The sequence below is a fragment of the Pholis gunnellus genome (genome assembly GCF_910591455.1).
Source record: "Pholis gunnellus genome assembly, chromosome: 17".
Taxonomy (NCBI): Eukaryota; Metazoa; Chordata; class Actinopteri; order Perciformes; family Pholidae; genus Pholis; species Pholis gunnellus.
The window spans coordinates 5,782,697-5,925,243 of NC_136544.1; the positions used below are offsets into that span (position 1 = coordinate 5,782,697).

At 42.2% G+C, this 142,547-nt stretch overlaps 10 protein-coding genes across 14 annotated transcripts in view; 4 read left to right on the top strand and 6 right to left on the bottom strand.

The window, feature by feature from the left end:
• Positions 1-2,974: 2,974 nt before the first annotated feature.
• LOC306709353 (envoplakin-like) lies at positions 2,975-17,644 on the top strand. Its single transcript, XM_079177441.1, has 22 exons — positions 2,975-3,134; positions 5,902-6,001; positions 6,394-6,548; positions 6,709-6,832; positions 6,942-7,073; positions 7,167-7,208; positions 7,332-7,493; positions 7,767-7,874; positions 7,993-8,088; positions 8,178-8,288; positions 10,008-10,154; positions 10,238-10,392; positions 10,494-10,591; positions 10,727-10,899; positions 11,377-11,555; positions 11,680-11,818; positions 12,621-12,814; positions 12,908-13,058; positions 13,146-13,229; positions 13,326-13,466; positions 13,574-13,666; positions 13,780-17,644. Exons 1-22 carry the CDS (start codon positions 3,094-3,096, stop codon positions 17,335-17,337), a joined length of 6,183 nt encoding a protein of 2,060 aa, XP_079033567.1. The 5' UTR covers positions 2,975-3,093; the 3' UTR covers positions 17,338-17,644.
• Positions 17,645-20,438: 2,794 nt separating this feature from the next.
• Positions 20,439-21,572, bottom strand: LOC306709078 (serotonin N-acetyltransferase-like; the record flags this gene model as incomplete). The annotated part of the gene is made up of 3 exons (XM_079177105.1): positions 20,439-20,807; positions 20,906-21,060; positions 21,416-21,572. 3 exons carry the CDS (start codon positions 21,570-21,572, stop codon positions 20,439-20,441), a joined length of 681 nt encoding a protein of 226 aa, XP_079033231.1.
• Positions 21,573-41,807: 20,235 nt separating this feature from the next.
• On the bottom strand, positions 41,808-90,429 carry LOC306709695 (myosin-10-like). 2 transcript variants are annotated; one of them, XM_079177946.1, is made up of 42 exons: positions 90,234-90,429; positions 88,778-89,155; positions 82,671-82,827; positions 66,519-66,546; positions 64,108-64,210; positions 63,230-63,259; positions 60,213-60,305; positions 59,597-59,660; positions 59,018-59,116; positions 58,383-58,526; positions 58,157-58,252; positions 57,525-57,643; positions 57,178-57,330; positions 56,763-56,936; positions 56,500-56,673; positions 54,165-54,279; positions 52,351-52,544; positions 51,910-52,031; positions 51,654-51,723; positions 51,289-51,449; positions 51,049-51,157; positions 50,818-50,949; positions 50,493-50,699; positions 50,235-50,372; positions 49,876-49,999; positions 49,591-49,762; positions 48,575-48,787; positions 48,312-48,456; positions 47,990-48,196; positions 47,278-47,382; positions 47,021-47,173; positions 46,676-46,924; positions 46,298-46,510; positions 45,993-46,205; positions 45,740-45,901; positions 45,527-45,655; positions 45,237-45,325; positions 44,604-44,727; positions 44,252-44,460; positions 43,991-44,099; positions 43,608-43,780; positions 41,808-43,157 (listed from the first exon to the last, which is right to left on the bottom strand). In XM_079177946.1, exons 2-42 carry the CDS (start codon positions 89,120-89,122, stop codon positions 43,004-43,006), a joined length of 5,970 nt encoding a protein of 1,989 aa, XP_079034072.1. In that variant the 5' UTR covers positions 89,123-89,155; positions 90,234-90,429; the 3' UTR covers positions 41,808-43,003. The 2 variants fall into 2 exon arrangements, with proteins under 2 accessions (XP_079034072.1, XP_079034073.1); XM_079177947.1 differs by lacking the exon at positions 63,230-63,259.
• Positions 90,430-91,133: 704 nt separating this feature from the next.
• Positions 91,134-95,243, bottom strand: ddx47 (DEAD (Asp-Glu-Ala-Asp) box polypeptide 47; the record flags this gene model as incomplete). The annotated part of the gene is given in 13 exon segments (XM_079177267.1): positions 91,134-91,160; positions 91,166-91,402; positions 91,601-91,730; positions 91,810-91,880; positions 91,980-92,117; positions 92,851-92,997; positions 93,327-93,443; positions 93,580-93,651; positions 93,923-94,041; positions 94,145-94,216; positions 94,306-94,494; positions 94,814-94,907; positions 95,097-95,243. Coding segments are annotated over 13 exon segments (1,545 nt in total). The 5' UTR covers positions 95,229-95,243.
• A 255-nt stretch (positions 95,244-95,498) lies between these two features.
• On the bottom strand, positions 95,499-102,353 carry wbp11 (WW domain binding protein 11). Its single transcript, XM_079178292.1, has 12 exons — positions 102,204-102,353; positions 101,484-101,570; positions 101,317-101,348; positions 101,122-101,215; positions 100,739-100,935; positions 100,256-100,389; positions 99,515-99,681; positions 99,132-99,368; positions 98,924-99,049; positions 98,536-98,817; positions 97,065-97,250; positions 95,499-96,739 (listed from the first exon to the last, which is right to left on the bottom strand). Exons 2-12 carry the CDS (start codon positions 101,545-101,547, stop codon positions 96,057-96,059), a joined length of 2,202 nt encoding a protein of 733 aa, XP_079034418.1. The 5' UTR covers positions 101,548-101,570; positions 102,204-102,353; the 3' UTR covers positions 95,499-96,056.
• A 1,340-nt stretch (positions 102,354-103,693) lies between these two features.
• Positions 103,694-109,529, top strand: LOC306709907 (uncharacterized protein). 2 transcript variants are annotated; one of them, XR_013767491.1, is made up of 5 exons: positions 103,694-103,883; positions 104,293-104,425; positions 105,403-106,031; positions 106,454-106,555; positions 109,400-109,510. XR_013767491.1 is itself a non-coding variant. In XM_079178223.1 (4 exons), exons 1-3 carry the CDS (start codon positions 103,819-103,821, stop codon positions 106,024-106,026), a joined length of 822 nt encoding a protein of 273 aa, XP_079034349.1. In that variant the 5' UTR covers positions 103,694-103,818; the 3' UTR covers positions 106,027-106,031; positions 109,400-109,529. The 2 variants fall into 2 exon arrangements, 1 of the variants encoding a protein (XP_079034349.1); XM_079178223.1 differs by lacking the exon at positions 106,454-106,555 and having other exon boundaries at positions 109,400-109,529.
• Positions 108,976-110,747, bottom strand: LOC306709906 (pleckstrin homology domain-containing family F member 2-like). The gene is made up of 2 exons (XM_079178222.1): positions 110,470-110,747; positions 108,976-109,940 (listed from the first exon to the last, which is right to left on the bottom strand). Exons 1-2 carry the CDS (start codon positions 110,711-110,713, stop codon positions 109,339-109,341), a joined length of 846 nt encoding a protein of 281 aa, XP_079034348.1. The 5' UTR covers positions 110,714-110,747; the 3' UTR covers positions 108,976-109,338.
• A 5,344-nt stretch (positions 110,748-116,091) lies between these two features.
• On the bottom strand, positions 116,092-119,005 carry mgp (matrix Gla protein). Of its 2 annotated transcripts, XM_079177039.1 has the most exons (5): positions 118,919-119,005; positions 117,507-117,604; positions 117,303-117,332; positions 116,984-117,089; positions 116,092-116,700 (listed from the first exon to the last, which is right to left on the bottom strand). In XM_079177039.1, the coding sequence occupies exons 1-5, from the start codon at positions 119,002-119,004 to the stop codon at positions 116,541-116,543; spliced, it is 480 nt and encodes a 159-aa protein (XP_079033165.1). In that variant the 5' UTR covers position 119,005; the 3' UTR covers positions 116,092-116,540. The 2 variants fall into 2 exon arrangements, with proteins under 2 accessions (XP_079033165.1, XP_079033166.1); XM_079177040.1 differs by lacking the exon at positions 117,303-117,332.
• A 17,868-nt stretch (positions 119,006-136,873) lies between these two features.
• Positions 136,874-138,472, top strand: pde6hb (phosphodiesterase 6H, cGMP-specific, cone, gamma, paralog b; the record flags this gene model as incomplete). The annotated part of the gene is made up of 3 exons (XM_079177099.1): positions 136,874-136,934; positions 138,092-138,249; positions 138,355-138,472. Exons 2-3 carry the CDS (start codon positions 138,107-138,109, stop codon positions 138,470-138,472), a joined length of 261 nt encoding a protein of 86 aa, XP_079033225.1. The 5' UTR covers positions 136,874-136,934; positions 138,092-138,106.
• A 3,119-nt stretch (positions 138,473-141,591) lies between these two features.
• The window catches only part of LOC306709665 (G-protein coupled receptor family C group 5 member D), a 4,382-nt gene continuing 3,426 nt past the window's right edge, over positions 141,592-142,547 (top strand). The window contains exon 1 of one of the 2 annotated variants that reach the window (XR_013767483.1): positions 141,592-141,855. The gene's annotated coding sequence lies outside the window, so the exon portion shown is untranslated. The remainder of the gene's footprint in view (positions 141,856-142,547) is intronic. The other variant, XM_079177902.1, reaches the window with a different exon arrangement.

A 142,547-nucleotide genomic window follows, 5' to 3' on the forward strand; every position in this document is an offset into this window, starting at 1 on the left:
GGATACATGTTTAATGTGTCTAGTATTGATATATACATTTGCAATTTCTCAACTTTAAGAGTTGTCTTGGAATGAGTAAACATGTTGACGGCAACAATAGTGACCGGCGGGGTAACGCAGTGCATCTATTAACATCGTACAAAGCTCTTGTTCTACCCTTCTCTCTACTCTAGTCTGTATTTTAGTTTCACTTTGAGTCAAACTGTGGAAGAGTGCCAGACCGGCTAGTTTGAGTAATTCAGAACCTGCTTATCTACTGGGATTTTAATGTAAAACATCCCTGTGGTTTACAAGCGTGTGTGTGTGTCCGCGTCCGCGCGCGCCAGTGACACTTAAGTTTCAAATGTACTACTGGGCTGGGGTATAGATAAGAATTTTGATGACTGCATACTAGGAAATATGTGACCGAACATAAAACACACTATTTACCCACTTTGATTACTTTATTTGAAAGGGTAACTAATGAGACGTGATTCGCATATTTTCATGTCTGGGGAAAAAATCGGGATTTAATGGGTTAATAAAAAAAATTAAAATTCTTAAAAACAGTTTTACATACATACATTGGAGCAGTGTTAATCCTAACCTCCTCCACCCCTGGTTCTGACCCTCAGGTTGTGTACAAAGTATAGGACACCACCTTTATGAAACTTCATAAGGAAACCAGTGATACAGGTTCTATTTTCAAAGCACAGATAAATGCTGCTGTCCGTCATAAGTAATGACAGATACTCAAAATGAAAGGACTCTTATCAGGATCGGCATCAAAATAATCTGATGTACATAACTTGGCCATGTGTTGAGGTGACCTGGGCCCCTGGTAGTCATGTATTTGATGTCACAGCAGAGCTGCTGCTCCACCTTAAACACTCATATTATCAAGGACTGAAACCTGTTCACAGGTCAGCGCCTGCTGATAAGATCTGTCGGTGAACAGTACCTGCTACTCAGGAGTGCTGTGGGTGCGGCTCATCTAAATTGCTCTCTGCATATTTACAGAACCGAGGCCTGGAAGTATGTGTGGAACGCTCGCTGTGTAAATACTGTTCTTTCTTTCATGTGTCAATTGTTTTTATTGTTTTTCCGCATCCAGATATGTGACAGCCACACCCTGCTGTTGACATAACCATTTACATTTAAAAAAAACAAAAACACGTTGAGCTTGGACTTATTTAAGTTATGAAGCTTATAAAGTAACACAAGCGTTGAATCAACTATTGTCGTTTTATTTATTAGCGAGAGAGAGAGAGAGAGGGATTACATTGCACAGGTGTTCATGTTATTGTGTCCAACCCTTCCACACCTCAACATACGAGGCCTGGCCTGGACTTTTGAAATATGAACTAGCCCTTATTTCCTATTTCTGAACTTCTAGATTTGTGGTTTTGTGTCTCGTCGTATCTCTTTCCTTTGCTCTGTCTCAGAGGTAGAGCAGGTCGTCCATTAATTGGAGCCGGGGTTAGTTGGGAGCCCGGATCCTCCCGTCCTCATGTTGATTGAACTTGGATAAGATACTGAGACCCTAAGGCTGCGCTTTTGAAAGAGCATTAGAATTAGATCCTGATGAGCAGTGAATGGGTGGGTGTTGACGAAACACAACAACAATGACAATGAAATGGAGGTGATAGTGCGGTAAAATGAATATCGATTAGCCGTTCTGCTAGAGGTCGAGGTAAAGTGAGACTACCCTGCGTCTTCTTTTGCTTCATCAATCATCACCACCTGCTTGTCCCGTCACTCACTCGCTCTCGCTGTCATCTTCTATTGTTTTTCTTCCTTGTCCTGAATCCCTCCCTCTCCCCGCAGGTATGTGTGTGTGTGTGTTGGTTCTAGTAGTAACTGCTCTAGGTGTGCGTCGGACGCACCCACTGCAAGCATGAGACGAAGCAGCATGCAGAATCATTTTTACTCCCAACCCGAGGCGTAAAGAATTTGCATTGTTCGATTCCACCAGCGGCGGTGCCTCCAACTCCCACCCACCCACATTTCTGAGCATGTCTGTGGTTTTTGCCAACAATAACGCACACTCCCTCACATGAAATGCTATGCATGCGCTTGTTATCAGTCTTTCTTTCTTTTTTTTTTGGACTGCAGGTGAAGTTTGCATTCTTCCCTCTCTAGACCTTGACTTGTACACCACTGAGGTAATTCCACAGGGAGTGTGTCCGATAACCGCTGATACTAAATATGTCACTCTGGGGCCGTCGGGTGTAGCAATCCTCAAGGGTTCCAGGATAACTATTATAACTCCGCCAATTATTTAATCAAGAGTTCCGCTGCATTTGCCAAAACTGTGACGCGAACGGGTTGAAAAACAAGTTAAGCCTTTTCCTGCAGTGCTATTGTAGTTAACACTGTTAAACTATGTCACCTGTCCAGTGAACTTTCAACATGAACCTCTACTGCAACTAACTATTCTGATGCTTTGCACATCTCATCATTCAGAAATGTGCCTGTTGTAAGAGCATGGAGCTGCTGATGATGTTGATATCCTGCCATCGAGTAACTAGTTCCGCCGCATTCCGCCGCAATCATACATGTCGAAACAGTGAGTGCTCCATAATGTCCTGCCACGCCTTGTGTTGCGTGGAGCTGATAACACTGATAACAGAGCAGCGGCTCTATCAAGTACGGAGACCACTTCTGGAAGAAAAACACAAACAAAAACACTAAAGTGTACAGAAAATGCAGATAAACTCGTCAAAAGATTATTTAAAGTGAGGTGTCACGAAAATGATTCTGCTCTTTCAGGGTTCATCAGCTGTTTCCTCATCATGCATCTAAACATTTTCATTTTTTTTTAAAGCACATTTCTGAGCAGGCAGACCCATGAAAAACAGCTTTAAGAACTCAACAGGGCAGAGCGAGGAGCGTGGAACAGGTCCGCCCGGTCTGCTCCTCCGCTGCCTTTACTAGAGGACACACCTGCTGGCCTGGGTGGAGCTGAGACAGGTGGACGCTCCTTTAACTTGGAAGGGAGACGCACACAAGAGACGAGAGGGCGTGAGAGGAAAGAGGAGAGGAGAGCGTGAGGTTGGAAGACACAACACTCGTAGTCCGATTACAACAAACCGACCCGAGCAGTCTCCCAAGATGTCGAACAAAAAGGAATACAGTCCTGTGAAGATCAGCAAGTGAGTTCGCTCTGTGTGTGTGTGTGTGTGTGTGTGTGTGTGTGTGTGTCGGGTTACCCTAGTCTCATAACACTGTCCCTTGTCTTGTCCCCTCTCGTTCGCTGTGTTTTCTTCCTAAAGCAGGCTGTTCTTTTGTATCCTGATGATTTACGTTTGCTCAGTGTTTTTATTTCCCGGGACAACACAGTCCACCTCAGGAGTCAGGTGCCAAATGACAAAAAAACAACGATCTGAGTCTCAAAATTCAATTCTGTGTGTTGAATACAAATATTTGCCTTTCATTCATTCCTAAGTGTGGGAGCATGAGCTTTGGAAAATGAATGAATGAGCCCTCCTTTAACACAACGCCTCAGTCTCCTCCTGTTTACTCTGATGTTACCACTGTGTTAGTAACTTTTACATGTTCATCATTGATTGTCCTCTCGTGGCCTTATCCGACTCCTTTACTCATCCGCACTTGTATTGGTTTCTTTGCCCAGGGGGTGTTTCATCAAAGTCTACTTGACTCACTAAATCCATTTTCTGGTGGCACTCAAAAGCTGGTGTTCGGACTCATTAAGCTGAAAGATCAACAGTGTGCCTTCAGTGCTCTAATCCAACCATGACAGTACAATAATAGAGTGTGTACCTTGTTGTCATTGCTATGCGGTGGAACCGGTGGCTGTTTGAGTTAAGGGGAGGGAGTTGGCTCTCGCCGTTATCAATCATGTTTTATGAAGTGCAATAAATGTGTGGACTTCTTGAGAGATTGATATTGAGCAACCTGCACCTGGCTCCTCTCAAAGTGACTTGTCACCCAGGGGAGGGAGGCACACACACACACACACACACACACACACACACACACACACACACACACACACATAGTGTTGAACATTAGCGCTCCTTCACAGAGGGGCGTGTCGTGCAAGCCGAAGGCTCGAGATTGTTACCGACATAAGAGAGAGAGGAAGGGCTGAGGGTGTGGCAGGGCAGCGTCCCTCTGCTGCCGGGTCTGTTTGTCCTCCCCGTCGCAGTGAAACCTGGGCTTTAATGGATGTGAGTGAGTCAGTGAGTGAGTAATGCAGTGAACATGGTTTGGTTATTCCTGATTATGGCGAAAGAAAACAACAGCTGTGTGTTTGTTATGTGGCTCCCAGCAATTCAATGAACTCACCCACATGTTGGACCTTGTGGGACATGTTGGAAGCAGAGATAAGAGCAGAGTTTGAGTGAAGGAGCAGTCAGTGGAGGAGGAGGTATTCAGATCCTGTACTTAAGTACTCATACCACAAGTAAAAGTCCTGCATTGGAAATGTTACTAAAGTAAAAGCATGTAGAAATAATCAGGAAGATGTATCAAATGTAGAAGTTCTCAAAAACGTCCCCTGTGAGTCTATTATACAGGCCTTCTGTATCATTAATGTGTTCATGTTTGTGCAGCATTTTACTGTTGAAGTTGAGCAAATATTGAACTAGTGATGAATTTCATTATGGGTTTGTCTCCTGATTGACTGATTCATTGAAAGGGGATGGCAGCAACATTTAAGAAGCTGGAACCATGATATGTTTGGCATTCTTTCCATAAAAACGCAGAAAATTACTTTCTGTCAATTTACTTATTGTTTCAGCTCTACTCCTGTTTACTGTTGGGTAGTTTAGCATCATCATTTATACGACTGTCACGTGCTTTGCATACAAAAGAGCCCATAACTCGTAACTAATAGAAGTGGGAAGTGACATAAGAAGAAAATACTCAAGAAATAGTATCTGGCTAAAAGTCACATTCCGTCATTGGGAGTGATGAAAGAGAGAGCACTAGAGGAAGTAATCCACCCCGCCTACTACGAGCCATAATGTCTGACTACAACTGTCAAAGCCCCGCAATGAATGACACCGATAAGAGCTGAACGCCACAGTGTGACACATTCACCTGTCACACACAGACAACATTCCTGAGTGTTAATTGTAACACCACCCCCCCATTGTCCTCTACAATGTGTCCCCTGGGTCCTGATCCGGGTGTGTCACAATAAATAGTTGGCCTTCGTATCACAGCCGAGGAGGAATGACAGAACAAACACACAAAGAGCACAAACAGGTCTGCAGAGAGCTGCCCATGAGTGACATGCCGGTGAGGAATTGTGTTGAGCAGGTGAAGGAATCTTCTTTGTTGGTGCCCTCAGTGGGTTTTATGTCCACACCTGAACCATTAAGTCCAGCAAACCTTTTCTGACATGGAGAGCGAAAGTAACACGGTCAAGTTGAAGTGCAACAGCAGCTTTTTAATATGACCGTACGTGGTGGGAAATAACTAACTGCATTTATATTATTATACTTAAATACAACTATGAGGTACTTTACATCTTTTTCAAATACTTTTGTCATCAATACAACATAGTTTTATGTATATATTCTCTATAATATTGTACAATTCTGACATTATTTAGGTGGAGGCTTCAAATAAGCCCGTTTGTGTGTTTTTAAATAGTGCAACTAAACTAAACTTTTATGCTACTCCATTAGTTTTCAGATGGAAACGTCGTGCTCCACTACACTTATTTGACAGCAGTGTTTGCTTTGAAGATCAACATTATACACGCAAAACAGCCGATTCACTGAACAACCGAACAAACTACATATTCGCTTAAAAGTAGATTTTTTTTCCCGATGTATTGAAGTACAAAAACAAGCCATTTAATCACAGTCACAAGATTATATCTTACCTACTTTCTACTAGTGCTAGTTTGAAGGATTTTGACCGTCATCTTTCTGTGCTTTTACCCAGGAGCCAGGCCGCTGACCTGGCTATGGTGGTTTCTCGCATGCAGAAGAATGCAGACCAAGTAGAGAAGAATATCCTGAGCGCAGAGGGGCTGCTGACTGTGGTAAGAAGTCCATGTTGGACTTATGACTTGATATCTATTGCTATTTTGATACCTGAAAGTAATAAGATCAACATACACTGCAGGGAGTTGGTCCTTTAAATGTAAATAAAGTGGTATCAAAACAAGCCTTGGAAGGAAAACCGCCAGTACTAATGTCATGTCATGAATCAGCGTGTTCAGCACTTAGAGATCTGGGAGATGATCACGTGATATGATTTCCAGTTTTTGATGCTGTAAATCAATTTCCAAAAACACAAAACCAGCTTAAATAGGACAAACAGAACTTTAAAGCTTTTTCAAAATCAGATAAACTAAGAAAAACGATTGTCGACGCCGGGGCATTTGTTCTTCTAAACATTGTTTTGAATGTGACAAACACAACGTTCCTGTAGGACACAGAGCGTGATGGGAGGAAGCAGCCCCTGATCCACCAGAAGGAGAACGCAGCCAACCTGGAGCAGGCCGAGGGGCTGCTGAAGGACCTCTTCATGGACGTGGACAAGTCCAAGAGGCTGCAGCACCCGCAGGCCCTCGAGATAGAGAAGGAGTGAGTTTATTAGGGCCCGTCGCACATGCAAACAGACACACCTAAAACTGGCTGTGTCGCATACCTTCAAGATATGCCTGCCAGTGTCATTTCCACATTCCCCTTTTATGCTCCCCACCCATCTACGTACCAATCGCTGAAACGATTTCCTCCTTTTCAGTGTGAAAAACCTCCACGACCGCTGGGTGAAGGACTGTGCCATCTACAGGGACCTGTACGCCCAGGCGCCGGTTTTGCAACCGAAACCGAAGATCGGCTGGGGTCCTCTGCTGGATGGAAAAATGGTCGGTTGGAGTTTAGTCCATCTTTTGTTTCAGTAGCTCATCATCCCAACAAGTCATAAATGTCACAGGTTGAACAATGTTCTGCTTCGCGATTGCCCGTGATTTACAGAAAGAGTTAAAGGGAGACAAATATGGCCCCAACCTGACCGATGTCGAGAAGCAGATAGCGGAGCACAACATCCTGCACCAGGAGATCGAGGCCTACAGCGCCCAGCTGCAGCCCAGCACCACCGACTCACAGGTATAGCGGCACAAAACCACGCATGAACACACTCTGCAGGACTTCACGCAGGATGAATCATTGACCTGTTTCTTTCTCGTTTTTTGTTCGCAGGCGCAGTACGCCGCCCTCAAAGAGAAATATGCTGAGCTTTATGTGAGTTGGGGTTTTTTTTTTCCACTTCTTGACTCTTAAGGCTCTGACGTGTGACTTTGTGCCGCTCGAAGTCCCTTAAAGGATGTGTATGTTTAATGCGCATGCGCGTTGTGCGTTCTGCAGAAGAGCTCCCAGCTGAGACGCAACAACCTGGCCTCTCTGTATGAGTACGTGCAGAGCTGCAGTAAGGAGCTGGGCTACCTGTCGGGCCAACAGGAAAGGATCCTCCAGAGAGACTGGAGTGATCGCATGGGCGACCCTCGAGGCGTCCGCATGGAGTACGAGGTGAGGGTGTCCTGATGGCGACGCCATTATTGATTGATTTTAAAAATGAAAACAAAAGATATTTTGGAGGGATGAATACTACAACGTTGTTTGTCAGGTTACCTTCAAGCATTAATCGTGGAGGGGCCAGTTACACCTGCTTGGGAGCCAAGCAGGTGTAACCTGTAGGGAGCGTAGTAACTGCGTAGCTGCTGGGAGAATTTGATTTGAGTACTTGAAACACTATGTCACGTCTTCTACGTCGCACTTTGTGTTGTTGCTGTTCATAAACAGAAATTCAAAACCACCGGACTGCTGGCACATGAGAGTGAGATCAACAAGCTGCAGGAGGAAGGAGATCGCATCATTGAAAAGAAACACCCTGGCAGCTCAACGATAAAGGTATATCTGCTAGCTGCTTACAACACATATCTACCCTACATAGAGGGATCGCATAGGACTCCTTATGGTCGAATACATTGCATTGAATGACTTTAATCGAGGTGGTTGCTTTTATCAGGCACACAGAGATGCTGTGCAGGCTGAGTGGCAATCCTTCCTCAACTTGTGCCTGGCACAGGAAACACACTTGGACAACGTTGAAGACTACAGGAAGGTAGGTAGCCTCTGACCCCGACCACGCGGTGACAGAATGTCTTCTACTAAATCAACCAGTTCATTAAAGTGACTATTTGTCCAACGCAGTTCCAGCTGGAGGCAGAGACGTTGACCGAGTCCCTGGAGAGGCTCAACTCCGCCATGGACCCAAGGTCTCTGGGCAACAAGAGCAACCCTCAGGTCCTGATGGCGCTGGAGGTACGGCTGTGTTTTCCAAAGTCACGGTTTCTGTGCAGCTCTAGGAAAGTCTTGGAAGAGTATGGAAACGTTGAAATTTGCAGCAAAGCTCTTATCTGCGTGGGAAGAATCGGACGGGTTTGTGTCACATGGTTGATTACAGGGATGCTCAGAGGAGGAGGAGCTGATATGTTATTCAGCTTTCTTTCTTTTTTATAATTCTCAAGTACGAATTAACATACAAGATAAGATTCAAAGTAATCGTATATAAATAGCAAAATATTGATAGAATAATAGAATCATTTAGTTCCATGTCGGCAGTGCAGACAGTGAAAAGGGATGGCAAACAAGATCAATGCCAGCTTTATTTATGCTGTCAGCAGTCCTGACAAATAGATCACAAATAATAAAGTAGTAACAATAGAGTAGCATCCAATCAAATGCTCAAATCAAAGATGTAAATAGAGCTAAAACTACCCTGTTACGCATTATACATATTGCATTTTACATTGAATTAAACATACAGTATAACAGTTTATCATCATTGTCTGTTACAATCCTTTTCTCTAGAGCATTTTTAATCTGTAAGAAATTTGATAGATAGCTTATATATACATAAATCTACAAGTAGGAGGAAACTTAAAGGACCTTCACGTTCATATTTCACTTAAATCCTAAATTGAATGATAAGTATGACCTCAGAGTTTGCTCTGTGATGAAGATGTCTGCATATGAAAAGCTCCCTGTTCAGTTCTTCAACTTTTAGTCACAGTGTTTAGGTTGTTTGCCTCCTGTGTTGACTCACAGTATTTGTTTAGACTATGACGTTTGTTGGGGTCGGTTCCAAGAAGCAGGTTTACTGAGTTATCTCATGTTTTTGAGTCCAAAATGCAGAGCCGGGCCAGTCTGTATAGAACTTCAAATGAATGGTCTTAAAAATCGTCCCAGATTTGGACTAATGTAAACAGAATAAAACAATTCTTAGTCAAAATGTTAGGACTTAGAAGCTTTTTATAAAGAAGCTCAGTGTAACCTTTAGCAAAGGGATTCTTTCGTGCAGTTAATTGTTAGAAAATAAAGACTACAGTTATGTCTGTAATGCCCTTTCTCACTGAAACAGACAATAATAACCTTTTCAAATGTAACTTCTCGGATGTGGGTCACATTTATTTAATGTATCTATCTTTTTAGTTTAGCCTATTTTGGTCATTTTCGACTTGTACAACTCAAATGAAAAATATAAAAACAATAAGTCATCACTTTTCAAATAGTGTCAAACCAAAGGAAGTTTTTAGTGGCCGGAGAGGTGTAGGCTGAACCCTTTTTAAATTGATGATTTTGAACAATTTTATTAAAATTTATGATTCGTATTTCTTTTTTTACATGTGTTATATATAACCAAAAACTCTCAACCAAAAATATAAATACACAGTAGTGTTCATACCTCAGTTTTTCATTCGTTCTAACCTTTGAATGCAAATGACCTTATTTTTTACTTTATATATTAATTATGCTGTTTTGAAGTCCACCGTATTTCTCAAGTTGAGAGCACATCACAGCTTCATGCTCAGCTTGTCACAATCAAGACTTTACCCACAATTCCCTGTGACATTATATCCTGCTTTCACCTGCTCAGCAATAGCCTGATTAGATAATGAAGAAATGCTAAAGTTGGGGATATTGCACGTTATATCCTTGTTTGTTTGCGTTGCTTCTGTTGTAACTCAATAACCCCCCCAGGGAGATGAACCAGCAGTAAAGAGGAATGAGCAGCGCCTGGCTGACCTCAAGCAGCTCAGCGGCACCATCTTGCCTCTGAAGTTACGCCGAATGAAGCCCACCAAAGCCACCACTGCAGTGTCCCTGTGTGACTGGGCAGATAAAGAGGTAGGTTGTGACCAGTCATTTACAGGCGTTTGACATAAAAACAAAAATACTCTTTATTTCATCATCTTCCCTGTGTGGTTCAGGACACAGTGAGGCGTGGCGAGGCGCTAAGCCTGAAGTCAAACTCTGACAATAGGAACTGGGAGCTTCAGACCAGCAGTGGGAAGACCAGAACCCTACCTGGGGCATGTTTCATGGTCCCTCCACCTGATGCCGAGGCGCTGGAGAAAGTCAACAGGTACAGAGTGCAAACACACCCCCTACATTCATATCTTTTCCTTCCATTGTTTTGTTATGTGATGGATTTTAATGAAACATTGGATGTCTATGTGTGTCCAGTCTGGACAGAGCACTGACGGATCTAAAGAGCCATAGATCTGTACTAATGGAATCCCTGAAGAACCCCATTATGGAGGTGGTCCGCCCTCAGAAGGCAGGTGAGAAGAAAGACATCTTAACAGGACAGCATTATTTTGTCTTCCCTGTCTGCAAGACCGCGACAGAATCTTTGCTCGGAGATTTAAGCTCATCTGACATTTCATTGTACAGTTATTGTCTTTGCTCGTCCTCAGTCGCTGTTCAAAGTGCACCAGACGATCCCAGAGCTGCCGAGCTAGCCAGTGAAATAGACAAGATCAACAAAGCCCTGGATCGGAGCGAAAAAGAAGTCCTGAGTCGACTCAGAGCCCCGCTGGACAACCGCAACCCCACAGAAGACCTGGCGAACAGACTGCAAGAGCACGAGGTGAACATGAGAAACACTATGCTTTGACAAGAAAGGTTACAGTTTCGTCATCTTCGTCATCATCAATGCGGCTTCCTCCACCGTTGGAGAGCTCAGTTCAGTTCCGCCCTGAGCAAAGATTCCTCAAAGGGGAGATTTTAAGGCCCCTAAACGAGGCTCTTCCTTTGCACAATCTGCATTTTCTTTTAATGCCGTTAAAGAATGGAATCTGAAAACCTGCACAGAGTTTTTTTGTCAGTATTAATTCAGTAATTTTAGTAAGTTTATATTTATTCCTATGAAGTGTGTATGCGTACTTCTGCGTGGGCATCACTAGTTTGTTGGTCCATTTGTAGTGGAGATGCTAGGTTTTGCTCTATGTTGTATTGTTTCCTTTACCTGTCAAGGGGCATGGTCCCTTGTATGAATACAAATAATAAACTAAAACTAAACACCGCTGTCTTGTAGTGATCAGTAACACCTTGTGATTTCCTCCAGAAATGTGCTCAGACTGTGAGAAAGCTGGAGTCTGAGAAGTCTGCGATCCAGAGACAGATGGAGCCTCTTCTGGCCAAGAAGCCCCTGGGACCCATCTCCTCTACACTGGCCCTCAAACTCACCGCTGCCGACAACAAGATTGATAACATCAACACCCTCCTCGACCTTTATAACAAAAAGTAAGACGAGTTTCCCTTTCATCTGATTTTTGAATTAAGGCAAGAAGCACATTTTTATTTTTTAAACATTATCTTCCGATATCTTTTTCGGTATTACCTTCTGTGTTTCTCTCCTCTTAACCAGAGCTACAGCCTCCATGTTCCTTGAGAAGCAGAAGCAGAATGTTGAAGGCATCGTCTCTGGGTTTGAGAACAAGCTAGCTAAAGATGGCGCCATTCTTGATCAACCGAACGTCCTCCCGAGTCGCCTCCAGAAGCTGCAGGTGTTGTACTATATAATGCAACCAAAAACAGTCAAAGATTTAACAATTTCACGATAGGCTTATATGAGGGGACAGAGCATGGGATGCCCCAAAAGTAGTGATGTAACGGACCACTGCCGATCCGCGATCCGTACAGATCGCCCCTTTATTTCACACTGTGCTGGTTAACCTAAACTGTGTAATTAATCTGTGGTTCACATGCATGCTGAACGACGGGTTAATTACACAGTTCAAGTTAACCAGCACAGTGTGAAATAAACTTTTCCAGACGATCGTTATTCGCCAATATTCAGTACAATATGCGATCAGGACATCAGCATTCATGCTTTTCTAGTCGCCAATCTTTGATAATGTTACATTGTAAACAACCAAACCATGTATTAATCAACATGAGGAGAGCTAGTAAGGTTAGCAGCACCGCTAACAGCCAACGAACGAAGGTTACATTATGATGCGTTCAATCAAAATTGTGTTAGTACAATATAGATGACTATAACAAAGTAAAATGATAACATTTAGAATGTTTGATGGTTTACACTAACTTCAGAGCCGTTGAAATATTTTTATGGACAGTAAAAATAAAATATTCTGGAGCATTGTACACCAATAATCAAACAGCAAAGGGATCTGTATGTGCCAATATGGCTTATCAATAATCAGGGATCTCTAAAAGTTATGTTTGCTCCCTTTTTTCTTTTGGATCTCCGATCCGGGAGTTTTATGATCCGTTGCACCACTAACCCAAAAGGGATCCAAACCTGTAGATTTCTTTATCTCAGTTCTTTCTCCTTATTCCAAACAGCTTACGCGTCAGGATGTGGCCTCAAAAAAGGATGAGTTGACTAAATTAGGCAGAGACTTGGACCTGACAGAGAAAGCGAGCCAATCCTTGCAGAGGAGTTTCAATGAATACTGTCCAGACATCCGCCGCCAGGAGAATGAGGTGAAACAGCTGAGGGGCCGTTACACAAATGTCAACAATCAGCTCCAGGACAGGTGAGTAAAACAAGATTCGGGAATTGTTTCAACTGTATTTGTGTTTTTTTTAAACTTTTATTTAAAATGGATGTTTTTGACATTTGGCTTTAGGTCTGGTCTCATAAAGGAAGCAACCAATAAAAACCAAGATTTCCAGACTGCTGCGCAGTCGCTGGATTTCTTCTTGGTAAATTTGCCCAATAATGCGATCAAACCTACAGATGATGTGGCTCAGATAACAGCCAAGCAGAACTCTCAGAAGGTTGGTAGGATCATTTCTTGACATACATTAACCTGTCTCCAACTGTACATACAAACTAACTCTGTGTGGATGTCATGTCTTGTTTAGAAAGTGATTGAGGACATCAAGAGGAAATCTGGCGATTTAGACCAAGTCCAGAATCTTTCCCGGGATCTGCAGGGCGTCTTGAATGTGAGTTCAGAGAATACGATTATGCTCATTTACAGTTGATTAGGTATGCCCTTCCAGGTACATAATCCCTCAATCTTTAAATACATTTCCTTTCAGGAGTATGCTGTTAAGTCAAACACTTACCGTAGCACTCTGAATGATGATGATGATGATGATGAAGATGAAGATGACGACGATGATAAACCTGTCCTAAAGAAACGTCAAACTTCAACTCTGGCTCGGGCTGTACAGAGAAAGGTACTCTTATGGACAAACACCGAAAGTACATTTAGAACTCAAGACAAATCTCTAACTTTTCTCTAAAATGTTTACTAAACTAATTTTGCCTTCTGCTTCTATCACAGGAGCAAGATCTACTGAACCATTTCTCCGAGGTGTCTGCAGAAAACGACCAGCTACTCAGACAGTTGGGGACGGCGAAGAACATCAAAGCCATGGTACGATATTATGGAATCAAAATAACATCAACAACTCTCAAGTAATAGAAGAATAATTCCCAGTGTTTCCTGCCCCAAATAACCCTCTTCTTTGTCCTTTTATTCATGTACAGAATCAAGAGAAAGTTAGTCAGGTGGTGGTCAGTCAGCAGATACAGCTACAGAGCCAGAGGAAGGACCTGGAGGAGAGTGGTAGTCTGAAAAGGGAATTAATTGAGGAGGTTGACAGGCGTGTACACGCTGAAAGAGACCTGGAAACATACCGTAAGAGGTTTGTGTCTCTGAAGAATAGGAGAGGAGTGGAGAGGTTGGAGGAGAAGGAGGTGGTGCAATACTACCGTGAACCCAAACTGGAGGTGGAAATAAAGTCCTTGAAAAATCGGATCCAGGATGAATCATTGAAAAGGTCAAGAACCAATTCAGAGATAGACATTATAAATGATAGGATTATCAAAGTAGAAAGACAGCTGATTAAAGTCGAACCAAAACTGCTGACCAGGCTACTGACTGAATACGAGAGAGACCCACAGCTTGACAAAGATGCCGTCAAGATGAGAGATGAAATCCGCAGGCTACAACTGGAGCTCCAAACGAGAGATACTGAGGCAGTTCAAGTGAAAACTGAGATCACGGTTCTGTCTCAGCAGAAACAAAAAACCAGGGAAAGAGTTGTTAAGAAAGAAGTGGTCAGGCTTGAAAAGGATCCGGAGATGCTGAAAGCTGTTCTCACTTTCCAAAGTGATATCTCGGAGGAGGAACTCCGGTGTCAGTCGCTGAACGATAGCATCTTTAGCACAAGGAGTCAGATAAACACACTAGAGAGGGTCATTCCCACCATCCAACCCAAGATAGTCACCAAGGTGGTGAAGCAAGTAAAACAAGATGCAGAAATGCTGGAAGAGTCGAAGAAACTACGAATAGCCTTGGAGGAGGAGAATCATGAGAATGTGATCTTGATGAAGGACCTGTCCACCTTGCAGCTACGCTACAGTGAGGTGGACAAGGTCAGGGCTAAAGTCGAGGTCAAGGAGATCATCAATGAGATCTACAGAGTTGATCCTGAGACGGAAATTGAGCTGGTGCGTCTGAAGAAAGAGCTGCAGGATTGCAGTCGTAACCGGGCAGACCTGGAGAAAGACATCAAGATACTGATAACTACTCTGACCACCCTGCGCGCTCAGAAACCCAAAGTAGAGTACAAAGAGGTGACCCAGGAGCTGATCAAGGAAGAGAAGAGCCCAGAGGTCACCAGAGAATTGCAAAGGCTGAACAACCAAGTCTCCCGTCTGCTAGTCAACTACGAAACCACCCTGGAGCTGCTGACCCACCTACGTAAAGAAAGAGACGAGCTGAAAGTGGAAAAATCCAAGGTGGAGACCAAGCTAGTCAATAAAGAGCTCATCAAATATGAAAACGATCCACTTCTTGAGAAAGAGGCTGACAGACTTCGGAGGAATGTAAGAGAAGAGACTCAACAACGTCGCATTGTGGAGGAGTGTGTCTTTGACCTCCAGAACCAATACATTGTCCTTGAAAGGCAGAAGCCAGAGGAAAAGATTGTCATGCAGGAAATGGTGCGTCTGCAGAAGGACCCCAAGCAGATAGTGGAGCATGATAAGTTGAACAAGAATCTGGACGACGAAATGAAAAGCCGCAGAAAGTTTGAAATAGAGGTCAGACAGCTCAGAGCCCTAATTCAAGACAAAGAGAATACCCTGGCTCAGATGGACGATCGTCAGAAGAAGATTCAAGTAGAGTCAGAGCTAAGGCAGATCAAATCTCGCATTTTTGAACTGGAAAACTCTCCGTCGCCCGTTGAGGAAAGGATTGTCATCGAGGAGGTCCTGAAAGTGGAGAGGGACCCTAAGCTGGAAAAACTTACTGATGGTATACGTACCGACATGGAGAATGAGGGCACCAATATCAGCCGTCTAGAGAGAGAAATCCGCAACCTGAAGCTCAGGTTGGAAATTCTACAAAAGGAGAAGTCAATTGAGAAGGTTGTTTACAGAGAAGTTGTTCGTGTAGAGAAAGACCCGACAGTGGAGGCTGAAAGGGAACGTCTTAGAGATCTCGTAACACAGGAGAGAAATCTCAGGCGTGATCAGGAGGATAACACTCAGAACATCCGGATCCGAATGACTCACATGCAGTCATCGCAGTCTGTAACTTCTCACGAGGAGACCACTCTCATCACCAACAGAGAGGCTCTGCAGAGAGAGAAGGAGGATATGCTCAGACAGCTCAAAATGCTAGAGTCTCAAAGACAGAGCATCAGCATAACGTTCCAGCAACAGTCAAAGCTGATGAGTGAGAGAAACCAGAATGTACGGCAAAGGGGTCTTAAAACGTCCACTGAGATACAGCGGATGGAGAAAGAAATCCTCAAGGAAAAAGACAAAGTACACCAGAGAGACACAATCATCATCGATTTGCAGAACAAGATCCAGACTGAGGACCACTCTGAAACGCAGACAAGGGAGACAAATCTTTCCACGAAGATCACCATCATGGATCCAGAAACTGGGAGAGACATGTCTCCCTATGATGCCTATTTGCAGGGGCTAATTGATCGCAACCAATACATTCACCTGGCAGAGTTAGAGTGCGACTGGGAGGAAATCACCTCAACTGGTCCAGATGGGGATACAACAATTCTACAGGATCGTTCAAGTGGGAAGCAGTACTCTATCAAGGATGCTCTGAGGGATGGTCGCTTGACCCAGTATGACGTTGCGCGCTACAAGGACGGGAAAATATCCATTTCTGAGTTTGCCCTCCTTGTTGCAGGGGAAAGCAGAAAGCCCATCGTTCCTCCAATAATCCCCAAATCCCCCACCAGCCGCACCCCAACCAGTCCCTTGAACGCAATGCCAAACTCCCTGAGGTCCTCCTATTCCGGCCTCAACACTCAATATCACAGTGGCAGTTTGAACAACCTCAGTCAACATCACAGTGGCAGTTTGAACAACCTCAGTCAACATCACAGTGGCAGTTTGAACAACCTCATTGCTTCGCCAGGTGATGAGCAGTTTCCCATCTCTGGTATTTTAGACATCACCACGGAAAGCCGCATGTCTGTGCGAAGTGCCCTGACCCGCAAACTCATTGATGCCGACACAGCTCTGAAGCTGCTCGAGGCACAAGCAGCCTCCGGGGGAATTGTCGATCTCACCATTAAGGACAAACTTTCTGTCCACAAGGCAGCTGAACGAGGTCTCATTGACTCAAGTGACATGTACAAGCTTCTGAATGCCCAGAAGGCCTTCACTGGAGTTGAGGATCCCACGACCAAAGACCGTCTCGCAGTGGGACAGGCTGCACAGAAAGGGTATATTCCCCAAGAAAATGCCAGGAGGTACATGGAGGCGCAGTACCTGACCGGTGGGTTTGTGAATCCCGCTAAAGCAGGACGCCTAACTGTCGAAGAAGCTCTTGCCAGTAATATTATTGACAGCACAACAGCTAAGGAGCTGCAAAATGAAGCTTCCCACACAAAAGAGCTGATAGACCCCATTACTAAAGAGAAGATATCATACAAGCAGGCAATGCAGAGGTGTAAGAGAGACACCAGCACGGGCCTCTTGCTGCTTCCTGCAGCCTCCACTGATTCTACAACTGCCCCATCATACTCAAGCTATCGTTTCAGTTCCTCCAACAACAGATACTAGATGTGAAGTTAAAGATATTTTATTTGCTGCAGCCACTGGTGCTAGAGGGTTTGTGACAACGCTAAGTGACCTACATAAAGATAAAAATGACCATTATTATGTTCACACACTTTTTAAAAACACTGAAAAAACTAACTACATTTTTGGTAAAGCTGTACATGTGGATCTGCTTTTTTTGAGTACTATTTTGGGATCTGCTGTAAAAATGAGGGTAATATTTGTTTTATATGGTAAATATGGTATATGTATTTTTCAGCACTCTCAAGCTAAATCTTTCATTGGTGCTTATTAAACTACTAAAGCCTCGCATACATTTTTCTGTCTTGTTATTTGAAATGTCAACAGTTGAATCGTCAAACCATATATGGGTAAACAGAGTCAATTTGGGGTGTCCACAACACAATAATGTGGACGATCAAATGATGGTCTTCATTCTGAATCATCTACTGTATCTTAATACTTTAGCTGTACCTAATGTACAATGCTCGTAAACCCCGATGAGTCATGTTCTTGGAAATAATGGATTAAGGATACAGATTATATATGACTCAAGCATGTAATGTGTGAAAGTAAACAAGGTCAAACTCGGGTCTACATGGATGAAACGTGTCTAATAAAATCGAAAACATTAGGACCGGGACCCACAGAGTGAGCTACCTTTTCAGCAGGCATAAGTTTCAGTAACTGACGTCCGTAAAGGATTTTCCTTTGTGGTCTCACAAAAAAAGGTAGACAAAGGTCCAAAATCCCTTTTTCCTGGCAAGGGGGGGATTTGTCTGAAAGACCCGATCTGACCCCACAGTGGAGTTTACAGTAAACGCTGTTGATGTGGGAATATGTTTGAAGCCTCTCTGCTGGGAAGTCTGAATGCCAGATTACCCGGTGACTGAAAGGACTTTGTGGGATTACTGAACATGAGCCTGTCTGGAGGCTGAAGTGGCCCCACTCTGTGTCTAGAGGTGGTGGGGGGTGGGGGTGGGGGTGGGGGGTTATTGGGCAAAGTGTACTTACTACCTGTAGGCTGGAATAAAATTCTGGATTCTTTTTTCCCAGTCAATCAATGGCACAGTGATCTAAACGCATGTGTGATAACGTCCTTCCTATAAAAGCCTGCTAAATAGCCAAGAGTGCCACAGCATCACATACAGTATGTGGAAACACAAAGGGCACATGTGCACTGACTGGACCATTGCCTGAGTGATGGTAATTGCCAGCTCCTTCTTGTTATAATGGATTATTGTTGCCATAATACTAGACCGCAGTGCTGATGGTTTAAGCCCTGACAATGAGCATTTGCACATTTGTCTCTGATTCATTCTGTCTATAAATGATGATGGCGAAGCCTCCTCTACGCCTGCCCTGCAATCATGCCAACGCCATATCAATTAGCATTTAAAGCTCTCTTCCTGACTCTATTTTACCTCTTCATACAGCACTATCAGGAGCAGTGACAATATTCAGAGATGGAAAAAATATGTTGCTGGGTCAGGGAGGTGCTTTATTATTGTTCAAAACTAAACATCAATACAGACATACACAACATTAGAACAGAAAATATGAGTCATAGGCATCAATCTGACAATCATACACTAAAATGCATTCACTAAAAGTGTCTTGCTCATCATCGGTTGAATACCTCTGCCTGAGGAAATAAACTCCAGCAAAGCACAGACTTCCCCGACAGCCAACTGTGCAAAGATGCCAGCTGGCAGCATCAGCTTGAAACCAATGATGCTTCAAGCCATCTTCATTCTGCAAATTTCTGTCCATGACTTCATTTATATATCGCCAAAAATAAACCTCCACAAAGTCCAATTGACCAGTGAGATTTACAAAATGAGTCTCAACCTGAGAGAGTTTAGGTTCCTGAGAGTGTCATGATGACCTCATACTTCAGATTACCACCCTGGTGTACAACGTGTGAAAAGGTGGTGAATCAGTAGCATTGATCTGATGCTACTATTGTATCAACGTGTCAATCTTAGATTTAAAAGATACATTTGTCAGTTTGTCTCTGACTTCAGCATTTGTCATTTTCAACTTGATTTTGAAGTTAAATTGTTTACTTGGCGGGGAAACAATTTGTATTTTGTGTATCGGCCACCATATTTTAGTTGCTGGTAATATGAACAGTATTTACATCAGACTTCAAACATCTTCATCCGGCTCACTGTGTGCTGGTACTGACTGAAGTTCTGGGTCATTTTTCCAAGTGGACACTGAGCTTGCCCTTCAGAGGAGCGGGAGCTGCTCACCCTTGCATGTTAGTGGATTAGACAGAGACCGTGTCATGGATTAAAGCGCCATTCAAGAGCGTGAGGCTTCCCACTGGCTGACCTCCACAGGTCGGAGCTAGCTGAAGATACTTGCATAAAGACAGGGTCATTATACTACAGAAAATACTTTAACTATAAGTAATAGTTAATGAGGTATGCAAGGTAATGTTTGATGTGATAAACTCGTCAATCAGTGTATGTACAAGACTTATATTTTGGATCAGACAAAATCAAAATCATAAATTTTTCATTGTAAAAAATGTGTATAAAACATTTTATTGAAATTGTGATAATGTGACAGACACACACAAAAAGACAAACATCACCATACAAAGTCTTGATGTGCAGATGAGTGCAGTTCTCCTATGTTTACAACAGCTAAAGCCCTCTAATAGAGCTGGAGAACAGGAGCTGCGGTTGAGCAGCTAAAGCCTGGTCGCTGACGTCAGTCCATAGTTGTGTGGAGAGCCCAGAAAGGTGCTAAGCAGCAGAGCTTAGTCTAAATGTCGACACAACACAGCATCACTGTAACGCCAGTGACAGAGCCAACACACTACTCTACTCACAGGTGAGGGAAAAAAACACAAAGTGGACTAATACATCACATTTTAGTACATTCTTGTTTTTATTGGACACAATAAGAGAATTTCTCACAAGATAGATTCAGAATAATCAGTATTAGAGAGGGAAAAAAAGGGTCCAACAAAACAATCAGCAGCCGCTCAAACTGAGAAAAACCTGACACACCCTCCAAAAGAGTGCAACACTATAGTGCTCAATGAAAGACAGCCTGCGCCGATAACTCATATATCTCAATGTAATACATCATACACCAACGTGTTCATCAGTCTTCGCCAGTGGCAGAGTCAAGGGATGCTGAGGGAAACGGATTGCCTCACTGTTGCGCCGCATGTACGCGTGGCCGCTGATCGGGTACCACATCTCCGTGAAGGTCAGGTTGGCCACGGTGATGGCGCAGCGCCCCAGCACCTTGAAGCCCGACTTGAGGTAGAAGGGAATGAGGATGTCTTCGCACATGAGCACTGCCCGGCGCACGTTGGGCTGGCAGCGGAGATACTGCAGGTAACGCCACATCAGGATGGGCCCTTTGCCCTGCTGCCTGAAGGTGCGGTGGACCGCGAGGATGTGGATGTGGACGGTGGAGCCGCGGGGCTTGTGGAGAGTCAGTGCGTCCTGGAGGAAAAAGTGGTTAGACGTCATAATTACTTATAGCCTATATATACGCGTATGGTGATCGTTATGGTGAACTGGTAAAGCGCACGGTGTCGTACCTCAGTGAGTCTGTCCTTGTCCCAGAGAGAGCCGATGATAAACGCCACCAGCCGACCCTCCTCGATCCAGCCCATGGACAACTCTGGACACAACGTGAGGAAGTGACGCACCTCATCCAGGTGGAGGGGACACTCACCTGACACTGATATAAATGCTGAGAGAAAGAGGGGGAGAGAGGGAGAGAGGGAGAGAGAAAAAAATAGTTTGGCACTACTTTTTTGCACTCTTAAAGGCGGTGCAAATTACCGAATAAACATTTAGATAAATGCCGAATGCAGATTTAACATCTTTAAAATGTGAATTAAATAATATCTGCCCACTGATTGAATTAAATGCAACAGGGTAATTAGATCTCTCGATTTGGAGATCTCGACATGCTTTTACGCAAAGTCCTCTGTCGATTTAATGCTTCCTTTCACTCAGTGAAACTTCACAGCGGGTTTGTAAGGTATTCTTCAGCGGAGCGGATCTCTGCTCCACTACATCAACGGATGAGAAGAGTAACTTACCTTCTCGCTCGATTTCAAAGACGCATATGGCATCCTGCGTGTTGAGCGGTCGGACTTCGCTGGCGGGAAGAGTGTGTCTCCTTTGCATACCGGGGGAAATCGACGGCGTTGGCTGCATTGGTTTGATGAAAGGCTGCAAGCTAACGACGGACATCATACGACGGCACTCCCCTCCCCTTCTCGAAAAACTTCTCCTCTTGAGTCCTTCTTTCCCGCTCAGCAGGATCACCTCGGTCAGGCCCTGCGACGACAACAGGATGGTTTGTCTCCGTATTTATAGGAAAGCTTTCCCGTCTGTCACCAGCCAGCTCATTTGCATTTGAATATTTGATGTCAGTGAATGAATGAATGAATGAAGGTCACAACTGTGTGGGGCAATTTACTGAACCCTATAATTAACTGCGTCCATTGTTGGTTTTTGCCTCTAATTGACAGATACTAACAAATTATTTTCTATGAACCACCATCTCCGGCATATTTACAGCAGGTTTTTCCACGCATGTTAGGGAGGCACGTCCAGGATCAGCACACAGACAGTTTACAAAGGTTTGGGTAAAGTGACACCAACATGTTCCCAGTTAAACTGCATTTCAAGACATCACAAGTGACTGGTCAGTGCAGTAGCCTAAATCAAATGTGCATGTGCATTTCTCCCCCATTATTGCTTTCCAACTTAATGATTAAAACAATTAAGAAAAAAAAAGCTTAACACACGTTTGATGTTTTCCAACACGCCCTGACGGCTATAGGCGACACTTACCGGAGGATGTTGAGCCGTGTGCTGGTGAGATTCTGCGGACTGACCAGCTCCTCTTCTCTGCCTCTATCTCACCTGCTCCGCCGCAGACGTCTCTCTTCATTATGAGGTGATTATTACTATGCGTCACATGATGAAGGATTACACCTACACAAGTTGTTTCCACAACTCGGCGCATTACCGACACGTTATCTCCTCTCTGACCCAGCACAACATGTTCACATCGCAGTGTGTTTTGGAGAAATTGACAACCGTCTGCATTAGAGGTAATATGAGTCTGTGATTCATTTTGACAGCCTGATTGGTCAATGCACAATGAATTTATAATAATAATCACATGGATTTATCTAAGATTACACAGGCCGGTTTCTACCTTGTGTCTAAGAGCTGGCAGTCGCTGCTACACAACCTCCTGGACAACTTTGAGTATTTGACTCAGAGTATAACATTTGACTCAGAGTATAGCATGTTGAATAAAGTTATAGTATAGCATGTTGAATAAAGTCATAGTATAGCATGTCGAATAAAGTCATAATAAAGTCATAGTATAGCATGTCGAATAAAGTCATAGTATAGCATGTTGAATAAAGTCATAGTATAGCATGTCGAATAAAGTCATAATAAAGTCATAGTATAGCATGTCGAATGAAGTCATAGTATAGCATGTTGAATAAAGTCATAGTATAGCATGTCGAATAAAGTCATAATAAAGTCATAGTATAGCATGTCGAATGAAGTCATAGTATAGCATGTTGAATAAAGTCATAGTATAGCATGTTGAATAAAGTCATTGTATAGCATGTTGAATAAAGTCATAGTATAGCATGTCGAATAAAGTCATAATAAAGTTATAGTATAGCATGTTGAATAAAGTCATAGTATAGCATGTTGAATAAAGTCATAGTATAGCATGTTGAATAAAGTCATAGTATAGCATGTCGAATAAAGTCATAATAAAGTTATAGTATAGCATGTTGAATAAAGTCATAATAAAGTCATAGTATAGCATGTCGAATAAAGTCATAATAAAGTTATAGTATAGCATGTTGAATAAAGTCATAGTATAGCATGTTGAATAAAGTCATAGTATAGCATGTTGAATAAAGTCATAATAAAGTCATAGTATAGCATGTCGAATAAAGTCATAATAAAGTTATAGTATAGCATGTCGAATAAAGTCATAATAAAGTCATAGTATAGCATGTCGAATAAAGTCATAATAAAGTCATAGTATAGCATGTTGAATAAAGTCATAGTATAGCATGTTGAATAAAGTCATAGTATAGCATGTTGAATAAAGTCATAGTATAGCATGTTGAATAAAGTCATAGTATAGCATGTTGAATAAAGTCATAGTATAGCATGTCGAATAAAGTCATAGTATAGCATGTCGAATAAAGTCATAGTATAGCATGTTGAATAAAGTCATCATAAAGTCATAGTATAGCATGTTGAATAAAGTCATAGTATAGCATGTTGAATAAAGTCATAATAAAGTCATAGTATAGCATGTTGAATAAAGTCATAATAAAGTCATAGTATAGCATGTTGAATAAAGTCATAGTATAGCATGTTGAATAAAGTCATAGTATAGCATGTTGAATAAAGTCATAATAAAGTCATAGTATAGCATGTTGAATAAAGTCATAGTATAGCATGTTGAATAAAGTCATAATAAAGTCATAGTATAGCATGTCGAATGAAGTCATAGTTTAGCATGTTGAATAAAGTCATAATGAATTCATAGTATAGCATGTTGAATAAAGTCATAGTATAGCATGTCGAATAAAGTCATAGTATAGCATGTTGAATAAAGTCATAGTAAAGCATGTTGAATAAAGTCATAGTATAGCATGTCGAATAAAGTCATAGTATAGCATGTCGAATAAAGTCATAGTATAGCATGTCGAATAAAGTCATAGTATAGCATGTCGAATAAAGTCATAGTATAGCATGTTGAATAAAGTCATAGTATAGCATGTTGAATAAAGTCATAGTATAGCATGTTGAATAAAGTCATAGTATAGCATGTTGAATAAAGTCATAGTATAGCATGTCGAATAAAGTCATAGTATAGCATGTCGAATAAAGTCATAGTTTAGCATGGCGAATAAAGTCATCATAAAGTCATAGTATAGCATGTTGAATAAAGTCATAGTATAGCATGTTGAATAAAGTCATAATAAAGTCATAGTATAGCATGTTGAATAAAGTCATAATAAAGTCATAGTATAGCATGTTGAATAAAGTCATAGTATAGCATGTTGAATAAAGTCATAGTATAGCATGTTGAATAAAGTCATAGTATAGCATGTTGAATAAAGTCATAGTATAGCATGTCGAATAAAGTCATAGTATAGCATGTTGAATAAAGTTATAGTATAGCATGTTGAATAAAGTCATAGTATAGCATGTCGAATAAAGTCATAGTATAGCATGTTGAATAAAGTCATAGTATAGCATGTCGAATAAAGTCATAGTATAGCATGTCGAATAAAGTCATAGTATAGCATGTTGAATAAAGTCATAGTATAGCATGTCGAATAAAGTCATAGTATAGCATGTCGAATAAAGTCATAGTATAGCATGTTGAATAAAGTCATAATAAAGTCATAGTATAGCATGTTGAATAAAGTTATAGTATAGCATGTTGAATAAAGTCATAATAAAGTCATAGTATAGCATGTCGAATGAAGTCATAGTTTAGCATGTTGAATAAAATCATAATGAATTCATAGTATAGCATGTTGAATAAATTCATAGTATAGCATGTTGAATAAAGTCATAGTATAGCATGTCGAATAAAGTCATAGTATAGCATGTTGAATAAAGTCATAGTATAGCATGTTGAATAAAGTCATAGTATAGCATGTCGAATAAAGTCATAGTATAGCATGTCGAATAAAGTCATAGTATAGCATGTCGAATAAAGTCATAGTATAGCATGTCGAATAAAGTCATAGTATAGCATGTTGAATAAAGTCATAGTATAGCATGTTGAATAAAGTCATAGTATAGCATGTTGAATAAAGTCATAGTATAGCATGTTGAATAAAGTCATAGTATAGCATGTCGAATAAAGTCATAGTATAGCATGTCGAATAAAGTCATAGTATAGCATGTTGAATAAAGTCATCATAAAGTCATAGTATAGCATGTTGAATAAAGTCATAGTATAGCATGTTGAATAAAGTCATAATAAAGTCATAGTATAGCATGTTGAATAAAGTCATAATAAAGTCATAGTATAGCATGTTGAATAAAGTCATAGTATAGCATGTTGAATAAAGTCATAGTATAGCATGTTGAATAAAGTCATAGTATAGCATGTTGAATAAAGTCATAGTATAGCATGTCGAATAAAGTCATAGTATAGCATGTTGAATAAAGTTATAGTATAGCATGTTGAATAAAGTCATAGTATAGCATGTCGAATAAAGTCATAGTATAGCATGTTGAATAAAGTCATAGTATAGCATGTCGAATAAAGTCATAGTATAGCATGTTGAATAAAGTTATAGTATAGCATGTTGAATAAAGTCATAATAAAGTCATAGTATAGCATGTTGAATAAAGTCATAGTATAGCATGTTGAATAAAGTCATAGTATATAGTATGTTGAATAAAGTCATAGTATAGCATGTCGAATAAAGTCATAGTATAGCATGTTGAATAAAGTCATAGTATAGCATGTTGAATAAAGTCATAGTATAGCATGTTGAATAAAGTCATAGTATAGCATGTCGAATAAAGTCATAGTATAGCATGTTGAATAAAGTTATAGTATAGCATGTTGAATAAAGTCATAATAAAGTCATAGTATAGCATGTTGAATGAATTCATAATAAAGTCATAGTATAGCATGTTGAATGAATTCATAATGAAGTTATAGTATAGCATGTCGAATAAAGTCATAATAAAGTCATAGTATAGCATGTTGAATAAAGTCATAGTATGGCATGTCGAATGAAGTCATAGTTTAGCATGTTGAATAAAGTCATAATGAAGTCATAGTATAGCATGTTGAATAGTCATAATAAAGTCATAGTATAGCATGTTGAATAAAGTCATAATAAAGTCATAGTATAGCATGTCGAATAAAGTCATAGTATAGCATGTTGAATAAAGTCATAGTATAGCATGTCGAATAAAGTCATAATAAAGTCATAGTATAGCATGTCGAATGAAGTCATAGTATAGCATGTTGAATAAAGTCATAGTATAGCATGTCGAATAAAGTCATAATAAAGTCATAGTATAGCATGTCGAATGAAGTCATAGTATAGCATGTTGAATAAAGTCATAGTATAGCATGTTGAATAAAGTCATTGTATAGCATGTTGAATAAAGTCATAGTATAGCATGTCGAATAAAGTCATAATAAAGTCATAGTATAGCATGTTGAATAAAGTCATAGTATAGCATGTTGAATAAAGTCATAGTATAGCATGTTGAATAAAGTCATAGTATAGCATGTCGAATAAAGTCATAATAAAGTTATAGTATAGCATGTTGAATAAAGTCATAATAAAGTCATAGTATAGCATGTCGAATAAAGTCATAATAAAGTTATAGTATAGCATGTTGAATAAAGTCATAGTATAGCATGTTGAATAAAGTCATAGTATAGCATGTTGAATAAAGTCATAATAAAGTCATAGTATAGCATGTCGAATAAAGTCATAATAAAGTTATAGTATAGCATGTCGATTAAAGTCATAATAAAGTCATAGTATAGCATGTCGAATAAAGTCATAATAAAGTCATAGTATAGCATGTTGAATAAAGTCATAGTATAGCATGTCGAATAAAGTCATAGTATAGCATGTCGAATAAAGTCATAGTATAGCATGTTGAATAAAGTCATAGTATAGCATGTCGAATAAAGTCATAGTATAGCATGTTGAATAAAGTTATAGTATAGCATGTTGAATAAAGTCATAATAAAGTCATAGTATAGCATGTTGAATAAAGTCATAGTATAGCATGTTGAATAAAGTCATAGTATATAGTATGTTGAATAAAGTCATAGTATAGCATGTCGAATAAAGTCATAGTATAGCATGTTGAATAAAGTCATAGTATAGCATGTTGAATAAAGTCATAGTATAGCATGTTGAATAAAGTCATAGTATAGCATGTCGAATAAAGTCATAGTATAGCATGTTGAATAAAGTTATAGTATAGCATGTTGAATAAAGTCATAGTATAGCATGTTGAATAAAGTTATAGTATAGCATGTTGAATAAAGTCATAATAAAGTCATAGTATAGCATGTTGAATGAATTCATAATAAAGTCATAGTATAGCATGTTGAATGAATTCATAATGAAGTTATAGTATAGCATGTCGAATAAAGTCATAATAAAGTCATAGTATAGCATGTTGAATGAATTCATAATAAAGTCATAGTATAGCATGTTGAATAAAGTCATAGTATGGCATGTCGAATGAAGTCATAGTTTAGCATGTTGAATAAAGTCATAATGAAGTCATAGTATAGCATGTTGAATAGTCATAATAAAGTCATAGTATAGCATGATGAATAAAGTCATAATAAAGTCATAGTATAGCATGTCAAATGAAGTCATAGTTTAGCATGTTGAATAAAGTCATAATGAATTCATAGTATAGCATGTTGAATAAAGTCATAGTATAGCATGTTGAATAAAGTCATAGTATATAGTATGTTGAATAAAGTCATAGTATAGCATGTTGAATAAAGTCATAGTATAGCATGTTGAATAAAGTCATAGTATAGCATGTCGAATAAAGTCATAGTATATAGTATGTTGAATAAAGTCATAGTATAGCATGTTGAATAAAGTCATAGTATAGCATGTTGAATAAAGTCATAGTATAGCATGTCGAATAAAGTCATAGTATAGCATGTTGAATAAAGTCATAGTATAGCATGTTGAATAAAGTCATAGTATAGCATGTTGAATAAAGTCATAGTATAGCATGTTGAATAAAGTCATAGTATAGCATGTTGAATAAAGTCATAGTATAGCATGTTGAATAAAGTCATAGTATAGCATGTTGAGTAAAGTCATAGTATAGCATGTTGAATAAAGTCATAGTATAGCATGTCGAGTAAAGTCATAGTATAGCATGTCGAGTAAAGTCATAGTATAGCATGTTGAATAAAGTCATAGTATAGCATGTCGAATAAAGTCATAGTATAGCATGTCGAATAAAGTCATAGTATAGCATGTCGAATAAAGTCATAGTATAGCATGTCGAATAAAGTCATAGTATAGCATGTCGAATAAAGTCATAGTATAGCATGTCGAATAAAGTCATAGTATAGCATGTCGAATAAAGTCATAGTATAGCATGTCGAATAAAGTCATAGTATAGCATGTCGAATAAAGTCATAGTATAGCATGTCGAATAAAGTCATAGTATAGCATGTCGAATAAAGTCATAGTATAGCATGTTGAATAAAGTTATAGTATAGCATGTTGAATAAAGTCATAATAAAGTCATAGTATAGCATGTCGAATAAAGTCATAATAAAGTTATAGTATAGCATGTTGAATAAAGTCATAGTATAGCATGTTGAATAAAGTCATAGTATAGCATGTTGAATAAAGTCATAGTATAGCATGTCGAATAAAGTCATAATAAAGTTATAGTATAGCATGTTGAATAAAGTCATAATAAAGTCATAGTATAGCATGTCGAATAAAGTCATAATAAAGTTATAGTATAGCATGTTGAATAAAGTCATAGTATAGCATGTTGAATAAAGTCATAGTATAGCATGTTGAATAAAGTCATAGTATAGCATGTCGAATAAAGTCATAATAAAGTCATAGTATAGCATGTCGAATAAAGTCATAATAAAGTTATAGTATAGCATGTCGAATAAAGTCATAATAAAGTCATAGTATAGCATGTCGAATAAAGTCATAATAAAGTCATAGTATAGCATGTTGAATAAAGTCAGAGTATAGCATGTTGAATAAAGTCATAGTATAGCATGTTGAATAAAGTCATAGTATAGCATGTTGAATAAAGTCATAATAAAGTCATAGTATAGCATGTCGAATAAAGTCATAGTATAGCATGTCGAATAAAGTCATAGTATAGCAAGTTGAATAAAGTCATAGTATAGCATGTTGAATAAAGTCATAGTATAGCATGTCGAATAAAGTCATAGTATAGCATGTTGAATAAAGTCATAGTATAGCAAGTTGAATAAAGTCATAGTATATTATGTTGAATAAAGTCATAGTATAGCATGTTGAATAAAGTCATAGTATAGCATGTCGAATAAAGTCATAATAAAGTTATAGTATAGCATGTTGAATAAAGTCATAGTATAGCATGTCGAATAAAGTCATAGTATAGCATGTCGAATGAAGTCATAGTTTAGCATGTTGAATAAAGCCATAGTATAGCATGTCGAATAAAGTCATAATAAAGTCATAGAATAGCATGTTGAATAAAGTTATAGTATAGCATGTTGAATAAAGTCATAATAAAGTCATAGTATAGCATGTCGAATGAAGTCATAGTTTAGCATGTTGAATAAAGTCATAATAAAGTCATAGTATAGCATGTTGAATAAAGTCATAGTATAGCATGTTGAATAAAGTCATAGTATATAGTATGTTGAATAAAGTCATAGTATAGCATGTCGAATAAAGTCATAGTATAGCATGTTGAATAAAGTCATAGTATAGCATGTTGAATAAAGTCATAGTATAGCATGTTGAATAAAGTCATAGTATAGCATGTCGAATAAAGTCATAGTATAGCATGTTGAATAAAGTTATAGTATAGCATGTTGAATAAAGTCATAATAAAGTCATAGTATAGCATGTTGAATGAATTCATAATAAAGTCATAGTATAGCATGTTGAATGAATTCATAATAAAGTCATAGTATAGCATGTTGAATAAAGTCATAGTATGGCATGTCGAATGAAGTCATAGTTTAGCATGTTGAATAAAGTCATAATGAAGTCATAGTATAGCATGTTGAATAGTCATAATAAAGTCATAGTATAGCATGATGAATAAAGTCATAATAAAGTCATAGTATAGCATGTCAAATGAAGTCATAGTTTAGCATGTTGAATAAAGTCATAATGAATTCATAGTATAGCATGTTGAATAAAGTCATAGTATAGCATGTTGAATAAAGTCATAGTGTATAGTATGTTGAATAAAGTCATAGTATAGCATGTTGAATAAAGTCATAGTATAGCATGTTGAATAAAGTCATAGTATAGCATGTCGAATAAAGTCATAGTATATAGTATGTTGAATAAAGTCATAGTATAGCATGTTGAATAAAGTCATAGTATAGCATGTTGAATAAAGTCATAGTATAGCATGTCGAATAAAGTCATAGTATAGCATGTTGAATAAAGTCATAGTATAGCATGTTGAATAAAGTCATAGTATAGCATGTTGAATAAAGTCATAGTATAGCATGTTGAATAAAGTCATAGTATAGCATGTTGAATAAAGTCATAGTATAGCATGTTGAATAAAGTCATAGTATAGCATGTTGAGTAAAGTCATAGTATAGCATGTTGAATAAAGTCATAGTATAGCATGTCGAGTAAAGTCATAGTATAGCATGTCGAATAAAGTCATAGTATAGCATGTCGAATAAAGTCATAGTATAGCATGTCGAATAAAGTCATAGTATAGCATGTCGAATAAAGTCATAGTATAGCATGTCGAATAAAGTCATAGTATAGCATGTCGAATAAAGTCATAGTATAGCATGTCGAATAAAGTCATAGTATAGCATGTCGAATAAAGTCATAGTATAGCATGTCGAATAAAGTCATAGTATAGCATGTTGAATAAAGTCATAGTATAGCATGTTGAATAAAGTCATAGTATAGCATGTTGAATAAAGTCATAGTATAGCATGTTGAATAAAGTTATAGTATAGCATGTTGAATAAAGTCATAATAAAGTCATAGTATAGCATGTCGAATAAAGTCATAATAAAGTTATAGTATAGCATGTCGAATAAAGTCATAGTATAGCATGTTGAATAAAGTCATAGTATAGCATGTTGAATAAAGTCATAGTATAGCATGTCGAATAAAGTCATAATAAAGTTATAGTATAGCATGTTGAATAAAGTCATAATAAAGTCATAGTATAGCATGTCGAATAAAGTCATAATAAAGTTATAGTATAGCATGTTGAATAAAGTCATAGTATAGCATGTTGAATAAAGTCATAGTATAGCATGTTGAATAAAGTCATAGTATAGCATGTCGAATAAAGTCATAATAAAGTCATAGTATAGCATGTCGAATAAAGTCATAATAAAGTTATAGTATAGCATGTCGAATAAAGTCATAATAAAGTCATAGTATAGCATGTCGAATAAAGTCATAATAAAGTCATAGTATAGCATGTTGAATAAAGTCAGAGTATAGCATGTTGAATAAAGTCATAGTATAGCATGTTGAATATAGTCATAGTATAGCATGTTGAATAAAGTCATAATAAAGTCATAGTATAGCATGTCGAATAAAGTCATAATAAAGTCATAGTATAGCATGTCGAATAAAGTCATAGTATAGCATGTTGAATAAAGTCATAGTATAGCAAGTTGAATAAAGTCATAGTATAGCATGTTGAATAAAGTCATAGTATAGCATGTCGAATAAAGTCATAGTATAGCATGTTGAATAAAGTCATAGTATAGCAAGTTGAATAAAGTCATAGTATATTATGTTGAATAAAGTCATAGTATAGCATGTTGAATAAAGTCATAGTATAGCATGTCGAATAAAGTCATAATAAAGTTATAGTATAGCATGTTGAATAAAGTCATAGTATAGCATGTTGAATAAAGTCATAGTATAGCATGTTGAATAAAGTCATAGTATAGCATGTTGAATAAAGTCATAGTATAGCATGTTGAATAAAGTCATAGTATAGCATGTCGAATAAAGTCATAATAAAGTTATAGTATAGCATGTTGAATAAAGTCATAGTATAGCATGTTGAATAAAGTCATAGTATAGCATGTTGAATAAAGTCATAGTATAGCATGTCGAATAAAGTCATAGTATAGCATGTCGAATAAAGTCATAGTATAGCATGTCGAATGAAGTCATAGTTTAGCATGTTGAATAAAGCCATAGTATAGCATGTCGAATAAAGTCATAATAAAGTCATAGAATAGCATGTTGAATAAAGTTATAGTATAGCATGTTGAATAAAGTCATAATAAAGTCATAGTATAGCATGTCGAATGAAGTCATAGTTTAGCATGTTGAATAAAGTCATAATGAATTCATAGTATAGCATGTTGAATAAAGTCATAGTATAGCATGTTGAATAAAGTCATAGTATAGCAAGTTGAATAAAGTCATAGTATAGCATGTTGAATAAAGTCATAGTATAGCATGTCGAATAAAGTCATAGTATAGCATGTTGAATAAAGTCATAGTATAGCAAGTTGAATAAAGTCATAGTATATTATGTTGAATAAAGTCATAGTATAGCATGTTGAATAAAGTCATAGTATAGCATGTCGAATAAAGTCATAATAAAGTTATAGTATAGCATGTTGAATAAAGTCATAGTATAGCATGTTGAATAAAGTCATAGTATAGCATGTTGAATAAAGTCATAGTATAGCATGTTGAATAAAGTCATAGTATAGCATGTTGAAGAAAGTCATAGTATAGCATGTCGAATAAAGTCATAATAAAGTTATAGTATAGCATGTTGAATAAAGTCATAGTATAGCATGTTGAATAAAGTCATAGTATAGCATGTTGAATAAAGTCATAGTATAGCATGTCGAATAAAGTCATAGTATAGCATGTCGAATAAAGTCATAGTATAGCATGTCGAATGAAGTCATAGTTTAGCATGTTGAATAAAGCCATAGTATAGCATGTCGAATAAAGTCATAATAAAGTCATAGAATAGCATGTTGAATAAAGTTATAGTATAGCATGTTGAATAAAGTCATAATAAAGTCATAGTATAGCATGTCGAATGAAGTCATAGTTTAGCATGTTGAATAAAGTCATAATGAATTCATAGTATAGCATGTTGAATAAAGTCATAGTATAGCATGTTGAATAAAGTCATAGTATAGCATGTCGAATAAAGTCATAGTATAGCATGTTGAATAAAGTCATAGTATAGCATGTTGAATAAAGTCATAGTATAGCATGTCGAATAAAGTCATAGTATAGCATGTCGAATAAAGTCATAGTATAGCATGTCGAATAAAGTCATAGTATAGCATGTTGAATAAAGTCATAGTATAGCATGTTGAATAAAGTCATAATAAAGTCATAGTATAGCATGTTGAATAAAGTCATAGTATATAGTATGTTGAATAAAGTCATAGTATAGCATGTTGAATAAAGTCATAGTATAGCATGTTGAATAAAGTCATAATAAAGTCATAGTATAGCATGTTGAATAAAGTCATAGTATATAGTATGTTGAATAAAGTCATAGTATAGCATGTTGAATAAAGTCATAGTATAGCATGTTGAATAAAGTCATAGTATAGCATGTCGAATAAAGTCATAGTATAGCATGTCGAATAAAGTCATAGTATAGCATGTTGAATAAAGTCATAATAAAGTCATAGTATAGCATGTTGAATAAAGTCATAGTATAGCATGTCGAATAAAGTTATAGTATAGCATGTTGAATAAAGTCATAATAAAGTCACAGTATAGCATGTTGAATAAAGTCATAATAAAGTCATAGTATAGCATGTTGAATAAAGTCATAGTATAGCATGTTGAATAAAGTCATAGTATATAGTATATTGAATAAAGTCATAGTATAGCATGTTGAATAAAGTCATAGTATAGCATGTTGAATAAAGTCATAGTATAGCATGTTGAATAAAGTCATAGTATAGCATGTCGAATAAAGTCATAGTATAGCATGTCAAATAAAGTCATAGTATAGCATGTTGAATAAAGTCATAGTATAGCATGTCGAATAAAGTCATAGTATAGCATGTTGAATAAAGTCATAATGAAGTCATAGTATAGCATGTTGAATAGTCATAATAAAGTCATAGTATAGCATGTTGAATAAAGTCATAATAAAGTCATAGTATAGCATGTCAAATGAAGTCATAGTTTAGCATGTTGAATAAAGTCATAATGAATTCATAGTATAGCATGTTGAATAAAGTCATAGTATAGCATGTTGAATAAAGTCATAGTATATAGTATGTTGAATAAAGTCATAGTATAGCATGTTGAATAAAGTCATAGTATAGCATGTCGAATAAAGTCATAGTATAGCATGTTGAATAAAGTCATAGTATAGAATGTTGAATAAAGTCATAGTATAGCATGTTGAATAAAGTCATAGTATAGCATGTTGAATAAAGTCATAGTATAGCATGTTGAATAAAGTCATAGTATAGCATGTTGAGTAAAGTCATAGTATAGCATGTTGAATAAAGTCATAGTATAGTATGTTGAGTAAAGTCATAGTATAGCATGTTGAATAAAGTCATAGTATAGCATGTCGAATAAAGTCATAGTATAGCATGTCGAATAAAGTCATAGTATAGCATGTCGAATAAAGTCATAGTATAGCATGTCGAATAAAGTCATAGTATAGCATGTCGAATAAAGTCATAGTATAGCATGTCGAATAAAGTCATAGTATAGCATGTCGAATAAAGTCATAGTATAGCATGTTGAATAAAGTCATAGTATAGCATGTTGAATAAAGTCATAATAAAGTCATAGTATAGCATGTTGAATAAAGTCATAATAAAGTCATAGTATAGCATGTTGAATAAAGTCATAATAAAGTCATAGTATAGCATGTTGAATAAAGTCATAGTATAGCATGTTGAATAAAGTCATAGTATATAGTATGTTGAATAAAGTCATAGTTTAGCATGTCGAATAAAGTCATAGTATAGCATGTTGAATAAAGTCATAGTATAGCATGTTGAATAAAGTCATAGTATAGCATGTTGAATAAAGTCATAGTATATAGTATGTTGAATAAAGTCATAATGAAGTCATAGTATAGCATGTTGAATAGTCATAATAAAGTCATAGTATAGCATGTTGAATAAAGTCATAATAAAGTCATAGTATAGCATGTCAAATGAAGTCATAGTTTAGCATGTTGAATAAAGTCATAATGAATTCATAGTATAGCATGTTGAATAAAGTCATAGTATAGCATGTTGAATAAAGTCATAGTATAGCATGTTGAATAAAGTCATAGTATAGCATGTCGAATAAAGTCATAGTATAGCATGTCGAAAAAAGTCATAGTATAGCATGTCGAATAAAGTCATAGTATAGCATGTTGAATAAAGTCATAGTATAGCATGTCGAATAAAGTCATAGTATAATATGTTGAATAAAGTCATAATAAAGTCATAGTATAGCATGTTGAATAAAGTCATAGTATAGCATGTTGAATAAAGTCATAGTATAGCATGTTGAATAAAGTCATAGTATAGCATGTCGAATAAAGTCATAATAAAGTTATAGTATAGCATGTTGAATAAAGTCATAATAAAGTCATAGTATAGCATGTCGAATAAAGTCATAATAAAGTTATAGTATAGCATGTTGAATAAAGTCATAGTATAGCATGTTGAATAAAGTCATAGTATAGCATGTTGAATAAAGTCATAGTATAGCATGTCGAATAAAGTCATAATAAAGTCATAGTATAGCATGTCGAATAAAGTCATAATAAAGTTATAGTATAGCATGTCGAATAAAGTCATAATAAAGTCATAGTATAGCATGTCGAATAAAGTCATAATAAAGTCATAGTATAGCATGTTGAATAAAGTCATAGTATAGCATGTTGAATAAAGTCATAGTATAGCATGTTGAATAAAGTCATAGTATAGCATGTTGAATAAAGTCATAATAAAGTCATAGTATAGCATGTCGAATAAAGTCATAATAAAGTCATAGTATAGCATGTCGAATAAAGTCATAGTATAGCATGTTGAATAAAGTCATAGTATAGCAAGTTGAATAAAGTCATAGTATAGCATGTTGAATAAAGTCATAGTATAGCATGTCGAATAAAGTCATAGTATAGCATGTTGAATAAAGTCATAGTATAGCAAGTTGAATAAAGTCATAGTATAGCATGTTGAATAAAGTCATAGTATAGCATGTTGAATAAAGTCATAGTATAGCATGTCGAATAAAGTCATAATAAAGTTATAGTATAGCATGTCGAATAAAGTCATAGTATAGCATGTTGAATAAAGTCATAGTATAGCATGTTGAATAAAGTCATAGTATAGCATGTTGAATAAAGTCATAGTATAGCATGTTGAATAAAGTCATAGTATAGCATGTCGAATAAAGTCAAAATAAAGTTATAGTATAGCATGTTGAATAAAGTCATAGTATAGCATGTTGAATAAAGTCATAGTATAGCATGTCGAATAAAGTCATAGTATAGCATGTCGAATAAAGTCATAGTATAGCATGTCGAATAAAGTCATAGTATAGCATGTCGAATGAAGTCATAGTTTAGCATGTTGAATAAAGCCATAGTATAGCATGTCGAATAAAGTCATAATAAAGTCATAGAATAGCATGTTGAATAAAGTTATAGTATAGCATGTTGAATAAAGTCATAATAAAGTCATAGTATAGCATGTCGAATGAAGTCATAGTTTAGCATGTTGAATAAAGTCATAATGAATTCATAGTATAGCATGTTGAATAAAGTCATAGTATAGCATGTTGAATAAAGTCATAGTATAGCATGTCGAATAAAGTCATAGTATAGCATGTTGAATAAAGTCCTAGTATAGCATGTTGAATAAAGTCATAGTATAGCATGTCGAATAAAGTCATAGTATAGCATGTCGAATAAAGTCATAGTATAGCATGTCGAATAAAGTCATAGTATAGCATGTTGAATAAAGTCATAGTATAGCATGTTGAATAAAGTCATAATAAAGTCATAGTATAGCATGTTGAATAAAGTCATAGTATATAGTATGTTGAATAAAGTCATAGTATAGCATGTTGAATAAAGTCATAGTATAGCATGTTGAATAAAGTCATAATAAAGTCATAGTATAGCATGTTGAATAAAGTCATAATAAAGTCATAGTATAGCATGTTGAATAAAGTCATAGTATAGCATGTTGAATAAAGTCATAGTATATAGTATGTTGAATAAAGTCATAGTATAGCATGTTGAATAAAGTCATAGTATAGCATGTTGAATAAAGTCATAGTATAGCATGTTGAATAAAGTCATAGTATAGCATGTCGAATAAAGTCATAGTATAGCATGTCAAATAAAGTCATAGTATAGCATGTTGAATAAAGTCATAGTATAGCATGTCGAATAAAGTCATAGTATAGCATGTTGAATAAAGTCATAATGAAGTCATAGTATAGCATGTTGAATAGTCATAATAAAGTCATAGTATAGCATGTTGAATAAAGTCATAATAAAGTCATAGTATAGCATGTCAAATGAAGTCATAGTTTAGCATGTTGAATAAAGTCATAATGAATTCATAGTATATAGTATGTTGAATAAAGTCATAGTATAGCATGTTGAATAAAGTCATAGTATAGCATGTTGAATAAAGTCATAGTATAGCATGTCGAATAAAGTCATAGTATAGCATGTTGAATAAAGTCATAGTATAGAATGTTGAATAAAGTCATAGTATAGCATGTTGAATAAAGTCATAGTATAGCATGTTGAATAAAGTCATAGTATAGCATGTTGAATAAAGTCATAGTATAGCATGTTGAGTAAAGTCATAGTATAGCATGTTGAATAAAGTCATAGTATACCATGTTGAGTAAAGTCATAGTATAGCATGTCGAATAAAGTCATAGTATAGCATGTCGAATAAAGTCATAGTATAGCATGTCGAATAAAGTCATAGTATAGCATGTCGAATAAAGTCATAGTATAGCATGTCGAATAAAGTCATAGTATAGCATGTCGAATAAAGTCATAGTATAGCATGTCGAATAAAGTCATAGTATAGCATGTCGAATAAAGTCATAGTATAGCATGTTGAATAAAGTCATAATAAAGTCATAGTATAGCATGTTGAATAAAGTCATAATAAAGTCATAGTATAGCATGTTGAATAAAGTCATAATAAAGTCATAGTATAGCATGTTGAATAAAGTCATAGTATAGCATGTTGAATAAAGTCATAGTATATAGTATGTTGAATAAAGTCATAGTATAGCATGTCGAATAAAGTCATAGTATAGCATGTTGAATAAAGTCATAGTATAGCATGTTGAATAAAGTCATAGTATAGCATGTTGAATAAAGTCATAGTATATAGTATGTTGAATAAAGTCATAGTATAGCATGTCGAATAAAGTCATAGTATAGCATGTTGAATAAAGTCATAGTATAGCATGTTGAATAAAGTCATAGTATAGCATGTCGAATAAAGTCATAGTATAACATGTCAAATAAAGTCATAGTATAGCATGTTGAATAAAGTCATAGTATAGCATGTCGAATAAAGTCATAATAAAGTCATAGTATAGCATGTTGAATGAATTCATAATAAAGTCATAGTATAGCATGTCGAATGAAGTCATAGTTTAGCATGTTGAATAAAGTCATAATGAAGTCATAGTATAGCATGTTGAATAGTCATAATAAAGTCATAGTATAGCATGTTGAATAAAGTCATAATAAAGTCATAGTATAGCATGTCAAATGAAGTCATAGTTTAGCATGTTGAATAAAGTCATAATGAATTCATAGTATAGCATGTTGAATAAAGTCATAGTATAGCATGTCGAATAAAGTCATAGTATAGCATGTCGAATAAAGTCATAGTATAGCATGTCGAATAAAGTCATAGTATAGCATGTCGAATAAAGTCATAGTATAGCATGTTGAATAAAGTCATAGTATAGCATGTCGAATAAAGTCATAGTATAGCATGTTGAATAAAGTCATAATAAAGTCATAGTATAGCATGTTGAATAAAGTCATAGTATAGCATGTTGAATAAAGTCATAGTATAGCATGTCGAATAAAGTTATAGTATAGCATGTTGAATAAAGTCATAATAAAGTCATAGTATAGCATGTTGAATAAAGTCATAGTATAGCATGTCGAATAAAGTCATAGTATAGCATGTCGAATAAAGTCATAATAAAGTCATAGTATAGCATGTTGAATAAAGTCATAGTATAGCATGTCGAATAAAGTCATAGTATAGCATGTCGAATAAAGTCATAGTATAGCATGTCGAATAAAGTCATCATAAAGTCATAGTATAGCATGTCGAATAAAGTCATAGTATAGCATGTCGAATAAAGTCATAGTATAGCATGTCGAATAAAGTCATAATAAAGTCATAGTATAGCATGTTGAATAAAGTCATAGTATAGCATGTTGAATAAAGTCATAGTATAGCATGTTGAATAAAGTCATAGTATAGCATGTCGAATAAAGTCATAGTATAGCATGTTGAATAAAGTCATAGTATAGCATGTTGAATAAAGTCATAGTATAGCATGTCGAATAAAGTCACAGTATAGCATGTTGATTAAAGTCATAGTATAGCATGTTGAATAAAGTCATAATAAAGTCATAGTATAGCATGTTGAATAAAGTCATAATAAAGTCATAGTATAGCATGTCGAATAAAGTCATAGTATAATATGTCGAATAAAGTCATAGTATAGCATGTCGAATAAAGTCATAATAAAGTCATAGTATAGCATGTCGAATAAAGTCATAGTATAATATGTCGAATAAAGTCATAGTATAGCATGTTGAATAAAGTCATAATGAAGTCATAGTATAGCATGTTGAATAAAGTCATAATGAAGTCACAGTATAGCATGTTGAATTTTATTTGATCCTGCAACTGATCGAACTGAGTTTCATCCCAGAGGGACGACAGATTACAGATTAAACTCAAGTTTTATGTTTGATTTGTTTGATGATTTACCATCTGGTTTAAATATATTCTCATTGTAGGTCTGAACAACAAAACGACAATTTTCAAACAATTTTCTTCATTTATTAGAAAGAATTGTCTTTTCATGATCTGATATTTCCTGCAGTAACTTTTATTATGGACAATATTAAAGTCAGAGAGAGCTTTTTACATCCTTTATCATCTTTTCTATTCAGTCACCTGAGGCTGATCATTCCTCAGTCTCGGGTTATATCATTTAAGTTTAACCTGAAAAATTTCGGCTAACAAAATAATTCCTGTGTTCAAAAAACACCATAAACATATTCTCGGTTATTTATTAATGACGTCACAATCAGAATTTCAAAACATATAGATGCAAATAATTAATAAGACAAACGCATTCCTTCGGTAGATATCGATCCTGCGCTTATAAGCAGGACACAGAACACAGTATAAATACACAATGCAGTTAGTTAAACAGGTAACAGGCTACAGAGATGACAACTATGTCTTTATTAGTGTAAGTCAAAGTATAGACACAAACTCCATCAAAAGTCTCTCCAGCTGTTAAAGCCGACTGACAGCTGATCCAGCCGTCATCAGAAACAGATGTCGCTTCACATGATGCAACTGAAGAAAAGACGTCTCATTTCCGTTGAAACATATTTCCTCGCTTCCTCTCTCCTCGCATGGTTTCCTTGCGTCTCTCCATGCGTCCCTGGTGGGAGGGACTAAGATGCAAGGAAAAGACACAAGTAAGGGAAATGGGGATGCAATTAAGAGACTTGGGATGTACCCATAGTATAGCATGTCGAAAAAAGTCATAGTATATCATGTTGAATAAAGTCATAAAAAAGTCATATTATAGCAGCTATACTATGACTTATTCGACACGCTATAGCATGTTGAATAAAATCATAGTAAAGCATGTCACCTTGACGTAATGGGCGGTGATGGAACTACAAACAAATCCCCAGTGTGGACATTGCTTTCTTTAAGATGTCACAAGCCAAAGAGATCGGGATCCACCGGTTTAATCTTTAACAATGAGTTATATTTTATAAGTTCACCATCTCTTTTTCTTCGATCAAAAATCTTAATCTCAAAAGAGTAACCAGTAACTATAGATGTTGAAAATAAATGTGCATAAAAACTACAATATCTCCACCTGAAATGTAAAGCACAAAGTAGCAGAAATGACAGCACTGCCACAGTTCTTGTGTAAATGTACTGAGCTTCTTTCTAGCACTGGCTTATTCAATCTGGTTTTATCTTCCTTTTTCTGAAACAGTGCAAATGGTCAAACCTCCTTGTGACAAAAATATCTTCTGAGTTATCAGTTTCTAAACACAGTCACACCTGGACTACTAGGCGGAAGAAAAGGAGGGGGAAAGAGAAACATGAGAACTGAAGAAGCATTTTCCTGGGAAACCTTTCCTGAAGCGTCGGGGTCGTGGCGGCTTATAGGAATATCCCAGAGGAGTGAAGCTGCCGCATTGGATTCCTCAGTCCCCAGTCGTTGGTAAAACACCCAAAATGTTGATGCTGATTGGCATTATTTTTCTGCCAAAGTTTGAAAATGGATGACATGACTAATGTGATGGCTGATAACTCAACCAATGTACATGGCGTCAAGGACTGATTCAATGAATGGAGGTAGGACTCAGAGTGAATTGGGCTCCATACACTTTAATGTATCATATGGCTCCTAACAACTCAAACTGTACATGTCATGATAATTAGCGTAGATACAGCTGATCAATGTGCAATACTGAGCATTTTGACTATGAATGGAGTTTATACTGTATACAATAGCAGAGATATAAATACAGTTGGTGTCTATTGGATTGTTTTTCAATCTTAACTCAAAAAGTATAAAAGTTAACAATAAGAAAAGTCATAGCACCCATCTACAAAGAACCCCGCACGGTTTGTTCATGTCAATCATTGTGGTAACATAGAAACTGTAGCAGGACATAGAAAGACAGAAGATCAGTTCCTCACTCATAGTTCATTACAAATGCAACTTGTTGAATATTGAAATTAGGCATGGGTCAGTATATGAACAGTATATGTGGCATAAATGGGTTTTGAGTTTTTAAATGAGTGGGGGGGGGGGGAAAGGCACAGAAGAAGATGAGCGTGATCGCTGCTTTCAGCTCTCGCACCAAATAATTACAAGTCAACACAGACCTACTGTCAAACATCATCATTAGAAAAAAAACACTGTCAGAAGAGCAACGTCTTGTAGCGCCGAGGCGACGGCGGCAGCTTACAGTCACATTTCTATATTCATATGCAAGCAAACAATCCTAGCATAGGACTGGAAAAATACTATGCAGTTACAGTTCAACTAACATAACTAAACTGATTCATATGACGGGCATACTGTAGATAGATGCAAAAATAGTCAGAAAGTTGTTTGCTTTCATAATAATCTGTTCCTTTCCAATGTTTTAGCATTTGGAAGCATTTTAAATTACGATCATATATTTTGTCTCTGTACGAGCGGGCCAACAATTTATGCACGTGGGCATTATTTTAAAAGAAAAGCACTTATATCGGTGAGGCAGCTCATCCCCCATTCAGGTTACTGAAGTAGTCTATACTCAATGATGGAAGTTGCTATTGTATAATATATCAAAGCCCTGCAGCTTGAGAAGGAGGAGTAAGGCAGAGCAGTGCTTCTCACAACTCTAAGCGGGGCGGTAAGGAGAGCGTTGGGGGTCCAACTGCTGGTGCGTGCTAAGGTTTAGGGTCAAGGAGTAAGGAGTTTTTGCCTAGATCATGCTGCGTGTGTTTGGCTCATTACTGTAAGATTTGTTTTCTCCAAGTTGGGAAAATCTAAGCATTACTGTTGGGACTGAGAGTCGATGCGTAGAGCAAAAGTTAAGGCTTTCTCGTTCTACTCTGGCTGGGGCGCCGGAGTCTCATTGGCATTGTTGTCGGTGATTTTGTTTTCCAGCTCATCATCGGACAGGAGGTCCAAGGAAGTTCCCTCCACCTGAAGCGGGCGTCTGCCTGGCCGACTGGAGGAGAAGCTGATGGGGCCGCCGCGTCTGCAGGGGGAAGAGGACCGGAGGTAAAAAAAGCAAAAAGGTTTAAATCTGAACTCATTCCCACTCAGGTTTCATGAATAAAGCCCAGTGTTCTAATGCTCCTGAATGTTTATTATATTCAACACATCGCTGATTTAAAGTTTTTTGTGTCCAATATGCTTTCTTGAGGCAAATAAATGAAATCTGATATTATTATTATTTATTTGTATTACTTAGATATGCCTAATTTAGTTTATACGTTTTCTTCAAAGGCTCTGTACATCCACACAAGTGGTTCCGCTTCTTCTGGCCGATTAAACCTCTGCTAGAATTACATGTCATCTAACAAACACAAACCAAGAAGAACGGAATGAGTCAGCGGACTAATGAGTCAGCCTCGGCTGTCGCAGGCACAATACAGTCAATGCTCAATTGTGAATGTCCCGGATGCTTTCGTCTGCTGCGGCGTACCTGAGGCGGTTCTTGAGTGTGTGAACCTCGCGGCTTAGACCCTCGCTGGCCTCGGTGGCGTCGTCCAGCTCTCTCTGCAGTTTCCTGCGTGAGGCGTTGGCCCTCGTGGCCTCCTCCTCAGCCTCCTCCAGCTGACGCTTCAGCTGCTTCATGCGAGAGCTCGCCTTTTCAACCTTCACACACAGACACACCAACGAGTAAAAGAAATGTCCCTTTAATGTAATGCATGTAAATGGAGAAGATGAGAAGGAAAAATACCAGTAACCAGAGTTCGAAACACAGTGATTGATCTCTTTTTGACGAATGGCGAACTGTGGCAAATTCTTGCAAAACTCTAATTACATCAGTGTAACACTGTTATACGTCAACAGTGTCAGACGTACTTGTTCTTTAAACTGGTCGGCATGGCGGCGCTCATCCTCCACTTGCATGCAGATTTCTTTCAGCTTCTTCTCGGTTCTTCTCACAGTCTTGTTGGCGGCTGCTCGCTCCCTTCAGTGGAGAACGAGTGAAGGTTAGAGAAGCAAAGCCAGATTTAGCGTTTCAGCTAAAGCCGTAAATGTGTTTCCATTGATCTCTTATTTGAGCCTGATAGTTTTTGAACTGCTAGTTCAAACTAGGAGGACGGTGTATTGAATTCTCACTTGGCCTCCTGCTCCAGCTGTTCCTCCAGCTGTCCTATCTTGGCCTCCAGGGCAGTGATGGAGGCCTTGAATCTGTTCTTCACAGAACCCTCCAGCTCGCCCAGCTTGGCCCGCAGCTCCTTGTTTTGACGCTCCAGTTGCTGGCGAGCGTTTTCGCTCTTTTGGCCGGTGCTGCGCTCGGCACTCAACTCTGTAGTCAGGGTGTCCACCTGAGGCGCAGCAGAGGCAAGGGAACTTCACGTCATTGATCATTTTGCACAGGCTAGTAAAGAATTCTTACAAATGGAACGATGTAATATTAGTTCAATGAAAATAGGGACGAACTAAGATGATCATTGAAGAAGACCCTCACCTGCATAGTGGTCTTTCTGAAGCGGTCGTTGAGTAGCTCCATGTTCCCCTGCTCCTCTTCCAGCTCCTCCTCCAGTTGAGCAATGCGAGCCTCCAGCCTCCTCTTCTCGTCCATCAGAGCGGACCTGACACACAAAGATATAGAGTTAAAGATAACGAGCACAGGGACTCTTTGCTTCCTAGCATGTGGGAGTTTCCAAATATAATTGTATGAGAAGGTTTCTGATTTGGTTCGTTAAATTATTGGTTAAAATCTTTCTTTTGACCCTGAACAATGTCTTCTAAAAGATTATCCTGAGGGCTCAGGAATTGAAAGGTCTTTAAGTAATATTTGGAATCTCACAATGTCAATGAGATCACACGAGACTCAAAAATCTATCTTGTCAGGTTTCAAGAAATGCGTTTGAGTCGGATAAGCCAGCGCACGGACCAATCGGTGTCCTATGAGGAGCTACAGGCAGCTCGGGCCTGATGACACCGACTGTTTGTTCTAAACAACAATGGCGGCTACTAAAGAGGTTAGCGTAGATGCTTTTCGCTCTGCTCCCAACTCACTTCGGTAAGATTGTGATAACAGCAGATTAAAAGAAACATAAACAGATATGCAATCTGTCGACAGATGAATGTAACTGACTTTCCAGAGGTGCTGTTTGAGATTTCATCTTGCAGCTCATCCCGTTCCTGCTCTGCGTGGCGCCGACCCCTCTCAGATGCTGCCAGGTCCTGCAGAAAAAAAAAGTCAAAGGTTAAAACACGAGTACTTCTTTGTGCATCATAATGCTGAGAGGGACCGTTCAATACTTTATCGTGAATATACAGTAAATACAAAGACCTATCAAACATAAATCAACACCCTCCAACCCGTACTATGCACAGTGGCTACCATGTGACACAACAAACATCTGCAACATCACTGTCCTGTACCTCATGTAGCTGTACAATCTCAGCCTCCAGACTCTTGAGTTTCTTCTCATTTTCCTTGGATATGGCAAAGATATCATCTCTAGAAGCGCGGGCGTCCTCCAGCTCTCGCTGGTAGTCCTTCATTTGGGCCTGCAGGATGAAACATTATGCTGCTTAGTGTAGCGCTTAGAATGGGAGTGCTTTGACTGGCGATTCAAACATCAAAATCCGTACCTGTAACTTGCGCAACTGTTTGATGGCTTCGTCTCGAGCCTTGTTGGCTCCTTCTATGTGACCCTCTATATCCTTCAAATCCATCTCCAGCTTCTTTTTAGCAGCTACAGCCAAACCTCTCTGCTTCCTCTCGTCCTCCAACTCTGCCTCCATCTCTCGCACCTGATGGGGAGCCAGCACAAGTCATTAGTGTGGCTTGGATTCAACTGTTGTTAAAAGTGTTGTTGTGATGATGTTGAGTGTGATCCGGCACCTGCTTGACCAGCGCTCTCTTCTTCTCATCGTTCTGGTCGTCCCGGCCCTGGAGGTCTCTCTCATACTGGGCTTTCATGGCCTGCATGTTGACCTCCAGACGCAGCTTGGCGTCCTCTGTGCCCTGCAGCTCGTCCTCCAGCTCCTCCAGCTGAGTCTTCATCTCCTCCAGCTGCTGCTCCAGAGTACGCTTGGACTTCTCAAGCTCGTGGACCTGACGGTGAAGAGATATAGAGGAGGATCGGTGAGAGTACTGCTCAATTGTCCTCGCAAATCAAACATGCTCTGTTGACCCCTGGCACTCACGTTCTTGCCCACGTCGTCCTTGGAGCTCATCAGATCTTCCATTTCAGCACGAAGCTGCTTGTTAACCCTCTCCAGCTCCTCTTTGGCCTCCAGCGCCTCGTCCAGAGCTCTGGTCATGGACAGAGCTTTGGTCTCCTTCTCCCTGGCCTCAGCTTCAGCGCGGTCACGCTCCTCAGCGTAACGAGCCGAGATGCTCTTCTCCTCAGCCAGCAGCTGCAGAGGAGGAGGGCGTCAAGAGTGCGGATCAGCATTTTATGAACATTTTATTTGTGAATTGTAAGGATTACATTATAGCATTTAAAAATACATCTGAGACAAGCTTCCAAAGTAAGAAATATCTGTAAAACCCAGCAAATACCCCCAACAAAACGCACTCACCTGGTCAAACTTCTTCTGCTTCTTCTCCAGGCTGGAGACGATCTGTCTCTGGTGATCCAAGTCGACAGTTAGATCATCCAGCTCCTGCTGCAGTCGGGTCTTTGTCTTCTCCATCTTTTCAAAACCGATGGTCTTCTCTTCCAGTCGCTGGCTGGCCAGCTCAAAGTCCTTCTGCAGTTTCTTCTTCGTCTCTTCCAGGCCGTCTATAGTTCCGACATCGTCCTCCAGCTTCTTCTTGCTCTCTGACAGCTAAAAAAAATTAAAATAAAATCATTATTCAGAATACAAATTCAACAGGAATATTATTTAAACATAGTTTCCTACAGCGGAGATCACAAGTCCTACCTGAGCCTGTATGGTCAACATCTGTTTCTCTAGATTCTTGCGCGCCTCCTCATCCTCCTCCTGCTGCTCCTGCAGGGCGTTCTTCTCCTCCTCCAGCTGGCGTATGCGACTGCTGAGGTTTAGTTTCTGACGCGTCTCCTCCTGGAGCAGCTCCTAAAAACAAAAAAAGTACATTTGTCCGGTTAGTTATACAGAAGAATATAATAGAAATAATGCATAAACTGTGGATTGATGATTACTGCTCAGAGATCAGTCACCTGTGTGTCCTGCAGCTGACCGTCTAGTCCAGCAACATCTTTGGCCATCTTGATGCCCTTCCTTTCTGAATCTTCCAGAATGGCAGACACACTGTCCAACTCAGTCTGCATGGAGAGGTAACCACAGTGAAACCAGGTTATCAATGCAAGTCAAACGTGTTTGAAGAAGATTTTAATACCACATAAATGGCCCAACTAAATAATCATAGACAAACTGTATATAATATAGTTTGTCACACCTGCAACTGTAAGAAGTCAACTTTGCATGCAGCTTTTCCTTTGAACTGCACCATTAAAGTACCTCAGATAACTGTATAAAGAACAGTTTAGAATGAAATGATACAAGTATGGCGAAGGGTAAAGATGCAAACACTTTTTTGTGTTTTGACGATTATATTGAGATCAGCATCAAGCGCTTGTGCAAGCACTTAGAAATAATGGGTTTTTTTTGGTGCCGTGGGCTCATTCTGTGGGAAAAGCCCTTTATGCATCTACAAGTGTTCAGACATTTGTTGTCTCTATTTCGATGCTTTTATCTTGATCTTCATGACTTTGATCATGTTTTTTATTGTACAGCACTTTGAAGCAGTTTTTGAAAGGTGCTATATAAATAAAGTTTTTGTCATTATTATTATTACTAATTCTGACAAGCTGATGTTCATTATTAATGACAATAGGGCGGATTCCATTGTATTTCATCAAATATGTCCACCTGCAGTTTGTGTGCACGCTCGGCCAGCTCTCCCTTGGCCTTCTCTCCCTCGGTGACTCTGGCCATGAACTCCTGCAGCTGAGCCTCCTGTTTCTTCCTCTTGTGTTCGGACTCTGTCTTTGCCTGCTGCAGGCCCTTGACCTCGCTGGCCAGCTCCTTGTTGGCACTCTCCTGGCTCTGCTTGGTCTTCTCCAGGTTGGCCTTGAACTAGACGTAATCAAGCACAAACATTAGTGAGGTCAGACGACGAAGTGATGTCACTTTCTCTTCGGTGGATTGTTAGTCCTGTGGTATTAGATTGTAGATCGTGGAAAGGCGTTACCCTCTTGGCCTGTTCCAGCTGTTCAGACAGCTCTTCCAAGGCGGTGCCATGCCTCTGTCGCATCTCCTGGAACTGAAGCTCGTGGTTCTTAGTCTCCTCCTCGATTGTCTTCTTCAGCTCCGCAACCTCCTGTTCACGCTTGGTCCTACAGAGAGTAGGTACACAGCAAAGTCTAGACTTTCCTGTTGACTTAATAATAGTGATAATAATATGATTGGCTAAATGCCCTACTGTCTATGTCATAAATGTAAAATGTAGAGTACCTTAATTCCTGCTGGGCAGCGGTTGTATCAAGGGTGTCCTCGAGTTCAGTCTTCAGGGCCTCAAGCTCTTCGCTCAAGTCCCTCTTGAGTTTCTCAGCCTTATTCCTGGAAATCTTCTCCGACTCAAGGTCCTCCTGCAGCTCCGACAGCTGGGCCTGCTGCTCCCTCACCTGTTTCAGAGCGTTGTTCTTCTGGCTAACCTCGTCTTCCCCCCTGTTAATCACCGAGAACATTGAAGAGCATGCAACAGATTCTCAGATGGCAGGTGAGCACAATAGTGTGACTGTGATGGTATGACAGTGGAAAAATAAAAACCTTGGAAACTCACTGCAGTTTTCCACTAAAATAAGATGCGCCTGAGCTATTTGTTAGAATTTGTTTTTTTTTGGAGGGGGTGGATTTTTACATACATGTCAGAAATAAACGATTCATTTGGCGTATTCAACTTGTTTGTTTATAAAAAAACTATTGGTAAAAAAAAAATGTAATCCCGAGTCAACTCTGTCGTTGTGTAAAAACTCCACTGGGGGGCAGCAGAGACTGTTGTGTACAGCAGTTGAGGTCTACGGTTTTCTGTGAGGGACTCTCAAAAGGACCTTTATGTTGTTGAGACCACCTAATATCAAGGTCTTACATGTACAACTGCACATTAATACCACACAAATAACATGCACACCAACGATAAGGTCACACATCGCAAACACATTCCAACGTAGTGAGAATCAGTAAATAAATACAGGCAGCATGTCAACAATAACTAAAAGCTCTTTGACAAGATGATAACATCACTGCTGCACACTTGTCAGGAGTGCTGTCAGTCCAATACAAATGCTCGATATAAAACAGCAGGTGTGACCATTCTGTACAGCTATGTAGCGCTTATCTAAGAGTGACTCACCTTGTGAAGCAGAATCTCAATGACTCAATATCGGAACTCTAAACATCCATATTTGGCTCACACAAATGTTATGCCACACTCCGCTGAGCTCATCTATGGTGGTCCCGGTATCGCCTACCTAGCCAACGTCGTCTGCTGCTCATCCTCTTTCTTCCCCAGCAGAACTTTCAGCTCCTCCGTCTGGGCCTGCAGCTCGCCTATCTGGTCCTGGAAGTCGGACGTCTCCCCATCCAGCTTCCTCTTAGCCTTCTCTAGCTCCTGACGGGTCTTCTCCTCCTTCTTCAGTCTCTCTAAATTAGAAAAGACAGGATGCGATAGTTTCAAAAAACGTCTTTTTGTTGTGGATTAACTCTACAGGTTTTTGCTATTCTATGAATTCTGTATTTTACATCACTCCTCTTACCCTCCAGGTCGACCATCATCATCTCCTGCTTGTTCTTGATCTTGCCCAGGTTCTTGGCCTTTTCTTCCTCTTCGGCTAGCATCGAGGTCATCTCGTTGACTCGGTCGTCCAACAGCTTCTTTTCCTAAAGGAGAGAGAGGCAGGAAGGTTAGCGCACAGCTAGCCTCTCAACTCAGCATCAACATATTCTAATGATCTGAAACTTTTGCCTCCCAGTGCAGAGAAAAGCCTCTTGGAGACTGAGAGACCCTCCATCTCTAATTCAAAATCAACTTTCACATTTTGACACAATACCTATTTCCATCCAAAACCCTCAGCTTGAATGTAGACTTGCCTCTCTCTCTCTCTCTCTCTCTCACCTTGAGGAATTTGGAGTTCTGGTCTTCTAGTAGCAAAATGTCCTCTTCAAATTTCTTCAATTTGGCCTCAGTCGTCACTTTCTCCAGCTGCAGCTTCTGCCTGCCAGCCTCCTCTTCATCCAACTGTTCTTCCAGGTCCTACGCACACAAGTATTTAATTATAGTAGCAGACATATTTTTGTATTTCAGTCATTTGAAATATATTTCCAAGAGTGCAAAACATTGTTTTTCAGTAACCAGTACGTCAGTGGGACACACCTGGATGTGGGACTGCATCTTCTTCTTCTCGTTCTGCTGGGTCTGGTTCCTCTCCTCTTCTTCCTCCAGCCGGGACTCCAGGTCATGAAGGATCTCCTCCAGCTCTTGCTTTTTGGAAGCCAGGCGAGCTCTCATCTCCTCAGCCTCTGCGAACAGCTCCGTCTCTGCCTGCAGCTGCTCTGCTAGGATGTTCTTCTCCTCAACTAACTACACATAAAAAGATTTGAAAAACGTTTAATTGTCCATCCTAAAGAAATCTATACGGTTTGTTTCAATTTGGTACCAACGTTGCAGTTTATCTTGTATTGCTGCAGTTGTGACTGACCTGCTGGTGTTTCCGCTCCATCTCCACCAGCTCTCCCTCCACCTTGGTCTGCTTCTCTTTCACCTTGACCAGCTCCTCATCCTTAGCCAACATCTCCTCCTCCTGCCTGGTCACCTGCAGCAGAGGCTTCACCTGCGGGTACGGATGAACACAAGACATTTCAGAGGATGATCTCTACTGACAAATCTGAGATTACAAATGTTGCACAAACACCCGTGACAATGAACAAACCTTGGTGAAGAGTCTCCACCACTGCCAGTGACGAAGCTTCAAGTAGGCAGCGCAGTTCCTCTGGAGAACCTTCAGAGCGCTGAGCTGCTGCTGCTTCTTTGCAAAGGCCCTGAAGCATTACAACGAGCGAGGCAGAGAACAAAGACTGAGTGAGAGAACAGTAAAATCTCCTTTTTGTGATCGGACATATAGAAATGACTGCATTTCAGTTGCAGACACCAGCGGTAGAGCGACCCTTACTTGCGTGCCAGATACCCCCGGCAGACGGCCTGGAAGTAAATGATGATGTCGGTGATCTTCAGGTCCCTCTCTTCCTCCAGGTGGGCCAGGACTCCGGCCCTGAAGAAGATCTTACTCTGGCCGATACGGAACAGGTTGCCGTCCAGCTCCAGGGCTTTAATCTATCAAAGACAGGGAGACATTGAAGGGGGAAAGGGCTACTGGAGGAAAAACAGCTTGGTGTAACTTAAGAGAATAATTCACAGAAAAACAAAACGTTTTCTAAATAATAAAGGAGGACCCTTGTTTCAAATGTGAGCCTTGTGACCTCTGAGGCAGCAGTCGAGATCATTTCATTCCTCCTGAACTGAGACCCGGGTCCTTACCATTCTCTCACAGGCCTGCTTGCCGTCCATGAAGCCCTTGGGAATGGCGTTAGGGGTGAGGATCTCATACCTGGACACAGAGCAGAGAGAATATCAAAGACAAGGGTGGCACCGGATCCATTATCTATCTTCTATTAACTGCAAAAGTATATTGGTGTACATATAAGCCATGCATCATGTCAGAAGAAGTGGAAGGGGGGAGACATTTGTGACTCTATGAAACACTTTTACATCATACTAGGCAAGTTGACATTACCTCTGTCTGAACTCCTGGAAGACGATGCGGTTGGGGAAGCCCTGTCTGCAGATGCGAATCCCCTCCAGGACACCATTACACCTCAGCTGGTCCAGAACCAGGTGCGGGTCCAGTTTACCAGCCTGGGGAAGAGGGAGAAGAAGAATGAGATGAAGAAGAGGAACATTTTAATGTATGGGTAAAGGTTCTGTATCAATACATTTGAATGGGCTGCATTTTGATTTAAGTTTCAGTGACAAACACTGTTGTGTGTTTGTCCTCAAGGATATATTGCTGTGAACATGATTGTTGAAACAAATTCACAGAATGTATAATGTGGTTTAAATACTAGAAATTGCATTTGAAACCCAAACTCTGGCCTTGCTCGGTCAACAGATTTAGTGGAGCAGTTTCTCAGTCCAGCCGGTAGTGAGGGGTCCCTGTGACAATCTAAAAACTCACCCTTTTCTCATGGTTCGGGATGATGCAGCGGACAAAGTTGGGGTTGGTGTTCCTCAGTGTGGCCATCAGCTTCGATAACTGCTCCTTGTACAGCTGTCCCACGGTGCGGAACATGCCCTTCTTTGTCTTGTAGGCGGCGCCAAACGCCGTCTCATTCATGCCCGCCACCTGGTCCAGACCCACGATTCTGTCGACTGGTGATGAAAAATTATGTGAAGAGAAACAAGAGGGATGACTGCATGAATGCAGAGATATTGCGACGCGGGTTTTACTGATAAATGCGTGTCGTGCTATTGACATGAATGTAGAAAAGAGAAAAGCCAATGACTTGTAAGTCTTTTATCTAAATCCAATGTGGATATTCATCAGGAAATGTTGCCAATAAAGGATGAAGTCTTCAACTGAGCAGGATTTGCTCTTTTCTTATGTTGTGATAAAGCATGAAGACAGACGATGGCGTCACACCAGCTGTGAGCAGAGAGGTTTTAATCTAAAGGCAACTTAATATAAGCTTGTTTCTCTCTGCTAACCACTACATTTGTGACATACATTAGAATATTGCTCAGACAGGGAAGCTATAAAACTATTTTATATCAACTGTTGGATCAAACCTAAAATAGCAAAATAGCAAACCTATTAAATAACAGCAGTTAGCATGATTATTCAATTGACTTGTTTTCTTAATTTTCTTCGGTGCGGCCTGTTGTAAAACCAGTCCAGTTTCCCCTCCTGTACCCCCTTTAGTTAACCTAAAATGAGTTTAAAATCCATCTGCCCAAGCAAATTTGAAATTCTAAAATTTCCCCCAAATTGCCTGATTTCTTTTGTTTTGTTTAGTACAAACAGGAATACCTCGCCTGGCTCATCATTCAAGCAATAGTTATTTGATTATTTAGAGTGACAGTCACCAGCACTCATGAAAGAATGAAATGTCTTAAGTGTCAGAAGGTTTTATAGCCATGCAAAGCCAGAGGGGAATTTTTAGAGGGGTGCACAGTGCAGCCAGGACAGGACAGGGGGAACCAGTGATCCCTCCATTGCAGAAGATGAGGAGAAGCCAGTGAGTTAAGTGTGACTATCATTCACCTGGAGCTTCATGGAGCCCAGACACATTGTCATAGAAAGAGGCTCTCTGAAACGTCTGAATGTCTACAGCGACAGAGACACGGACAGAGGAAGAAGACAGGAGAGTGAGAGAGAAATAAAGTGGGCAGGCCAGCACTTACACCCGTCACTCACACACCCACAGACATACAACCTTTCACGAGCATTAATTAGCTTTAATAAAAGAGGACTGAAGAGTATATGTCAGTTCACGCACTGTCATAACACAGAACATGTATATAAACAAAGCCAGTGTTGGGTTACCACAGCTGAACATTTATCAGGAGATTAGTCCAGAAAGTTACATAACAATTTCGCTTTCCATTTAACCTAAAGTCTGTGAGTCCAAAAATAACAAATGTCAAATAAAAATCGTGACCACGAAGGCTAACTGATTGAAATGTTAAGGAAAAACAGGATTAGCAATAAATCCGTCATTCAGCTCAGAGATGAATGTTGTTACACTTCATGTTTTTGCTGGCAAAACTCCTCCTACATTAGAGAAACCATCAATCTCACTGCTGGAAGAAACTCTGACGGGAAGCGTGAGAGAACGGAGAATATATTTCCCTTCTTTTTGTGCCCGTCGTTCTGGACGGATGACTGATAAATGCATGTTTATTCAGAATTCATACCACAGATTAAATAGCTTGTACAAGTTAAAAGCTCAATGAGCTCCTTGACACCAAAAGAAATGTTTAGAGACTCACCGTCCTTCCAGAGCTCAGCCACAAACTTGTCAGTTGACTGGTGCAGCAGCGTGGCCACATTGTCATTCAGGGGATCCATGTTCTTCATAAGCCATTCATCAGCTTTATAGTCCACCTGAAGAAACACAGCGACAACAACACAATGTTCTACTGGGTGTTCATTGCAAATCTCAAACACAGAAGAAAGAAATCTGTCTGTCTCTCCTTCGCATGTCTTGAGAACCGCTCTTCTTTAACGTTACGACAGAACTCTTCTCCACTTCCCGAGAGTCGAGGAGCGCTAGCGGATCGCCTATAAAAAAACGGCGCTACTCTGCCACTGCAACTCAAATCAAAAGTACAAATAATACCGCACAGTGAAAGTCTTGCATTTAAATTACGTTTACGTCAAGTGAAGAGTGAAAGAGAGAGCTTTCAATCCCTATATGATGAGGATAGTTTGATGAATTATAATAATAATAATACAAATAATTTAAATTGTTGTATTTTGTGAGGCACTTCTGAATCTGCAACATAACCAGTAACATGTCTCTGTCAAGTAAATGTAGTACTACAAAGTTTTCCTCCAAAGTAGAAGTACACAGTAACTAGTAGGCTATACAGTTTTGAGGGCATTTTATTTCGGGGTACAATGAGTTAGAATAGTAACATAATGCAATACTATTCATATCTAAACATCATAATGAATCTATAGGGTGAAGTTGAAGCGTGAAGAAGTTGTTTGTATGAGCGATGTATAAGCTGCTAGCATTAACACCAACACAGCTCAAGCATTTGGCCCGTTCTGAACAGACATGTTTTTGAATCTATAACAAATGAGAACAAAATAGAATTACCTGCACCTGAAACTGAAACAGGCTACAACGTCATTCTTCTCAACATACCAATAATGACCACAAACATCTGTTATTATTTGGTTGCACAAGGTTTAGCTCCCCAACAGCTAAAAATAGCAAAGCAACTCAGCATCAAATCAGATTTCCTTCATGACCTTTGAGATATGTCATCCACTTCTTTCCCTTCATTACTGTTACACACCGGTGATAATAGTGTAAAAGAATGAAATGCTGTGTCTGCAGCGGTCTGTGCAGGATGTCTTAATGGACAGCTAGGTCTGGCAGTGTTTCTAAACACCACACGTGTGTTTTATCTCACAGGCAGTACCAGATGTGCCGTATGCGCTGACGTGGGGCAATAATAGATACAAGGATGGTAGAAAAGTTCAGGAAATAAGTGATGCACAATAGTGACATAACAGCAATCATTGTTGGGTTATACCTCAACTTCATGTCAAATTGCACTTGGGGTAAAATCAATTATATATATTTGACTGACAGCACAGTGAGGTCTAACTGGACCATAAGAGTGTTGATGGGATTAGTCTCTGTAACGTGATGATGACTTTTACTTGGACGTGTTCCTCAAACGTCTAACGTACTATGAAGAGAGCAGAACATATTAAGAAATAATTGACATGGTCGGCAACCTGAGATGAGGAATGTAAGAATCCCATATGGGTTTCATCCGAATCCTGGAAAAGCAAACTCGCTGTGTTTGCACTTATCTTCCTCTTCGGTATCACTTTGTCATGCAGGGTTTATTTGACGAAGTTCAAATTTAATGTTGGCTGCAGTATCAAATACTGGATGTTTGAAATCGGGCTGAATCTGAGACTTTCACATGTTTGTCAGGGCAAGGCTCAGACCCAGGACTGATGTTTGGATACAACGGACTGATGCTCACTGTGTTCATACACGCACACACACACACACACACATGTGCAAGACAGGAAGAAGAGACAGGTAGACCTAATTAAACCACCACTCTAGGGATGATATCAGCTTTCGTGCTGCAACTGACAAGCGTCCTCTCAGGAATGTTGTGGAGTATCGTTTTCTCTTTACAGATGGCAGACCACCACCACACAGAGGTGAAAGTAGAAGAAAAACACGTCACGTTACGTAACCACCAGGCACCAAAGGCTCAATAGCGCACCAATGTGAACCAGATGTGAGTTTCCTAGCAGCAGCAGTACGACAACTGGGCTATTGTTTTCAGGCAATGACCGGCTTAACTGTGCCTTCAAGGGAGCTGAATCTGTGCCTACGAGAAAGGCTTCAAAACGGGCCAGAAACACAGCTGTTGCATAAGGAGACGACATGGATAAATCTGAGGCTATAGAGGGGACATGAAATAGTGTTTTTTGTAAAATGCCCCGTTTGTTAGGAGCTCCATTTTAAGAGTAGTAGCATACTTAGGTCGAAGGTCCAACAAGCTACCGTTCCCAAGAGAGCAGTCAGAATGCAACACACCGTGACGGGCCTGAAATACATACCTTTCCTGCGTAGTGAATGATGCAGAAGTCAGCTTTGTCCTTGAGCTGTCGCGGCTTCTGAAACTTGGTGTGTGTGCCCTGCTCCTGCAGCACCTTGTCTATGAAGGTCTTGTCGGTTGCCTTGGGAAACCAGCACTCCTCGTCCAGCAGAGCGAGGATACCAGGGGGGTTAGTCTGAGGAGGAAGGAAATCCGTTTCACACACACGCGCATTCATAGGCAGACACGCTCACAGTCAACACACATAGATGGGGGAACACTGACCGGCCTCTCGATGAGGTCGATGCAGGGCTGCAGGTCCAGGCCGAAGTCGATGAAGCTCCACTCGATGCCCTCCCTCTGGTACTCCTCCTGCTCCAGGATGAACATGGTGTGGTTGAAGAGCTGCTGCAGCTTCTCATTGGTGTAGTTGATGCACATCTGCTCAAATGAGTTCAGCTGAAAGGAAGCGTAACGCAGAACTTTGTTAGTTGTGGTGACATGTTTCCCTGTTGATGATTTTGTAAATGTGTTCTTCTTCAGATGGCCTTAACATGACTTGATTAAAGTAATACAAAATCCAATTGATCAGATCAGCTAGATCACTGGATTCTGTTTTATCTACATTTAAAGAAACAAAACTTCAATATCCAGAAGGTAGTTTGAGTTGTGTTAGAGTTAAAAACATCACAATCAGCACCTCAAAGATCTCAAAGCCAGCGATATCCAGGATGCCGATGAAAGATGCACCCTGGCGTTTGGTCCGGTCCAGGGCCTTGTTGATGCGGTAGACCAGCCAGCGGAACAGACGCTCGTATGTTGCCTTGGCCAGGGCTTCAACAGCAAAGTCAGCCTGAGGAAACAACCAGAGTGAGTAACCATAGAGGACTTAGAACCCTAAATAATACATACACTAAATAATACATGGCCCGCTGAGCCATGAGTGGAACTATCCGAATATAAAGAAAATATAAAGATATATAAAGATATGAATAAACGTGGAATAGAAACATGATTCTCATTGATGAGAGTTAAATGGCGCCTTACCTGCTCTTTGGTCTGTGCCTTCTGTACGTAGTCTCGTCCCACTTTGATCCTCGGGGTGAGGATGGCTCTGGTGAACTCCATAACATTCATTCCAAGCAGGTGACAGAGCTTCTGCGCCACTGGGAGTGCAAGGAAGCAGGAGGCACGTCACACATTGCTCGATATAAATTTCAGATTTCATCCAAAAACAGATTAGTGCTTTTTTTTTATTACTATATTCAGAATCTGGTATTATGTTCAAATAACACAAAATGATGAAAGCAACAGGGTCAAAATGAAATTCTGCATATCCTGGCTGGTAATGAGTCAGGGTTTTAGCTTAAGAGAGCGTTTACTATGATCACTATATTTAATGGATCTGACCCTATAGCAGCAGAATAAAACTAACCATTTGATATATTCATTAGACTGCGCTCACAGTGAATGAGTATATTGTGTATATATAAATGTATGTATGTATATATATATATATGTGTGGAAATGACTCTTCAGCTTCCACCACAACAGGTGGTGGAAAACAGACAGGCATCTCATTTTCTGAATTTGTGAATCATGACTGACTCGAGCGAGGAGGTGTGTGTATGTGTGTGTGTGTGTACGCGTTTTACTTTGACTGGATGTTGGACGTTTACCTGTGTTCTCAGGCATGGAGGCCTGATCAGTGTTTCTCTCTTTCTTAAAGACAATGTTGCCAAACTGCAGCACTGCAGAGACCACCTTCAACATGCCTGGCAAGGACAAGATAACGTGTCAGCGATCCCAGGAGGGGGGGAATTAGGTAATGGCACAGTAAGAGAGGAAACAAACAAATGAAATTACAGATAGCGGTTCAGGGCACATCTGGAAACTTCTACTCACAGACAATCTCGTCATGGGAGAAGCTCATGATGTGCATGGCATCCAGAGTCTCCTGGAAATTATCCTTGTCCTGCTGGCCAGGGATGGTAACGTTACCATTTGACAAGAAACGATAGTTGTTAAAGCCTTCGAGGAGCAGGTCCGCTGCAGAAGGAAAAAGACGATTGTTAAGTTATTTAATCAGTATCCTCTTATTCATGCTGTTATATTTGGATACTTTCTGTTTGTAGAGCGTATTAAGACCATGATGCATGTGGATTTACCCTCACAAGTAATTCAAATTGTTTGATGGACAAAAACATTAAAGTATGTGTTACATTTGCATCCATGTTCAATATAGACAATTCGGTCTCGACTCAAAATTAGTGCGGTCGAGATCAAGTGACCTTTTAAATCCACTAGACAAGACCAAGACAAATGTGCTGTCTAAACACGTTCTGCATCATGAAACAATGTGCTAACAAGCTAAATTAAAAGTTAACAAGGGAATAAGATTAGTTGGCCGGTGCTAATTCAAACCAGCTTCCTTTAAACGCTCCTTTTCTCGCCTGAGGCAAACTGGAACAAACAGGAAACCTGGCTGTCTTTGCTCTGGTGCTTTAGTTTATCCTGATTGCTCTGCACACAACACTCACTTCGGAGATGCTCCCCTGCCCCTGCCAGCAGGCGGTAGAAAATGTGGAAGGTCCTCTCATCTTTGGCCTGTCTGATGGCTCTCGACTTCTCCAGGAGGTCTGAGGGCAAAGGTTAAGGACTGACCAGGAAAAACAACAGGAAGCGGGTACTATTGTAGTATATATGAGATAAAGTTACCACATTGTTGCAGAATTTCTGCTGATGCGGAGCGACAGGTCAAAATCCAAGATCTTAAAAGAATCCAAAGTTATCACATCACATCTTTATTACTTCTACAGGTGTCACTTGTACTTCAACAAAAAAAAAATTACCCAAAGGATCCATTATTTTCCTCCCCAGGCATGAATAAACAAATAATGATGAATAAAAATAGAAACGTGGTTTCTATTGTCCGTGCCCTCTAACTCCGTTGGGAGAATTTTCAGAACAGGGAATGACATTCTTCTGGTGAAGCCGCGGTGAGTCGTACAGCCTAACCACTGCTCTCTAAACTCAATGTGTCTTTTAGCTCCATTCGTTGTGTTTGAAACAATCCTTCGACCGTCTGCTGCTTCAGCCGGTCTCAGCAATGAGGATACAAGTTTCAATATTGGCCCCAACGATGTAGCCTGTGACGTCAAAGTTGATTCTGATGAACTTGCCCTGCAGAAAACAAGATGCATGTTTATGTTAAAAATAAAACTTGTTGAACTTGTTAAAACTTAATTTGAAAAAGGTCTATGATGTCACATTGCACGTTGCATGTGAAATATCACTTTGTGGATTCACGCAGACGACAGAGACACAGAACAAAATGCCACAGGTCAACAGGTCAGAAAGAATTTCAGGCATGATGTCTGTGGTTTCCTGACAGTGAACGTGTGGATGTACGTAAGTGTGAATGTGTGGCTGCTGCTCTTCATTGCTTCTCATCTGAGACAGCATGTGATTCATTCAAGACTGAACACCATGGTATCAAATACTTAAAAGTTATATATTTTAAATAAAAAGCCCCACAAGAAATATTTGCAGGATGGCATTGAATGACATGAAGCAGGAGGTTTTGGGTTTTAATTATTTACATTTCATTGTACATATTTAAGGGAAGTGCACTGATAGACAATCTGGAGTTGACATAAATGTGTTTCCCTTCAGGTTACTATCTGATTGGTTGAATCAAACAAATGATCATTCAAACATAAACGGTGAACTCACAAAGCGGGATGAGTTGTCATTTTTCACTGTCTTGGCATTGCCAAAAGACTCAAGGATGGGGTTGGCTTGTAGGAGCTGGCGTTCCAACTCACCCTGTGGAGAAAGACAGAGAGGTGAGAAGCAAACTAGCAGTCAAACATGTCTTATGTCTGGCACCACGTATTTCATCGTTATCACTGTTAATCACATTCTTCTGTCTGCCAAAACACACACACAAGCTGGTCGAGCAGGAATACTTCGAAAAAGAGCAACAAGACAAAAATGTAGCCACGTTAATATGCTAAACCAATCTTTCAGACAGTCAACAATTTATCATGGCTCTGTTGGCTCTACTTTGGTCAACTGCAGCACAATGTGATTTTTGTCAGGGGGACTCGACAAGTTTAGTGGGCCAAGATTACCAAACAGTCTGACGGAACTCATAAAACCACAACGGCAACACAGCGAGTGAGTTTCCACATATGCCCTACGGTTGTGGTTAGTTGGGATTGATTAGTGAGAGCCTTCGTCCGGTCTGCACATTCCTGTGGTGATGATGATATGCCCCTATATATACGTTCCACCGAGGCGGTAAAGATGGCTTCCTCCCAAATCTCAAAACCTGGATAGATAGGCGGTTGGGACATTCCCTACAGCCCCAAAAACCTCAACATGCCCTACGCATGACGCAATCTCTCCTATCCGGGGCAGTGGCAGTACAGAAATAGCCCCTACAGCACATCAGAGCCTGCCGTGAACTCCAGGATGAACCACTGGACTCTGACTGCCCAGGGGGAACACAGTGGCTGGCCGATGTTGTAGACCAGCCAGAAACGGCCATTGAAAGAAACACTGGACTACAGGGAATTCTTTGGCCTGCCGCAGAGATAGAGTACTGGTAATGGTCTTGTACTTGGACTTGTGTTGCGCTTTTCTAGTCCTACGATCACCGAAAGCGCTTTTACACCACATGTCATTCACACATTCATCCACTGCACGTCGGAGAGAAGACAGACGGCGAATGAGCGGCGTCCCGAGTCACCATGCAGAAACAAGATCTAAACCTGCTCCCTGAATGACTTCAATGTGTTCATATAACTTTCGCTTACAAGGTTCAGAAGGTCCAAAGGTTTTCTGACTGACATGAATCCACTCGGCTAGAGGTTTACATACAAAGTTTAAATCTCTCGGGCCAGACGTGGACAATACGGTCCTTCATACAACATTTTCACATATTTGTGAAGTCTCCTCTGTCTGTCTGAATGTGTTGATACCTGAGTAAGAGTAACTATCATCCTCGTCATTCTTTTCCTTAATCTTTCAGACTGTGAACAGGCGTTCCCATTTGTCTTTGTCACTTTCTCACTGGTCTGCTTTACCTCCTCTCCACTACTTCATCTCCCCCCTTTTTCACCCCCTTTCAGACCTCTCTCCTCCACCTTATGGTTCTACATTCCTCTGGCCTCTGCTCAGAGGAAGCCGTAATGCAACACAGAAGGAAAGCAGCATTAAGGTCAGTGAGGATCGTGTACTCTGGCAGGGGGAGCACCGTGCCCCCCCCCGAGTTAAAGCTACTGAAACACGGCACATTAAACTAGCATTCACCCGGATTGTGTGCGCTCAAAGCTGCAGGTTGTAGGTTGCAGCTACGACTCTGCATCTAAAGATATTAGATCTTAAAGAGGACACAGAAACATCAGGTATTGGTTTAGGGGAGAAGGAAAAATATCTTCCAGATAAATCACGCTGAGAATAAGTGAGCCAGAAAATATAAATCTTTGTAGTGAGCGTGATAGACAAAAGATGGAGTTGGGGACATTTTTTTCTCATTTGTGTTACTTCTGGGAAACATTGTGGAATAAAATCTGAAGATCCAGGTGAGGCTAGAACATCCACGTAGAAACATCCCCTGTGTTCGGTTATTGTCTGGGCAGCAACAGCCACACGTGGATTGAAGGATAGTGTTTGTTACTGAAATAATATTATCACAGGCTATAGAAAACACCACTGCAATATTAACTTGAATGCTGTTCAAACTACACACGTGCATCTAGAGTACATCACCAATGGAAAACATGCATGAATCTTCATTTGACATATAATGTAATATATTCACTTCACTAAAATGTAAAAGATGAAGCTCGGTATTAAACATTTGAGGAGAGATGTTTAGTGTGGCTGCGGTCTGATTTCGGTCTGATTTATATGTATGTTGTTGTCCAATCAGTGTTGATGGTAAATGCAGTTGATTGAAGCAATAAGTTCCTCAGTGCGTGTCACATTGACCCTGATAGCCGAGTTTGCAGCTGCAAAATTCGTTGTTCTTCCGGCGTCCAGCACCGTCATATTTGACTTGACAGTGACGTAGATGAATGCAAGATAGAACTACAGGCTGCTATTTCAGCTTTGTTGTTGCAGTCGTGGTTCACGCTGGTTCGGACTACAGTGCCTCGATGTTCTTGATTTATTACCTCCGTAAATAAAGGCGCATCATATATGTTTTTTGCTGGCCGTCATGCATCCTGGTGCATTGAGGCCCCGCATGGCTCCACGAGGAGAACTCAGCTTTCTCGGCACGCTCTGAGGAATTTATTGCTTCAATGGACTACATTTACCATCAACACTGATTGGACGTCCATATGAAAGGTGGCGAATTGTCCCTTTAATGCTCGAAAAGCACTTAATGTAAACAGTGTAATGAATTGGTGTGGCCTATTCTTTTGAATTTGACTGACATGTGTTCCTCATAAAACATCTCGATTTCCAGCTGTCCTAATAAACCCAAACCAACTGATAAAACAAAGTGCTTTAGGATCGTGAGCCTGCTGGTTTAATGGCAGATTCAGGGGGCTTCAAATTAATCATGTGAGAAGACTGAGCCAGCACTAACAAATACCTCATGAAGATGGAAGCTTAGATTAGTCTGTCAACATTATTATGGAAATGGCCGAGACTGAGAGAGAAGGGCATGCACATACACTCAAAACTCCAAATAACGGACCACACACTCTTTTTAAAGAAGCGGGAGATACACTTGCCTGGAGCTTGAATGCTTTGGGAGATTCGGGCTGTTTGTTAAGGATAAACAAATGCATGTGTTAAAACCTGAAGCGCTCATGTCAGACACAAGCCACAGGAAACAGTACACACTTGGCCCCGCGTTGGGTAACCTCTCGCAGAATGGCATTGGATGACATGAAGCAGGAGGAGTGACCAGTCAGGCTACATTAAAATCTATTCGGTTAACTGCAGATTAATACACAACTTGAAGCTATGCACTTTGATTCTGACCAGAACACAGTAACATTACAATTCATTAATTAAATGGTTTGACATTTTGGGAAATAAACTAATGTACGGTAAATATAAAGCTACAGCCGGTTAGCTTAGTTAGCTTAGCGCAATAACTAGAAACTGAGGGGGTGTCAGCTGGACTATTTCTTGGCTCTGACCAGCAGAAACTCCAGGAAGTTACTGGACCCGAGTAACTAATTAAACAAATGGCATCTAAAATGTTTATTACTGAGCTTTGGAGATGCTGCTAGGTGGATTTTGTCACTGTTGCTAGGCTCGCAGTCTCTCTGCTACGCTAACTGGCTGCTGGCTGTAGCATTATATTTAACAGGCACATATGAGAGTGGTATTGATTTGATTGCTATTGTCTGGCGTTAACTCTCTGCTAAAAAGTGAATACAAACTATTCCTTTAAATTACAATAATGATGTGCAGAGGCACTTCACAAATACCAACAAGGTCTTTTCGTTCTTAATCTAAGAGGTGAGGAGATGGACTGTCAGCAAGGATAATTCAAATATGATATATTGGAGAGGAGAGGAAGGGAGAAGAGAGGAGAGGAGAGGAGGCCCATGCTTGGCCAAGGATAGAGTAGGAGAAGTGTAGGCAGTGGGGCTCTCACAGGAATGTTGTGGTCTTTGCGTCCTTTGTGTGAGGAGGCAACGTGGGCCAGGTACTGGATGACCTTCTTGGTGTTTTCGGTCTTGCCTGCTCCTGATTCACCTCTGAAAACAAAAAGGAGAGACGGCATGAATATACGCATGGACGGACAGAGGGAGCAAAAGTGTGAGGGAACAAAGAGTGAGTGAGAGAAAAGAGACACACTTTGCGTTCCCTTTTAGTTTCACTTCTAACAAATAATGACATCACTATGAGTTAGCAATCATGAATGACGAGCGATTCGTTGTGAGGCATGGCAGCCACATTAGAGGAAATAACCTGTGTAAGTTGTCCACAATTTAGCAATGAACAGACAAACCACCGTAAAAACCCTGACCAAAATAACTAGTCATTATGGTGGATAAACCTTGAAGGGAAGAAGAAACAAAGAGAAATGGAATAGAGGTATTGAGAGCGGACGGCCATCAGGCTGTGTTGTTGTTTTCTAAAGCCATCCATTCGTCTGTCAGCCTGTTTTACTGGAGAACCTTGTGGTTTGGTGGGCTAGTCTCCAAAGTTTCCGGGCTCTGCTTTTGGGCCGTCTTTAATGATAGCTGTTGTTCAGGCAGAGCCATCCACAGCTCCCGCAGTCGGGTCCCAGAGCCCAACAAAAAAAAAAAAAACGGGGCCAACCTCGAAACCAGGCCAGCAACACTACATCTATCTTCATACCGGTGGCTTTAGTCAAGCTGGCTATTAGCTCTCGGACCACTGCAGTTTTAGCTGCCGCGCTAGAATTCGATGGGCGAGTCCTCAAAGCACAGGAGGCAGACATAGCATATATAGGTCAAGATAGTTACACATCCCAGTTTGGCTTGACGTCTTCATAGTTTCATAGTATCGGAATATTTCTCATAGAAATAACCATTCGCTGACATTCACACATACTTTTTTCTTATAGAAAAGATGTGAACATGGGAGGTTATGGGGTCACTTGTGGCCCCTCACTTTATGAATACTCCTGCCTCACATGTTCTGTTGATGACCCTCTCACAACTCTCATACGTCAGAGAGTCAACAGTCAATTCTTAAGTGAGAGATTCTACAAGTTTCTGTGTCATAGGACGCTCCCCGTTTGGTTAATTTTGGATACAGAATATAGACATAGTAGTCTGTTGATGAGCTGGGAGTTGCCTATTTTTACAGCTTACAACAGCGACTTTCTTCACCCTCAAATCTTGTGCATGAGGATACTCAGCACAGGTTCATCCTATGTTTGATAATTCATACACGATGACATAACTGCAGGAACAGTAAGTGAGTAAGTAGGAGCTGACCGTTCAAATAAGACATAAGTCTGCAGATGTTATTCAGAGCACATCACTGCTAAACCACATAACTACACAAGACCTTCTGTAATTCTAAGCTATGCTAAATACGCTTGTGGTATTATAACTGAATTAAAAGTGTTTGTCGCAAAGTTCTTTTTCATTCTAAGACTAGAGTCAGACCTGTACAAAGCTTTTCCTTGGAGGAAGAGTAGCATCTGACACAGTATTGAGACCGTGTGATGGTGCTTCTCTTCATTCAAATGGAGGTAAAGGCAAAAGAACAATAGGAAAAGATGAGATCACATCAAAGTTTATTGATATCAAGAGGGAAATTAAGCATTAAAGCAGCACGAGACTGAGTGGGTCCATTTCATCAAGTACTGGGTCTTCTCTGTTGCCGTTTCAATACATTTCACACACTTCCAACTGATGTCTTTTGCACTGAAATCAATGTAGATGTCTTTACAGACATGAAGCTCTAAACTGGTTGACCACACTACTTATTAAACAGTGGGGTAACACTGCTAAAATGGCTCCACGGTCACCAACAGGGGGGGGGGGTTTTAGAATCTAGGACAGATTATGCAACAGCGCTCGCCTGTTCATTGGCAGCGCCAACTCAAGCCACATTGAAAGAGTGTGGCACTTAATTACTCTCTGCACAAAGACGATGAAGGCACGGCACCAAACCGCACTCATAACTCCCTCTGCATCGGGTAGAGCTGCTGCACAACCCAGCATCCACAAAGAGCTATTTGAAACCAGTCTTTAAATAAAACAGCAGGACGATGGGAGCTGGCCAACTGACTCAGGGTGAGAGAAACAAGAAGGAAGACAAAACAACCAGGAAAACCATGTAATTCAGAGGTGGTGATCCTGGGACGTGCAATCATTGTAGGCACTGTATGTGTCTTTATAGAACATAACCCTGTTGAGGCGCAGCTGTATAATCTTCATCTTGGGACAGTTTCATTTTCCAGCCCATTGAGCTGCTTCATCACCAGAACCACTTAAAGGAACGGATCGTCTGTCCTAACAGAGAAGTGACCTCAGGAGAGGAGAGCCGGACAAGTAATAGAAAGTTGAGAGCTGCAGTACTTACGTGCAAAGGATGGATTGGTCCTCGCGATCTGTTCGGAGAAAACAGAAAAACACAGTCAGCATCTTTCCGTCCTCTCTCCGGGTTTACCCTTCGTGACAACTAGAATCATTACAAAGACTATAACACACTCAAATGCGATGCATCATATCCAGTTCATTTTCATGGTACAGGGCACAGCATCAACATTAAAAAGCAGGAGCTACAGTATGCTGGGGAACACTAAATAAACACAACTGATATACCGCTTTTTCCCGAAATATAATTGGAAACACTTAAATATTGTGTGTCCATTAAACAGCCAGCAGCTCATTCCGCAGCCTCCTTCTAGACTGCCATGCTGCGTTACGGCCATAAAGTGACACCCAGACCAGTAACCGAAGCTCTGACACCTCTCAACACAGAGGAATTCAGACTGAAGTCCAGATGACAGGATTAGTTATGCCCACTGAAGTGTGTGGCCTCTCAACTTTGAAGGTCCTGCTGCGCACCACAAAGACCAGAACCCTGAGGGAACTGGCCTGTTTATCAGCTAACAGAAACGGTTACAATCGGAGCATGTCCTAATTTAACATACCTACTGGTAAATGTTTGTGACATACGTCTTTCATATTTAGAGAGGATGAGTTAGGTCTGTGAATATGGCAACTTTTACTTCCCCAAATGATCAGGCAAAATGTTCTAAGGTCCTGTAGAGCAGTGGGTTTCCTTGTCTGGTGTAACCCCGTACCTCATGTATCCATTACTTTCAGGTAACTGTTTTAATTTAACTGAACTGGTTGAATTTAGTTCAATTAGTTGAGCTTATAAACAAGTACAAGTGCAGACGTACCCCCTCACCCCTGGTTGTAAAAATCAAAGGTCAACAAGCATAGTTTACCTCATGAGATAATGTATTGAATGAACCACAAACAAACCCTAAAAGGTCCGTTTAATAAATAAATACAAATTATGTAAATTCACAACATAACATTTTAATTTCCTGAAAAAGACAAAATTTGGGAACACCTCCACATTCCTAAACCCAATGAAGCTGAAACCCCATATGCCCACACATCTCATGTAACTACATTGCTGAGGAATGGTAGCAGATTCTGCTGTTATATATTACACCGTGTCTGTGTTAAATGTTTTCCGTTTTTTGTTCAAAACGTCCCCTATGAAGCTCTCTTTGAGCTCTTCCTCCATTATTTTTGAATAAAGCCAGTTCAGCAAAGTCCATGATTATCTAGAACCCTCTAATGGATAATATAAGTGCTCTCTTCCAACAGCCACCCACTGTGGGGATGAAGCGTTCAGCTGTGGGCTTTGACACAGAATAACACATTTGTCTCCTACAGCCCATTAACTCGCACCTTGCTGGTGTGGGTCAGTTTTCACAGACAGTCTTGAAGGTGTTATCTTTCAACAAAGAAATTACCTTTTGTTTCGTGCACTTGTGAACCTCCCTCGGGTGACAAAAGCTGGCGACAAATGAGTTTGGCTGTACGTGTGTGTCTGTGTGTGTGTGTGAGTGTGTGTGTGTGTGAGTGTGAGTGTGCATCTGGAGTCTGAGAGTCTATTTTTCTCATAAAAAGATGATGACGGGAGACAGGCTCACACACAAATATGCAGAAACAAAACAAATGTATGCTAACTTATGCTGGACGAGAGTTACTGTAATAATGTGAATGATGAATGAGCTGCTCACTTTAACAGGCCCCATCTCCCTTGATGCCTTTGAATCACAGGTCAGAGTTTGATTACTTATCCCGTCTGTCTCTCACAGCCACATCTACGTAAACCCTGAAGCTTAGCAGATGCACCTAATGTTTGAATTTTTGCAAGATCTTACACCTCCAGCCTCACTGGACTGAGGCCCGCAGACTAAACAGTGATTAAAGAGAGAACCAGTTTGCATATGTGACCTCATGCTTCTAAAATTAGCTCTTGACTGCAATCTGCAACAAATAGAGAACAAAAAAAGAAATCTGTAACAAATTGTGATTTTGTTATTCAAAGCGGCAATCTGGACCTTTGCGAGGCCCAAATACACATACAGTTACCTCATGTGTTGTTCTGGTGCCTTGATAAACACCATGTGACCGTTAAGTCTTTCCTATAAAAAAACAATAATAATCCTCTGGTGCACATGCTCCATCTCTCTGGCAACAGCAGCAGTCATTTCTTTGGAGTCGTGTCGGCATGAGCAGTAATTGATGCCACGGCTCTACAGGCAAAAACTACAACAACAAAGGGAAATTCAGAAAAATGTGTCGCGGTAGTACAGACTTTTACATATCGTTAAGATATCCCTGTGTGGGCCTACCTAACTATGAATTATGACGAAATCTATGGTCAGTGTGGGAGATAAGATGACCTAAATAAAGAAACAGATGAAAAGTATTAAAGTGAGGTTGGGACGTGTTTGACTGCGAGTGTGAGAGCAAGTGTACTCCTAGCTGATTTGGAAGGGAATGGCAAACAGGGTCAACACACACACACACACATACACACACACCCTTAATTCTCCACCTGTCAGACATCAGTTTGCCCTCTTTATACTGTTCATTTGACCTTCTATTCCTCCATGGACATGCATCACCTCCACATCTAAACCCCTGCAGCTCTTTCCCTGATAGACAATCATGCATTTATTGTACCATCACCTTTGTGATAGTATTCTTCTGTGAGGTCACACAACATAAAGTAGACACGAGCCCCTTTCAGACAGTTCAAGGTGGGCCTGTTGTGCCTGTTATTCTGTGTGAGAGGGGGCTCGTGAGTTCACTTTCCAGAACCAAAGGGAACTTTTGTAAATGAGTCCTCTTAGTGACAGGCTGGTAATTATAAAGATACGTTCTTTGTTTAAACATATTTTTGAATCATACTTTGTGTCATCTTGCTGTGTTTGTAGATCTTTTTTGTTAAAATTCCCTTTTCACGGTCAAACGTGTGCTGTTTGAGTGGGTGAGTGCGTGGATCCATCCAGCGCCCACCCTTGGCCCTCTTGGCAGCCGCTGCTTCCTCGATCACCACAGCAACTAACTGCTGGGTCATATTTACCCAGGAGGCCATGCTGGCATAGGCGTAGGTGGACGCAATCAAACTGAATGGGCTCTTCCCTTCCAGTAGCTCATTACTGCCTCACTAAATCTTTACCCCCTTCGCGTTTCGCCCGTTCTCTCTGCTGCTCTCATTTCCTTTTTTTCCTCCTCCTGTGAACGGTGGAAATCCAGATTACACAGACCACTACAGAGCGGGAGCTTTACTGGAAGCAAAATCACTTTTCCACACCAACAGATGTTTATAATTTCATCACCTCGTCAGACCTTTGAGCGGCACCGTTATTTCCTCCGCAACAACTCACAGCCAATCATTGAGGTAATGTTAACGCGGGATGGAAATAAGTTGGCCCTATCATTCATCAAGATTAGGTGAGACCACAGCTCACGTCTCTGTTTGGATACGAGCTAAGTACAAATCTAAATGACAGCACAGGAAAAGGCAGCTTTCAGACCGATCAGTATTGCTACCGCGGTTCACCGAAGGTTGAAATACTTCACTTACTTTCTACCGATGGAGCAGCCAGTCCCCTAAAGTGACCCTTATTTCCTCAGCTTGTTGTGAATGTTATCTTTATCAAATCAAATCGAAATGGCTGAAAGCTCATTAAAAAGCATGCGTGCACTGCATTCATTAAGACGTTCACACAAACGACGAAACTTTGTGTGCTTCTTATCCAATTTTGCACTCCAATCAACTCAAACAACTGCCCACAGTCGTTCACAAAACCAAATCTCACTTCAGCACAGCAGGGTTCCCTTTGCTGCTCACAATTTATCCCCGACGAGGATTTAAAAAAAACAAAAAACCTCATTCTTCACATTCCAGAGCCCCCCCCCCCCCCCTCCATCTCCACAAAAGACCCAATCGTTACAATAACCCCCCCATTATCGACCTCATTTAACCTCAGTATCCTCCTCCTGACTGTACCTCTCAGATTATTGTTCTCTTTTAATACCCATACATGTAGACCGTAAACTATTCACACCTTCCTTCTATGGAGTTTCCCGTTCATAGTAAATAAATAGATTTTTTATTAGCAAGAGGCCAAAAGATTGGGACAATACACGGTACTCTCAGAGCTCCACACGGTAGAGAAAACATGTTACACAAAGCAAAGCACTGGTGCACGCCTTAGCTAATGATCAGCAATAATGTGAACTGTAAACCATTTGTAGTTAATGGGCAAAATCATGCAAAAAAGAACAGCACAGTCAGCGTAACAGTAATTCATTTCACGGTTTTAACGAGTCCGAGTGTGGAAGGAAATATCTCATTTAGGCTCCAAGCTGAGAATGTTGGAGGATTCCGAAACTAAACCACCTAAAACGTCCGTCCCCCCCCCCCCCCCCCCATCCTCAAACCCCAGTGTTCAAAAACATTCCTCGAGCAAGTATCGTAATTACGTCCATTTATTGTCAATGGTCCTCAGCAACATGGCTCCAGTTCAATGCAGTTGGACCCAAAGTCTAACCCACTAATTGCACTCCTAATTGTTGCAAATTGCCGGTTCAATGTTGAGTCCGTGCATGTGCATCAGCCAGCTGTCAAACAATCCATAATTACATTCACACGTATGCTCATTAATCTCATGCTTGTGATAACATTGGCAAAGATAGCGAAAAGGAAACGTTGACAACCGCCTCCTATAAATGTATTATTTATTCAAGTATAGAGAAACTCACTGACCACTCCATGTCCATGCAGAAGCTTCTCAACATAATTGAAAGAATTCTGCAGATTAAAGAAAAAAAAAGCCACAACTTTTTGATTAAGAACAAGCAGCTCTAAATAAAACAAGCAGTGGCACAAAAATGGGAGTTCGCTTGAAAGCCTGATTTTCAACCTTTTTGGATCTTTGAAGCTGGATGCAACACATTCTTTCCACATTGGGGCTCAAGCTCTCACAATATGCTTCATAAAAGAAGTCGTAAAAAAAACGCAACTGCACACAATGAAAATTCGAGCGTCATGGCAACCGCTTCACACGCATAAGAAGTCCTGAGTGACAGCCAGTGAGCCGCTCTCTCGTGAACTGCTGCCATACGTGGTGAGGATCAGCCACAATTACGCACCAACACTCGTGCACACGCCACACACAGAGTATGGTGATTGTGTTAGTGCAGAGATAATAGAAAACTGGAGGCCTGCTTCCTCGTGAAAGCCTAGAGCTGAGGACGCAATCCAGAGCTACTCGAAAGCAGAGGAACAAAGCTCTAAGTGTGTGTGTGTGTGTGTGTGTGTGTGTGTGTGTGTTTGACAGAGCTCCTTCACATTCCCAGACAGTGGAAGTAGCAACTGGGAAGTGTTCTGGTCTGTGGATACCTGCAGTGTTTCACTGTCACATCGAAGCTTTGGGACGATTATGATAAGACGCAAATTAAACACGGTTAAGTGGAGGGCTGAAGAAGAGTAATATGCTACAGCCTCCAACAGCAGTTTTGAGAAGATAAACAGACTTAAGAAGCAATAAGTCCTCCAACAGTGATAACGGTAATACTTCATCTATCGCGTGGAGCAAAGTACAGGAGAACGTAGGCTAAAGGTGGACATTAAAGTATCAGGATTAATGTATTTATGTATTTACAGTACTTAGTGCAAAGCAATAAAACATGATAGATGCTTGAGTGTACACAAAACTACCAAAAACTAGCTGTTTAGTTCATTGTTAACAGGGTTCTCCAATTTAGTTTTGCTCTATTTTAAGTTGGATGTCTCACAACAGACAGAACAGAAAACAATCAGGTCAAAACCTAAGCAGCCAAGATTGAGATATTCTCACTTTAAATTCCAAGAATGCTGGATCCTACATTTCCCATAATGCAACTCAATAGCACCCAACGCCTCCTCAATTCCCATGCATTTTGTGTAGCAGCTCAGCCAATGACTGATGTCAAAAACAAATCACAACTCTGATTCCTTCTGTCATTCCCCTCCACTCACTCTGCTTTGTCCCGTTTGTTGTGTATGAAGCAGCATTATGAAACCCAGCGATTTGAATATTTGGTTCAATTTGAGACATTTCCACTCACAAAGACTTGCCTTTGCCTCAGGTCACGCTGCCCAGAACGAAAGTTTAATCGCGTCTTTCCGTTCACTGTGCATGGAATCACGTTGCGTCTACATTTGACTTTGCGTTCTGTCTGAACACAGCTTAAAAGCCATAGAAGATATTGTACAACTGTTTGGTGGAGTGCCCCTTTAAATTGAACTGCAAATACATCATTCACTTTTCTCAAGGGTACTTTGACGATTATTAGAATAAATAAGTTTCACACTGACAATGTTGCCTACAGAATCTAATAGATGGGATATAAAGATGAGAATACAAGAACTGTGAAATCTCTCATCACACCAGTCCTCATTACAACGAGCACAAAATGAGGTCAGTAGCGATCTGTACCAAACGGTTAAATGTGTCAGCAGTGAAAACTTTAATAATCAATCTATTTACAGTATCGGCTGAGGAAAACAACAGCAATACTAACAGATACTTTGGCTCAAAGATAAAAACTATTTCCAATTAGTACAAAGTACTTTTATTGTACATATGGCCATTTGCCACCGCTGAGTGACTAAACAGCTCAACTGCGTTAGTCACTGTAATGCTGTTCAACCAGCTGCCAGTGAGGCATTCATGAGCCTACGAACAGAAGGGCAGACAGCCCCATGAGCCGACTGGCTATGTGTGTGTGTGTGTGTGTGTGTGTGTGTGTGTGTGTGTGTGTGTGTGTGTGTGTGTGTGCTGGAATTCTGATACCCCTGGTTTCCCTCCCCTCCTATCGGCACTGGGGCCTCTTGGGTGTGGAACAGGCGTTGTTTTCAGCAGGCTGCCGTCGCAACAGAAGTGACATTAAGGGAAAACGGGGGGCAAGTGTGGTGGTGGGGTGCTCAGATCATGTCTGTTTTTTGATGGCTAGTACCTAGTGTGTTTCATCATGAGCCGTAAATAATACACTCTCCCTTTGTGCCAGTCGGTGCCAAAAAAAAATAAAAAATCAAGCAACAATGCTGACTATGCAGCATTTTCAGGCATGACCACTTGGGTGGGGGCCGTCCTAAATCCCACTGCCAGTCACAGGAAGTTCCCCTGTGCATCTGGCACTTGTGAATACTTCCCAGGACAGGGAAGAGTGTCGGAACAGTTTAGGGATGTGGCCAAGCAGACAGGACGAGAGGGGTGTGCTGGGAAGGGACCAGATAGGAGCAATGAAAAAGGGAAAATGGAGATAGCAGCTCATAGGGGCAAAATGGTGAAAACAGAGGACAGTTATGGGAGCGGAGCAGCTATAAATAACATCACGTCATCCGCTGACATACTTGCAGAAGAAACCCTAAGTGTGTTACAGTACTTCTGATTCAGTTTAGGGATAGTGATGTCAGTTGGCAGCTGAGATCATAGGCTGAAATAGACCCATTGGGACATTGTGAATGTCCCCACCCTCTCGGAAATGACAGCAGTGTGTGAGGGACCACCTGAGGGAGTGTGAGGGTAGAGAGAAGATCCAACAACACACACACACACACACACACACACACACACACACACACACACACACACACACACACACACACACACACACACACACACACAAACACACACACACACACACACACACACACACAGAGGCAGAGGGGAAGCTATTCTCATCATTTACACCTTGGCTTGAACTTCCCCCTTTTGAAGCGTTCTAACCTCTGCTGTTTGTCTCTCTCTCTCTCTCCACTACTTTCACTCGCCCCTTTCAGACCACAGGATTCTGGGGGAAATGTTACACAAATCATATCAAAGTGAAAGGGAAGAAACCTGATAAACCACAACCTCAGCCTTGCCCCCCCCCCCCCCCCCCCCCCCCCCACCCCCCCCCCCCCCCCCCCACCCACTTGAACACACCAACTTCAGTTTCTTTGAAGCCAAGAAAAAGGGCCTCAACCCAAATAAATGAATGACCAATAAATATACTGACAGACATCAGTAGGGGGGGTTGACAGGGGTTATGTTACTATGTCTTGGCTGTTGGCAGTAACTTCAGGGAACCAAGAAACAGTCTGCTATTTAACCCCACGTAAAAGGCAAATTTATTCTTTTTACTTTAGTTTTTGTACAAAATATACAAGATATAACGCCTTAATTAGGAAGCTTTAGAGGTGCTGCTGATAATCTTTTTTTGCTAAGCTGAGCTAACCAACCGCTGGCCGTAGCTTCATACATGAGCTACATACGTGTCCATGCGTAACACAAGAATGCCATTGATCTTTTCCCTGAAAGCGATTAAGCGGATTTTCAACCATGTTGAACTGCTCCTGTTTATTGTGTCGAGAGACAATACAGTAGGCCTTTCATTGCAAACTATTAGGTCAAATATGCAACATATGACCTCCTCTACATCTACCAATAACTCATTTATTTTAAAATGCAAGTTGGTGGTGACTAACTTTAGTAATATTACTGTAATTTAACAGTTTAAACGTTAGTGTTGCACACATATTGAAGTTAGAGTCTCTTGCGTGTCGGCCTCCATGTGCTGTGGGCTTTGCTGTCTGAGCTGTACTCTGCAGAGAGCATTCAGACAGGACTTTGGAGTCTTTCCCTTTTTAAGTCCCACAAAGCACATTTTTCACATGCTTCGGAGGCAGGGGTGAAATGAGAGAAGTCTGGGGGGGAAAAAGAGGGGTATCAAGATAGACAGAGCGCTAGAGAGAGAGAGGGAGAGAGAGAGAGGTGTCGAGGACCAAGTGTTCCTCATGGAGAGGTGCTGGGCTGGAGTGGTACACATTCTTGGGATAATCAAGAGGATTCTTTGAAATCGAATATTGTCTATTTCCCCGCATTAACTGTCTGTTGCCCCGTAAGATATGCGCCAGGTATATGTCAGCACAGCAGAGACAACATGGAGGAATGGAAATCCACGGCTCATCTTCCCAGTCGGGAGCAAAGCGAGTGGGACTAGAACGTCTGGTGAGCGTGGATGCGGTTCGACTGGCTGAATTATTTGTAGCTTGTGCTTGCTGTAGACGAGGAGAAGAGCCATACACATAAGAGGCAGTGGACTACGGACTACGTACAAACACACCGAGTGCTACATGGCAACAGTGAGACGTAATCTACCTGTTTGGTTCACTGAGCACAGCGGTCACGCCGGACAATGGGCCACCAGCTTCCAAATAGCAGAACACAAAAACACAGGCAGACACACTCGTGTTGTCATTTCCAACAATAGCGGAGAGGTGTGGGGTCTATTCTCTGCCTCTGATAGACTCTGTCACTATTCAGACCATTGTTTATTAGCCTGGCGGAACAAACTTTAGTCACATTCCGACGCTGTCGGCCCGGGACGGCGTAATCAGCTGTAACCGCCGTATGAGAGCAGTGCAGAACGGCGGCAGTGAGCTAGCTTCAGACAACAACACATACAGAGAGAGAGTGACTTCATTCTCTGCTCAAGTAGATATTACTTTGCTGGTAAATTAATGCTCATAATGTTAAATACAGCTCCTTTGAGCAGGAAGAAGATTTGTGCGCGCATGTCATCAATGCTATATATTGAATACATTTATATGTATAAAGAGAGAGTGAGAAGCTGCAGGACTCCACTCCGGTTCTCTACTTTTTATGGCGTCCGTCTGGATACGACTCACCGACGATTCCCAGATCGCCTGCTGCTGTCACACCTCATCATGTCCATCCATTGTCCATGCCTCTGACTGTCAACAAGGATTACCTGTTAAGGGTCCCGCGGAAATATAACACACAGTATCACTACTGCTGCTGCTGAACAGTCAATGAAAGGTTTTAAACACTTATCAGGCTCGAGTTATCCCCTAAATATGTACAAGACAGTGGATATCTGCACTGCAGTTTGCACTGTCCAAAGCTTTGTTTATGCTAACAGCGCAGAGCGTAAGTGCTGCACAACAGCACGCTTACCAAGAGTGTAAAATTAGCCTTCGTGTTGTTGGGTGTCGCCTTTAGGTCAATGAAAGGGGAGAGAAAGCAGTTGCGGGAGATACGGCAGAAAGTATTTGGCAATGTAATTGATTGCAGATGGCAAGCCGCCGGGTGGCTTGTTTGGTCCACAGTGGTTCTTTGTGATGGCTGGGCCCGCCATAATCCTACAGGACAGGGCTGTTTTCGGGTGTATGCCTGTGTGTTTATGCTGGCACCTGTAATATCACAGTGCTGAGCTCTGCAACCCCGCAGGAATCCAGACACACAAGGGGGGAAGCAGGGTTTCAGCCACAGAGGGGAAACGGTATCAGCGTGAGACTGTGTATGAATCAGTGAAAGAATACAAAATAACACACTGAAACGAAAAATTGGAAAAGGGATACAAGGTTACGAGAGTGTTTACGACTAATGCGAGTGAAACTAGGTCACTGCGGCAGCAACAAGTAGAGGTGAAACAATGTAAAATGAGTGATAAAGACTTGCAGTCTTGGATAAGCGCCAGACTTCTGTGAATGTGTTCAGTTTACAGATTAATAAAGACTCATATGTCATCAGTAGCTCATTAAACGGAGTGACGGTGTAGATCAAGCCAGCAGTCAGTCAGTACGATGCACAGCTGTGCCGCTGGCTGCTTTCCTCTCTGCTCTGCAGCGGGTCGGAACGTTTTGGGTGTCAGTGAGAGGGGCCGGGACAGCATCAGTCAGGTAACCCTATCTGTGGTGCGGAGGCTCCTGGCATCGGCGCTATGCATCTCTCATGACAACACTATCCAAGAACGAGGGCAATGCATGACACGACAGAGGCTCTTACCTTAAATCATCTCACCGCAGCCTCTCTCAGTTATACAACGGTCTCTCTGACGCAGACACGCACCTACCGCTGCGGGTCAGGACCTGGCTTCATGGCAGCCGAGAGTGTTGACTGTTGACTACACATGTAGTCACTTAGGTCAGCTTATACATAGGTGGACTGTGGCTAACCTGTGGCGAACCTGTGGACCTGGTTAACCTGGATACTCAGAAGGTTCCCCTTCGTGTGTGGAAATAAATACTCGAAATAACCGAATCAAAAGAGGTAGGTGAAATAGATGGAGCCGCTGAAATCCATCAACTGGTAATACCTAAAGAATGTGTCTACGGAGGATAAAAATGAGCGAAGAAAGCCAAGATTCAGGTTTCCTTCCATAAAACATACATATGCATGACTCCTGACAAACAACAGCTATCCCAATCACCGGCCTTTTCCAGCTTGGGTTGGAAAAGTGTCTGTGTGTACACGTGGGGAGGAACATAACCATATATCAGACCTGATGCACGAGCCCCAAACAGAAATATGATTTTATCCTGTATGAACTCCACAGCTGTCTGCCATTAAAGATGCATCTGCGTGCGCGCGCGTGTGTGTGTGTGAGTGTCAGCCATTCAGTCATGCAGCCATGTTGTTTTAACAGGCTTCCCCATTGGTCTGAAAGTCATCTCTTGAACATGTAGCCAGTACGCAGTCCTTTGGAAGACCAGGAAAAAGTCCCCTCCACACACACACACACACACACACACACACACACACACACACACACACACACACACACACACACACACACACACACACACACACACATCGACCCTCCACACCTGTCTTGTCACTCAGGCCCTGGGTGTGCCCTTCACTAGCCCTCACTGCCCCAACAAGAGGCCTCATTTCCCAAGGAAGAGCTCTTCAGCTCCAGCTCCAGCCCCCCCCCCCCCCCCCTCACACACACACACACACACACACACGCAGAACACCCTGGTCCCAGCCCCCTTCAGACTGCACAAAGCCCCCATTGTGAGGCACAATGCTGGCCGCCCCCTCTGCCTTTCCCCTGTACCCTCTGCTCCGTTTCCCCCATAACTCTGTCCCGTCTGCCCGACTCCATCGTTCACTGCTATTCAGTCTTCTTCACCTTCTGTCCTCTCGACGCTCTCTTCTTTATTCTTCAATCTCCACTACCGATCCTGTTGATCCCGTCTGTAGCGGTCTGCCCTCTCTTATCCAAGCATAGCCCCTTTTCCCCCCACTATCCCCTTCAATATTAAGGTCTTCAACCCCCCCCCCCCCTGTTTCTCCCAGCATGGCCCTCCCTCTTGTCCCTGTGTTCCAAGTCATTTTCCACTTCTCTGAGTGTTGTGTTTCCTCCTGTATCCCCTTCTTGCTCTGCTGGTTCGGAGATATTTCATATCTAGGCTGGAGTTAATGTGTTTCGATAAAAATCTGAATGTAGCTCTCTCTGCAGGGCCGTTTGTGTTTTAATACAATTCTGGTCATTTACAACTATTAAACTCTTTTGCTGTGGCTACATCACTCTGCTCCATGGAACGCATTATCAGGCGTGCAATAGTCTGCTCGACAGTGCTCGTCTCTTCAACAGAACACAAGCTCAGTGAAATAGCTCCCAACAGTGCAGGACTGCCTTTGTCTCTCCACAAGTGATGGGGATATTATTTCATAAAGTGTCAAATGAATCCCATAAAAAACAACTGCTGTTGAATATGGCACAGCAAGCAAATACCAGAACATTTACTGCACCTACAGGTCTCGTTTAAAGGTGTCCACACCGACAGGACCCGTGAAGGACCTTGAGTATTTTGCCCCAATTTCACCTCAAGTATTTCTTTCTGAAGTATGTGGTCAAACTGTAGAGTTTGACCACATGCAGCAAGTCCACCTCAGTTTCATGCTTTACACCAGAAACAGGCTGCAGCTCATGTTTTCGGTGTGACCCGACGTGTGCAAGCTGTGCATGAATGTGGACTTACACACATCCTTCTCACACTTCTTACAACCACATGCCTGAAGCAGCGATGCCAGAAAATTGTTTGCTATCCACACCCTTGTGTGAGAAATGAGTGGCTCTGCCTTCTCTTTATTCCAAACCTCTTTTTTTTTAACATGTTGTGCCTACAGTGACATCTGTGTTGCTTCAAAATCCTGACCATGGGGTGGAGTTGCAAGACTGGCACTAATCTAACGAAATCCCACTGAAGTATGTGCTTTTCTTATCTCTCTTTGTCAAGCCGCAAACCAAAGTCTGTCAGTCAAATTTCGTCTTGCCGGTTGGAAAAGCGTGCACACGCGCATGTCTGATGCTATACGGGGCCGGTGGTATGTGCTGAGCCATCGCTGGCATTCGCCTAATGAGCAGCTCTGTTAAGGCCCTGGGGTTTCTTGAGTAAGCTCAGATACAGTAACACTACTGTACAGTGCCACCTGGGTGTAAGTCTGCCTAATCTGTCTCCCTGGGAAACAGCCACATGAGCCAGAAACAGACAACTAACTGATGAAATGAATGAAAACTGCTAAAACACAAATGCATAGACACGGACACAGAGAATCTGGAAATCTGGTGTGGCTAGTTGAGGGGTGAAATAAGAGAAAATTGGGACACATTGTTGTTAAACAGAGGGCTAACCATGGCAATCCTGGCTGCATCCTGACATGAAGGAGTGATGAGAAGGTGGACATTCCACACACTTGTCCTCCTGTGTTTCCTGATCAAAGGAGGCGAAGGAAGCAACAAAGCAAACGGAGCCACAGCAAAGCTTCCAGCGGGCCTGCGGTTTTGTATTTTTCATGTTAAGTGAAAGGCGACCAAAATGCCTTCAAGGACGTGGGGGAATTTTTCCTCTTCAGTGTTTTCCAAGCCAGAACATTCTGGTTGAAAGAAAGAAAGAAAGAAAAAAAAAAGAAAGACTGAGCAAACTAGCGAGCAAAGCAAAGAGGAGAAGGGTGGAAATGAGAGAGGCCACAGCTGCTCTCGTCACCGAGAGAAGGAAAGGAAGCAATTATAAAACGGTAGGAGATCCGTAATAGTTTACAATAGCTGTGGAGAGTTAAACGACGCAGCTTGTCTCACCCTGAACAGGACATTAGCCACACTAAACAGACTGAAGGACATTCAGTCAATAACACGCACTAAAGTCTCTCACTGCTGCCGCCTGAAACACTGTCACTCACCAAGTGACACCTCCATTTGAGGTCCCAGGGGGGAGGTTATTTTGGTCGCACACACAGATTAGACACACACACATACACACACAGGCATCCGCCGTGACGCACCCCTGCTCGGGGGTTCTAGGGGTGCTCGGACGACGACTTGACGGTGACTCAGCTCGGAGAATTTAGCGCAGCGTGGTGTGGGAAGCTGGGACGGTGATGACCTCATTCCACAGGCTGCTCGGCCCCCGGCCCCTTGTGAGGGGACAGCAGTCCGAGAGAATGAACACCGCCGACAGGGGGGGGGGGGGGGGGGGGTCGGTGAGAAGAATGGTGGCACAAGAGAGGTGTCCCATATCCAGGCCAACATCTCGCATTGTGATAACAGGGTGAAAGGAGTGCCATATGTGACACGTGGTCCCCGCTCTGGCCCTGCTCACCAGTCGAAGTCTCAGACTGGAGCCCAGAAAACAGCCCGAGGGAAAGTAAATGATAGGGAGCCTCCAGCACACCGGTCAGACACACAAACTCTGGAGCTTTACAGCCGCAGCTGCGGAGGTCGACCAGTGACAATCAGTGACAATGTCACATCAAGGCTGGAGTATGTTGGGACAAATAAAAAGCCACGGCTGACATCGGCAAAACCAGGCTATTTAAAGAATCAAATCCCAGAGAAACAAAAGGGAGGAACTGAAGGTTTGACAGTGATGGCACACAGCAGAGAGGTTAAAGCTGTCCAAACACTGATAGACTGTGATAAAGACTGTGCTTATTACAGCGGTTCTTCTACACCAGAGACTCAAACACAATTAGTCAGACCCAAAGTGGGTCACAGTCCTGTTTGTTGTGGGTCTTTACTTTGTCAACACGTTCAAATCTCGACAACGCGCACAGAGCGAGGTGCAGACTAGAGCACGCTTCAATACAAGTCCATCAAAACAAGTTACACAACTCATATATATATATATATATATACTGGCTATCTTGCCATCATCAGGGTGAATGACTTGACTTGTGCTTCTATTATAAACTGTAAACAGACTTTGAGTATGAAACAACTGCAGTTTGTGTGTACAGGATGAAGAAGACAAGTCTCTCTATAAATTCTGTGCAGCAGGTCCAGTTAATGACAAACAATGCTGACAATGGTTGAACCTGTCGTCTCTCTTCGCCTGCTCATCTGTCTCTCTCTCGCTGTCTCTCTCTCTCTCTCTCTCTCTCTCTCTCTGGGTGTGCTTCTCTCTCTTCCCTTTGTACCAGGGCATCAGCTCCCACAGAAAACCCTCTCACCACCCACGCTATCAGGAGCTTTTAGATCTCACCCTCGCCACCTGCAGCACATTACTCATATCTGAAGCAGAGAGAGAGATGCTGTCGTCCATCTCAGCGGGGCAGCGTTATGCTGATACACTGCGCCAGCATAATAATGTCTCTTCGTGAGCAAACACTAAAAGCGGGATGTACGGCTGCACAAATCTACCGCTCTTAAAAAAAACCACGTCGCTGTGAATTGAACTTGTGTCTGAACGTGAACAGAGCCAGAGAGTTACATAAGAATAACACTTGCCAATAACATTGAAAACCAGTTTGGTATGAACAACGCAACTTAGCACTTCAATCCTAAATCCTTTGCGGCGCTGATGATGATGAACAGCCTCTAAATAGAATGCAATTACCAATTAACCAAAGGACGACCGGTGACACAGCTGGAGAACCCCGTCAGACAAGCGAGTCTTCTACATGACCCCCTTCGATGAAAGCGGACCGCTCAGACATAATCCATGATGTCACATCCTCTCTGACCTTGTGACCTTTCACACACTTCACACACTTTCTTCACATACTAATCTCCCGGGCTATGCAGTTGAAACCCCATGCTGCCTGCAAGTGAGCTAAACGAACACACACTTGCGTAAAAAAAAACAACCCACCTCAGTCTCCAGCTTAACTGCACCCGACGGCACCAGTCGAAGTATGTTTTGTGTCTACCTGGAGATGACGACAACTGAAAGGTTGTCTCATATTTCATGAGAGTGTAGTGGTGTGAAACGCTATAATTCACAACACGGACGATCATCGTGACACAAGATTCTCATAATCCTGTCAATTAAGACCAATAACTGTAGTGTGGAGCTTTACAAAAGCAAGATAAAAAGGGTCAATCGGAGGAAAATAACTGTCCGTCATACCTTGAAGCATGCAGCGGTACGCTGACTCAGAGATGGCATAGATGTGTGGCGGCATCTCGTGCCTCTTCTTCCCTCTGTACATCTCAATGATGTTCTCTGAATAGATGGGCAGGTTCTTGTAGGGGTTGATAACCACACAGAACAGGCCCGAGTATGTCTGCAATCAAACATACAAAAACAGACAAACATGGGGAAATTAATACACAGTAAGGAACAAAAAGAGAGGCTGCAGCTCAACATTTGAGTATCTATATCAGGGGTGGCCAACCCGCGGCTCCCGAGCCGCATGCGGCTCTTTGCCCGGTTTCATGCGGCTCTTATGTTCATATCGAAGTTTGTATTTGTGTTTTTTTAATGTGCGTGTTCGCTTCGCTTGAGTTAAATACGGTATTTTCGTCAAACGCGCATGTGCGGCCACAGATCCTCGTCGACCCATTTAACGCCGAGACGGACTGTTAGAAAGCCCCGCTAGTCACAGATGAGGATGCGGCTGAGTTGGAGATGATTGATCTTTGTGAGGAGGACCAACTCAAACCTGCTTTAAGGGACGGGACCATTGAGTTCTGGAAAAGTGTGCCAATGAAAAAATACCCCAATGTCAAACGGGCTGCGCTTAAGATACTGTCAATGTTTGGGTCAACATACGTCTGCGAGTCTGTGTTTTCTACCCTGAAACACGTGAAATCAAAGCATCGATCTGTTCTGACTGACACCCATGTGAAAGAATTGCTTCGAGTGGCAACAACGGAATACAAGCCAGATTTGAAGAGGATTGTTCAAGGCAAGGAATGCCAGAAGTCCCACTAAGTAACATGCATAGTAAAAGAAAAACACTATTGTAAATTATTATATTTTTGTTTGTGGACTTGGTTGAACTGAGAGTTTGTCTGTGTGACACAGTGTACACAATGTTCATTGTTGAAAATGACTGGCCTGTGGTCTTAGGAGTCAATTTCTGTCATTATCATGTTGGTGTGTGACATTTACAATAAATCTGGCTGAGCAAAGGTATGTGTGTGTGTGAGGAAGGGATAGAGTGATGCTCATGTGTGCCCATGTGTATGATGTGGCTCTTTGCGGTAACACAGTAAAAAATGTGGCTCTTGGTCTCTGACTGGTTGGCCACCCCTGATCTATATATTCCAGAAATATAAAAAACTAAACCATAAGCCATGGCTTTTCAAATCCTGCTTGAAACGGGCTAAATGAACCAGAATCTGAAGTGGATATCAAGAGAAAACACTAAAAAGGGGAGCATGCAAGTTGAAATCATCAAGTCTGCATCCTATCAGTGAAGCAAGACCCACTTTTTAGGAGCTTACATCATCATAGTGGTCATGCAGATAGATATAGACCAGACTGATTAGAGAGTCAGACTATAAATGAAACACTGAACAGACTCTCGTCTCCTGTGCAGCAACAAAAACAGTCCGAATAAGAGTCCCAATGCGAGTGTTCAAATCAAACACTGCACGGCACAATGGGAACAAAGAGTGTATGAATATTATGAAGACTCGTGTTGCAGCAAAAAAAAGCTTCCCGACTCCCCAGAGAGTGTGTGTGTGTGTGTGGTATGAACGCTTGTCGACCGGGCAGCAAGGCGGCCAGGAAAGAGTGAGAGGCCCTGGCGGGGCCGCGGTTCTCTCTCATTCTGCAGATGCTGTCGGGGCTTTGCATTCCCTCCACAGACAATACAGAGAGAGAGCTGCTTACTTTAATCATCGGCATGTTCGGCTAATCCTAGGGGCCTGCGCAAATGCCCATCTTGTACGTACTAACCAGCTACTCAGTGCTTGCTTATTAACAGTTAAACCGTAAAGGTGCTGAATTCAAAATGAGCATTAATAGGGCAGCAAACGTCTATTTGCTGTGAGACGATATCGTGGAGGTACAGAGTGACAGACGTGTTTGTTTGTTCCGTCTTCTTCTGGGGCCGTGTCGTGCGCTCTACAGTGACATGACTTTACGAGGAACACTCGCATTTCAAAGCTAAACAGTTTAAGGTTAAGTTTAAAGGAAAATTAGAAGCATTGTCCGTAAACTGTTTTTGCGATGAGGTTAAAAGTCGACTGCCAGCATGGCTCTTGGAGATCATGAAAGGCACATGTTCTCTACAGGCCGCAGTCTGTGATGAACGACCGAGCCTCTGTTTCAAGGAGCTTTGAGCTTCAAGAGCTGTCTATTCTGCTAATCCTCTCCCCGTTACTCCCGCTGCCAAAGAATGGCATCATACCATAATAAAGTCAAGTCAAAAACAGATGGAATATTATTAGATGTCCCGCGGTGATCTGTTCTTATCAAAGCATCAAAGACTGTGACATCTGCTTCGTCATTAAAACTACATCCAAGGCCGAGCGAGGCAGCCATAGGTTCACAAAGCGGGCCCAGAGAGCGGACGGCGTATTGTAACCGTTACATAACAGCTCAGGTAGGGCCCTCAGTCGGCACCGAGCAAACTGATGCCCGGTACCGCTGTTGCAGACGGGGGGGAAAAAAAAGCAAAAACAAGAACGCAGACTGAAATGGAGAGTGGAGCAATGATTCGGCTGACAGAGCTCCCTCAGGTCCAATCCGGCAGAGAGGCAGCGGTGCAACAAACAGTGAACCACTTTCTCAGCCGTCCTGTACATTGCTCCCAACCTGAGGGGAGGAGAGAGAGAGAGAGAGAGAGAGAGAGAGAAAGGGCTGAAATTCTAACTCTCCGCTCTCTTTTTTCGAGTCCAATGAAACATTTATTTCCCCCTTATCTGGAAACTGGAGCTGCTATAAATAGGAGGTGTGTTCTGTTCTCAGCTGAGCGGTAGCTGGACTACAGGTCCAACGTGGACCGTCTCAGGCGGCTGAAGGATTCAAGGGGTCATTGCAGTTTGCTGCATCACGTCCTATATATGTGCATGATGATGATGCGCGACCAGGCACAGAGCGCTTAGTCGTCTCCAGAGTTGAAGTGGAGCGTCAGGCTTTTGTTTATTTTCATTGCTTGAGAATAACATCTCTAAAAATAACAACAGTGGTTGAATTTGACTTTTATCTTAAGTTAGAGGTCCCTTATTATTCCAACAATCAAATGAAAAACAGCCTCAAAATAGAATCATTCAATACTTTCCACATGCTTGTTGTTGGACTTCTTCCCTTGCAGGAGTTATTGTTAAATCTCCTGCAGGATCAATGCAGCATAAATAACATTTACTACCGCTGTTGCCAGCTAGCCAGAGCATACGGCTAACTCCACGCCGCCGCCTGCCAAACAGACGGGCCTGGCCCGGTCCAGGAAAGAGAAGGTGATATTTCCACTGTGAAATCAGATCCAGGGGAGGGGATGCCGTGGCCTAGTAACAGCTGAGCATCACACGGACAACAGCAGACACAACAGCCGACCCCATCTGCCATCTCTGATCAGTCAGGGCAGCAGCGTGCCTATACGTGGAAAAGGCCCGTCTCCACCGCAGAGGCTGGAGAGGGGCTCTCTGGGCGCCGTCGATCTGCGTGGAGACCTTGACCGCGGTTCACTCTGGTGATTTCACAACGGCGCTTGCGAATACTTCCGCCTGGGCTTTGAAATACGATCGATACCCCGAAATGCGTGGTATTAAATCACATTGACAGCAGCAGGACACCTGCTGTTCTCCAGCTTTAACAAGTTGGAAATTCTTGCTCGCTGGCTTTTTAGAGCGGCGGGGCCGTCAAAACGTGTGCTGCGGTGCAGCTCATTAAAATGTGAATCAGAAGGAGTTTAGATTCGAGTCGCACATGCTTGTGTTTGGCAAACAGAATGTCAAAGGTTACATCGGGGGTCCTGCAAACGTCCGGCAGAAGGAGACACCACATGTGGCTTTAATTCAAACATGTAAAAACTCTCTGAGAATGATTGTTTGCCCCGCAGCAGATCCAACGTTAGAAATTAGCAAAACCCATTTTGAGGAGGGAGACGGGACAAGTTGGCTTGCAGACATCTAGCATTTGAATCATATAAAAAATAAAAAGTATGGATGTAACAAATACGATGAGGTCTAGATGCAATAAAAAGACACAAAGTCCATGCCATTAATGTGCAGGACCAGTGAGGCAGGGAAGAGGAGTGTGGGAACGGGAGGAGAGGTGGTGAGGACAGGACGGACGCTGAGCAGCAGCAGAGCTGATGTGGGCGGCCGGGCGGGAGACAGACAGACGGACAATCTTTCTGACATGGAAGAATGCTGAGGCTTTCTAGCAGCTGAGGCTTATCCAACGACACACAAAGGCCCGCTTGTGGCCCCCGCTGGCGTGGCGTAGCCTGGCGTTGTAGCATTGCGGTTATTTAGCCTGTGATTCACCACCTCACAGATAGCTGAAGCTACGATACGCGGGGCTCAACGGGCTGACTGACATCACACGGACGAAGCCACAGAAGGAGCCGGTACAGGACAGATGAACCGCTCAGAGAGCAGAGGATTAAAAATGCAGTGGTGACCTTAAGGGTTTTCAGTTGCTGGCCAGTAAAGGTGTTTGATTGCAATCCACAGAAAAACCAATAGCCAATATTACTCAGCTATGGCTATTTTTGTTGATAATTACTTTAATATATGTGTGTGTGTGTGTGTGTGTGTGTGTGGGGTGATAGAGACTCTTAACAGATGCGGATCACGTTGTGGTTCAGACATGAAGTCTTCCCAACCACCTTCAACTAAGAACACAGCCTGGGGGAGCCATAATATTATGTCTGCAGTAGATGTAGCTGAGCTCTGGGGGGGTAAGTCAAATACACTGGAAAGCGTTTAGAACATCGGGGGGGGGGGGGTTCTTCTTGTAAGAGCCAGCTGAATAGAGGAGATTCTCTTCCTGATAGAAAACCAACACCGTCAGACACATGTTTTCAATTCCTCTTAGCCAAGGGGTGAATCAAGAAGCTCCAAAGCCAGTTCTGACCCACCAAAGAAGAAGAAATGGTGACCACTATGGTAATAGAGAGAAAATGAAGAGTAGAGGAATGGGATGGACTGGCATGATGGGATGGACTTCATCTGAGAGACAGCGGTGAGGTTATTTTATGTCTCGTGAAGAAGCTCAATTATAAGTTCTACAATTCCCTCTGCAGTCCCCCGTCTCAGGTATGAACCAACCCACATTCTATTCGTGGAAAACGTGTCACTAACTGGGTCAAGATCACAACTAGAACATCACAGAGCTGCTCCGTCTGTGGTAACGCAGCGATACGGACCGCTGCAAACATTGGCTGTGATAAATGCAGATGTGTAATTAAGAAATGAGATGCTTAACCGTGTTTGTTTTGGATTACATTTTGGACCACAGATGCCAGAGCTTTACCGAACTACTCTACAAGCTGAATACATTTAGAAACGTTGGTCTTGTACCGCCATGTGTATGGGGGGGGGGGGGGGGGGGGGGGCTTCGGCACGTAAACAGCATTTTCATATGTATCTGAATTAGTGTGTATTGAAAATGTCAAGGCTTAAAGACAAGATTACATCATAATTCCGGTATCGTGCATTTTGGGCGAAAAATAAAAATAAAGAGAGCGAGAGAGAGAGAGAGGTCAAGACATCTCTGGGATCACACAAGGTCCACCGGTCGGGGCAGGGAGCAGGACAAACAAACTGAAAGCAGTAGTGTTTATGGAAGAGGCCTGCCTCTGGCTTTAGGTGAGGGAGAAGCTGTGGGGGGGGGGGGGGGGGGGGGTAACGATCTGTAACCCAGAGGCACTAAAGACAGACGATCAAGTGGAGGTGAAAGTCTGGCAATGGTTAAAAGACAAGCACGGTCTGTCACGCATGCTGCGTGGCCATGTGTTTGGTGGGGATTCATACAGAACGAGCAGAAAGCTCAATGCCCTCTCTGTCCCCGAACAAAAAACGAATATCAGAACTCAATTTTGACACAAGAGTGCCAAAGACAGACGGCTAAAAGTTAAGACTATGTGTGCATACAAGCAGAAATACTGCCCATCATTTTTTTTTATTATAACAACTAGGGGTGAGATTCAATCTACAGCTGTGAGAGGATCTGTGAGTTTATAAGGTTAATCATTAACCCTGTGTGGAGAGCAGCAACCATTACAAAAGACACTCTTCATTACAAAAGACACTCTTTGAAGGATCTAAGTCACTCACGTATATGAGCCCAGAGTAGTAGCGGTCCTTCAGGTTGTGCAGCACCGAGGCCTCGTTCAGACAGGTGAGCTCGGCCATGTCCTCCACCTTGCTGAACTTGGGCGGGTTCATCTTCTGGATGTCATCCTTGTTGACCACCGCCTTCTTGCCGTTCTCGGCCAGCTCCAGCAGCACCTCGTCGCCGCGCTCCTCCCGGATGCTGGCCGCCTCGAAGCCATTGCGCTCCGAGGGTATCCACACCAGCTTCTTGGCCGTCCAGTCGGCCTGCGTGGCTGGGTTGTAAACCACAGCCCGGTCCACGAACAGGTACCGCTCCGGGTCCTCTTGCCCACTCCGTTGAGACATCTTACCTGGGCTTTACCAGAGCAACGTGGCCACCTGGAACAGACAGGTAGACATCACAGGTAGGATATGAAACATCAGAAACACCTCATGCGCCCTTTAATACTCTTTGTGCATTTATGATTTTCTTTTGTAACTACACTCTATTATACATATTTAACAACTGTATTACAAACAGATCATTCTGTGTGATAGACGGGATGGATATATATTTATATAATAAAACTCCTAGTGTAATAAAGTAGCAAACACAGTGCATCCAGTTCAGAGCAGTGACAGACGGTGGCACAAGTTCAAAGTTAGACTGCACTATAGGTGTGAGTGTAGGTCTGATAGTCCAATGCGCATACTGCGTAGGCTTCACCGCTCTCGCAGCAGATGCAACGGGAGGGAGCGACGTCGCGAACGGCACCTCACCACGTCCTCTTCCAGAGATCTTGCGGTATAGAAAATAAACCACCGTAGTTCAGATAGGCTAGAACCTGCGCGTGTCTGTGCAGACGGGAGCTTATATAACGGATAAAGTGACAACGCACACAATGAACAGAAACCCCGCAGTGTGTGGGTTAAGTCGCTCCTGTGGTCCGGCTTACCAATATTAGGCTTAATATCTGCGGTGTTTTAAGCTAAACCTGCGCAACGGATATAGCGTTAGCAAACTAATGTGACGTTAGCCAAACTAGTGACGTTAACCGGAATGCGCACGATACGGTAAATTATGTAATAACGGTGAATAACGTCAGCTAAAAGTCCAGTTATCACCGGGAGAACGGCTGTTACGATAAACAAGAACAATTAACTTCAGTCATTTAAAAATATATATATTAATACTATCTGCAGCAATGCTTAACACAACTAAAAGTGTGACGTTACTCATTAAGCTATAGCTTAACACAGCTAAATATCACTTATTTCATCTATTAGAGTTTCAGTGTTACCTCTTTATCTAACTCAGCAAGGTTCCTCACATTTAAAAGAGTCTTAACTCACTAATTAATGTTTCCTAAATACTCACTGCCGTTATAGTCAAAACTTAGTTTCCAGGGAAACCTCCATCCTGAAGCCTGCTCCGCTCACACACCCCCCCACCGCAGCTTCATAACAGTTAATGTACCTGGTGTGTGTCTGTGTGTGTGTCGTTAAGTCAGCGAAGCAGCAGTCCGATCCTGTTCACCAAGCAGTCAGATCTCTCTCCCCCACGGACGACGACGACGATGCGACCCCCGTGTGCGACTAGCTGCTTCCACACAACTGAATGAAACGCGGGCATGTAACAGGGGCTCCGGTATGCGCCACATGCACAGTGCGCTGCCTCCACACTGAGCTACTGCCTCCACACTGGGGCCCCTCCTCACCGGAGCGGACTCGGACCGTTGCTTGCTCCCGCCTACTTCGGACTGTGCTCACATAGAGACGGACCGAGCAGATCAATCCGCCACACAGTGACAGCTTCAGAGATGACTCACAGGAGCAGAAATATGGATCTTGTGTGTGCGTGTGTCACGGTCTCTTTTAACTCATGAATTAAAACACGTTGATGACGAATTGCACGAGGACATTGTGCTTCAGTAAAATCTATCCCAAAAATATCTATGCATTGCACACACCCACTGGATGCAGCCCAGAGACAATTGGGCTTTCACTTTGCGGTCTCTCTCCTCTCTCCCGTCATTGGCTGAGAGAAACCAACCCTCCGATCTGTAAACCAATGACATGCACACAATGATGATCGATATTGCAACTGTTGCTTACCTGCATTACAAGCAACTTAAAAAATAAGTACCTCACACGTTTTCATTCTTAACAAAATGTCATTTAAGAACAATGTCAGAAAGACACAAGAGCAGCAAAAAAAAGAGAAAAAGTCTGGCAATCATACACCACCACCACAAACAAAAGCTTTGGTTTTTACACTGGTATTTTATTACAAATGGGAAAATCTCATAGAGGGGCAGGGAAAGCAAGTTTTACATCCAAAAACAAGAAAGGCATTGTATTGTTATGTACAATCAGTTTATGGAGGAGGCTTCAGTGTCCTCCTCTCCAGGCTGCTCCACCTCTCTTCTTCATCCCCCCTCCACCCCCTCCACCTCCTCCTCCTCCTCCACCACCTCCTCCTCCTCCTCCACCTCTCCCTCTTCCTCTCCCTCCTTCTCTCGCTCCTCCTCCTCCTCCTACCCCTCCTCTCACTTTCTTCCTCACACCGCTTGCTTGTTCTGTGTCATCCTGGTCTCCATCTCCTCCTCTGGGCCTTTTCTTTTTCTCACCTTGCTCCTTCATTTCCTGAGGAAGACAGTTGTTTTTCAATATACAATCCAGATATGACATCCATCTTTCAGTGGTACTCAAGTTATTTGGACAGTAATGCACAGATTTCTGTTCATACGGTATGTTCTTAACAAGCGTTCGTTAGCTAAAGAGGGTTTTTGCGATAATGTTTGTGGTGCCATTTGAAACACATTCAGAAAAGTGACGACTCACCAGCCTGGCAAACCTCTGGGCCTCGCTCACCCTCTCCACCAACATCATCACCTCATCCTCCTGGGTAGGGAAGGCAGGAAGCTTCTTCCCAATCAGGCTTTCGATCCGCTGGAAAAGCTCCACGTCATATCTGAGGGAACAGAACGTGTCAGTTTGATACAGTTCTTTTGCAAAGCATTAGAAAACAACAGCGGAGAACACGTTCTTACTGAGTGACAAAAGTGATGGATTTCCCAGACCGCCCTGCTCTGGCTGTTCGTCCGACTCTATGGATGTAGTCCTATGGAGGGGAGACACATCCACAGATCCGATCAAAATCCACTCAAACTCATGAAACCATCAAACAAACTGGCAGCGCTGAACACCAGCGCCTACGCACCTTGGAGTGGGTGGGGATGTCGTAGTTGATGACGCAGTCGACATGAGGAATGTCCAGTCCTCTGGACGCCACGTCTGTCGCCAGCAGCACCGACCGAGACTTGGACTTGAACTTGTTCAGCGCTCCAAGACGTTTGTTCTGAGCAACAGAGGGAGGAAGATCCAGAGAGTCAATTTGGTGTGAGAGTATAAATGTGCACCATATGTACCAGCATGCATACACTCTGTGCTTTCATGTCAGATTTGGTAAAGTTTGTAAAGTTGCATTACTGCACGGCACTAAACCAGAAGAGGGCGCTGTTCCACTAGCCTAAATAGAGCCAATGCTACTCCACATTCACACAATGGCTGTAAAAAGGATTGAGTGTTTGTCCTCGCTGCTTCAGACATGGCTCATCAGCTTATGGTAGACATGATGATCTGTTGATGATGACTTTTTATCCCATAAAAAAACTATTCTTGATTCATCGTCTATAGAACGTCAGCTTGAACAAAACAAACTAACATGTTTGATAAGCCATCAAAATAGTTTCATTTTCTATCGACTAATCGATTCATCAATTAAACATTGTAAAAGATTTGTACTGTATGCTGCGGGCACTGCAGAGGACAGCTCTGCAGTCTGCACTAGTGTTGGTAACTGCTTACTGACATTATGAACGATTGTGTTTGGAAGAAGAAAAGATTCGGTATCAGCAACATGTTTCATCAAATAACAGCGAGAAGCAGAGCATGCAAAAAAGGTACTTGTGCAATACCGTCCTTCTGTTGTCAAACCATTGCATTACATCATCATCGATGTCAACGAGGACAAACGTTTGCATGGATTTGTCTGAGTTATGAGAAAAGGCCGTGTGTGTTTGAAGGTCTACCTGACTCATCTGGCCATGAAGAGGGATGGCAGTGATGCCGAGGTTCCTTAACAACAGCGCCACCCGCTGGGCATTATTACATGTGCTGCAGAAAATCATGAATGCGTTGCCGGCCAACTCGTTCAGGATGGACACCAGGTAACAGTCCTGGAACAGAACACGAACACGAACACGAACACACACACACGAACACGAACACACACACACGAACACGAACACGAACACACACACACGAACACGAACACACGAACACGAACACACGAACACACGAACACACACACACACACACACACACACACACACACACACGAACACACGAACACACACACACACACACACACACACACACACACACACACACACACACACACACACACACACACACACACACACACACACAACGTGAGTGTGAGATTCAGCGGATGCCCAGCTTGCAGCTTCAGACATTTAAAACATGAAAGCAGAACGTGCCGTACCTTGAACTTCGATGGTATGAAGACGTAATACTGCTGTAGTTTGTCTACGGTAGAGTACTTGGTGGACACCATACACTTCACGGGATCTTTCAGAGCTGCTCTCTGTAGCTTCTGGACCTGTAGCCAAATGAAAGAATGTCAGTGAAAGAGAAAAGCGAAGTCGGCTCCACAAGTGGTGTCAGCTCATTAGTATTCAGCACGATAAACACTACAGGTCACATGCTGCTCAGTGTTCATCAGAGTTTATTTCTACCTTTTTGGTCATGGTGGCAGAGAACAAGTAGGTGCGCCGCTCTCTGGGAATCACCTTTAAGATTTTATCCACCTGGCAACATAGAGAAAACAGACTTTAAGGAACTTTAAATACCGCCTCGGTGTTGAATGGATGTTTGACAGATTTAATGTAATTCCCTCCAGGCGTTCCTGAGATATTGCATTCACGAGAATGGTAGGACGGACAGGAAACATACTGCATAATTACAATGTCTCATAGTGTCACACATTTAATTAATTTTTTTGTTAAATTAGGTGATTATGTTCCTTCATACTAAAGCTAAATGCAGAGGGAAACTGTTGCACCGACATGAATAACTCACCTCAGTCTCGAAGTCCATGTTGAGGATTCTGTCGGCTTCGTCCATGACCAGGAACTTCAGCGCTCGTAGGGAGAAGCCCTTTGTGTTCTCCATGTGGTCTATCAACCGACCAGGTGTGGCTGTAACACATTTGGTTCACTTCATCACACTGATGCTAAAACAAAACAATCGGTTTCAATTGTGATGTGATGTCGCTTAAGACTGTTTGATTTTTGGTCTTACCAATAACTATGTGTGGTTTTTTAGCCAACACCAGTGACTGGGACATCATGTCGATTCCTCCGACTATGACGGCTGCAACAGAAAGAAGCGTTAGGAACAGAACCACAGAAAGCGATCTGCCTCGTTGCAAAACCAGTCATTAACCGCCAATGGACACTCACCACACTTAACACCGATGCTGGAGCCCAGGGCCTCAAACTGCTCGGCGATCTGAAAGGCCAGCTCCCTGGTGGGGGTGAGGACGAGGGTGTGGAGCCTCTGGGGCGAACCCAGCAGGGACTGCAGGATGGGCAGAGCGAAGGCACCTGTCTTTCCGGAACCAGTCTCAGCCAGGCCGATGATATCTTTCCCTGCAGGTGCAGACAGATGTTATAGAAGTTATGTGTATTGAGAAGAAAGCAACCTAAGCACAATTTAGTGCTATACTAGGTACTGTTGCTCTTATGCAACAGATCTGAATGCTTCTTCCACCACTGGTTTTGAGAGTAAGAACGTTTGACTGACACACACACACACACACACACACACACACACACACACACACACACACACACACACACACACACACACACACACACACACACACACACACACACACACACACACACACACACACACACACCCCCTGATGGAGACATTAGACAGAAAGAGGCTTCTGGGATCACTCACCTTGCAGGGCTACAGGTATAGCTTCTACCTGGATCTTTGTTGGAATCTTCCATCCCAGCTGATCACACGCCTCACAGAGAACCTCGGTAACACCCTGGTGGATGGAGAAGACACAGACTATTAGACGTTGCCGACACTGTTTTGCTACCAAATCACAACGTGGTCAGAAAACAGGTATTTAAAATACAAGTTCAGCTGCTACTAGCTTAGTTTAGCTAGCTCAATGCTGCTGCTTTGTTGATAAAATGGCGTCGCTTCCTCGCTCTCTGTGAGATGAACCTACCAACTCCTTGAAGGTCTTCACTGCCTCCGTGTTTTCGCCGCTGTCAAGAGGGCCGTCAACATCCTCGTTACTCGAAATTTGGAGTGTTTCGTCTGTGTTTGGCTTCACGCTTTCTACAACGTCGTCCGCCATGCTGTTAGTCCCAACGTGTCGTCAGCTCCGGAATGCGCAGATGCGAAAAAATCGAGCTAAAGCCGCACTGGATGATGGGATTTGTTGTTCTTACACGCACACACTGGAGGCGCCACAAAATCATTATGAATATTAAATTACTGACTGGTGGAATTTAGGGAAATCTTTCAGAGATATACAGCATCCAGACAAGAATTGCTAAAATGTGTGTATGATTGTGTTATCCATGTGATGCATATATTGTCTCCTATATCACATCACACTGAAGGATGAGGTAAAAAGTATTTATTTCGCTGCAGATCAAATCTTTTCAGACATGTATTTTGTCAGTGGTTGACAAACGTTCCACACCTTTATTTTGATGTCCAACATGTTTCGGAGATAAAATAACAATCATACAAAATGCTTTTTCTGGTCATGGCAGAACACAAACAGTTGGCCGGAAGAAAATGCCAGTTGTAAGAAAAAAAAGGGACTGAAAATGGAGGACAAAAAGCACAGGTAGTCTCCGGCAGACAATGTTTTCATAGCAGAGAATAGTGTTCTTTTTATGAGTCGGGTCTTAATAGCAACCAATTAAAAAGAAAAATTACAATTTCATGTATAATCAGATTTCTTATCAAACGAATTCACATAATCCTTGATACAACAAATACAAATCAAATGAAGATGGAGACCAGTGCTGAGTGTAGCAGACTTTCCTTGGTTTACTAAAAATAAACTAATCTAGCGGACTGCCTTGAAGACAGCTACCTCTAGCACTCTGCACAGAAAACAAATACACCTTTGAACCCCACTGAACATCTGCCCCAAATACCCTCCCAAGTCTCAGAGGAGTCCCTCCATCTCCCTCATAAAGGCTTCATACATCTGGTCTTTAGTCTTCATGTTGGACTGAGACACAGCACCCATCTGGACGTGCTGGACAAAGCCCATCGAAGCAGCCGTTGCCTGCTGTTTCTGCCCATGTCCACCTCCCATGCCGTCATCTCCCCTCCTTCCTCCGCGACCTCCTTTCTCGTGATGCCCAGCTGCTGACCCGTGCATCCCTCCGCTCTTGTCCCTGCGCACCCTCAGCGCCGTGGGCACGAAGCGGGTGACCTCTGTCTTCGGATTGATAATCTGAGGTTTGGCGGAGATGGTGGCTCCGCCGGAGCCGGCACCCGCGGCCAGGCTGCCTCCGGCTGCTGCAACCGAGGTGATGTTGGGTCGCTTTTCGATGGTGGCCGCGTGGTGGTGCCCGGGGGCATTGGATCCCGTGGGGGCGCCAGCTGTACCTGGGGGGGGAGGCATCTGCATGACGCCCGGTCGCATGGGCATAGACATGGGCATGGAAGGGGGCGGCATGTTGCCCTGTGAACCATCCGGGTTGGATCCTGAGCCTTTTTGTCGCTGGACAATGTTGGGAGGAGCACTGAGCACGTTGGCGTTGAGAGGTGGAGGAAAGAGAGAGAGTGGTGGGGCAAGTGGACGCGGGGGCCCTCCAGCTCTTGGGGGAGGAGGCGGGATACCTGCAAAAAGACACAAAGTGTATTTTAATTAGAAATGTTTGACTTTCCTCCTCGCCACTCCACAGATTTGAAACATAAAGTATGCTTACACAGTATATGTAATGATGCATAGAAGTATATTTCTACTGCCAGCTGTGATGGCATATAAAATAACTAAAATATTTTCTTGTGTCACGTTTATTCAGCATGTGTTCATGCACACACAAGAACATACAGAGCATATACACACACTCAGTTTACATTTGGATTGAAAGTACTACACAAATGTGCATGCACCCCACACACACACACACACAGATGTGTGCCTTTATACACATGTGCCTACCTGGTGGTGCAGGGAGTGGGAGTCTGGGAGGGGGTCCTCGTGGCGGGGGGCCCGGTGGGAGGCCAGGAGGGGGGCCTGGTGGGGGGCCCGGGGGCCGACCTGGCGGAGGTCCAGGAGGCAGAAGACGAGGCATCGGACCCCTCATGCCTCCAGGCATACCAGGAGGCCTCAGGAACGGAGGAGCACCTAAAGACAGAATATATCATCTAAAACAGGGTTTCCCAAAACTTCTTTTCGCGGGGCCACTTAAAAAAAAATGACAAACCGTTGTGACCCAATTCACTATTAGGCCTTATCTTGATATCGTAAGAGCAGCCAAATTTGTGCGTAAACAAACAGTTCTGACCATTTGTACTGCCATTTACCCATCCTGTTATAATATCTTGAAAAGGTAAACCAAGCATTTTGAAGAGATGTGTGTTTGATAAATGAAAACTTTGTTTTATGTATTTGTTATTGAAAACCTATACACTTGATAAATACTTTATAAATGAGACAAAATGAATGCATTTTAGCGGAGTTGTCGTTCTTTTCATTTTGTCTCATCAGTAAAACAAACAGAACGTACACTAGCCTTTAATATTAGATTCAATGTTATAGGAAGGCTACAATTATCAGAACAATACAAACATTCTATCCATCCATCAAATCCATCCAACCAGTCAAGTTGCAGAGACCTTGAGGTGTGGGCGATATGACCTGAAATGTTATCTCACTATTGAGTTTTTCTTGCGGTGAGGGTATTATGTGACGGTATTACAAAATGATAAAGGTTACTCCACTCAAAACATGATTCTAACTCGTTTCACTCTATTGTCAATCTAAGGAAACATATCTTAAAATATTGGAGTGATGAAATGAAAGTGAGGTACAGAATTACATGCGTTTTGCCCCATAATGTATGTGAATCATTGAGGGTTAGCAGCCTAGGAACATTATTTTTTACAATTAACACTTAAAATGATGAAGACACTTGCAAATGACAAAGTAGTACTTTGGTGATTCAGCGGGCGGCTCATCTAGAGATTCAGCATGTGTCGCCTTCTTTTTGGTGTGAGACGCACGGTACAGAAACAATAGGACAGTGAAAATGATCTGTTGAGGTCGCCGTCTGTGTGGACACCACACGCGTACGAGCTGCAGCAGTTCACCGGCTGCAGCTCGCAGGCTGTGAGATTCATAAAGAAAAGTAAAGGCCATAGACAGTATAAACCACATGTATGTACGTTTATCAAAATACATGTCTCGGCCAAATGTGACGTTGCTGAAACAAATCCTAATCAGTTCATCCTTGAGTCCAAGTGGACTTTGTACCAAATTTGTAAAAAGCATTCCTGAGGTATTGCATTCCCGAGAATGGGACGGACATCCCAAAAACATAATCCGAGCATCGATGCATAAAAAAATAGGTTAAGAGATTTATTCTAGTATGGAGTTCAGAGCTGGAGCATAGTTTTCCGTTGCAACTAACCTGGTGGTGGACCTGGAGGCGGGCCAGAGGGTGGACCAGGAGGCCTCATGGGGGGAGCTGGGGGTGGACCCAGTGGTGGAGGCCCAGTCATTGGTGGACCTTGCAGGTGTGGAGGCCCTTGCTGTCCCACGGGTCCAGCAGGAGGGGGTAGACGCGGATTAGCCATGAGGTGGGGCGGGTTTTCCCCGGGTGGTCCCCTGTCCTCGATGTCTGAGCCGCCCGATTCATCCGTGTATTCCTCCTCTACCTCTTCTTCTTCTTCGTCTTCAGGAACTGACTGACCTGGAGACAAAAAATTTAAAGAATACAGCACCGTGTCATCAGAAATAGAAATTAAAGTATGCTAGCTTAGCACGTATGGAGCAAAGACACTGGTATACTACAGTACCTGCCATCCTCAACATCATAGCCTGCAGCGGGGTAATGGCCTTGGTCTTCTTCACCACCCTCTTCTTCTTCTTCTTTCCTTCACGGAGTGCCTCTGGAGGCATGTCAGCGAATCGTACACTGCGACCTAAAGTAATTAAACGTAGTTAAAAGTAATTAATCAAAAGGATGAATAAGTTGAGAACTTAAAGCAATTTCCAAACACTCACCAGCATGTCTTTCATTTCTGTCTCTGTCCTCCTCCCTCTCCCTCTCATCATCAGGCCGGTCCACACTCATCCTCAGGTCTCCGTCTCCTCCTTCCTCTCTCTCGTCTTCGCTGTCCTCCTCGGAGTCGCTTTCGTCGTCGTCCACGTCATCCCGATCTCTGTCACTCTCACTGCCGCTGTCCCGATCTCTTCCCAACTCCATCGGAGAGTCCTTTTCTAAACCAGGAATGGAAGGCTCTGTTCAGGAAAAAGAATTAAATAAAAATGAGTAAGGGGAACCAGCAGAAACGTGAGCTACAACAAAATACAGAAAGCAACGTTTTATATATATTTAAAGGAAAATTTGCATTCAGAAATGTAGACATTAAGGGTTTGTGCGTTACCTGTGTCTGTGCCATAAGCTCGTCGAGCAGGAATGCCGTACAGTGCCAGAACCTGTGGGGGTGGGGGCCCGGGTGGGGGTCCAGGGGGCTTCTTCCCTGGAGGTAAGCGTGGCACACCTGGCACTGTTGCCAAAATCGGTCCAGAAGATGCCGACAGAGGTCCTTTACTGAGAGATGCATAAAACAGAATTCCCACAAAAAAAACAACATTACCTCAGTGGCAGAGCAATACTCAGCAGTATTACTTAAACCCATTGGTTTGTGGACTGCTGTTTTGAAGCCTTGAGTTCGTCGATTTAGCCGTCGCCATCTTGGATTAGCGCCATCACCGTGTTGTTGGTTTTTTTGCAACCAACGAACGGAAGTTAGCAAATTTGGAATGCAGAAGGGTGACGTAGAGACGCGTATACAGCTCTGATAGCAGCAGCGACCTGTCAATCACAGTAAGTTCGCCCTAAAGCACACTCCTATTTATGGTCTATTTTACTCTAAATGGGACCATCATTTACGAAAAGAACTTCATGCTGTATTAAAGAAGACTTGAAAGTAGCGATTGAGACCATAAACTCATGTTCACAATGTTTACTACGTGTAAAGAATCATGTGAGAAGTAGAGTCATTTTGTCATAGACTTCTATACAATCGGACTTCTTTTTGCAACAAGTTTTAAGACGGTTCCGCATTGGCTTCACTCGGCAGAACCAGAGGTTTGCCGCCTGGTATGCACATGTTAATAATTACCCAAAAGAGACGTTTTTCTTCAGTATGGAGGGGGGCTGAGCTCCTGGTAGTGGGATGTCCTGGATGTGGATATTGGAGGGTGCATGGGGCATATCTGGTAAAGGGATACTGTCAACCTCCACTGACTCTGCATTCTGAAAAAGAGGACACAGAACACATTATAGTAAACAGAGTCACCACAACGCCTAAGCATTGTAAAGAAACTAGAATATGAAGTGTCGGGGCTCAACAACCTGTGTACAAATTCCCGCAAATAAAACAAGAGACACAAACTTGCTGGCTCCCAATGAGTCAAGATTAATACAAATCTATATTCACAACTATGGATCTGTATGCCTGCAACCACAATACCTTCCCTATTGCGGCATCTCAGTCCAACCTACTACAGGCCCTCTCATTCAAACATAAATGTACCCAAGTCCTTGACTTGTAATTCAGCATATACAAAAACATGTTTATGAATCCAAATATACATAAACACACCTTGACTGAATCAAAATAGAGAGCCAGCTGCCCTCGCTTGGTCTCATAGTCCAACTCAAGTTTGCGTAGCTCCTTGTAGGTGTCGGGATTCTCTCTCTCATAGAGACGGACAATGCGCTCAAATGTCTCGCGTAGCTTCTTCCTCTTGTCCCGCAGCACTTTCTCATTAAGCAAGGGCTGCTGGACTGGGTTGAACTCTGTTGAAGGCGTTACAGAAAAGCTTCACATTTTAACAAAAGAAGCCGCTTTAGGTTGAAATAGTCCAAAAAGCCTTAAATAAAAAATATGAACATCTTAGAAAAATAACTAACTTTATATTTAGGGGCAGTAACCCTATGTACAGACACACAAAAGGCAGAAACAGACACATTCAACCCCCTCACCCATCTCATCCAGCTTCTCCATGTCTCTAATGATCTGTCTGGGGTCCTTCATCTTCAGCACAGCAGCTCTCACCATCATCCTCTGCTTCTTGTTCTATCACAGTTATTAACAAATGAAGCCACATGTTATTAACACAATAGCAACACTGTGAGAGAGTACATTGAAAAGTGAACATGTTTAAAGACCACTCGTACCTTTTTTAACTCCCTTTTCCTGGCCTCCTTTCCTGTAAGAGAGGTGGAAAACAAAAGGTACACTAGTTATTGTTCTGGCACTTGAAAACAATGAGTTGATCATTCTTCAGGTGTTATCCAGCAGGCCCGTACGGAGGAACCCGCTGCTGGTTATGGTCGGTACTTACTGGCCTGGTCGGTGGGGTTCATGAACTTCCCACTCTTGGTGGAGGAGGTTGAACGTCTCCCCATCTTGCCGGTGCTTCTCCTTCACCCTGCAAAGTTATGACATGTAAAAAATTAAATTAACCATCTGTGTCCGCCGAGGGAATATACACATCTTCACCTCGTATTTTACATTTCACAATCAATTCAAAGATGTCTCTGGCAGATGTTTCACAGCATCTTTGAGAGGATGGTCCGTTCTATTTACCTTCGTTTACTACTACTAACTAATGACATGCTTGTTGCCTAAACATACATTACATTTATAAGTATTAGTAGTAAAACTGTAGCTAAATGTAAATATAACATTAGGAAATATAAACATTGTAACGTTGCGCTATGTTGAATAATGTTAATAGTGATGGTTAGCGAACGTTAGTTAAACAACGTAGCTAACTATAAATAGCTATCGTACAAGCGAAGACAATCTAACGTCTCTCTCTGTGTGTTAGATACAACGTATTCAAACACAGCGGGTGTTTTAAGTGGCTATCGAACATTATAAAGCTGGTCAACTTATGTATATAATAGATATCTAACATCTATATCTTCTCATAGCGGCCCATGCAGCATTTTGCTGGCAAATGCTAACGTTCGGCTAACTGTTGACGTTAGCTCGCACTTGTAGCTAGGGCCGCGTTAGCAACGACAGCAGCGAAGGAGGAGCGAAATTAGAATTTTACCTTTTATTCCAGAAAAGTCCGTAGAGCGTTAACGCCCACACGCGCACCTCTGCGTACCAAAAACTAAAGTAAAACGTGTTGTGTAACGTTACGCTGTGAAAGAGAAATCCAAAACCTTCAGGAATGAATGCATGCACGGACTGCTTTAGCCGGTCGCCATGTTTACTGCGCGAGCAAGAGCGGAAGAGGCTCATTTGACGTCATCAAAAAGGTCGCCGTGGTTTTATTTTTCTTCAGATAATTATACATTTTATATGAATATACTAAAACTCGTATTACCATGTCTCTATACATGAAACAACAAAATAGAACACATAAAATTAATGTAAAAAATATAGAACTGTGCGAGAGAGATGTAAACATAAAACAATTATACACCTTTTAGTATGTGTCCGGTCACTTGAGAAGTCTTCAAATATATAGTTTTTATTAGTTGCTATCTTAGAAACAGAGTCAAAGAGTTTAACACAAAATAGTATTTTTTCAGTTAATTTTATTTGGGGAAAAATTCCACATTTACAAGAAGAAGAGATGGGCGGACTCCAAACTACGTTTTCAATCAAAAACTATATCAATATGACTATGATTAAAAAAAATATGACTATGATTAAAAAAAACAACCTTCCAAAAACAGAAAAGAACAGAAAGCAAAAAAAACAAACTAGAAATACCTGAAAATAAACTTTAGTCCAACGGTGCGACGCTCAGTCATACAGATGCTTCAAAGAACAACATTAGTATTTCATTCATTGTTCCAGATTACAGCATTGGAATTCTCAATCGAATCAGTGATGAATCATTGGTGTATACTGGGGAGATGCTGGATATTTTGCTGACATAACAATGGATCGAAGATGTGGCCTTTGAGAGCATAAAGCCATTCACACAGCAGACCAGATGTTTTAAAAGAGATACAGCGAACACACCAGAATCCAAAGGATGGAACATATACGGGAACTGTTTTAAGATAGGAAAACACAATATCTATAGGATGGTATGGATTTTGTACTCACTGAGAAACTTTAGAACATGTTTTCTGATTCTGATTCTGATTCTGAGGATGCTGAGAGAACTCAAACAGAACCTTTAATAAATTAAGTTGAGATATGATTTTACGTTATCTTTTACAAAGTTCTGGAGATAAGTGTTATCTATTTTTGTTTCAATATTTTTAGGAAAAAAACTTGATAGAGAGAGAAAATATAACTTTTCTTACTTTCTTGTTCTCATTATCTTTTATTTTCTCTGATATTATTAATGACGGTCCTTGTCCCCATCCACACTCCACACCAGCTGGGGCGGTAGTGCACCACAACGTTGTTTGCCAACCTTCATGAACATGAAGAAGAAGACTTCTAGCTGCAACCAGAGGACCTGCTCCCTCCTGGCCAGCAGAGAGAATGCGGGTTTGAGCCACTTCCGCTTTGGCTTCACTTTTCAGACCCGACCAAATGCTTCGTCTGCCTCTCACAGACAGCCTGGTGGTGTTATCTTGTATTCTTATTTTGTACAGCCTGTGGGTGTTATGCGTGTTTTCGTGTAGGAACGTGAACTCTTTCACGGTGCGTTTTCGGTTGATTAAAGTTAATTGTAACACTGTGGTGTGTTGTCTAAGATGTCTTGTTCAGCCTACGGTTGTTCCAGAAGACATTCTAAGGGGTCGGACGTTAATTTTTTCCGGTAAGTAGCGTTACGTTGTGTTTTAATCCCGTTGTTCACAAGCTAAAATTAGCATCCCAATTTATTTTAATTTGTAGCGTGAAATACAGATGCAGATTTCTAACCTAGCTAGCTCGCTAGCTTTAGCGTTTTTTTTTTTTTTTTGACGTTTGTGAATGAACATTTCTTCTGCTGATAACATCTGCGGCAGAGGACACGCAGCAAAGGCCCGTTGCTGCCCTCTGCAGGTCAGTTGTAGAACAACAGTAGAATCTGAGCATATCTCTGCTGGTGTAACTTCCTCTACTCGCCCAAACATTCCCAAAGGTTCTGTAGTGAAGACTGACACATGATTAGCTATTCACTTTCCATCTGTTATAATATATTAGAATGTCTGAAACAGTTAACTTTTTTTTCCTTCTTCAAACAGATTTCCTTTAGGTGATAATGCAAGGCTGAAGCAGTGGTTGCTGAATGTGAGGAGGAGGAACTGGATCCCATCTAAAAGTTCACGTCTGTGCAGTACGCACTTCAAGGAGGATCAGTTCTTCATAGACAAGGAGGTAGACGGATACATTTTAGTGCACTAATTAATTACACAGTGAATTCTCTAAATGTGCCGATACTTAGCTGTGAAAGTTGGTGAAATACCAGACCTAACGTGGAGGTGACTTATCAGTAAAAACATATCTGAATGTGTGGATATCACCCAGATGATGTCCGTGATCCTGATGGCACCCTTTTCAGTTTTACCAACGTCTACACAAGTTTCATTACAACTGCCAACATTTTGGCAAGTATAATGTGATTATGATTTCAATGCTCCTGTGTGTAAATACTTTTTTTTATAAATGGTTACAGAATGTGTGGTTTTCTCTTTTATTTAGTTCATCATCTTCTTTTGGTTATAAAGTCTATAATGTTTGACTATGAGGAAAACCACCTTTTAAAATCTGAATTTTAAAGGTCCAGTGTGTAGGATTTAGGGGGATCTATTGGCAGAAATATAATATAATATTCAGAATTGGGTTTTTTATTGAGTGTATAATCACTTTAAAGTAAGAATTGTGTTATATAGTATACAAATAAAGACAATATATGTTCGTTATTTGTTTTAGGAGATTAACATGGAGGCTTTTGAGAACTGCCAGTTGAATATCTAAGGGGCCAGACTGGCATTTATGAGCAAAAGTTGAAATGTGTTTTCTTAGCATACAATGAGCCCTTCATATCTTCGTAGGGAGCGGGTCTCTTCACAGAGCGCTTCATGTTGCACCGCCATGTCTCTACAGTGGCCCAGAAAGGACAAACCAAACTCCAGAGATACCCTTTCGTGTTTTTACATTACGTAAAGGCCACCGTAGTCCTCTGGCACGTTTGGAAAGAGCGTTTCCTTTGGTTGCAATTTGCTTCCTCACCACTAGATGTCACTAAATCCTACACACTGCTCCTTTAAATCACAAAATACACAATACAAAAAAGAAGAAAAAACCCTATGTAGCACAACTTACCTGCTGATGTCTTCTGCATTTATCTTTAGGGCAAGAGGAAGCTGAAGGACACTGCTGTGCCCACCATTTTCGTCTTTCAAAACCATTGGTTGATAGAGGATGTAACGAACACGACCACACAGACCAGCCTGCTACGGTTGACTACCAACATTGACAATGGACCGTATCACAACATTGCCAATGCGGAGCAAGCGCCTATTGAGGAGGAGGACGACGTAGTTGACTGCGATGTTGTTGACGATGTCGTTGACGATGTCGTCGACGGCGTCTTCGACGATGTCCTTGATGATGACATCGTTCGGGTTATTGTGGGTGGCGATGTCGATGAGGTCGTTTCCGATGACAATACCGAGTGTGAGACGAGCATAACTTCACAATCCGCTTTGCACGATCACAGCTACCGGAGTCTGAAACAAGAGCAGATCTACGTGGGCACTGATCACAACTACATAGTTTCTGGCTCTCCCAGGACACTGAAACGCAAAGTGGACGCGGTACAAGATCAGCTCGTCTTGGCTCACAAAAAGCTGAAGTTAAAGTGTCAGGAGACGAGGCGAATGAAGTCAAGACTCTTGTCCATGAAAAATCTGACAAAGGATCTTAAAAAAAAATTGAATGCAGTTGAAAAAACTCTGGCAGCGGTTCATAAGTAATGGAGGTAAGGCACAAACAAGTCCAGGAGCTCAAAGCTTTGAGGAAGAAGCTGATCTGAAGTCTGTTTATGTTAAAAGTCTCTTATAGAGATGCACCAAACTGCAACTTCCTTGGCTGATTCCGATTGTCTGTTAAAACACTTTAATTGACTGCAAGGCTCTGGACTGTTTTTAAAAAAAAAAAAAATGTTCTCTACCACTGTCTCCTAAACCTACTTTCATTTTGGACTTCACAATGTTTTCAGTGAACTAACTTAACTGGTAACCAGAGGAATGAGCTTACCCGTCTTAGTCTTACCCAGGTGGGACTCTAGACATGTAACAGCTGAGTGCTGTATTAACAGAGTAAGGTTTGTGCACGTAGAGTCCTGCTCATAGCGGCAGCTGTGTCTCAGACTGCACCTGTCGCCACACCCTGCTTCCTCAGGTCCTGCTTCCTCGGGTCCTGCTTCCTCTCGTCCTCAGCCCGTGACTTGGACAGTCTGCCACCTCCTTGTGAGCCTTCGTCTCACGGCAGCCTTGACCCAGGGTGAGGACAAACAGTTATTATTATAACCCCTGTTCTGGAAGGTCTATGACGTCGAGCTTGACATCTCGGCACATCGGGCCAAACAACCTCGCTCACAGAGTCAGGACTGGTGACATCATCTGTGATGTCAACCCTCAACTCAAAGACAGTCATTACCAAAACAAAGTCTAATCAAATGAAATAATCCGATCATGCTTAATTTGATTAGTAGTGATCAAACATTGCAGCAGGTGGAGTTAAGTGAAGCTTCAATGATGCACACCACCCCCACTCATAAGCAACAGACAGTTTAATGAACCAAGACTTCAGGAGAGCACTGTTGTGGTTTTAGGTCCAGGACGGCAGGACAAGCAGCCGGACATAAACATCCTGTTTAACAGGAGAAACGATGAGACAGTCGCTCTCGTTTAATGTTAACAAAACACTTGATTATTTTGCTGTCGCGATATCCCGTCGATACTAAATAGATCCCAAAATGTAGCTGTTACAGTGAAATATCTACACTAAGGTGACCACACAATACACTAGGAATTACAAATAGACAATTTTAAATAGCAAATATCTAAGCGAAAAACACATTTCTCATATGGCAAATCTAAACTCCGCTGTAAGTTAGTGGCCTGCACATTTAGGGGATTGATGATCTCCTATAATCGATCAGTTCAACATCTTCGGACGGTCAGTTTGTTTGAGTTCCTTGTACGACGACCTGAGAGCCTTTGTAGGCAGGGATCAGGGAGGGAGGAGGGTTGGAACAAGGTTTTCAAAGTAATGGTCAAATATTACAGGTGGAGTTAAACGGGAGCTTCCATGGTTCCAGTCACTCTCTCTCATAAACAGCAGACAGTTTAATCAGCAAAACGTAGTTTCAGGATTTTCAAGAGGGTTCCTCTGAGTCCGTTAGAGAGCAGGTTCTTTGAGGCATCTGGTTGTCTTGTCCCTCGCTGCAAAAGCCAAATGTGACACTAGGTGGCAGGAACGCCATTCTTTAACAGCCCAGCAGACACTCAGCAATAACACAATAACAGCTGTCAAGTGCTTATCCCCAACTTCAAATAATGCGCTCATATATATATTGCATTCTGAACACTTTCCAACTATCTACCTTTCAAAATAAAACGTTAAGGCAGTCTCTGTTCTCTGTACCGGGCTGATTCTGACCAAGATGTTTGCAGAATGTATAAAGACCTTTATTTGAACTCTTGTCGGATTAAATATTGAAAAGGCTCCAGGCTTTAATGGTAATCATCTTGACTCTGTGCATGTTCTACACATCTGCAATGCTCTGAACTCTTATCAAACATCAAGCAGATCTTCAGAAGCTCATTCTCTGCATAATTCAAACCAATTCTGTGACGTCAGCGGGATTATTCCGAGCAGTTCTCACTTCATGCTTCACGTAAACCGCCAGACGACACACAGTATTTACAGTCGAGGAATTATTGAGCACAGCGCGTCAATTATGACCAAATAAAACCAACTGCATGCAACGATGTTCTCATCACTGTTCAGAAAGACGGCTCAACCGTATAGGTTTAGATTGGTTTAACACAAGCACGTGAACAGCTGTTATTTATTATTGAGTGTCTGCTGTACAGTAAGAAGAGGTCTGGGTGAAAAGTGGCTTTTGGAATAATAAGGATGCCGATCTGTCAGATATTATGAAACCGTCTGAATTCCAACAATGTTCTGACTGCTAGTATACCTTCAAGTACACTAACATGTTTGGGACTCAGCAGATTTTAACCCCGTAGGAACGATCAACAACGCTCACATAATTATAAAGTTCTGATGGTGTATTCATATAAAATAGGAGCTGGAAGAGAGACGAGAGCACATGACTCACAGTGAACGTGTCATGGTTTCAGTTCATTTGTCCAAAAATATAAATGTTTGATTATTTAACAAAATCTTAAGAAATAAAGCAGTCAGAGTGACAAAGTTGGAAGTTCGAGGAGTGGACATTTCTGAGAGAAGCTTCCACTTCGTGTTTGAAGATCTGGGATAAAGACTTGAGTGTCAGCAGATTGTTTGTTCTGTTCAGTGAGACTAACGCCATGTACGATAAATGCACTCTGCTGTCTAATCTGGCCCAGTCTACAGGAAATAGGCAACATTTCCGTGTGTGGAGAAGTCAAACAGGTTTGACGCCACATTCTAAGAAATGAGTCAAACAAGATTAGAAAAATGTTGGCATTGAGTTCTACCTCTAATTAAATCAGATTTATCCATCACAATACCTTCACAATAAAATGTCACAGCTGTCAGTTTGTCGTAGCTTATCCCTCAACATACTAACAGCACATAAAAGCAGTCCTTGAAAAAGGATTGTATAACATTTTGTATTAAAGATAATAAAAGTTAAATCGGTGCATCTGACTCAATAATCTAATAATCACAAGAGACACGAATCCTTTACAAGTGTTTTCAGCGCTTTATTGTTTTTAGATCATTTCAAAGCAAAATAAAAAAAGTAGCAAAGTATAAACTGTTACAATGCAGTTTCATAACTGCGTACACTGCTCTTCTCAACATCCTCTGACATCAAATAATATCTGAGAAGATAATGGTGTTTTTACATGGATCGGGAACTGTGTTTAAAAACTCAGGTATGACAACATGAAATAGTTAAAAATACAATACATAGATCTCTCTCAAGGTTTTCTGTTGCATTTGTTTACCTCTGTGTCATCTGAGCCCATTCAAACGGCCAATACTCTCTGACTTCATTGTTTAAGACGCTCGATGATGGCGAACGTGTCTGAGAGACCGTCTCGTTGTGCTCATGTTTTAGGCCTCTGATTCATTGGTCTCGGGTAAACATAGGTGCCCATCTGTCCACAGGTGCCCTGATGGGACACCAGCCAGCCGCCGTAAGTGTGGCCCTCCATCATCGTCTCCACTCGCTCTTCTTCATCACTGGACGCCGCCCCATTGTCTTCCTCCGAGCTATTCTTCCCAGAGCCGTTCCCTCCCGGGCCGGACATCTCGTACTCCTTCGTCCTCGCGTCGCACAGGCTGCAGACCCTCAACCGCTTGGTGGGGTGAATGTGGCCGATCACCGCTCGCTGCGTAGAGCACCCGTTGCACACCACAAAGCCGCATTTTCGGCAGTGGTGGCGGCGATTGGTCTTGGTGAAATTGTCGAAGCAGCGCATGCACTTGAAGGCCGCCTGGTCTGGGATCCACGCCACAGCAAAGGTGGAGCCAGGTTGGCTGCCGCCGCCCTGCAGCAGGTTCGAGCGGCACTCCTCGATGTGCTCCATCCAGGCCCGCTTCTCCTCGTACGACGGGGCGGACACGAAGAACGACTTGCACGGCGTGCGCATCAGCCAGTGGTTCATCAACCCCTCAGTGTCCTCCATGTCCTCGAGCATGACGTCCTCTGAAATGACAGTCAAGATGGCATATTGAGAGCATTGCAAAAAACACTGAGGATACTATGGTCTGGTCTACCTGCGAACTTCCCATTTCTGCACAACAAGACTGTAGGTATAAATTAGAGTTGATTGCAGTCATATGTTCTGACTTTGGCCCTTGTTGTTTTCAACGTTACAGATCATTTTATTCTACAGGCTTCGCTGCATGAATGCAATGAAGGTGAACAGAATTCTATTTTGAGGTGTTCGAAGCATTAAAACATGACTTTGAACAAACTCAAAAGTATCTGGCATCTCCAGAAATGCTGTCTTTTTTCTTTCTTTTTTTATGTGTGTTTGTTTTTAGGTTTATCTATAGAATTATTTGCTCAACTGAGAGTAGTTTAGGTGGTATGTGGACAGGCAAACATAGGTGCAAAGCAATAAATACATGGTCACTCTAGCTTGCGTGGAGTTATGAATACAGATACTGGTTTGATCTTTTCTCTTCAGTCTGATTGGATGAAGTGTTCAGCCACAGGAGAAGTTGCTCACCTAGAGGGATGACCTTCGGGTTTTTGTGCCAGCGGCCGTGCAGGATGATGCTGCCGTACACCAGCACGTCGTTGAAGAGGAAGAAAACCTTGGGCTGGGGCTTCCGGCGACCCTGCTTCACCAGGCGGCCCTGTCCCATCAGAACCCGACCCGGCTTGGACAGGGACGGCCCCGCTGGACCAAATGAATTCACCACCGCCTGGATGCGACGGCGGTTCTCGTTGTTGAACGTAAACAGGTCCATCGCGGCCACCGAATAACCTGTGTTGGCACCGGGATCATGCTTAAATAAGGTGTAGGCGGCGGGCTGGGTGGAGTCAGGCTCGCTTCCTGGTGACGCCACGGGACTTTTGATCCAAGACAAACCCGTTAGACAAGAAATAAGGGAGATTGCGTGGCGTGTTGTTGTACATTTAGAATTTATTTTTAGATATACAAGTTGTTGAAAACACAGCAATATTATAGCCTCGAGCAAACTCTCAATAAACATAATTAAGTATTTCATGCTTATGTTCACCGTGTTATACGACGTAGGCCTACAGCTGATTAGCTGATTAGTTTTGCAGGTATTTGGACATAAATCAAAGTATTACAATTAAAATGTAATAAATGAAAAGCCAGAGGATCAAAATCAAAGTTAAAAAAAAGAAGAAGTTCTGATCTTTAAATAATAATAAAAAAAATATGAATCTTTTGAGCAGTTGTGAAATTTTGAGGTACAACTTGGATGAAATTGGCAGAACAAAGCAGCAATCTACAATACAAATGTGTCACAATAGACTGAATTTCTTACACTATATGTATATATATATATATATATATATATATATATATATATATACAGGACTGTCTCAGAAAATTAGAATATTGTGATAATCCCCATACGTGTGATTTAGTTTACTGAACCAAGCTGAGTGTTTTTCAAGGCTCAGGAAACCCTTGCAGGTGTTTCGAGTTAATTAGACGATTCAAGTGATTAGTTGAATACCCTACTAGTATACTTTTTCATGATATTCTAATATTTAGAGATAGGATATTTGAGTTTTCTTAAGCTGTAAGCCATAATCAGCAATATTAAAAGAATAAAAGGCTTGCAATATTTCAGTTGATTTGTAATGAATCCAGAATGCATGACATTTTTGTTTTTTTAATTGCATTACACAAAAAAAAGAACTTTATCACAATATTCTAATTTTCTGAGACAGTCCTGTATATATATATATATATTTTAAAGTAATACTGACTACGCAAGAGTTCACGTTTCAAAACCCGACATGGTATTGTGAGACTGGTTGAGCAACTCGGCCAAAAGAAACACACTTTGGTGCCAGCAGGTGTTAGTCACTCACAATGTCACCTGTGTCACAGACGCTTCTATGGCAGTACACAGGTACTAAATATGCAAATCAGCCAGTAATAAACCGCATGCTTACATCACCAGGTCAAAGACACTTTGTCAATCAGCAGTGCTACTATTATACAATGTGCGGTGAACAAAACATACGCATGGGGAAAATACAAGGGGATCTCCAGAGGGTGGGGGTTAGAGGTTTTGACATGTTGTTCCTTTCCGATGAGGAAATACATTTAAAGCTGCCAATGTATCATGTTTACTGACACAAAACTTCATTTGGACTAAATAATGCTCGCCAGTTTATTATTTAGTATGATAAAACATTACTTAGGCTAAAATAAAAAGCAATAATTTTGTGTTCAGCACGCATCAAGTATGGGCTTTGTGTCATTTAGACTTTTATGCTAATAAAGTAACTAAGCTCCCCAATCTCCTTTGTTTCTTTTCTGTTATCTTAGGTAGTTTCATCTGCGACGGAGTTGTCTGATTAAATACTCCAGTGATCCAAAATAGATTTACATCACAAGAAGCGGTCAGGCAAGAAAGATCAAAATGTGCAGCTGAGGCTTGAGATCTGTGTCATGTTTCAAGGAAATGAATGAGCAAGACTTAGCAACAACTTTTAGTAACTGGTTTATATGTGGAGCCATTGTGAGAACAAAGTGCATTTACTCTGAATTCAAGGAGGTATTCATCAACTGAAATAGCATCATTTACTTGATCACAGACGGTGGGGTTTTGCTGTGTGTAGGTCAGAGAAATAAGCTTTGAAGAAAAAAATCGTTTGAAATTATCTTGTCCAAGCAAAAAGTAAAAAAACATATGAGCTCAAATCTCTGAAGACAGTGGAGATGGTTGTGGATTTCTGGAAGAACCTGCCCCTGTCACCCTGTGTGACTCCCTGGTCGACGCTGCGGAGTCCTTCCTCTTCCTCATCCACCATAACCCAGGACCTCAAGTGGGAGCAGAACATCAGCTCCATCACAAAGAAGGCTCAGCAGAGGGTTTACTTCCTGAGGCAACTGAAGAAGTTCAAACCCGTCTGTGATGTCATGCCCACGTTCAACAGGGACGTCCAGCGGTCACAACTTGTCAAAGCAGTTCTATTCAGCTCATGAACGTCAAGTTTATCTATCCAGGGTCACAGGCTATAAAAGAGCACACACACACACACACAGAAGGGTTTTATTCATTCTTTATTTAGTTTCATCACACTACTCTATGGTAACAGCAATTATAGAATTACAGAGAGAATTCTGTGGGTTTAAGCTGGATGGAAAAATAAATCCCCAGATATTACTCCCTTTGCTCTCACTCTCCCACATCTGTTTGCATTTTTATCCCCAAACCTCTCATTTTTTTAAGTTGTGTAAAAACTTTGACACTCTGGCGCATTTACTTCAAATCCTATAAAAATATACTGTAATAAAGAGCTTTGTTTTATCATATACTGTTGTGCAGCTCTTACCTGAAGTCAGACAGATGACAGCCAGGGAGCAGAGAACCAAGATGGCCAAAGTCCTCATCTCTCAGCTTCTTTCTTCAGCGTCAGCAGTATCAGGCAGCAAGTAGACTTCAGCAGCTGTCTCTCTCTCTCTCTCTTTCTTTCTCTTACACATATATGCATATATATATACACGCTGGATTTATAGATGCGGCCCTCTGTGTGTGATTGGTTAGGGAATCATATATCACACACCCATGCGGGTGCAGAGATACACACCTCCACAAGAATGATGCAAAAACAAATTTTAAGTTTAATTTTTGCATAAATTGAGATAAAGGTGAACACATAGAGGGAAAAAAAGTCTGCTCCCAAAAGGCAGGTATTTGTTTTAAAGCAAAAGTGACGAGAAAGCAAATGTGGCGGTGACTCTCAAATGTCAAATATGAAAAATATTTGACTCCTTGTTTAGGCCGTTTGAGCTGCTGCTGAGAAACCAGATTTCTTCTTGTACATCGTGAAATGTTTTCGTGTATAAAGATGAAAGAAAATAATTGAGGAAGAAACGCTCAAACACTATAACAGAGGTGTAAAATGCAGTGAAATTGCGTCACCGACTACTTGCTCTCAGTAACATTTGATGAAATGTTAGGGATGCCATGCCAGCTGGCGGCCTGGAGAGGTCCCAGTTTTACAGCACACCCACACGCTTTCACATGCAGGTCACTAAGTGCATACAGCAGAGAAAAACATGTAACACAAACTGAAACAGGATGAAACCGCCGTCCTACATTATGTGACATGATTTTAATCCGAGGGCCCTCTCTTTTTATTGCAAACTGTGGTGATTTCCTACAGAAGGAAAGCAACATTTAGAAACAAACCCACAGTGTTTGGAGATTTGTGGAGGGGTAATCTGAAATGCGGAAAGTACTTTTTTTTTTCTTCTCCAAAAACAAGTAGGTGGTTTGCCAATAAAGCGGTGGGAAAAGCTTCATACAGTGGAGTTGGACATGTTAATGAAAACTTAACTCGCCTCAAGAGAAGTGTTTTTGTAAACTTTCACCATTTAAAAAAACAAAAAACATCTAATTCTTCTCTATTTTATTTGTTAATTAAAAAGGGACCATTGCTGGTAATGTTGAAGCTGAATGCAGCATCTGATGCACTAGAAACAGCTTAAGAACCGTCTTAATCTGTGATGTGAAAGCTTCCCTCCAGATTCTGTTCTCCTCTGCTCTTCTTGTTGCTTTTCCTGACTGGATATTTAGATTCTGGACTGGTCCTGAGAGTATTCTATGGGGTGTAATTTGACTGTCTGGGTCAATGTCGGTGCCTTGACAGAGGAGGATTCAACCTCAGGACGACTTGAATTGTACTGATCGGAGGCCTTCTGGCGACACGACAAAACAAACACCCAGTCCGTCTGTCTTTTTCAGGCCATGCTGTGCCATGCAGACGTCTGCTGCCTTCTGTGTGTCTATCTGCAGCAGCGAGGATGCTGATGCATTCCTCCTGAGATTACGAGAAGCCAGATCTTCACCACACATGTTTAAATAGCCGTGTTAGCTGGTTTGAACAAAAAATAGCAAATGTTTTCTCATATGTGCAAGTGAATGCTCAAGTTACATTTCTGAGACAGTATGAACACCATCACTTAACTCAATAACATAATAGCTAACCAACGATAAGAAATGTATTGTCATCTGAAGAGCTGACTTTACGTTACGATAATAGCTAGCTGTATTAGCTTGCTGTAGCACTAGCTAGTTAGCTCAAATTCTCTGCTGTAGGCATCCGTGGGGATGTGTGTGTTTTGTAACATTTATGTTGCAGATAAAGTAGAAGCAACGTAAATTGAAAATAAGTTAATCTTATGCATAAATTCCAAGTTTGTATTGATCAAAATGACAAGATCCAAACGGAAGAGAACGTTTGTTTTGCATGTTGTTCTATGATGTGTTTACTTGAGCGTAGGCCTGCTTCATGTGTACATATTGTACACATTTATTCCACAAATATAGTTACTAGTTACTTTGCAGGTTAAGATTTTTCATTAAAAACATGAACAGTTTATGAGATCAAATACATCGTTTTTACCCCTTTTTAGGTGAGCAGGTGTGCAGTTTCAGATGTCTTTGTGTTCTTCCACCAAAGGGACATTTCTTCACGAAACTTCTCAGATTGCCTAATAATTAATAAAAGTCAATCATTTGTACAGATTTCCAAACTCCAAAATCATCTCATGAACTAAACAATGGTTTATAAAGCAGAAAACCATCTGAACACCCTTTCCCTCGTTTTTCCCCAAGCACGTAGAGAACTACGGTGGCCTTCAGGTACAAGTAACAGTGTGAAAGCCACTGTTTTGTTTGTCCTTTCTGGGCTACTGTAGAAACATGGCGGACTCTGTGAAGAGAACCCGCTCCCTATATGAAGAGCTCATTGTACTGTAAGCTACAAAAACACGATTCTTGGTTTCAGGTGACTTTGCAGCAATGAAAACATAGTTGTGAATATTCAACTTCTGCTGATAAATGCCACAGTCTGGCCCTGTAAATATTTCCACTGGCAGTTCTTAAAAGCCTCTCCGTCAATCTCCTAAAACAAATAAGGAAAATATATCGTCTTTACTTGTATACTCATTCAACACTATTCTCGGTCTAAAAACACACAGAGCTGTAAAATTTGCCATTTCATCTCGAGCAGTCACACAAATTGGACCAACACTATCACTCTAACATCTGCCATGTGTTGCAAACACTGACACTCAACGCCAAACGTTCTCCCACACCCATGTGGCAAAGAAATTGCACAAACAGGATTAAGATAAACCCCAATAAAGGGGATTTCATTTATTTATTCAAAGCAATGGAAAACAATAAATCACTGACAGCAGTGCTGGCCTGGATAAATAGTTGGATAATGTGAGAAACGGTTAGTGGATAGAGAGCGAAACACTTCAGTCGTGCATAAAGCGCATGAATCTCATAAATGCTGTGAAGGTGTGATAATAGCGGATAAAGGTTATCCTGAGATTACACAAGAGATGGGCCGTGCATTACGCCTGTAATTGACACTGGATGCCTCTGTGTTTACAGAACGTGTTTTTCTTCTAGGATCCATTCCACATCCACAAGAGGCCACAAAAACAACACATGAACTATAGAAAAGTCGTGATATGGTGGGGGGGGGGGGGGGGGGGGAAGGAATGCGCATTCATTCCCAGATGATAATGATGATTCTGCTTTTCGACAGACAGATACTTTCTGTTTAGTACCGACGAGTCACGGCTGGTCTCGGATGGGGTGGACTTCGGGCGCCGAAGTATCTCAGGTAGGCCTGCTGAAAGCCGTGGCGAAAGGCGTAGAAGCGGCAGGGAGAGTAGTCCTCACAGGTCTCCGCACGCCTCTCCGCTGGAGACTTTATCTTCCTGGACGAGATGGAAGGAGATACATTACAAAGGCAGACAGAGATAGTTAGAGGGGAACAATGGTGAGAAGAAGGAAGAGGATTGTAATCAGAAACAGCTTGTGTCTTTTCTTTGTTGCCTTTCCTCTTAAATTCTTAGATTCTAGCATTTAGCTTCAGTCTCTGTCACGTAGACTTTTAGTAGTGTAATTAAGTTTGTGCATGCCTGTCTCTGTGGTTTTTACATATGTAGGGGGCACAAGGGTAATGTGCTGCGCATGCATGTCTGTGGTTGTGTCTTCTACCTCATGAAGTTGTAATGGCTGTAGCCGTGCCCTCTGCCTGGGTTCAATACGTTGCCTCTCTGTGGCGTGATGAACGAGTTGGCTTGGTTCGGAGGCACAAACAGATCTGGAAGCACAAAACGTTTACTAGACAAAAAGTCTCGATTTTTGAATCGGGTATAAGGCATGCCCATCGTGCAACTGATCTGAGTCCGGCGAGATAAAGGGGCAGGGGTATGTTAGCCAGGGTTAAATACATTACGCTGTATAGCAGGCGGCGTCTTGTCGGTTAGAACTTGCATGCATGTTTTTCCATGAACGAGAGACAACATTTAATCACCTTCAACGGATTCTGTGCTTTCAAGAGAGTCTACGGGAAAAACATGGAGTCGGGTTAATCATAAATGATGATGATGATAATGATGATGATGATGATGATGATGATGATGATGATGATGATGATGAATGGGATGTATTATGTGTTTTGAATGAATAGTGGCTGCTGAGCGACAGAGGAGCTGAGGACGTCGGGGAGGACCCGTACCGTAGCAGACGCAGAAAGAGACCGCGGCACAGAGTGCCAGAAACTGAAGAAGGCTCCTCATCCTGGGGGGGGGGGCTTGCGTAATCCGCTCTGTGGCGCTGGACAAAGAGGAGAAAAGTGTTTCAGTGAGTCACGCCGGCACCGCAGTTAAGACTGACACAGGAGAAAGAGGGAGAAAGTGGCTCAGATTTCAAAACTGCGGGTAAACAGGAGAGAACCACAAGCAGGGATAGGAGGCTGAAAGGGGCAACGTTTCTAAATCTGGGCCCGTGGTGTTGTGCATACATACGTCTATACATGCTGGCAAGTTGCTGCAGTGCACAAACCAAAGTTATACATATATATATATATATATATATATTCATAGGACCAGATCCTCACTGAGATAAACAACAGAGGACTTTTCGGTGCATTCACTGGACTCAAGTCAGAGCCGGTCCACAAACACCCACTCAGTAGCTGGAGCCCCACTTTGTAGGGAACAACCAGAGAATAGCTGTGTAGCTGACAACTAATAGAGTCCTCATAAACTTAATGCAGGGTGATAAGTGGAAGTTATACAGAGGCAGGTATTCTGGGTGGCTCTGCACACACACACACACATCTGCACTCAGTCACGTCGTGTGTGACACCTGAACAAACAGTAATGCCAGATGTGTGTAACATCCCAACACACACACACACACACACACACACACACCCCGTCTCTATTCGCATGCCTGCAGTGCAGAAAAGCTTTCATCCCCATCTTCTGTTTGTGGGATTTGGACGGGATTCTGTTTCAGCAGCCCTCCCTTTTTTTTCTCAGTCAATAGCAGCTTTCATTATACATACGCACACGCACACGCACAACTCACTGACACATTCTCACACACACACACACACGCAGCACTCATAACATCAGCCCCTCAGGCATATCTTGGCTTACAGTTGTACCCAGACTCACAGTGGGCACAGAAACAGAGAGCCTCGGGCCCAAAGTTCACAAAGACTGGCATCTAGACGAGTGTGTGTGTGTGTGTGTGTGCGTGTGTGTGTGTGTGTGTGTGTCAGGTGCTGACAGAGTCAAAACAGTGAGTTTTATGTCGGTCTTAGCAGGGGTCCTGGTGGGTTAATTTTCCCCACTGAATGTGCCCACCTCACTGGAAAAAGCCACAGGCATGTTGTTGGGCACGCACAGAACCAACCTGAGGCTGCAGATGAAGTACTCTGCACTTACAGACGAGTACTGTAGCACTATTGTACTGTGAGGATTACATGTTGCAGCAATATACCAACAAAAGAAAAAAGAACAACTACAAAAATGCATCAGCTAATAGATCAAATGAGCAGTTTTGCCAAAGTTGAAAAAAAGATGTAAACTACCTCTATACTGTTCACGCCGTTCAGATTATTTGTTTTAACGTACTCACCGTGAAAGAGAAGTATGAAGTCTTGGAAATGTCTCTGTGTCTGTATTTTCCTCCCGAGAAATATTCCCCCAAATTCCTGACAGCATGTCTTTTATACTCACCTCTCCCCCCCCCCCCCACCCCTTCATTTCTACCCACCACCTCCCCCTTAGCCCTCGCCCTCTCTCTCTCTCTCTCTCTCTCCTCCCTTCTCACACTATCAGCCCTCTTTTTCCACCGTTTAATCAGCCCGGGGTATTAGCTCACTCCCTCGCGGCCTCCACCGAAAAACACAGACAGGGGGAGGGGGGGAGGGAGGGAGAAAAAACAAGCAGGGGGGTAAACAGAGAGGGTGCGGGACGGCTGGCACGGGGGACATCTATCCTGCTTCATCGCAGGTATGTGATAGTATTCACTGTTGTTTGCCAGCATGGGCAGCGTGATACGAAAATACCATCCGCGCAGACACAACATGGACCGAGTTGTTGGGCCCCACACGTCTCACCTGTCTCACCTGGACAGCAACACTTAGTTCTGGTATGATGTCGTCTTTCATGAGCATATTGACCATTGTTTAAAGGCAGAACTTTGAGGGTTGTACTATCCCTTTAACATCACCGTATCACTGCTGGTGTTCTAGCAACACAACGGCTGACTCAGCAGTACACCTACGTTTAAAATCACACGGGACAAACATCCATGTGGTGCGCATCACATTTGGCTGAGGCGGTACATCTGTGAATAGCTTGTGTGAAAGCAGACCCTCGCCAAAAAGCAAACAAACCAGAATAGGAGGACGGGCTATGGCACGAATCAGCTGGTTCCCAGACAGACAGATAAACATTAAGGCAGACGCAAAGATGGAGATCAACCCCCGGGCGACAGATAAGAGGAGAGATTCAGAGAGAAAGCACATGTTCGGTGCAGCCGTGGGTGTTTTTTTGGCCGCTGCAGGCCGCAGACACATTCGGTGATGTGGTCATGTTGGGCCCTCCAGCGCAGATATTAGATGTCAAACACAAAGCAGAGGGAGGGAGATGAATGAGGGGGACTGTTTTGGACTTTCTCAAAGACTTCAGTTAAGTCGTTTTTTAAATCGTTCCTAAACTTAGAGACAGGCAAAGAGGAGAGGGGCGAATGAGAAAAGGTGGAGCGGGTGATTGCATGGAAAGAAATAGTCAAACAGAGATTTTCTTTTTCACCCTTCTCCTCCCAGCGCTCTCTCTTGTTTATGCCCGCTCTAAAGCCATATTCCTGCTGTTCTCCTCGTGTGCATCTCCCTCTGTTTTTGTTTTTACCTTCACGCTACTTCGGTACTTTTTCCCTTTTCTCACTACCTCTCATGCAGTCAGTATCCTGCTCAGACCAGACACACCCCTCGGCCTTTTCCATGTCTACACGCTGCAACAAAACGAATGCACGTTAGACGGCCGTGATCTTGTTTTCTTTTCTTTTCTTTTTTGCAGACAGTGAAGTTTGATAAATGAAAAACAGAGATGGAAGTGTAAAAAACAGGATGAGATACGCCCGGCGGAGCTGAGCATGAATGTTGTGACTAACGGGGAGCATCTGAGCAGAACATCTGAAGGGAAAAGTTCAGTACAGGAGCAGGAAGAGATAATTGGCCAATTCAAGTGAGGCAGACGCAAAGTGACCTTGGAGGGGGGGATGACTGGATCAGACTGTACGGAGGCTGGACAATAGTCTGTGGTCGAGGGGGCAGGACGTGGATGGAAGAAGGAGGAATGGAAGGAAAGAACAAGCATTTGGCGGGACAATTAATGCAGGAGGAGGGAAAAATAGTGAAAAGTGCTGGAATTTCGTAATGGGGGCATGACCACAAATGTGTAAACTATCCACATAATGTCTGCAAAAACACATTTTCTTACCTGTCTGGGCCAGCCCGTAATTCAGTGGTTAAGCAGGTGCACCGGTGGTTACCAAGTCAGAACACAGACAAGCACGAATTCAACAACAACTCCCAAAACAAAGTTCAGCCCTAAACTGGCAAGGCCAGATCTTTTTCCCGCCGCTATTTTTACATATTTATGTTTTATTAATGGTCCGAGCTGTGATTCACTTGATAAAAATTCAATTTGGAAAACAGCAGAGACGTCGAGGAGTGAGTGAGTCATAGAAAACATCATGTGATGTAAGCTCCGTCTGTGGGATGAAGGACAGACATTACTCAGGACTGTCCTCCTCTCTGATGGCCCCGTTGTCCTGCGGCTGTGAATTTTGCCGTGTGAATGTCAACATGTGGGTGTTGCATGAAGCTGGCATCCTGAAGCACACACGGATCTTCATCCGTTTGTTTCCTTTTGTTTGTTTTTATGTTATTTTGTACAAATAAATAGTTTTATTGTCACTGTTTTTGGGAATGATCTTTTTTACCTTCAATTCTTCCTTCTGGCGTCTCTGCAGGCCTCATCGCCTATCGACAGACTCCAGGGCCAGTGTTGGCGTCATCACTTGTTTTCTCAGGCTCAACCTCTCCTGTGCACCGACTCCCAGCCAAACCTCCACACCTACACGTCCGTGCTGAAGAATCATGGAGGACAAAACGAGTAAAATATTATCATTTGGCATTGGATGCATCGTGGCTGAAGTGAAAAACATAAAAAAGTATGCTTGCTCACCAAAACTGACCTTTTAAAGTCAGAGTTGCTGTATAGGATTGCATGGGGATGCATGATGGTTCCTTTGGAAATGTTTCTTCATGAAAAGCTGCATATATAGTTCAAGGAATAGTTCAACATTTGATGAGCTTTCTTGCCTGCAGAAGGTCAATACCATGTGCAGTGAATACTAAGCTGGAGCCAGCCGCCGGTTAGGGACTGTACACACATTAACTATTAATACATAAATATTTTGTTCCCTGTGAACAGATCTAGTCCGGCTGTCCACCCTTGTTTGCAGTCGTTACGCTAAGCTAAGCTAACCGGCAGTGTTTTCATATTTACCACACTGTGCTTAACTCCGCACGAAAATAAATAAGCATATTTCTCAAAATGTTCCTTTAAATGTATTTGATCCATGCGCCTTAGCAACTTGCAATAACTCTGTCCTAAAATGAGCCGTTATTTTCCTATGTTCCTTAAACGCAACAGTGCAGTGCTAACCATGTGCACGTCGCTAATGATGAAGAACATCTTCTGCCCCGACGGTGATTTAATTATTGTAGTTCCTGCTGTTACATGACTGAGTAGAAATCTAGTTGGACCGCTAATTCCTCTGCTTGAATCAATGTTTAGAGGTGGATTTCAGATCTTGACTCACAACGTTTGCAGACTCTTATCGCCCCAGAGTGTCTTGTTCGCTTCAAACACATTTCTTTCGAGCTGATTGGTGGTGGGGATAGGTGAACTGTCTCACCTCTTTCCCGCCACCTCCTGTAATCTCTCGCTGCTGTAGCCAGCCTGTTATTACGGAGAGATCACAGAAGCACATATAATTCCAATTAGGAAATAGTTTGCCTCAGAACGAGGGAAACGGCATCAGGTTGAGTCCTGCATAATTTGGGGGTTTAATGTTCAGCGAGGGATCGCTCTCTATTCATCTGGAGCCCACGCAGACAACACACACACACACACACACACACACACACACACACACACACACACACACACACACACACACACACACACACACACAGAGCGCTGCAGGGACGACATTGATGATTGTAGGCCAACCAGGAAGTCAGTGACGCACTGGTTCCCTCGACAGAAAGTCGATAGGATTTTTTTACATTTTGAATTATAGCAGAAAATAAGTGATAAATAAGTTTATGATACTTTGACACGTTTTCTTCAGCAAGAAAATCCTCACAAATGAGCACCACGTTAATGACTACTGAAGAATTAGTGAATCGCTAGTAAACACAACAAGGCTGTGAAGGCCGACTAGTCGACGTCATGACGTTTTGTAGTCTAATTTAGCCACTTGTTAGCAACCGCCTATTTCAAGACACGTAAAAGCTTCAACATTCACGGGAAGGGTATTTGCTGACATACTCTATAGCATAGAACAAAACCGCCAAATCTCTTCCACTTCTGCTGATAACCACAGACCTTATTTCAGGCATCCAACCAAAAACCCATTGACATCGAGACGAGGACGCCGGACGTGCTAAAATGCTAACTAATTTGCATGTTTTACGACTCACTTCTGCGTAACTCTTTTATTTAGATTTATAGTTGTTGTTTTTTTTACTTTATTTAGGTCTCGTTATAAACCTGCAACAACCAAATTTGCTTGGCTTTGTGCTGTTAACTTTTAAGCACAGTCTAAATGATTTAAATCTCTCTTCAATGCATCAATAATGTGGGTCAATTCAGGAGACGCTGCACATCTGTGTATGTGTGTGTATGTGTGAGAGAGAGTAAGTGCGTAGGTGTGTGTGTGTGTGTGTGTTTACGTGTTTCTGTTGCTGAGTAGCTCAGTATAATCTGCCTCTATTTCTCAGAAGAGCACCATCCAACTTTTTTCGTTTTATGTGGCGTTTACTTTGGTGCCCCACCGCTCTCCTGTGGTGCCAACTCTAACAAACTGACCTGCAGGGCATGCGACCAGCACCCACCTACTCCTTTCAGGAATCTCACACACACACACACACAGACACACACAAAAATGCATTGCATCAGATAGCAATCACAGACAAGCGATCACAGATGGCGGCTCTGTTTATGAAAGTCAGAGGAGTGCAGTAATATGAAAGCATGCTATGGGGGGTTCCTCAAAACAAGGGCCCCACAATGATTGTTATGCACGACCACAAACACACTAACTGCAGCAGTCTGTTCATCTAGAAATAAGAATCAACTGTACACTTTCTTAAATGTCTTATTTCTGTCTACTTTCCTCTCTTTCCTGCCTTTTCAGCAAAGTCTCTCATCCCTTTATCAGTCTGTCTTTCTTATCATCTTATCACCCCCCCCCCCCCTCTCTCTCCATCCCTCCATTTAAAGAGACACCAAACTGTGCCGTTCTGCATCCTCTCTCCTCTTGGCTCTGTGTCCCTGCTAATTATACGAAGCCAAAAGTCTCGGACTCGACATGTCTTTGGGATTCTAAACATAAACTTTACAGCTGGACTTCAAGCTGACTGAGCTTAAGTATGTAAATAGATTCAGGCTCTGTAAACCGGTCACAGCAGCGTTTCAAACTCAATGGATTATTCGCATCAAGGTCAACTTGGGTGAACTCTTGACTGTAGCGAGCCGTCTTTGTAAGTGCAGACCTTTGAGGGAACGGAGGGCCGGAGGACTCAAAATGCTATCGTAGCTTATTAGCCATGTTGCTCTACTTTTATTTATCCTCCTCTGTCGGAGTATAAAGAACTCCACAAAGGAGGAATGGTTTACAGACAGTTACCCCCAACCAATGTGTTTAAGTTGCAATCGCGATAATTGCTCCTCATCCAATGGTGGGCCGTGGGATCCAATGAGGTTAAGGGAGAGGTGGGAGATACCAAGTTCAGTGCGCCCGTCACCATACAGCAGTATAGAAAGAAAAAATACATATTTTAAATAATACAAAATGCAACTTTTTAAAGCTGTATGTCACTATATTGCCAAAAATATTATTCGACGTTCCTCCACCATATTCGCCCCGAACAATCAGGGCTCTACTTTCTGATGTGACCAGGCTTTCCCACTGCCATACTTAAAGGCTGCTAGCATGTCTGTCCCAGACCATTTGTAATTCCGCTCTTTTCTGTCGCATTGTCGATATTCAGCGACAAAAAGTCCAGCTTGTCATCCACACTTTGACGGCATCTCATCTCTTTGTGTGTGCCTCTTTCCCATCTCTCCCTCTATCCACCATTCCCTCTGTACTTTGTTCCTCTCTCTCTCCCTTCGCAGTTGTCAAAAGCGGTCAGCTTTAATCACAAGCATGAAGCCACCAACGCGACGGGCCAAGCAGAGAACCAACGTGTCGTCTGCGACTGAGTGGTGACACGCAGGCAAGACAGTGCACGGAGCGACAGGGAGCGATTGCACCCAACAACCCCTTCAGCTTCTCTCAGACTCACATTCTCTCGGCTGTCGTCTGATTTTAGGATGGCGCTGAACGAAACCCTACAGGAGCTGTGTCCCCGAATGACCAAGGCAGGACTTGTGATGATGGAGTTATCACATGCCATAATCTGAAGTGATGAGTAGCCATTTCCCCTGGAGAGGTATAGACGAGATCAGGGGACCAAAGACAGTTTCTAGTTTTCATTTTCTGACACATTTCGGAACATATGAACTTGAGCTAAACTGAGTATAAGTCTTGTGATGTTGATTTGAATGAATGAACTGTTGAGTGTTCACACAACTCGCCAAACAAAGTTGGAAAGAAACACAGAACTTATCTTCTGAGCGGAGTTAAATCTCTCCAGAGGCCATTCTTTTTCTGTAATTTGAAGAAAACGTGCATGCTGGTAACTTGAGCCAACTCACAGTTGTTTTCTCAGATACTAATGAAAACAAGGCTACCCATAGTCTGTCCCTGTCCCCACGCACTTATACATTTATTCTTTTGGCACAAGTCGAGCAGCTAATGTGGCTATTGCAGCATTATTGACAGAATCTTCAATTCATCTCATGTTAAACTGCAAACCTCATCACATTTAAAAGAGCTGGTTTAATCTATTTTATTTCACTTTAAGATATAGTTGCACATGTTAAAGGCAGCAGGGAAACATATATGTTTGTTTTAGCCATGCCAGTGACATGTCTCTAAACATCAACATGCTAGCATTATCACAGTCCGCATGCTGATATTAGCATTTAGCTCAAGTACAGCCTCACAAAGCCACTTCCATATTTCTCCTCCCTCAGTATTGTGACGTTAAACCAGATTGTAAAGTTAAGTTGCCGAGTTTGTTTAAAAGTGCGTCTGCCCCCTTGTGGCCAAAGACAGAAGCTATATAATACAGTAAAAACATAAATCACGGGCGGTGGGCCATAAACCTGAACCATTGAGGGGTCTGCACAGTGGAATGTAACATGTCATGGTCTGCACCAATGTGTTATTGGTGTATTATAACTAAAGCAATTACACATCAGCTCAGGCCTGAGCAGAGGAGCCTCTATCCTCTGCAGCTAAAGCCCACATGATATTATTATGCAGAGGATTAGGAGTCCACACACCGAGAGCACTAACCGCAGAACCGCACACTAAGCTGACTTCATGACTAGTGTGCATGGAGTGTGTGTGTGTGTGTGTGTGTGTGTGTGTGTGTATGTAATGCTGAGCTGTGGGTGTGAAACCATAGTAACCTGGCCTCTTCCACCCTCTCCGGCCACAGTGACACACTGCAAACTAAAGAAGAGGTGTTTTTTTTCACCTGAAGGATGGCTGCACCCTCTGCTGAGTGACACTCACCTGCCCCCTGCAGGAGGAAAAGAGTGATTGCCAGTAATAAGTCGGTGGAAAAGAGCTTCAACAAACCCTGTTGTTTACCACATTGACTGATGAGTGCACACGTATATGTATTTGCGTCTACTTATTTAGAAGATTATGGCCCTTACCAATCGATCGAGTTCACACTTTATGAGGGCCACTCCTGTATTTGGATTTGTGGCCTTCTCTTGTTTGTCCGCCCCTCCCCCTTGCCATGTGCTCCTCATCCGCCTCCAAAACAGACCAGCTGGTTCAAGTTAAAATCAAATGGATTTATTATGCCACAAAACGCAAAAACAGTGACAAACCGAATCACACTATTAATAATCTAATGTTCCACGGAGCAGAGAGCAAACGAGTCCCATCCAACAGTCTGACGGATTTCGGTTAGCTATGAAAATGGAAGCCGTGAGCTCTGAAGATTCTCCAGTGAAACCCAGGCCAAATCCCAATGTCCCCCCTAAACCCTCAAACCCTGAACCCTCAAGGACTTACTGATGTCACCTGGTAAGTGGTTGAGTGTGAGAGACTGTGAGGGCTTGAGATGGTGTAAATATGAACGGGACAGCACTTTGCTGCAAGCGGAAATGGTTCATAAAGGGCTCAAAATGTCTGCGAGAGACCCCTCAAACACTCGATGATTTGACAGCGGGACAGCCCTAAACCCTCACGTTTAAACTTCTATAAGTAAATATACTGTAACATATAACATCCACCACTAGGGGTGCTATTAAACATACTTAGGAATGCTTTTAAACTTGAATTCCTCTCACTAGGAGCTGTTACCAATACTGTAATTCTTCACTTAAAACGTCATATCCTGTCTCCTCCTCTCCACTCTGCTCTGCTCCTTTCCTTTCCTCTGCCCTCCTTCCCTTTCCCCTCCCCCCTCCTCCTGCCAAAGCAAATTAAATACCAAACGTTACAGTAAGATAGACACCAGTCTCCTTTTTTCTGACATGTTTTGGCCTCTCCACTCATTTTAAAACGGACAACATATACTTCAGTTCCCACAGTTAGCTAAATGAAAGCATCTCCTCACGAAATCCTCTGTTGAGGCCATTCCTCGGAGTCTTTCCATGTCTCTGTTTTATGCGATTAAGCTCAATGAGAGCCTCTCTGTTATCCTGCCTCTCTCTGGAGCCCTACTGACCCCTCGCTGACTGCCTGAGAGCCGCCAGCTAGGACTGGTAATGAGACGTTAGCCCTGACAGCGGTAACGTCGAGGAGGCTGAAGAGTGCTATTCCCTCTTTTCTCTCCTCCCTTCGAGCGCCGTCTGAACATTTTCCTCCCTTCAGCCTTGCAGGGAGCTGCAGCATCTCCTCTTCATTCCTCTCGTCTCTTCCTGGCGAATTCTCTCTTTCCCTCCCAGCTCATAACGTCTCTTCTGTCTCACTATGGTTTTCTGGTTCTCATCTTTGTTGGCTGCCGCGTGGCTGCACATTATAACAGTGGGTGAGGGACTAAAGTGAAGCTCCCAGACTCTACAGGCCTGCAGCAGGGCTTTAAGTGAAGAGGAGGCTGTTAGAGTGCACTGTGGTTTATTGGGAAACAAACACATACTGAGGCAGAGGTTTGTCTGAACCATTTAACAAACTGTACGAATGTAAAACGACATGTCCCCGTGGACGCATTGATCTCAAATCATTGCTGCCGTTTTAATAAAGAGACATAGCACGGAATGGAAGGCCAGATGTGAAAGGTTTTGGCATCAATGTTTTAGAACATCACATTTTTGGAGCCATATTTTTCAGTTTGGCTGTTTTGTATCTTTTTGGTAATTTTACGGGTTTTTTTTGTCCGTTTGTATTCATTTTTTGTCCTTGTGGTTCTTTTGTGTCTATTTGCAGCCACAAAGTGTCTCTTTTTTCATATAATAATAATTACAAAAGATTATTGGAAACTCTTAACTCTTAAAACTCTTAAGGCAGCTTTAGTCCGCTGTTCTGATTTAAACTGATTCATTAGTTTTACTGCATTTTAACGTAATGTTACAGCAGCCTTAGTACGTTGTGCAAAAATGAACAAACACAGATATTGGGTTGGACTGAGTTGGCACACACTCAGCACTAAAAGGCTCTTCAGATCATATCTCATCGGGGCTTTCTACTCGACAGAGTTGAGTCAGTGTGCTTGGTGAGGTCACGGGGGTTTGTTCTGTTTTAAAATGCTCGGCGTGGCGTCGACGTTGTCATCCAGCAGCGTCTCACAACATATAAGATCTATAATGTGTATTCCTCGGCTTCCTGGGTTTTAACGGCTGCCTGAAAGCGGCAATCACGGCATCGCACTGTTACAGACTCACTGTTAAGTATTAATGAGTACATTACTACACTGTGGGCTGGAAATGGGATGCTTAGCTAGCCAAGGGCGTATCCTGCCTTGTGCACACACACACACACACACACACACACACACAGACAGACACAGACGCACACACACAGACACACACACACGTCACTGTACTATGAAGTGGAACAGATTGGGAATTTATGACCTGAACCCGAAGACATAAACATGTAAATAAGCATTAATCCTGTTCATTAGCGGTACATCCAGTTATGTGGCAAAAACAGGCGCTGTGAGCCATCCAAACATGTGTGTGTGTGTGTGATGTGCATGTGTATTTGTGTGTGAGAGAAAAAAAACCCACCCACAATGCACCAAAATGGAGTGTTTTTTGAAAATAAAGTTCAAACAGATGTTTCCGTTAAAAGCTCTCAGGATGTTTGTGGCAGTAAAATAAGGTAAACATATACAGCATTGACAGATCTGTAATGGAACATCAGTTCTTCATCTTTATACATACATTCACACAGAACATATGTGGCTGTTGGAAATAAAAAAAATAAAAAACATTCATAAATAAGCTTTTCCTTTTCATGTATCATTTCAATGCAGAGATGAATGCAGCATTTATTAGGTCTGCATTCAGGCTCGGAGCAAACCCAGGAAACACGTGCACGAGGTACAAATGAAAGGGAGCAGAGAAGTCAAATCACATGACGTCTACTCCGAGGACTAATTCCCTCACCGGTGCATGCGGAGCCCGAGAGGGACGCCTCGGAGCGCTCGCTACGCTGAATAACCTTTTGCTTCCTTTATCTTCTCCTCAACCAGCTTTCTTCAATCCTTTATGGCTTCTTTCAAGAAGTCACACACGCAAAGAAATCCATCCTGTATCCGTCCTGCATGCCAACACACACACACACACACACACACACACACACACACACACAAACACATTAAATAGGATGAGCACTATTTTCTACCTGCAATCATGCACTGCTACTGCAGCATATACATGAGTGTGTGTTATGTGTGTGCACGTGCATGTGTAGCGTGTATTTCTGTTTCTGGGCTGCCTCAGATTCTATTAATTGCTATTAATGCTGTTCCCATTGCTTTCAAGCCCTTGCGAACGTCATCATGTGTCACGACGACGTCAGCCTCTCTGATTTGGTGATATCCAATTAGTCTGCCTCACCGATCCAATCTAATAAGTGGCCTCCTTTAATGCCAATGGAAGCCTTAAAGCCCCGATTACAGCTTCCCTTGTCTTTCTAACCCTCTCTCCGTCACTCTGCACCCACTCCGAGCGGTCGGCTCGACTACTTTCACAACGCGAACATCCCAATGTGTGAAAGAGTGTTTCGGGTCGGTTTTGATCTCCGAACACATTTTGGCCCTCTCTTTGAGCCTCACATGCAGTACGATGCAGATGTTCCTCAGAATTATGAATACACTGCAAGCTCATGTTTTAGCAAATTGTTTCGCAGTTTGGAATTTGATGACGTCAAAAGATCCGCAGTAATCTGCAGTCTGTCGTACTGAGCTACTTGGCTTTCCTACAGCACTTTAAATAAAAGGCTATGTGTCGTTATAACTTGTCTTGCTTCTGCCTTAATTTAAGCTCTGATTTATGTCCATTGTGAACAACTGATTTGTTGCGACGCTTAAAAGACCATTTAAAGAGCACTTGACTCCCTAATGTAGCATCGTGCATCCAAAACACTGTCAGACTCATGATGGACATTTTAATAAAGAGGCTCAAAATCCATGCAGCAGAATGGAGGTATTAGGCGTTTCTATTTCACGCACGCGTCTTCTTTATCAAAACCTACATTACCCACAATGCAACGCGACCGCCGAGGGTTTGTTTGAAGATTCAGGTGTGTTACAGGCCATACACTGGAGTGAGTTGAAAGCGCGAAAAAGGAAAAAGTTCTAACTCTCCGCATCTATCATTTCTGATTCATCAAACATCAAAGCCAAGGTCACGTCTGCACCCCGCGCACCCTGTGTCTCTATATGTCTTGACGTTTGTGTGATCCTGTGTTCAATTTCAGCCAATATATTTCTTTCCTCTCACCGAGATTGAAAGCAATCATCCTTCATGTCAGACGTCACATCAGTTTGGCCCATGCATACGGGAAATCTTTACATCTTTTTGCAGAACGTGTCATGGTGGGGATTGGTTTTTGATGCAATGTTTTGATAAACATTGTACCAGCAGTTGAAGCGCGAATTTTCCCATGAAAAAAAATCTCGGTCCGTCCTTACTTTTCTGATTCATATATCATGAAAGCCAAATGTCAGGGTTCAATAAATAGTATTCAGCATGTACAGCGCAACATGAATCTCAATGTTTATTCTCCTGTTTTACATTCGGACTACAATGGCCGCAGGATAGCCAAGTTGTCCGCTGCCTCTTTCCTTTCCTTCTGCACAATGTTTTCATTCCTGCCTCAAATTGAAATATGGCATATTAATAATTGCACACCCACATACGTGCTGCTGCTGCTGCTGCTGCACATGAAGCTCACAGCTCGCCTCAGTCTGTGAGGCGAGAAATAACAGGATTTTTCGCTGTGACGCTTTCCGTGATACGTTCTGCATTTCTGCAGCGTATTCGCAAAAAGACTCGCCTCGGAGTTGCAGAAGAAAAGGGGGGGATAGTTTGGCAAAGTGCCAGTCCGGGACAAACACTTGTGCTGTACGCACAATGCATGGGCACACAGGAGGATCAAAAGGTTTTTTCTTTGGATAAGCGTGCACGACAACAAGGTTCAGAGACAATTGTGTCTCAACATGACACAAAGTCACACAAAATCACACAAAAACGACTGCAGCGGTTGCAGAAATTCTCCCTGAGATAACTTTATAAATGTCTTCTATATGATTTTCACCCAACAGATACTCTTTGTACTGTATAGACAAAGACAGAAAAAATGTAAAACGACATTCTTCTCAACGTATTCTGGGCTCTGCAAAGGAGGGAGACGGGACTCAAACAGTTCCTGAAAAGGTTTTTGAGGAAGGCCTCATGACGACAATCGACGTAAGCCCATGAAATGAGATTCAGGTCAATCGGCCTTTCAGAGAAGTCTTCCAAGTGTCCAATTAGTTCAACACGCCGGCTTCTTAAAGTCTTACGCAAGGCCGACACACAGAGGAAAATTCACAGCTTCCCTGGAAAGATTCCAAAAAACACAAATAGATATTTGCAGAAACAATGGAAAGGACAACTCGCCATTAAAAATGTGTCTTTATTGAAAGCAACGCACCTCAGTCAATATGCTGACAACGTACAGGAAACACCAGCCTGTTCTTCTGTACGGCTTATTAACCAGCAGAGAAAACATTAAGGAAATTGGAAAACATATTCATCAAATAGAAAAATAATATATTTACTGCAGGCAAATCCATGTATAAAAGAAATGTGCTGGTTGCCACGAAAGTAAGAGATTTAGGCAAAAACTGAAAAGGATTTTGCACTTCAAAGCTTGAAGAAGCGTGGCAGATAGGAAATGGAAATGCATAACGTGTTTGCATGAATGAGTAAAATCATTAGTTGCATTTGAAGTGAATTTCTGTAAGCCATGCCTGGGAATTTCAATCGGAAGTGAGAGAGAGAGAGAGGCCCGTGAATACTGACTGAGCTGGAATGAAAATGACTTATGTAAAATAAAAAGCAGGTTTTTTTTTTAAGATTCTAATATCCAATATTGATGCAACAGAAACAGCAGTGATTTCTTCATGAATAATGTATGCGGCTCCGTCTGAAAGCAGTTACAAAGCAGCGTAATCAAGAGGTATAAAAGATGTGGCAGATGACATTGATCAGGAAAACGACTAGGTACACGACACAAAAAATATAAAGTGGAATAAACAGAAGATTGTTACATCAAGGCCGTAACAAATGAAAAACAACTTCACTGAAGTGGCGGATCAAACAGAGGGAGAAACCTTTCAAGAGCAGGTTTTAAGAAGAGATTGCAAACAGGATGATACTTACAGACTCTTTGAGGCCAATCAAGCGGTTTTTTTTGGGTCGGTGTTCTGCAACTCTGAAACAGTGTTGGTACAGTCTGGAGGATCATGAGGATCCTGAATTAAACCATCACGCAGTTAACGAGAGGAGCTCGACTCTCGTCTCATGTGGTTGAAAGCCTTGCTGCGGTATTTTGAACTGACTGGAGTCACAGAGGTGTCTTGTGTGAAACAGGTGATGGATCAGCCGCCACTGAATCCCAAACAAAATGTGTTTTCGGGGGGTGAAAAATGGAAAAAGAACTCTGTTACAGACAGCACATACGCAAGAGCAAAGAGTAGCCCACGAATCTGTGATACATGTAACCGATTATGTACTGCATGTACATGTGACTACAAGTAAGTGTGTGTGTGTGTGTGTGTCACTTACACAATAATTCCCAACCAGCTGGTGGCCTGCTCATGCTGGTGCTAGGGGATAGGCCTACATGGAAGAAAAAAATACATTATATAAACTATATATATATATATATATATATATATATATATATATATATATGGAGAGAGAGAGAGAGAGAGAGAGAGATTGAAATTGAGTAAGCTCGCTGAGAAATTGAAACAGTTGGCAAAAGTAATTGATAAATGGTTAAAATATTAGCTTAACAGAAAACAAACAGTTGAATGAGTTAGCTAAAATCATCAAAATGCTTGAAACATTAGCTACAAGTAATGGATACATGGTTGAAAACATGTCACGCTTCTGCCAGTAGGAAGACAAAAGTCACTTGAATAATGCAACCTCGGACAGCTCAACTGTGTGAACTATTGAAATGAATTGAAATGAACATACTTGAGACAAGAACTGCGTTGTTTGAGGGCTACTTGAGAACCTGACGGGGCCGTGGGCACAGACGCACTGACTTAGTGTCTGCGTTGCCCCGTCAGCATGCGCTGGGATGAGGTCCCATGTTTAACCTGTACATCTGCTGTATATGTCGCTCTCTGAACGAGCCCTTACATCAACACCAACACTGGAACCGTCTGACCTCATATTTACCCGCACACCAGACAGTCTGAGACATGTCAGGATACGTGTGGTTCACGCACAAGACTGTTATTAAAGGTGTTTCATTAAACATACATTTAAAGTGATATTTTAACACCCATGAAGGCTTGAAAGGTGGCTGTAGTTTCCGTCTTCAAAGAGGTTCCTTTCATGTCAGAAAACCTTCTTGAATCACCCCTTACAGCATAAATCTACTTCCGTGCTGTATTTTCTCCAATACTGTAGATGTTATTATTATTTAGCCATACAAAGCTGAAGGGGATACAGCGTATGTGTTTCACCCCTTAGCGGGTGCGGAGCGGATCAAAGCACAATGAAGGGTTGACTGGAAGCGGAGTGAATGTTAATGTGTCTGGTGTCTCTTCCCTGACACCCTAGATTCGATCTTTAAAAAAAAAGAGACGATTTCAAACGGTTTGCGCTAATGGGTCACGTTCTCCTATTTTTGGGGACGATGGCTCGGCATTTACACAGATAAATGTGTCTCGGACACAAAGCAAGTCCAAAGCCACACTAGAGACTGTGGTTCAGTCCTGTCTCGACCCTTTTTGGTAAAAAAAATAAAATATAATGTCTATAAAAAGTGCATTCATTGAGCTGAGAATAGTCGCTCGTGGGCTCTTTGAGCTTCTTGCGGAGTGGAAAGCAAACCTCCATACATCCAACACATGTAGGTTACTGTATGCCTGCACTGTATACGGTGGTACTCAGGCCAAAAGGGCTAGGACGTAAAAAGAGTATGGTTTCCTCTGAACACTCACACACACACTGGAATTCATGAGCTTCATGAAAGAACAGGTTTCTTTGTTGAAGTCGTATTTAGCTGATGTTTGACATGCTGTAAAATGCTGCCTGTTGAAGCTGAACACAAGCACAGGACTCCCTGCGTCGTATTGCTGCCCCAGTGGTACTTTTCAATACTAAGTCCCTTCGTTAATCTAATTCGTGGCCGAGGTATTAGCCTGATCCAGCAGACGTACGATGAGTGGGCTCCGAGGTTGACTTATTGACCTACTGTGTCAACATGTTAACATCTCACCGTGTAGCTTTAGTTCAGTCCGGTTCATTGTTTTTTTCACTGAGGAGCCTTGCTAACAGTCTGCCGGCGTACTTTAAAGAGGCCACGAGGCATACAAGCTTAGCTGAGTCAACTGTACTTACAGCAGCGTTTCTGGAACAGAACAGCACACTGGCAAGTATCGTAGATTTGTGATGTGATAACACTGATGAAACAGGCCTGGTCCACACTGCTGATCGCCCCAACCCGCAGACTGATGCAGAGTTTACATTACATAGTGCGGAAAAGTCTGTGTCGTTTAAAGAGGCCAGCTCCATTCCTATCTTCAGCCCACAAACTCCTAAGTAAATAGGCTTAGCCTTTGCCCGGTCCTGCTTTAGGACCATGTTGGCCTCCAAACCTTAGCCGATTAATGTGCAGCATATGATGGACCCCAATCCCAGACCACTATACGAAATGATAGATTATAGCAAAAAGGACATCCATCTTTGAACAGTACGTTAATCCAGACAACTCTAATCGCCATTTCTTGGCCCTTGCTTCCATTTTCACATGAGTTAATCAATTGACTGTAAAAAGCTACAGACTGCATAGATATTAAATAATGGTGGTTAGTAACTACCATTAAAGATGTGGTTGCAATAATGAGCATTGTGCTATCACCCTTTGGATTTCAGGGAGGTCGTTTTGTTACAATCTTGGCAGTTGGCCGGTCCGCCAACGTCTACTCGATTGATTGTCATTTTGTACAAACATTCATGTTCCCCAGAGGAAGAATCATCTTGACTTTGGTGATCCTCCAGCTTTTCAACGACTAAATGTTAGCCAACATGCTAAACAAACATGGTCAACATGGTTAACGTCATACCTGCTAAACATCAGCATATTAGCATTGCCATTGAGAGCATGTTAGCATGCTGACGTTAGCATAAAGCACCGCTGTGACTACAACAGCCTCACAGAGCCGCTCGCCTCATCTAGTCCCAATTTATTCATCTTTTAGCAACGATGTTTCAAGATAGAGCGCAAATAGAATGGAAGTCAATTAGTTAACGAATATAAGAAGTGAAGAACAAAAGAATGACACAAGGAACAAAGGCCTTCTTCTTTCCCTGTGTCTGTGTGAGTTGGTGGTAAAGTTTGTCAGTCTGTAAACGTCTCTTGGGTTTTAAATAATTCCTGGTTGGATCATTTGAAGAACAACAACGTCTGCTTACGTACCTTCCCGTCAGCGCTGTGTGGTTGCGTCATGGCTTTTTCTCAGGAGCCTTCTTGTCGCGCTTCCAAACAAGCTAATCCGGCATCCTCCCTGTAAATCAACATTTTCCACACGCAGAGGCCAAATCATTACGAGAGAACTTTCATTCATTATATCACACCAGGTTAGATGTACTCTGCTGATCAGGCACGGTATATTCTAACATAGTCCTAGATCTTGAATCCTTAGTAGTTTTACCTTTCCTAAAATACTGAAGTATACTAGAAGAATTCAGTAACTATGTAGAGGCATGAAGTCGAAGGCAACCGGACCAGCTATTCGTTCAGTTTGAAGACAATTCTTCAGGATCAAACAGCTGCATTTGATTTAGCACAAATGTGATGTGTGACATCATGATGGGGGGAGAGAGGGAGGTCACCTACACTTGATGTTGATTAACAACACTTTAACATGAAGAGAGGTCAGGCAGCTTGGCTCTTCAGCTCACAGCTAAAACCTGCTTATTGCAGTGATTCATCAAAACACTTTTTGAGTTCTGTAAGTGCTCAGAATGTCCTTGAATACACCGACATGCAATTTGCATTACAGAAAGAACACAACTGCTTGTTTTAAGCTCCCCTTTTCAATCAAATTCAAAGTCACAAGAGACTATATTTTTGCATATTACAAATGTAATCTAATAAGAGCTTGACGTCTGTTTAGTTGTGGCTCTACACGTGAAAGCAGCATCTCACATTGACCTCACAACAAAGCTCATCACAGGCGTGCTGGGGTTTAGAGGGATAAGCCCGATCAGATCCTACCAGATGGATCTTTGACGCTGTCTCCCCATGAGGGTGCACCGCCTCCCAGGTAGGGAGGGCAGCGGAGGGTGACATGATGGGAACAAGGACAGGGGGGGGGGGGGGGTGTGGCCATGTGACTGGAAAGAGGAGGATGTGGGGATTAGAGATGGAGATATAAAAGCGCAACACGGAAAACACGCTTCACATATTCACATAAGAAGAAAACAAGCAATCTCTCTGAGCAGAGATCGGCGGTGGCCTCTCGGGATATCTGTGACAACAGGTGAGAACAGCCTTAATCGACTTATGAAGGACGTTTGTTACTTTAATCATAACAGCTTTTATAATGTTGCCATGGTAATAGAAACTACTTGTGCACTGCTTCAAGGTAAAATGTCGGCACTGAACTCATAGACAATGCAAGAATTCAGATCCACTTAAGAGTTTGATGATAAGTTTGTGCATTGTTAGCTAAAACTGTAAACCGCTGCCAGGAAGAGGAACGACTGAAAGCTCTGATGTGTTATACGTGACGTGTGTAGGCTGAAGTACAGTAGGAGTTCAGAAAAGAAGGACTCTTGAAAGGCATTTAGTAGAAACTTAAAAAGGAGAGGACAGGTGTGTGTATTGTCCGATGCCCGGTGTAAGGTGACTTTAGGGGCGCAGCAGCAGATGGCTGATAACATGCTGGGCAGCGGCTCCACAGACTTTGTGACCCTCACTACAGGGCCCCCTAGATCTGCTGCGGCAGGGGGCACATGTGGTCGAGTGACATAACGTGCCATGGCAGGGTGTTCTCCGCCTCTGTCAAATGGCCCTACCAGGATTACCAGTGTCAGATGTCACAGGAAGAGGGGGGGTGGGGGGAGAGAACAAGAGCTCAGACAGGATACCTCTTAAGATCGTGATGGAGATGAGGACAGGACAGGACAGGACAGGACAGGACAGACGGGGACGTAAGCAGGTCCATTTGCGGAAAACAACGCCGTGACACGTGTTGTGATGCAGCCTCACCGGGTCAGCAAGAGAAAACAATTCACAGATGATGTCGCTGGAATAGTTTGTAATTCAGTAATCAGTATCCTGGTATATCTTAAGTATCAAACATCAGCCGTTGAATTTTTTTGAAAAAAGTCAGAGGTCCCATTGCACATGGCGTCCCTGTTGTTCAAGAAGGGCAATTAGTCCGCTGCGGATCAGAGTGGGATTAAAGCTAATCTGGTTGTTTAAACTAATCTGCATGATCTCTTCTGATTGGCATTGAGGGCTGGAAGGAAACAGGATTAACAGAGGGCAGCAGAGGGAGAGGGAGAGAGAGAGAGAGAGAGAGAGAGAGAGAGGGAGAGAGAAGGGCAGAGGATAAAAGAGGAGGGGACAGAGGAAGCCACAGGAGTCAACTGTGATCTCCCCGTCTGATGTCACATGTCGCCTTTCTTTTAGAGATCCTCAGCAGAAATGAACGCCGCCCCTCCTGCAGGAAGCGCCCTGGCCCCCGGTTCAACGGCCGGCCCCACCACACCCAAGAAGGGACCACCCAAGTTCAAGCAGAGGCAGACCCGTACATTCAAGAGCAAAGCCCCGAAGCCAGGCCAGAAGGGGTAAATAAAAAAAACATTCATTACATTTTATACATATATTTATTTGTATTCAATGCAAACAATCAAAGTCAGGCAGCTCACCTCTTTTGTTTTCTCTCCTCGCAGCTTTGGCGACGATATCCCCGGCATGGAGGGCCTCGGCACAGACATCACAGTGGTGTGCCCATGGGAAGCCTTCGGCGACATGGAGCTCAGCGACTTGGCCAAATACGGCATCATCTAAACCGGCTGCCTCCCGCCTTCCTCGCCTGCATGCACCCCTCCTCCGTCCGGCCCTCTCCGCCCTGCCTTCTCTCCGTCCCAGCTCGGCACGCCAGGATAAGACTGCCAGCGAACCCCCTAATGCCCTCTCGTCTATCTACCTCATGCCTCACTCCACTAAGTGGAAGGAGAACATAAATCATGATATTATTTTTATATGATTATACGATATTTTTTTATAGTATATATATATATATATACTTGGAATGAGAAGACGAGAAAAATAAAAAAACCCACATACCGTATTCCCTTCATCCATCTATGATAGTCTTCTCCCGACGTCTCCCCCCTCCTCATTCGGACTCCCCCCCCCCCCAACCCACGGCAATGGACGCTTCTAGCTGTCTATTAAAATGTAAATATTTTGTTCTCAGCGTTGAACCTTGTCTCCCATCCTACCTTTTGTATGTCCTCCCACTTTTGTTTTGCATTGTATTTTCTACTCCATGTGCACAACTGTAACTGTACTGTGAACACCAAGGGGATGCAAGGAGAGCTACAATGCACTTTCACGTGATCACGGAGGATCCACTCCCTTTTATCCCATCCGTCTCTCTCTCTCTCTCCTTGCTGCTATCTGAACCCACGCCCCTCCTTAGAGAAAACAAAGGCATATACTGTATGTTATGTGTTGCGCAATACCACAGAAGATGTACTGTGAACTGCTACGTCCTGATAGCCGCAGTAAAATGTGTATATTTATAGTACTCATGCTGTCCGTCTTGTTTTTATGGAACACCTATAGATGAAAGACGACAGCCATGGAATTCATCTCAAGCAATAAATATGTCAAACAAAGGGAAACAAAAAACAATCATGATTTAATATCTCTAATAAGGATCTAGGATGAGCTACAACATGAAAGTATACTCCCCTACGTTTCCCCGCAGTCCTCTAATTCAAATTGATGACGTTTCCTTCTGCCTCTTAACTCCAATGCTGTCGGAGCACATCTAATAATAATTACCGCTCATTTTAAGGCTTCCTGAAATCCACACACTCCCACGTGGCTCTTTGTAGGACAAGTAAAACAAATCATGGCATTAACAAGAGACAGTGTTCTTTCTCATCACGCGGGGAAAATAAATCATCTGGTATAGTAAGTATAAGATCCAGCTCACACCACTAACAATATTCAAACAGTATTCTAGACATTATATAGAACAATATAATTATTTTCTACTTTTGAATATACCCTACATGTTGTACATGAACTATAATTAAGAGTCTACAGCCATGCTAGCAGATCTGTGAGGCTGTAGCAGAGCTTTGAGCTAAATGCTAACACGAGGACGCTTCAGTCAGCATGTTCACCATCTTGATTTAGCGTGTTAGCATGCTAACATTAGCTGACTAGCATTAAAAACAGCCCGCAGCTGAGGCTGATGGGGAATGTCGTTACTTTTGCAGACATAGAGTGAATGATTTCTAAAACCCTGAAATGAGTCACTCGTCTCGAAGTCAAAGAGTTTTTTTGAAGGGGTTTTTTGGTTTGATAGCTGAAATAAGCTCTGAGGTCAACACAAGCTTAAGAGGTTTTAACATAAAACATGTCAGTCATCGCCCCTCAAGAGAATTAACTTTAAAAAGGCGGTCGCTAACAAGTGGCTAAATGAGACTACAACACGTCATCCTGCCTGTAGTCCACCTTCACAGCCGTGTTGTGTTTACTCGCACTCGTGTGACCGTGGGTGTTGTTTCTTCATAGCCTAACTTTAGCTTTTTTTGCATTCACGCTTCATCATGTTAGTGCTTTTCATTTGTGAAGATGATCTTGCTGAACAAGACGTGCGATAATCCAAAATCCAATGAAAGACTCCCAGCGTCCTTTTGCCGAGGGAACCAGTACGATGATAACTTCCTGGTTGGCCTCGAAAAACTACGTCATGAAGCAAAGGAACTGGGCAAATTGAAATTTTGACCTGTTTGTGTGAGATGAAAAAGTTAAAGGGTCACCTAAGTTATTACAGTTCATCCTGAGGTGGAAATGATTGTGTCTAACATATGTCACGGCAATCCATCCCATTGTTGAGAAAATTACAGTAGGCTGGACAAAACAACAAACATCCCTTCGGAAAAGTCAGGGATCACTAAAGTCAGTAAGATTCGTTGAAGGTTTGTACAAAATTCGTCAGCAACTCATACAATAGTTGTTAAGAGTCGTGGCCCAACAGTCCAACATTGCTATTTACAAAAGATCAAAAAGAGAAATAAGCTCTGAAACTGTACAACTACTACATGGCTTCTGCCACAACGCCCTTCAACGCCGTTATCCCTCAACCACCTTTCCCAGACACTCGGGTTGCTACGGTTTCTCTTTCAAAACAGCGACCTGCTGTCAGCACTGAGCGACAGATAATCCATACGCAAATGTTTCACTTGTGTGAATCGTGTGGGATGCCTAAAAACACATGACGTCATGTTTGAATTCCCCTGGTGTTAGGTGTCACACCGGGGAGACTTTGGGTTTTGGAGTATTCAGGAGATAGACTTTGAGTGATCTTGTCCCACACGATACACACTTTTATAGATGTACCGTACGTGCATACACACTGCTCCTGCAGCAAACAAGCTCGCCGGTTAGAAAGACAGGCGTGTGTTTTTGCAGAGTGACTTTACAGTTGAAGAGTGACTTACTGTTCAAGCGAACACACCCTGTAAACTCTTTACTTGTACGGGCATGAGTCGAGGTGTTACGTACGGACTTGTAAAAGACAACAGTTTGAAAGCACTCTTCCCCCCCCGCGGCTAACTCGCCATTTCCAAATGTTGTTGCTGTGATTTGCCAGTAACTAAGGTGACCGGCCGGTTCTGCTCTGTCTCCCGATGAGACTGGGGATGAGTCAGTTGGACTCCCTCACAACCCCATTTCTGTTTCACATGAAAATCTTGCGCACGCGCACTCCACATAAAGTGCGCACATTATCGAGATCCGGGATGCAAATTCTTATGGGAAATGGATTCGTAACGTAGGGAGGAGCGAACTCTCTCCCTCCCTGTGGGAGCTTGTGTGTGTCATCCCCCTCCAGGTGTGTGAGCCCCACCTATAGTGTGAGGGAGGGACACAGGGAGACAGGAGGGCTCTGATAGGAAGGTGAGAGTAGGGGTGCAGGTTTCTCTGCTCTTACCCAACCTGTTGATGCAAAGAGAAAAGCAATCTTCTCTCCATCGCGCCCCACACGTCCTCATCTTGCCCTCTTCCTGTTTCCCGGGGGCTGGCGGAGGTATGGCATCAGCAGAGGAGGCGCATTAAAGCCGCCCGTTTAGCGCAACGCTTCCAACCGAACTCAAAAATCAAGACTTTCGCGGTGGAAGCGTTTACTCTCACGTCCCAAAGCGGAAAGGGTAAGTTCACCTTTTTCTTTTCTTCGTAAAGATGGCCTCTTTCTTTGTGGTTTAATTTTAATAGTTTAAGTCATAGCCACCAAAGATGTATTCGAGTAAACATCTATTTTTCCTTAAATAAAAGAATACCATTTCTTGAATTCTTGTGCACTCTGTGTTATGATCAATAACAGCTATTATCATTGGCTAAAGAAATCATCATGAAAATGGCATTAATAGGCTTATCAAGACCTCCAAGCCTTTATATTTAGAAGTAATCTCCTTAAGTGGTGTAATTTCCAGCCATTGTTTTACAAATCTTGAACTACACAAATGAAGGCCAGTGTGGGGGCAAAGTGGAGGTCCGGGGTCATATTCACTGAGTGATAATCCTGCTAAAGGTCGTCTTTGATCCTCAAACAAAGGCTCAGTCACAGGCTGGAGGAAGCAGCAATCAGCTATCAGGAGTGAATATCTCTCACCTCCAATCTGAACTGCATGTAAACCTTGTGTGTGTGTGTGTGTGTGTGTGTGTGTGTATCCCCGTCTGTCTGTGGCAGCTTTATGAGCTGATGCAGCGGAATAGTTACCTTTCATGTCTCACCTCCATGTTTCAGACGTCCCCCCCCCCCCCCCCCCCCCCCCTTCCATTCTCAGCGTTGAACACTCCTCTGCCTTGTTCTGGCATGTTTATGCGCTGCCTCCTCCAGCGC

Excerpts from the sequence above, each read along its gene's own strand:
- LOC306709353 (XM_079177441.1), top strand. The coding sequence starts at position 3,094 with ATGTCGAACAAAAAGGAATACAGTCCTGTGAAGATCAGCAA. Across the intron at positions 10,155-10,237 it reads GTGACTGGGCAGATAAAGAG|GACACAGTGAGGCGTGGCGA; the intron begins GTAGGTTGTGAC and ends TGTGTGGTTCAG. Across the intron at positions 13,467-13,573 it reads CTCGGGCTGTACAGAGAAAG|GAGCAAGATCTACTGAACCA; the intron begins GTACTCTTATGG and ends CTTCTATCACAG.
- LOC306709695 (XM_079177946.1), bottom strand. The coding sequence starts at position 89,122 with ATGTCTCAACGGAGTGGGCAAGAGGACCCGGAGCGGTACCTGTTCGTG. Across the intron at positions 64,211-66,518 it reads GACCAATCCATCCTTTGCAC|AGGTGAATCAGGAGCAGGCA; the intron begins GTAAGTACTGCA and ends TTTTGTTTTCAG. Across the intron at positions 58,253-58,382 it reads CTCCCATGACGAGATTGTCT|GCATGTTGAAGGTGGTCTCT; the intron begins GTGAGTAGAAGT and ends TGTCCTTGCCAG.
- wbp11 (XM_079178292.1), bottom strand. The coding sequence starts at position 101,547 with ATGGGGAGACGTTCAACCTCCTCCACCAAGAGTGGGAAGTTCATGAAC. Across the intron at positions 101,216-101,316 it reads GGAAAAGGGAGTTAAAAAAG|AACAAGAAGCAGAGGATGAT; the intron begins GTACGAGTGGTC and ends TAACTGTGATAG. Across the intron at positions 98,818-98,923 it reads TATGATGTTGAGGATGGCAG|GTCAGTCAGTTCCTGAAGAC; the intron begins GTACTGTAGTAT and ends TTTTGTCTCCAG.
- LOC306709907 (XM_079178223.1), top strand. The coding sequence starts at position 103,819 with ATGTCTTGTTCAGCCTACGGTTGTTCCAGAAGACATTCTAAGGGGTCG. Across the intron at positions 103,884-104,292 it reads TCGGACGTTAATTTTTTCCG|ATTTCCTTTAGGTGATAATG; the intron begins GTAAGTAGCGTT and ends TTCTTCAAACAG. Across the intron at positions 104,426-105,402 it reads AGTTCTTCATAGACAAGGAG|GGCAAGAGGAAGCTGAAGGA; the intron begins GTAGACGGATAC and ends ATTTATCTTTAG.
- LOC306709906 (XM_079178222.1), bottom strand. The coding sequence starts at position 110,713 with ATGGACCTGTTTACGTTCAACAACGAGAACCGCCGTCGCATCCAGGCG. Across the intron at positions 109,941-110,469 it reads CCCGAAGGTCATCCCTCTAG|AGGACGTCATGCTCGAGGAC; the intron begins GTGAGCAACTTC and ends CTGTCATTTCAG.
- mgp (XM_079177039.1), bottom strand. The coding sequence starts at position 119,004 with ATGCTGTCAGGAATTTGGGGGAATATTTCTCGGGAGGAAAATACAGAC. Across the intron at positions 117,333-117,506 it reads CTCTTTCTGCGTCTGCTACG|ACTCTCTTGAAAGCACAGAA; the intron begins GTACGGGTCCTC and ends TTTTTCCCGTAG. Across the intron at positions 116,701-116,983 it reads AGCCATTACAACTTCATGAG|GAAGATAAAGTCTCCAGCGG; the intron begins GTAGAAGACACA and ends CATCTCGTCCAG.